The sequence below is a fragment of the Borostomias antarcticus genome, assembly GCF_949987555.1.
Source record: "Borostomias antarcticus genome assembly, chromosome: 7".
Classification (NCBI taxonomy): Eukaryota; Metazoa; Chordata; class Actinopteri; order Stomiiformes; family Stomiidae; genus Borostomias; species Borostomias antarcticus.
The window spans coordinates 1993054-2137232 of NC_140240.1; the positions used below are offsets into that span (position 1 = coordinate 1993054).

General features: G+C 43.4%; 8 protein-coding genes across 13 annotated transcripts in view; 4 read left to right on the forward strand and 4 right to left on the reverse strand.

Moving 5' to 3' along the window:
- Positions 1-8378, forward strand: part of LOC311310993 (arginine-glutamic acid dipeptide repeats protein-like) — a 16036-nt gene extending 7658 nt beyond the window's left edge. Inside the window, exons 10-17 of one of the 4 annotated variants that reach the window (XM_084440599.1) lie at positions 204-362; positions 954-1064; positions 1644-2794; positions 2906-3110; positions 3638-4340; positions 4465-4662; positions 6742-6919; positions 7305-8378. In XM_084440599.1, coding sequence (XP_084296725.1) covers positions 204-362; positions 954-1064; positions 1644-2794; positions 2906-3110; positions 3638-4340; positions 4465-4662; positions 6742-6919; positions 7305-7338 — 2739 coding nt within the window. In that variant the 3' untranslated portion in view covers positions 7339-8378. The remainder of the gene's footprint in view (positions 1-203; positions 363-953; positions 1065-1643; positions 2795-2905; positions 3111-3637; positions 4341-4464; positions 4663-6741; positions 6920-7304) is intronic. The other 3 variants (XM_084440601.1, XM_084440602.1, XM_084440600.1) reach the window with 3 other exon arrangements.
- Positions 8379-31026: 22648 nt separating this feature from the next.
- Positions 31027-35458, reverse strand: cUnh1orf159 (chromosome Un C1orf159 homolog; the record flags this gene model as incomplete). Its single annotated transcript, XM_084440493.1, has 7 exons — positions 35393-35458; positions 35005-35100; positions 34821-34877; positions 34501-34635; positions 34358-34383; positions 31357-31387; positions 31027-31124 (listed from the first exon to the last, which is right to left on the reverse strand). Exons 2-7 carry the CDS (start codon positions 35057-35059, stop codon positions 31027-31029), a joined length of 402 nt encoding a protein of 133 aa, XP_084296619.1. The 5' UTR covers positions 35060-35100; positions 35393-35458.
- A 20819-nt stretch (positions 35459-56277) lies between these two features.
- On the reverse strand, positions 56278-59053 carry kbtbd12 (kelch repeat and BTB (POZ) domain containing 12; the record flags this gene model as incomplete). The annotated part of the gene is made up of 5 exons (XM_084440734.1): positions 56278-56447; positions 56546-56743; positions 56923-57073; positions 57364-57634; positions 57981-59053. 5 exons carry the CDS (start codon positions 59051-59053, stop codon positions 56278-56280), a joined length of 1863 nt encoding a protein of 620 aa, XP_084296860.1.
- Positions 59054-60881: 1828 nt separating this feature from the next.
- slc26a6l1 (solute carrier family 26 member 6, like 1) lies at positions 60882-69597 on the forward strand (the record flags this gene model as incomplete). Its single annotated transcript, XM_084440956.1, has 19 exons — positions 60882-61021; positions 61403-61542; positions 61664-61774; positions 62116-62291; positions 62689-62853; positions 63320-63472; positions 63700-63782; positions 63929-64076; positions 64502-64615; positions 64945-65022; positions 65442-65537; positions 65763-65869; positions 66063-66132; positions 66232-66324; positions 66618-66728; positions 67000-67419; positions 67602-67656; positions 68177-68322; positions 69526-69597. 19 exons carry the CDS (start codon positions 60882-60884, stop codon positions 69595-69597), a joined length of 2478 nt encoding a protein of 825 aa, XP_084297082.1.
- p4htmb (prolyl 4-hydroxylase, transmembrane b) lies at positions 68938-76168 on the reverse strand. The gene is made up of 10 exons (XM_084440565.1): positions 75968-76168; positions 74886-75224; positions 74659-74740; positions 74323-74513; positions 73553-73649; positions 72795-72957; positions 72074-72259; positions 71316-71406; positions 70482-70605; positions 68938-69876 (listed from the first exon to the last, which is right to left on the reverse strand). The coding sequence occupies exons 2-10, from the start codon at positions 75216-75218 to the stop codon at positions 69668-69670; spliced, it is 1476 nt and encodes a 491-aa protein (XP_084296691.1). The 5' UTR covers positions 75219-75224; positions 75968-76168; the 3' UTR covers positions 68938-69667.
- Positions 76169-81819: 5651 nt separating this feature from the next.
- Positions 81820-94409, forward strand: LOC311311448 (myosin heavy chain, fast skeletal muscle-like; the record flags this gene model as incomplete). 3 transcript variants are annotated; one of them, XM_084441165.1, is made up of 39 exons in its annotated part: positions 81820-82020; positions 82133-82276; positions 82674-82830; positions 82916-82943; positions 83057-83171; positions 83290-83382; positions 83474-83537; positions 83628-83726; positions 83814-83917; positions 84053-84191; positions 84479-84597; positions 84744-84893; positions 84997-85167; positions 85268-85571; positions 85827-85897; positions 86486-86573; positions 86702-86819; positions 86942-87065; positions 87201-87337; positions 87444-87699; positions 88019-88261; positions 88906-89082; positions 89220-89365; positions 89479-89569; positions 89765-90154; positions 90241-90367; positions 90509-90627; positions 90946-91142; positions 91239-91422; positions 91524-91689; positions 91797-91921; positions 92075-92383; positions 92474-92677; positions 92764-92889; positions 93010-93180; positions 93312-93416; positions 93517-93612; positions 94033-94164; positions 94392-94409. In XM_084441165.1, the coding sequence occupies 39 exons, from the start codon at positions 81820-81822 to the stop codon at positions 94407-94409; spliced, it is 5808 nt and encodes a 1935-aa protein (XP_084297291.1). The 3 variants fall into 3 exon arrangements, with proteins under 3 accessions (XP_084297291.1, XP_084297292.1, XP_084297290.1); XM_084441166.1 differs by lacking the exon at positions 94392-94409 and having other exon boundaries at positions 85268-85576; positions 85844-85897; positions 94033-94170; XM_084441164.1 differs by lacking the exon at positions 94392-94409 and having other exon boundaries at positions 85268-85565; positions 94033-94170.
- Positions 94410-101030: 6621 nt separating this feature from the next.
- On the forward strand, positions 101031-112558 carry LOC311311447 (myosin heavy chain, fast skeletal muscle; the record flags this gene model as incomplete). The annotated part of the gene is made up of 39 exons (XM_084441163.1): positions 101031-101234; positions 101371-101514; positions 101609-101765; positions 101870-101897; positions 102056-102170; positions 102536-102628; positions 102713-102776; positions 102895-102993; positions 103087-103190; positions 103373-103511; positions 103662-103780; positions 103922-104071; positions 104189-104359; positions 104607-104913; positions 105003-105076; positions 105170-105257; positions 105391-105508; positions 105595-105718; positions 106029-106165; positions 106271-106526; positions 106690-106932; positions 107039-107215; positions 107366-107511; positions 107603-107693; positions 107783-108172; positions 108256-108382; positions 108518-108636; positions 108753-108949; positions 109046-109229; positions 109316-109481; positions 109579-109703; positions 109864-110172; positions 110263-110466; positions 110553-110678; positions 110959-111129; positions 111468-111572; positions 111663-111758; positions 112172-112303; positions 112538-112558. 39 exons carry the CDS (start codon positions 101031-101033, stop codon positions 112556-112558), a joined length of 5820 nt encoding a protein of 1939 aa, XP_084297289.1.
- A 3494-nt stretch (positions 112559-116052) lies between these two features.
- Positions 116053-141506, reverse strand: cacna2d2b (calcium channel, voltage-dependent, alpha 2/delta subunit 2b; the record flags this gene model as incomplete). Its single annotated transcript, XM_084440957.1, has 38 exons — positions 116053-116148; positions 116263-116345; positions 116502-116611; positions 117574-117697; positions 117788-117843; positions 118374-118426; positions 118770-118922; positions 119092-119163; positions 119384-119431; positions 119546-119637; positions 119795-119893; positions 121016-121119; positions 121300-121362; positions 122138-122228; positions 122520-122617; positions 123391-123451; positions 123945-124021; positions 124197-124258; positions 124380-124451; positions 124608-124679; positions 125168-125242; positions 125345-125419; positions 125602-125667; positions 125822-125911; positions 126083-126132; positions 127102-127180; positions 127339-127449; positions 127793-127954; positions 128318-128417; positions 128622-128672; positions 128775-128832; positions 129474-129605; positions 129937-130063; positions 130292-130336; positions 133070-133126; positions 133752-133868; positions 137618-137699; positions 141391-141506. The coding sequence occupies 38 exons, from the start codon at positions 141504-141506 to the stop codon at positions 116053-116055; spliced, it is 3279 nt and encodes a 1092-aa protein (XP_084297083.1).
- Between the last annotated feature and the right edge of the window lie 2673 nt (positions 141507-144179).

Sequence of the window (144179 nt, forward strand, 5' to 3'; positions counted from 1 at the left end):
TTGTTTGATTTAAAAAAAAAAAATTTTTTTTAATATTGTTAGATATTTTTAAAATGTTGCCGGTGACGTGGTCGTTTTAAAAGGGTTAAACCACCACCACTTTCACTGTATCAGTTATATACTGACTCCTTCTTGTGCCTGGGCACCCTTCGTCTTGTGTTGTCAGCTGTGAAAACGTAACCCCAAACTGTGTCTGTCTCTAGCTGTCCTCTCTAAGAAGTGGCCACAAGAGGCTGACCGGCTCTCCCACCAGTGAGGACCAGAACTCCAGTTGCCAGCGGTCTCCAAGTGGACCGACCTCCAGCGCCTCCCGGACCCCTGGTGCTGACAATAAGGCTGACTCCACCAAGAAGCCCAACAAGGTGCATATATATTTTTTTTAATTTTTAATTTTTTGTGTGTCTGGTATGTTGATAAAATGCAACTATAATTCTGTTATGATGTCAATATCATTTTAATACTATAGCACCATTCATACAAATCAATGTAGCACATAGTGCTTTACATAAAGAGATGGATACAAATTTAAATCATGTGAACACAATGAGAAGAACAGATTTAAAATAAACAATAGAATGTAATTTAAAATTTAAATTAATGTAATTAATGGTCAAATTATTAACCAGGGTTTTTCCTGCATAGAGGATTTTTCGGCGCCCCCCAAAGAGATTTTAGCCAGAGCCAAAGGAAAATCACTAGTGCCAAAATGCTAAAAATTGAGAATAAAAATAGCAATTCAAATAATCAACAAACGGGTTTGGTAGCTTGTTTCAAGTGCAGCCCATCCCTCTTTCTTGCATTGTCCATGGTTTGGATTACTAGTAATCGAGGTCAGCAAAGATCAAAAAAATTATTATTATTTTTTAAAGTGTGCGCATCACCCCCCAAAGACCCATTATGAGCCAGGAAAACCCCTGATAACTACTTGACTACTTAAACTATGTCGACCCCAGAAGGTGAAGGAAGAGACATCGTTACCAAAGACACCCAAACGTGCAAGAGAGGGTGCAGACCAGGAAGTAGAGGAGCCAGAGAAAGCCACACCTAAAAGACCCAAAACACAGGTGAGTGTCACTACGACGTCGTCATAGAAATTGTAGTTTTCACCACCTCACCACCTCCCTCAACCTTTCACATAGCTGTGCTACAACAGGATGACCTCTCCAGGAGGTCGAGAGACCTAGACGTTGTCTGCTCCAGAATAACCATCCTTTGTCCCATTGTCCCTGCAAGAATTACCGCCTTTTCTCATGTCACGTGTCTGTATTCTCGACCACTGTTGACGACGCCTGCCATTTAATATGACGTGTACAATGGGTTAGCCAATCACATCCCTGGAAGCGCCATACCTGTGTCTTGCTTGAATATAAGGCCGCGCAAGACCAGACTGCGGCACTTCTGCTGGATACCACTCATGTGCGTTTCCTCTGAAGTCCTTGCGCTCGTATGTTTTCTCAATAAACCAGACTTAACCTGTTTGAGCGAATCTTGGCAAATCCTTTTTGACTAGATCAGTTAAAAATCTACAACGTCCTTAGGAATGAATGTCGCCTAAGGATGTACACCACAGTCATGTGGTATCTTTGGCGTCGCGTTATGACTTCTGCATAGCTGAGTGGGGCTGATGTGTCGTCCCCCCGCAGGAGCAGCAGGAGTCACGGTCCGACGGAGAAGCCGAGGGGGAGGCGGAGGAGGAGAGCTCGGACAGCCGCAGCGCCAACGACGACGGGAGCAGCGACGCCAAAGATATCGACCAGGACAACCGTAGCTCCTCCCCCAGCATCCCCAGCCCTCGCCAGGGCAACGAGAGTGACTCCGACTCCTCTGCCCAACAGGCCGCCCACCAGGCAGAGTCACAGACCCCTGCTCCTGCTGCTCCTCCGCCTGAGATGTCGGCCCCGCCCCCGCAGGCGCCCCCCCTCGCCACCTCCCAGCCCCCCCAGAGCACCTCCCCTCCCCAGCCCGCTCCGGGCCCTCCCTCTCCAGAGCCCCCACAGCCTCAGCCTGCCTCTGTTCAGCCAATCACAGGCTACCAGACAGGCCCACACACAGGCAGACCTCAACCCCCCTCTCACCCTCTCTCAGGCCCTTCACCCCTCCCTCCCCCACTGGGACAAGCCTTCCCCCTCTCGCCCGCATTTCAGGGTCTACCTCCCGCTGGCTCTCAGCCCACTCCGCCTCTGCCCCCTCCCGGCCCCCCATCCCAGCGCCCGCCTCACTTCTCCAGGGACCCCCAGTTCTCTCAGCCCCCCACCTCCGGGCATCAGATCAAACCTCCTCCGACCACGCCCATCCCACCGTCACACAAGCAGCCGCTGCACCTCTCCGCTCCCCCCTTCCCTCAGATGCCCTCCAACCTCCCCCCTCCTCCGGCCCTGAAGCCCCTCAACGCTCTGCCCAACCAGCACCCTCCAGGGGCCCCTCCACCCCCCCTCCAGCTCATGCCCCAGTCTCTGCCCATGCAGCCTCTGCCCCCCCAGCCTCCGGTCCTCACCCAGCTGCAGAGCCTCCCCGGCAGAGGCTGCCACGCCTCCCTGCCCCCCGCTGGCTCCTCACACCCTCTCCCATCAGCGACTCCCTCCACCATGGGCCCCGTCCCCGGACTCCAGTCCTCCTTCCCTTCAGTTCCTCTGCGGCCCTCGCCTAACGCCCCCGTGGCAGGGTCACACATCCAGATTAAAGAGGAGCCATTGGATGAGTCGGAGGAAGGTGAGAGCCCACCCCCTCCACCCAGGAGCCCCTCACCGGAACCGACTGTCACCGACATCGCCAGCCACGCCAGCCAATCAGCACGGTACAATCACATTTCTCTCAATCGCATTTCTCTCAGTCCCTACATCAACAGATCGTGTCAACGTGCTGTAGGTACAGTATATTATACCTTTGTTATTGTTACTCCTCTCAGGTTTATCAAACACTTGGACCGAGGCTACAATTCGTGCTCCAGGACGGACCTGTTCTTCACTCCGCTCGCCGCCTCCAAGCTGGCCAAGAAGAGAGAAGAGGCGGTGGAGAAATCCAGGAGAGAGGCGGAGCTCAACGCTCGACAGGAACGGGAGCGGGAAAAGGACAGGGAAAGGGAGAGAGAGAGGGAGGCGGACAAAAATGCTGTGAGTATGCTCCACAGTTTACATTTAAGCAATAAACCACTCGAGGCCGTGTGTTATAGTGATTTTATAACAGCTAGGGGGCGTTGTTAGGCATGCCGCGAAGTGGCGTGCCTAACAACGCCCCCTAGCTGTTATAAAATCACTATAATACACGGCCTCTAGTGGTTTATTGCTTTTATACAACGGTTACTACAGCTATTAGTGTAAAATAAACACACAGAAATGTAAAATATTAACATTTATTCAAAACGAAGCATCATTCCCTCAATTCCGCCAAGCAAAATAGTTCCCCTAACAAAAGGGTTGCCAAGCAACAACAACTACAATGCATTGGATCAAATGGGAGACGCATACTGAAAATGGAATGATATGCGGTCCCAGGTGTGTGTTACAAAGTATTTTAACACGGCTTCCAGCCAATCAGAATCAAGAACCAGAACTAACCGTTGTATAATTGTGCATTTTACCTCAGACATGGTTTCCATCATATGAACCAGCAGCTCTGTTTTACTTCCTCCTCCGTCTAGAGAGCATCCAGCTCCTCCCACGACAGTCGCATGAGCGAGCCCCCGATGTCTGCCCAGGGCCACATGCGCTCCTCATTCGAGCAGCCCCCCACCACCGTAGCCGCCGTGCCCCCCTACATTGGGCCCGACACGCCCGCTCTGCGCACCCTCAGCGAGTACGCCCGCCCTCACGTCATGTCCCCCAACAACCGCAACCACCCGTTCTTCGTGTCGCTGAGCCCGGGCGACCCCCTGCTGGCGTACCACATGCCCGGCCTGTACAGCGCCGAGCCCAGCCTGCGCGAGCGCGAGCTCCGGAACCTCCGGGAGAGGGAGCTCCGAGAGAGGATGAAACCCGGGTTCGAGGTCAAGCCCCCCGAGATGGAAACCCTCCATCCTTCGGCCAACCCCATGGAGCACTTTGCCCGACACGGAGCCCTAGCGCTTCCCCACATAGCGGGGCCGCCGCACCCCTTTGCCGCCTTCCATCCTGGGCTGAACCACCTGGAGAGAGAGAGGCTGGCCCTGGCCGGGCAGCAGCTGCGCCCGGAGCTGAGCTACGCCGAGCGGCTGACCGCGGAAAGGCTTCACGCCGAGAGGATGGCCTCCGTCGCCAACGACCCGGCCGCCAGGCTGCAGATGCTCAGCGTTACACCGCACCATCACCAGCACTCGCACATCCACTCTCACCTGCACCTGCACCAACAGGACCCACTCAACCAAGGTGATCTATCAGATCAACCAGCATATTCCAGTTGTCTCGTACATCCAAACGTTCAAGAAATTCAAGCGATATACAACGTGACATAAGATATGTGCATTCCCCTAACTTTTTTTGTTTGTCTTAGTTACTGTAGGCTTCTACACCAACCCCTGCCCCCTACTGCGACTGTGTGTGTCTCCTTCAGGTGCAGGCCCTCACCCCCTGGATCCTCTGGCCACGGGGCCCCGTCTGGCCAGGTTCCCCTTCCCAAACGGACCCATGCCCAACCCCCTGCTCAATGACCTGCCCCACGATCATGACATGCTGCGCCACCCTTTGTTTGGTGAGTCATAACTTCCAAGTTCAACTTTATTATCAAAATACAATGAAGTCTTGTGCTCTGACTCTATTGTTCTTAACACAAGGGACACATGATAACGTTACATATTATACAACAATGAGCGGTGTATATGATGGCATCCGCTGTTCAGCAACCTGACTGCCTATGGAAGGAAAGTGTTACTGAGACGGGTAGCAAGAGAGCAGAGCATGAGCGGGGTGGCTGCTCTCAATCTACTGTAGAATCAATCAATCAATCAAAGCTTTATTTGTATAGCGCATTTCATACCCAGAGGCAACACAATGCGCTTTACAGAGAACAAGGGAGGTGGTCATACGACCCACTCTCTACATATTCCAGAGGGAAGCAAAAAAACAGTAATCACCCGGGGGCCAGATAAGTGAGCTGTAAAAATTCTTAGAATAAGTCTGTAACGTAATAAAATGTGAAGAAGGTGAAAGGGGTTCACAGCAGACCTTCTGGCTTGACTGTTTAAAATGTTTAGGAGGTTATACAGGCCCAATATGGTATAAAACATTTTAAATGAACAGGCAGCTACATAAGATCAATAGTATGGCATATTTGCAATTTTGCATATTATTAAACAAACAGCCTGTATTTTAGTTCAGAGAAATCAACATATCAACACCAGAGACCACGTTGGATGTGATTCTCATCAATCCAGTCGAACGGTTAATGCCAGTTCGTCAGACTTAACCTAAATGAAACTTTCCCATCGTCTTTCAAAGTACTCCCAAACTACAGTTTATGACCAGACAGCTGCGTGACTCAATACTGCTGCAGAACTCAAGATTCAAGAGATTAAAGATTCATTTTATTTGTCACATGTAATGTACTGTGTACAGTCACAGTTAAATGTTGCTGCCGGCTCCAAGATTATGCTTCCAGATAAACTTTAATACTCAATTTCCAAATTACATCTCGTTCTCTCTCTCTCTCGGATCCTTCTCTCGACTCTTGGTGTGACTTAACAACTCACAGTGGGTGCGTTTTGAGTTGTTAGGTTTAGTCCAGTTAAGATTGATGTGTGCGAGGTGACGTGGCGCTAATTATTTTTATAGTTTGTACTACTAGTATTTCCTAGCCGGCTAGCAAAAGCTGCACCATTATATTCGTTTAGGCAACTATCTGTGCCCATCCCTTAGAGCAAGTGAGATCATCTACAGATCTATTAGAACACTGTAATCACATGCACCGCAAGTCACAGCCACTGTAGTCCTCTTCCAGTTTGTCCCTATATTTATTGTCTTCGTTTGGCTTTGATGGCACTCTGTAGGTCATACTCTGATTTTTTTGTAGCATTCCTTCTCCCTCGATTTAAAAGCAGTGGTGTGCTTCTAGAGCATCAGGTGAATGTCAGTGTCAATCCAGGCCTTCTGGTTGGGATTGGAGCGAGTAGATCAATACTGGGATACGATTATCCACACAGAATCTAACATAGCCAGATTTAGCATACTCATCCAAACTTGAGGCCGAATCCTTAAAGATTGACCAGTCTGTTGACTCAGAACATCTGGATTCATGTTTTGTAGTCCAGCGCTGTACTGACCTCACAGTGGGTTATCTGCACTTCACTTTCTGCTTGTAGGCGGGAAGCAATAGCACAGGTGGTCAGATTTCGTGCTCGTGGGATAGACCTGTAAACTACCTTGGTCGAGACTCGTATTGCCTCTGGTTAGGCAGTTGACATGTTGGTAAAAAATTTGGTAGAACACACAACAGTCCTTCATGTCCCTTTGGGAGCTGATTCGGCATTAAAGTTCGTCCAGCTTGTTGTCGAGGGACTGGGCGTTGACCAGTATTATGTTGGGAATAGGGGGGCCGAATAGGACGCCGTCATAGCCTCGACAGGACGCCACCTCGTTTACCTCGCCTCCGGCAGCTCTGTCTGCAGCCATTACTCCAATGTGGTACCTGTTTGTTGTAAGCAATCTCGTTCGGTCCAGCTGTTGTGAACATCTTCAAACAGGAACAAATGCGCATGCTCATCATCAGTCTGAATTAAGGCTGGCTTGTGTTTCTGAGTGTATGTGAGGATGTGTTGCTGTGCTGCTGGTTCAGGGGCTGCGTATCCCAGAGAGCTGCAGGGCCCCATGCCCCAGATGTCTGCTGCCCACCAGCTCCAGGCCATGCACGCCCAGTCAGCGGAGCTGCAGAGGATGGCCATGGAGCAGCAGTGGCTGCATGGACATCACCACCTCCACGGAGGCCCAATGCCGGGACAGGAGGATTACTACAGGCAAGGACATCAATCAATCAATCAATCAATCAATCAATCAATCAAAGCTTTATTTGTATAGCGCATTTCATACCCACATCACTCTGCTCAAACACTAGTTAATAACATAATATGTATGGTTGTCTAAGGACATCATTCTGCTGTATAATAATAAACACGACCTTAATAACATAAGGTCGTCTTTATTATTTAAAAAAAAAATTACCTCGTTGTGTACACTAGGCAGAATCACTTACTCTGGACTGCTATGTTTAGAGGAAGCACAGGACAGGACACACAACTAAAATGTTATGTTTATAGCATAGTAGTATAACATTGTCATCTACAAGAGAAAAAAACACAAAACAGAGGATCATAATATTGACAAGTGCCTTCCTTTTCACAGCCGTTTGAAGAAAGAAGGTGACAAGCCATCATGAGACAGCGTATGGTATGAGTCATGAGAATGCCGAACAGACAAATGACTGTGTACTTTTGACATTATGACAGAATTAATCTTAGTGAACAAATATTTTTTATTGTTTTAATATATTTCCAAAAAATGAATCTTTTGTGGATCTGTATGTTTGTTTCTTGTTCAGCACTTAAAGGGATGGTTAACTCCAAGTCATTGTTTGGCAGACAGATAAATACTTATGGAGTGGCATAGTGCTTTGTCTTCCATGGCATTTTTTAAAACCAGAAAATAGTACCAGTCTTTTCCATTGTGGGATTAGTGGGAGTATAGGCCTGCTAACTCACAGTGCATATGGAACAAAACACAACAGACTTGACTTGGCTTACTATACAATATATGAGTAAAATCATCAGTCAAACCTTGATTTTTAGGTTAACTATCTCTTTGGTTTCTAAGCAATCTAACTGGGCTCCTTGTACAGAATGGCATTTAACTTGATGTTTGGATGATTAACTGTAATAACCTTGCATGACTGTTTCCCTTCAGTTCCTATCAAACTAGAGTAACGAGTTGCATTGTTTATTTGTGTTTAGAGAAAAAAGATAGTAGAGATCAATCTTATTCTAAATATTTGTCTAAATCCTAAAGTTTTATATGACAAGATATCTTTTCACAATTTAACCGAAGCTCTGACTCATGCATTTTTGAGATTGTAAATAATATATGTTCAATATTCTATATTATTAACTATGATTGATATTAATATTAGGTGTGATTTCTTGACTTTCAAGCTGGCACAGTAAAGTTAAATTATTAAGCTATATATCAATATAGCATTATAAGGTGAGAAATTGTAAATTGGAGTATCACTTTTGTCACCCCTGACAGAAAAAGGTGTCTAGAACAGTGAATCCAGATAGTACTATAATTGGTTTCCATAGACAGAAAAGAAAGATGTTTAAAAGTTGGCGTCCCAATGGAAAAACCCTGTTTGAATATTTATGTGAAATAATATGAAACAATACTGTATGCATTGTGTATTTATTTGAATAAATACTTCTGCAATCACATTCAACTCTCTCTTACTGTTTTACTGATATGCTGTGGTTCCAGTAGGGGGCGCCACTCACTCACACTCACAATAGTCTTATTCATCTGGATGCTTCTGAGCTGTCCTGTTAGCTGGGGGTAGTTCCTATGTGTAACATTTGAGCCATTCTCTGCATTTCTCAGACATAATTCAACTCTGATGCTGTTTTGTTTTCTCATCCCAACAGTCATGCCAGGTACAGTAGGATAATTGACACACGTATATATTACACTCGTAGAGACTATGGAAAGGAAAGGACATGGTTTTATTGCTCAATGAGCACAAATAGTATTTTAAATTAAATATTGTGTTATATTTAACTCCATGCATCGTTCAGACTTATTTTACATTAATGCCATCATTTCTAACATGGGTGTTGCTAAAGTAGCCTACATTATTTCACAATAAGTGGCAGTTATGTCCTTCAGAGCCAACATCGCATGCTAAATTCACTCAACCTACCACGTACAGTAGCTTAGTAAATCAGTCACAATACTGTACATGTCTGTTTGGTGTATTACACTTGCCCCATTTGTACATAGGTTCCATAGGGCAGACACAAATGAGGCTAGTTTTCACCAAATGCAGCTGAATGGCATGTGACAAGGTAAATACTTGCTGATTCTTTTCTCAAAACATCTACATAAACCAACCTGACATTTCTTCAAAAACTTGCGTTTTTCAGACTGACAGACCATATACTGTCCACAAATAGATCCCATTTGCTTGGCACTATCAAAAATAGAAACTCTTATTAACTTCACAACTCTATACAATTACAGCAGTCATCAATCATGCTGATTTGAATACACAGATTATTTTTCAGTTTTGTATTGTAGTGGCTGGGTGCTCGGTTGATCTGGGATGTTTGGGCTCAAAACAGACTCTCGTCACACATCAGATTGAATTCACCGATAGCCTACCACAGGGTTCTCAAAGTAGGAGCCAGCACAACCACACAACCTTGTTAAAATGAGGACGAGTGATACAACAGAATAGAATAAAAGAACTTACATTTATTTCAATCGCAGCGAAAGGGACAGTTAAACAGACACGCACAAAGAGTATCTGGATAAGCGCACTCCCCTTTGTCGGGAGAGGATATTTATACTGGCTAAGAATGCTAGGCTTGTTCCACACCTCGTGACTACATATCTGAATACCTGATTGGTTGAAACTACTGTCTATCATGTTGGTCATATGCGCTCATTCCTGTCTAGCCGGGATAGATAAGGATGTTCGGTTAATACATTTTTGCTGCAACAGGGACAGGCTTTCCATTGTTAGTTGGCCTTGGCCGTCAACATTATCTGCTACTAACAGAGATAATAACACTTTTCCTGCATACTGCATTCTGGAAAACTACAGAAGTGCACAGCAGTATGAAGCTTAACTTTAGGCCTACATACAATCAGGCCTGGCATTTCAACAACCATAATAACACTTTATCAAGAATAGCTTTCACATTCCCCCCTTTGATCCATACAATGGATCATTCTACTGTTAACATTACTGGTGAATGATGCTAAGCTAAGCTATCAAAATGGGGAACAACAGAGTACTTAAAAACATCTGAATAGCCCAGTGACTTTAAAACAGAGTATAGAACATAATAGAACCTAGTTACTGTACTGTAACTAGTACAATCATAAAACAGTTCAAAATGTCAGTTATGGCATGAGCCTTTAATAGTGAAATTTACAACAGTATTATTGCTTTTTAGGTTGACCCTATTGGTCAGTTTTACTCAGCTTCTTGGTGATTTGGTCTTCAGGACTTCAAAAGTCCTCTCCGGTGCTCAACCTTTAAGTGACTGCCAGCTGGTCTGTCACGGTAGGGAGGTGGTTGTAGCTCTACTAAGCAAGGGCCACGGCTCTCGTGTCTACCCGAGTTAGGAGGTTCCCGTGTGGGGTGTGTTTGTTATCAGTGCCATACTGCATTGAAATTTAGAATTTGAAATTTGGAATTGAATTTTGAAATTTGAAATTTGAAATTGAAATTTGAAATTTGAAATTTGAAATTTGAAATTTGAAATTTCGAATTGAAATTTGAAATTTGAAATTGAAATTTTGAATTTTGAAATTTTGAAAGAGGGGGTCTGAGAATGTGTGTAGGTGCTCTGTAGCTCGACTTTAGCTCGGGCCACGGCTCTCGTGTCTACCCGAGCTAGGAGGTTCCTGGGTATGTTTGTTATCAGTGTCTGAGAATGTGTGTAGTATGCTCAGATCTTGCCTGTTTGCTGGTGAATCACTCTGGGGTTAGCCTCATGATATCTCTGGATGTCCCACGCATTCTGCTGTGCTGGAGACAGCGAGGCTTCTTCGTCCTGCAGCAGTACCATTTCGGTGGCGTCTCCTCCCAGGGTGGCTCTGGTTGCTTTGGTGATGAAACACTTGCAGATAGGAATGCCACAGAACACTAGTATTCCAATTAGAAGCAGGAAACTCACGATCATGTAGACTGCTTTCCCCGCCCAGCCAGAGAAGAACTCGGTCAGCCAATGCAGATCTCCTCCGGTGGGGGCAACCTGGCTCAAAACTTGTTCAATCATGGTGGCACTGTGTTTGAGGTAGTTAGTGACATTGTCTTTGGCGTCTGGGATAAAGAAGCAACAACTTATGCCTAACATTTTGCATACTCCACCTTCCTTGGCGGTGATTAGATCGAGGGCTTCACGGTTCTCCAGGAGAGCTTCCCTCATGGCGGATACTTCAGCTGTCAGTTGGGACATGGCTGTATTGATATCTCGGGTGGCATTGGCTAGACACTCGTCATTCCAGGCGAGGCGGTTGATTTTCTCGAGGCTCCAAACGGCCGGGATGGCTGCAGTGAAACCAAATGACGCAGCGACCCCTAGACCCGCCTCTTCGGCTTGAGAGGTCCAGGGATTGCGAAAATTAAGATTGGGGTGTTGAGATTGTGGGCCTACCTCACGTTTGTCTCGGTGTCCGACGGCAGTGGTGGAGAGTTCTGGGCCAGTTGGATTGGCTGGATGGATATTACTTTCGGGCGTCAGGAGTCCTGGGTAGCAGCATCCCCTCCAGGTTCCTGCTGGTCCTAGGGTGTATCTGTGTCTTTCTCCACAAACCCACCCATACGCCAGCATGCTTTTAGGAGTGGATATAAGTCCCCAAGGACAGGTTACATTGTGTGTGACATTTCGATAGGTTACCGTGCAGTTGGGATTGTGGGCGTCCACATGGACGTTTGTGACGCACTGAGACCATCCCAACAGTGGTGCTTTGGGGTCATGTTGGCAGAGACATACTGGTGCGTTTTTCCGGATCACTCGGCGGCGTCTCCGGACGTCGGATGTTGGCTCGTTCTGGTGCTGACAGGTTACTGGGGGCGGGCTGGTTGCGTTGTTCCTGATCATTTGGTCAATTGAGAGAAAACTTAGAATGTCAAATGGTGTAGTGCAATTACCAGTGTTATTGAAGTCCACATCTTTGCTGCTGATGCCCTCGAAGGAGTCCGTCCTGACTCCCTCGTGGCACACCCAACAGGGTCCGTTGTGGACTTGACTGATGAGGACAGCTCGGGCGCAGGCCATGTTTCCTCCGCAGCGGCGAAGGGCGCTCCGGGCCTCTTGTGTGGGTCCGTGATGATCTGTACCTACTAGGGGGTCATGATTACTGGAGAGAAATTCGGCCTCCTCCTCTCCGTTTGTCACCTGTATGTTTACACTGTTTAACCCTGCTTGTGCAGCCTGATTGATTTTACCGATGGCAGTGGTGGGTCGAGGTTTTACTATGAGTTGGAATGGCTCCAAGGGATCTTCTCCCCATACATCCACCCCCGCCTGATAAGCCCCTCCATCGCCCAGTCTTGGGGTCAGGGTCCAGGTAACGCAATTATCCGTCTGGCTGATCTTTCCTCTCGTAGACCCGCTTCGGAATTTTATCTGTGGAGCATTTGCATAATGCATGCCTCTCCGGTAGGATTGGCTACATTGTCGGGTCCCTAATCCGTCGATCGTCCCTGTTGACCGGAACACATCACACTTAAAGTTGCATGGTTCCATACAGAGGTACACGGGGTACGCCTTCCCATAGTACGAGTACCAGTATCCGCAAATGTTCATTTCACACTCCCTCCCCTCCTCACAATGGAATGTTTGTCCGGCCTTAGCACCGGTGTTGCGGAATGACAGAGCGGTAAATAGTATGGCAGTGGCACTGGCCTTAGCACTGGTGTCGATGAATGACAGAGCAGTAAATAGTATGGCGGTGGCAACGATAAGCTTACTTTCGTTCATATTGGGCTAGGTGAGCGGGTGGCTTTCGCGCTCTCTGGGGTCTCCTAGGTGCTGGGGTCGGCTCCTCCTCCTCTTCTGGGATCTCCTGAGGGTCCGCGGGCTTTGCGACTGGTTGTTTTTCCTTGACAGGGAATAGACTGGGAACAGAAGGAATGTCAGTTTGTGGGGTGTCGGGTCCCCCCTTTGTGGGTGACTCTGGCTCACACGATGGGAAGTCTCTGGTGGTTTCCTCTGGGATGTCGTCCCCTCTCCAACGCTTCACATGTGCTGTGTGTACCCAGGTTGGTCTCTCCTTCACTCGGACGGCTGTCGGGGTGGCCAGGATGACCTCGTACGGACCTTTCCACCGTGGGTCGGTCCACTTAGTGCGGCCGAACGCTCGGATGAGCACAAAGGATCCTGGGCTGATGGGGTTGTTTGGTTCTGGTGCTGGGTCGTATGCCTGGGCTGTGAGAGTGGATCTGATGACAGAAAATTGTTTAGACAGACATACAGCGAATTCACATGCATTGGGTGGTGGTACCAGGTCTGCTGGTGGGTCCGCCCCTGTGTATGGGGGACGGCCAAACATGCATTCAAAAGGTGTCAGAGGTGTCCCTGACCTTGGCGTGGTTCTCATGGACAGCAGAGCGAGGGGCAGGCACTTGACCCAATTCTGACCGGTTTCAGACATGAGTTTGGCGAGTCTGCTCTTGAGGGTCCCATTGGATCTTTCTACCTGTCCTGCCGACTGTGGGTGATAGCTACAGTGTGTTTTGAGCTCTATTCCCAACAGTTCTGTGGCGTGTGCCAGTATCTCACTGACGAACGGGCTGCCGTTGTCTGAGGAGATTTTCTTGGGTAAGCCAAATGTGGGGAACCAACCTCTGCATAGTGCCTCAGCCACTCCTCGTGCTGTCTCCCGTTTCATTGGGTAAGCCTCCACCCACTTACTATACATGTCCACGACCACCAACGCCACGTTCTTGCCGGCTGCAGGAGTAAGGTGCACAAAATCAAGCATTAGATGAGCTCCTACACCCTGGGCTAAACCCCCATGGTGTCCTGGTGTGTTTTTGAGGCCCCTGGATACATTGTATCGGGCACATGTGATGCAACATTGACAAATTTTCTCTGCTGTTTGTGTGATGCTTGGGCAATACCATGCTCGGGTAAGGATCTGACTGATCCCCCCTTTGCTCACGTGACCGCGTCCGTGAGCAACGTGACAGTAATATGTGTAATGTTTTCTCGGCATGCATGGTCTACCGTCTGCTGCCCTCCAGATACCGTCTGTTTTGGTGCAGCCCTCCTCCTCCCATAGGGAGGCTTCCACAGGGCCCAGATCAGTCTTATACATTCTCCTAAGCACACTTGCTCCTGCAGCCCCCAAACAGTCCTGTCCCTCAACTGGATCCTCCTCCGTCAGCTCCTCTGGTTCCTGTGAGAGAAAGCAAGTGTCACAATTGGGGAGAGAGTTAGGATTAGCTGTCAGGTGGTAACCAGCCGCTCGCTTGGCCTCCTCATCGGCCCGCTGGTTGCCTTTTGATGCTGTGTCTGTTGCATTGGTGTGTGCTATGACCTTGACTACCGCCAGCTGTGAGGGTAGCAGCATAGCTGCGAGTAGGCCGTCAATCAGTTCCCTATTCTTGATGTTGGTGCCCGCTGATGTTTTGTAACCCCTTCTGGCCCATAGGGCGCCGAAACTGTGACCCACGCCCCACGCATACTTGCTATCAGTAAAAATGGTGACCTTGTTACCACGTGATGCCTCACACGCCTGGGTGAGGGCCCACAACTCTGCCTGTTGTGCCGACCACGTGTCCTGTAGCCTGCCACTGGTCACTACCTCTGTGTCGGAGACAACTGCAAAACCCACATGTTTGTGACCTGTATTGGGATCAATGGAAGCAGAACCATCACAGTAAAGTGCACGTGCGCCCTCCAGGGGCACGTCCTTCAAATCTGCCCTTGGTTTGCACTCCTCGTCGACTCGTTCCACGCAGTCGTGCTCCACCTCCGCCAAGTCGACATCTGGGAGAAGGGTTGCAGGGTTAAGTGTGGTACAGCGGACAACTGACACGTTGGACTGACTCAAGAGAGAACTTTCGTACCGCTGAACACGGGCAGTACTAAGACAGCCTTGCTCTGAAGAGTTAAGGATCGCCGCCACCGCGTGTGAGGCCTGAATGACAACTTTACAGTATCCTACAATCGGAGCACACTTTACCAGAGCGATGTCACACGCCACGACGGCCCGCGTGCACCCAGGGAGCCCCAGCTCGACAGCAGAGAACGCCTGTGAGAAGTAAGCGAGTGGTCGGTGTCTTCCCCCATACCTCTGGGTCAGCACACACCTCACATACTTACCGCTCCCATCAACGAACAGGTCGTACTGTTTCGTGGGGTCCTGGTACCCAAGACACGGTGCGGTGGTGAGCGCGGACCTTAGCTCCTCCCACGCCGACTCCATCTCCGGGCTCCAAATCACCTTTTCTCCTGGTTTAAGGGAGAGAAACGGGGTGCGCAGTGTTTTGTCTAACCTGCTGCATTCAGGAATGAAGGTACGACAATAACCAACCATTCCAAGAAAAGAGAGAATTTCCTTCTTGGTCCCTGGTCTTTTCATGGCCAGGATTGCTGTGACCCGGCTTGGTGTGATGCGTTTACCTTCTGCCGTGAGTGTGTGGCCTAAGAATGTGACCTGTTGTGTCACAAGCTGGGCTTTCTTCCTGGATGCCTTGTGGCCTCCTGCCGCCAGCAGGCGTAGGAGCCTCTCGGTCCCTTCCAGACAGCCTTCTCTGGTGGGACAAGCAAGAAGTATGTCATCAACATACTGAATGAGCACCCCACCAGCCGGTGGGACATACTCACGAAGGTCGTTGGATAGAGCAGCGTTGTAGATTGTAGGCGAATTCGTCCATCCCTGGGGACAGCGTGTCCAGGTGTAGCATCGACCGTCGAAAGTGAATGCGAACCAGTGCTGTGATTTGGGGTCGACGGGTACAGAAAAGAAGGCATTCGCCAGATCAATGACAGTGTACCACGTGCAGTCAGGTGTCAAAGGCTCAAATATTGTGTTAGGGTCTGGTACCAAAGGAGCGAGCTTCAAACATACCTCATTCACGGCCCTGAGATCCTGCACAAACCTCCACTCTGGTGGCTGACCTGCTTCCTGGTGCTTTTTTACTGGGAAGATGGGTGTGTTAACAGGGCTTCCTTGTGGTAGATCTCTAATCACCCCCGCTTTTAACAACTCTTCCAGCACCGGCCTTACCCCCTTTTCTGCCTCCTTTGAGATGGGGTATTGCTTTACCCGCACGTTGGGCGCCTGGGCCCCTCCGTCTCTGTTGGATACCACCACTGGGGTGGCTGACCTGACTTTCCCTACATCATATTTCCCTGATGCCCAGATACAGTGGGGTAACTTAGCTAACATGTCCCCTACATCGGCTGATTCTTCTTCGGTCTTCAGGTACTGTGGATCAAAAATTGCCATTACATCTCGGGTCATTATCAACATCATGGGGTCAAACAGTTTCAATCTATATACAAGTTCACTATACATCAAGAGGGAGGTTACCTCACCGAACTGAGTATAACCCTCCTTCTTGTGTTTACCCCCTCTCCACAGCCAATCACAGGCCCCAGTGAAACCTCCGAGGCTAACCCATGCATCCATCCGCCCTTTGGTGAGAGAAACATGGGGCACCCCCTCCTGGACGGCGGCCACAAAGTCGTGTGCCTCGGCGTCTCCTAGGGTGACTCCTGCTGTGGTGATAGAGTCGCTGAAATAGATGCTGTTAATCCTGCCTGTGCCTAGCTTGGGACCTGCTCCATCTACATCCCTTACCCATTCTTCAACTTCCTCCTTGCTTGCTGTAACCTGCATAGTGACATGTGGTGTTTGCACTGTGCAAATAGGTGTGTCTGTGGTCATGTCCTCCCTAAAATTATTAGCCATAAGTGCCAGTAGGTCCCCATCCTCCTCTGCTAACTCCAGGACAAGGGCAAACCGGTCCTGCTCATCTAACATTAGCCTGAACTCAGTGTCTGTGTCTGGATGTGGTATGTGTGCTTTGACTCCGGCATCTGTAACTACTAAATTTAGGTTGAGTTTGCACATGATGTCCCTGGCCAGCAAATTCATGGGACACCCTTTGCTAAAGATAAATGAATGCTCAAAATCAATTGATGCTGGATCAGTGTGAAACGTGCATTTTATTGGCAGAGTGAGTGGTTCAGTCATGGAGGCCCCAGACGCGTTTCTAGTGGTTCTGGTCTCTCCCGACAGTGTAGGTCTGAAATTACAGTGGTTAGCACATAACACAGACGTGGTAGCACCGGAGTCAACAAGAAACATTATGTCCTGATCTTCGATTGTCAAAAGAACAGTGGGCAATCGTCTGTGTGCTCCCTCAATCATAGTGTATACTCCCTCGGTGTGCGTATCAGTGCTAAGTGTACCTTCAGCCTTGTCGGAAAAGGGAGGGACGGTCGAGTCGTGCCAATCATCAAAGACTCCCTCCCTGGCCTCCTCGCCCCGTCATGCGACGTCATTGCGGTTGGCTGGTTTCCAGGTGCCTCCGGATCCTCCGGTTCCTTGGTTCTGCCTTGGACGGTCCTGTTTGTATTGTGAAACATCGTTATGAACCTGGAAGGGCCCTCTCCCTGCTCTACCTGTGTCTCCTTCGCGGTTCTGGTGCCTCCTCCTCCACTCTCTCTGCTGCTCCGTCTCTGGATATGGACAGTCCCGAATCATGTGGCCCTCCTCCTTACAGTTGAAGCACCTCATTGGTCCGTACGGGCCTCTCGGTGGCCCGCTCCTGGTCCGCTCCTTCCCCTGCACCGTTGGCTGCTGGCGTGGCCCCCTGGGCGGGTCGTGGAGCCTGGCGTGAGCATCAGACATAACCATAGTTAGTGCAGTGTTCAGACTTGCCTTGCTTTTGGCCTCCTTCTTTTTCTCCTGCTCGACAGCCTCGGCATCCTTCACGTTCTGCTGCTTCTCGGCGTGTCTGGCGTGGATGATGAGGTCGTGTGCCGTGGGATTGTCATCATAGCCAATCCAGGTCTGGGTCACCCGCTGTGAGAGGGCGGGCTTCATCCCCTTTAGGGCCATGCCCACGAGCGTGGATCCATACCCCTCCATTTGGTCGTTCATACGGAAGTGATCAGCGATACTTTTCTTCAGCCGGTCTATGTAGGTCGTCACCGGCTCCTCTGCTCCCTGTACGCAGTTGGTTACTTTTGTGGGGTCTCGGCTGACGGGCCAGATGAGAACCAGGTTCCGGCGGAGGTCTCTCAGGAACTGCTGCATCTGGTGGTTTGCCAGACTGTCTCCTGGTGCTTCGACCCAATTCGTGCCTGGCGGTACGACCCGGAACACCCGGAGATTCAGCCGGTCCCACAGCGCCCCTGGTCCAGCGGTTTTGTAAATGATACGCACGAGGTCCTGGACAGTGAGGAGGCAATCACTAGAAAGTTTGGTTAATTGTCTAGCGTACCCTTCAGAATCTGTCTTTAGTGGGGGTAGTTGCAATATCATTTCATGAATGTCACTGGGAGACATAGCCCGATGGACTAAACTCATTGTTCCGTTTGCATTAGGGAGCTCAATCATCGGGTACTGCCCCTCCTCTGCCTCCTCCTCCTCCTCAGCTGACACGGATGCTCCGAACCCGGTGTCGGAGTCTTCAGGGCCGCCGCAGGCACCCCCTGAGTGGGGTGTGGACGCGGCCTGTGGAGTCCTTTGGGCGGGTGTCTGTGGTGCTGGAGAGAAGTTATGAGATGTCATTAATTTGTTAAAATTGTCCTCAGATAGTTTACTTTTTTGTATGTAGTTGGTGATGAGTTTTATGGCCGCCTCCGCGGTGGACATTGAGGGTGGCCCTGATTGTAGCGGTTCCCTGGCCTGGTACGACCCCTGCTGGTAGGCGGGTGGAGATGACTGTTGCTGAGCTGCTGGCTGCAGCGGGCCTTGTGCCTGGACAGAGAGAGAGAGATTGGGGTAGAGAGAGGGCACTGGTGCCGGTTGGGCGCTCGCTGGTGGAGGTCGAGGTCGAGCTGCTGGCTGCAGCGGGGCTGGGGTGGCGAACGGACTATATTCATCATCTCTGCGAGCCTGATCAGCTTGAAACGATCCGATCGTGTCTCCCCCCTGACTGGAAAACAATGTAATCTCACATCCCTCCTGACGGTTCTTAGCCTCTTTTTCCCAGAGACCGAGAACCGTACAAACATCACTCTCTAACTTAAACCTTCTCCTTTCCTTCTCTGTCATCTCTTCCACTTTCTCCTTCACACCTTGTATCACACTTATTGCAAACGTACCGTTAGCGGGCCAGCCTATTTTATCGAGGTTGCGGAGGCCGACCACGCTACGGACGCCTTGCGTCTCTTTCATATAATCGTAACATGTACTCTGAGAGCAGAGGTCAGCGAGTGTCTTGCCTGCTTGTGCGCCCATATTTCAAGCACCTCCGGTCTCTTAATGCACACAACACAACAATCGCTTCAATCACACGTCTTAACAAGTGCTAAGTAATAGTAGTCTAACAGTAGTAGTACAATAATGACAGAAGTAACAGAAGTAACAGAATGGTACCTTAGTCAGAACAGGAACGTACTCTATGTGGAACAAGCAACACTGTTTAATATCAGAGTCGTAATGGTTCTATTTCACACCGCTCCGATATTAAACCTTCACACAGTCAATGAAATCGAAAACCCAACCAAAAGAATAATTCTTCAACAACTAAGATGTTAAACACAGGCGCAGCACTTCTCTGTGAGCGTAACCGGTGTTTTGGGTGCGGGAATTCTTGGTCTATGGACGGACAGCACTTCTCTGTGAGCTATATGGTTATAATGTAGCGAGCATTATAACTTCACCGTTTGCAACCAATGTGTATGTGCGGACCTCTTTAATCTCTCTATATTCTATGCTTACGTCATTAAGCGCAGCCCTAGACATATACTCTCATTAAAAAGGAATTTTTAACTCTGTGGACAATAGATGTACGTTTCGGAACTTACTTGAATGACAGAAAAGCAAAAGTCCTCCAGTTATGTTAGTTGGCTCTCCTATCGATGGTTTCCGGGCTTTTCTGGCCGCCTGAGCCACCTGCGTTCGCCGTCAACCTCGTCCGACGACGGCTTGGCTATTAGAGTTGATGCGTGAAGGGTGATCAGTCCAACGAAGGTGCACTCAGACGGACAGATCAGCTGGAATCCCACTTCTGACACCAGTAATGTAGTGGCTGGGTGCTCGGTTGATCTGGGATGTTTGGGCTCAAAACAGACTCTCGTCACACATCAGATTGAATTCACCGATAGCCTACCACAGGGTTCTCAAAGTAGGAGCCAGCACAACCACACAACCTTGTTAAAATGAGGACGAGTGATACAACAGAATAGAATAAAAGAACTTACATTTATTTCAATCGCAGCGAAAGGGACAGTTAAACAGACACGCACAAAGAGTATCTGGATAAGCGCACTCCCCTTTGTCGGGAGAGGATATTTATACTGGCTAAGAATGCTAGGCTTGTTCCACACCTCGTGACTACATATCTGAATACCTGATTGGTTGAAACTACTGTCTATCATGTTGGTCATATGCGCTCATTCCTGTCTAGCCGGGATAGATAAGGATGTTCGGTTAATACATTTTTGCTGCAACAGGGACAGGCTTTCCATTGTTAGTTGGCCTTGGCCGTCAACATTATCTGCTACTAACAGAGATAATAACACTTTTCCTGCATACTGCATTCTGGAAAACTACAGAAGTGCACAGCAGTATGAAGCTTAACTTTAGGCCTACATACAATCAGGCCTGGCATTTCAACAACCATAATAACACTTTATCAAGAATAGCTTTCACATTATGAAGCACATTCCCATGTTCAGCACTATTATCAAGTTACATACTACACTGCTCTACAATGTGGTCCATTTCAACCTCCTCTCACCCAGAATATTTTATTTCAGATTTTAAAGAATGTTTGATCCTATTGGAGACAATGCTTGTATACAAAACATGTCATCCCTTTATGTAGAAAATGTTTCACTGTTAAACTACTTTTTAGGCTCACCTTTGCACGATACAGTGTGTGGCTATTTGGCAGTTAGTACCAGTTAGTACTGTCACAATACCAACCAACTTCTCTAACCATGGACCCAAGTGAAAGTGTCTGGAGAAGGTTCCTTTCTCCAGGCTGTACATGTCACATCTCCTCTTCAGTCGATGGCTGCCTTCTCATGCATCTCCGCAAGTACTGGATGGCAGATATTGCACTCACATTCGCTAGCAGGGCTGAAAAATATGTCGTTTTCAATTGCAATAACACAAATATGCATTGATTGAATTCTAACATATACAGTACTGTACATAATTTGATTTTATCTTGAATACAAAACCTACAAGAATAAAGACAGACAGAAAAACTTGAATTTGTAATGGTTTTCATGTACCTGCTTTCCATGCGTCTGCTGCCTGTGAATCAGTGGACCTTAGGACCCAGGCGGCAAAGGCAATGCACACCAAGCACATATCGGACAGTTTAAGGGTGAACAGGAGGTCATCTTGCCCTGCAAGAAGGATGAGTCATTTGGATGAGTAAATACATTATTCTATGTGCAATACAAGCATGTTATCTTATTTTATTGGGTATCCTTGTTCTCTGAGTATTCAGGCTATCATAATCATAACATCATAGCTTCCACCTTCACACATTAACTCTGAATTACACTTACTTGCTACCGAGATGGTTGTCTGCATAGCTATGAATCGCCTCTGCTGTTCAGCCAGTTCTCTTAAAAGCAGTTGTCCAATCTGGATGACTTGTGGTGGAGATATTGCTGTCGGCAGTGAGGTTATCCTCGTCTCATTGATTGTTTCAGTGGCCTGGTTCATCTCTAGAGGTTTCAAATTCCTCTGGGGAACAGGAGGAAACATCCAGGCACCTGATCTTCTGCACCAGATGCTACCTTTCCCTGGCAAGCGGACTCTCCTCAGGGAGAGCAAGCTTCTCCAATCTCCACTCCAGCTCTGCCTGGTGAAGAAGTGCCGGTTCCCATCTGAGGCTAAGGAGGATGTAGCAGGTTTGGCCTGGATGTCATTGCGAGTCACCACTCGGATAGGAGAGCTGTTGTCCTCCTCCTCAGACTGGGCGTATGTGTCATGTGGGAACAGAAGATCCTCCTCTGGGAATGTGAGGTCCCTAGCAGCGGCGCGGGAGCAGGAGAAGATAGCAACAGGTTCTTCTTCACTGCACTGGGGTCCCTGAAGGGTAGATAGTAACATACCAGCTCCATACTTTGGAAGAGAGTAGTTGTATGTGTCAGGCGCTGATATGCTTTGTGATTCATAGACAGAGAGCAGTGTCTGGGAGTTGTCCTTTGGCTCATCGTCTACAAAAAGGTGTTCAAAGACCTCTGGGAAGGAGATTTGGTAACGTTCATCTAGAATATCTGTGTTGGTTATAATTGTGGAAGGCGTTCTTGTTCTGGGTGTGATCCTGCCGTTCACACCAAGAAATGGGTTGTCTTCAAGGGCCTGGTGAGGGCTCAGAATCAATGTCCTTTCTGCCTCTAATATTGAGTTCAAGGACACATCTCTTAGATGCATTTCCGTTCCAAACGCGTGTACATTGCGTAGACTTTTGTTCTTTGTTAGCCCTCTTAGAAATGTATTATCATCTGAAAGGATCATATTCTGTACTGTTAACTGCTCAACATCAACAGGATCTGCCTGTCCTAAAGGGCCTATTCCCTCTTCTTGCAAGGATCCAATCAAGTAGGGGGACTCAGTAGATATTTCACTTTGCATTTTTAAGTCCTGGGGTTCTGGACTTGGATTTGTGCTGGCACCAAGAAATTGAAAGTAGTATTCTTCATCAAAATCAGAAATTGTAGAGAATTCACAGCTTGAGCGGTCTGGCTTGGAGTCATCGATGTGTGTGAAATAATCTGAGTCTGCAGTGTCTGATGTGTCCGTTAGGGTGCCATCGGGTGAAACATAATCCGCCTTGTCAGCCAAAGAACTATTCTCCATATCTCCATCCACCTGTGCTCTTGCAGTTGCCTGAAGAGCGTGTGCTTCTCTTGAAGGAGATGGGCTTCTAGTTCTAGACCTAAGTTGTAAGATGTCTTTAATCGTCAATTTTTCCATTTCATCCCAAAAAGACGAAATGGCATACACAGGACGAGTCGGGCCAAGTGCATCTGTAAATGTTTCAGGGCCTTCAGTCGCAGAGAAAGTTGTCACTGTTATCACAGGAAGAGGTGGAGATCTAGCTACATCTCTTGCCACGCTAGCCCTATGTAAAATCGTATAGTCTGTCAAAGGGTTATTGTCTCCATGTTCCTCCATCATTATGTTGGAGTGTGAGCTGTGCAGAGAATCAGAAGTTAAAGAGTTGTTCTCTGGCTTCATGCGGTCACTGTGTCCAGTGTCCAATGTTTTGGCAGGCTCAATGTAAGCCTGGTCAGCTGTGCTTTCGTAACCTTCACCTTGCTGTGGCAAGGCACAATGGAGGCAGTCGTCTCCAGCTGGTGGCTGCAAATTAGCTTCAGTTATGAAGGAACTGCTAGAGGTAGACAAAGAGTATTGTGATAAACTCGGTGTCATCTGTGAAATGTTACATTGTGCGTACTTTTGAGGTTCCTCTGTAGACTCTGTGGCCGATATATAGTCCTCAGAATCATAGCTGACGGAGGAAAAGAATTCTGTGTCGTCCTTTAAGTGCTCAGAATCAATACCGTCCATTTGGGGTGCATTTTCATTTCTCTGTGTAAATTCCATACCACCATGCATTGTGGGTACTCCATGGGCTGCTGTGTTTTCCGAGCCAACTGCTGAGCTGTTTTTCTCACTTTTCTCACTATCTGTAAATGACTCTATAGTGAGGGCTTTAAAGGAATTGGTTGCCTCCAAGGGCAACTCTAGAGAGGGTTCATTCCCAAGTGGTGGTGAAGAGGTCATTTGGGGTAAGTCTGAAACGTGTGTTGGATGTGTTGGAGTTGTTGGATTTCCCAGAAAAATGGGAGAGCTTGACTGTGCTATGGAGTTATGGTATAATTGTGTAATATCCTTTCCTTCAGAATAATTAATTCCATCTGTCTCTATCTCTGGGCCACTATCATTCAGAGGGTCTTGTGACTCTGACACGCTGGCCCTGTGGACAGAACTTCTACGTTTTTTTTTCCTTTTTTTTTTTTTGACCAAGGTGCCAGCATTTGGTCGGAGTCGTACGGGCCTGTCATTCACTGTCACAAACCAACGCTCCTTCTCGACTCTAGGGGCCTCGCAATTGTCTCTCTCTCGCGCAGCTCCATCTGGGTTCATGTTTATCTCCGAATGCTGAAAGTGAGTTGATGCAGACAGCGGAATGTGGCCTGTTGATAAGACACCTGATGTGCCACCTTCCCACTGCCTCTCTTTGCCAACTGTCAGTGCTGAGGCATTATGAGCTCCATCGACGGGACTACTGATAGCATCATCAACATGCTTAGATGATCCTGAGGCAGAACATTCATCATTAACTGGCTCAGCAATCACATATTGCTTTATGAACGTATGGTCATTTTTCACCTCTGTGTCCTGCTCAGCACTCTTCCCCATAATTAACTCTGCAATGATGGTGTTTTCCCCCGAGTGATCTGTTTCAATTCCCGATGGCCCGTTTGACTCTTGTGATGTGTCTCCCAGTTCACTCAGTGGCAGGAGTGTGTAGCTAGACCAGCCCTGCTCTGCCTCTCTGAGTCCCTCTGCATTGGGCTCAGAGCTCTGCTTCGGCTCATGTTGGTCAGTGTCAGGTACAGAGCACAATGGCCTCCCCGAATCCTCTGAGTCACTTAAACTGGAGTCGTCCTGGCGTGCTAGAGCAGGCTGCAGTAGGCAGCATTCCTCAGTCTCCTCATAGAAGCTATCCCAGTCACGCTCTGCAATGTGTACACAGTGGTCTAAGTCATCCATGGTGACCCTTTTACACGCTCCTGCATCTGTAAACAAGTCAAAATTAAGAGGTGTAGAAGGTCAGACGGAAAAAATACTTCATGTGTCATTCTTAACACAGCAACACAAGAGGGTAATATCGGGAGCAGGGCTCCAATTCAAGTGCAACCCTGGAGGGTTTGGTAAACGTGTTTTAGAAACAGTTAATATCTTTAGACCATGCCAGACTTAACAATAGTGTGAAGGCTGTGACAAATTAATATAAAACACACATTTCATAAAAGGATGTGTAGGCTGGATAAATAATATAATACATAATATTATCTATTTATAATAGCGTAGACAGGCAACATTAGTCACACTAGTGCCATTCTGAGGTTCACATTGCAATGTGTTCATCTTAACTTAGAATATAATAGGCTATATGGTCGCTTTTTAGTAATAAGTTGCTCCTCTTGTGGCTGGTCTTTGCTGAGAGTTCAGCATGTTGATCTATTTTGAAGGAAGTGGGCCATCTGTGGCCGATTTTGAGAAATGCATGTATTCAATTCAATGCAAGATTGAGAGTTACTCTGTACAGCCAACCAGAAGGGGGGTTAAAACTTATAAAAAATACAAATAAAAGATCAGAGGGTGGGATATCAAAAGCAGAGACATGGAAATCCCTCCCATCCTCCCAGCAAATCGCACCGTGAGTGTTGTGATACCCTAATGTGCTGTTAAAGGAGGGAGAAGACTCGCACTGACACACTCACTCAGAAAAAAGGTGCCAAGTAAAACCATTTTATGTTCCTTGGATGTCCCTGTAGGGGAACCCTTTAAATACTGTAATTAAAACCCTTTTGATCAAGAAAAGCTTCCAGCTAGAACCATTTTGCCAATAAACAGTCTACTGTACCTTAAAGAGTTTTTCAGAGGGTTCCCTCACAGGAACAGCTGGACAACCCTGAACCTAACCGTTTTAGAACCCTTTTTTTCTGAGTGCTCCAGTTCCTTGTGGAAAATCCTGCACACAGCTATTGTAAAAAAGCTGCAAGCAAACAAATGTGTCCAGAGGAACATAGTGGCTCCATCAACCCCCAAAATACTCTGTGGCCTTCTGGAAAACATGCCATGTGATCTGACTGTTGCGTCAACACTGTCACACCACAACATCTCTATTTCGCCAGGTTTTTAGAGGCTCCATGAGGAAAACAGAGAGCATCTCAATACAAAAATAACACTGCTAGAAGTGTGCACTGGATATGAGCCAAAAGCTAAGTTTTAAGTTGAAAATCTTGTAATCACTCATTACAATACACAGGCTGTATTTATTTCAATAACAAATGGTGACTGAAGTAGTCCTAAGGTGACTATACTAACGATAAATAAATCTGCAAATGTAGTGCATTTGATCCCTTCCAGGTTCCTGGAACCTGTTGTCATTAAGTAGATGTCCAGTAGGAATACACCACTGTCTGCAAGTCAACAAAAAAAAGTCTTATCACATCTGAGATGTAGCGAGTGAGCGCTCATGTATTTTGTGTTGATTCCTCCCTGTGGTGAAGGAATGCTTCCTACCTGTTGCACAGATGTTCCAGATTCAAGTGTTCAGCTGAGGCTCTCTGCAGGGGCATGGTGTATGTCCTTCTGTGTCCCCCTGTCCTTGCATGAGAGAGAGTGTGGGGCCATGTCATTCAGCTGTTATAAATAGAGCAATGTGTATAGTCACATGTAGCGGCCCACGTGGACGTCCTACCCTCCCAGAGGTGTAATATTTCAGGTCTGTAAATAGAAGTCCTCTGAAGTTGGTAGAGGTAAGATATATTATCTCACCTATACTCCTCCCAGTTATCAAACTGAGGCTTGTGGGCTACTTGTGTTGTGTAAACATAATTTGAAATCACATCAGATCACTAGAATTGAGCACCCACACAGAGTGCTTTAAAACTAGGCCTATAGGTCCAGTCAGGTGACACAGTGAAGAACTGTCCATTGAGACGAGACTGGTTGAAACCAGATGAAGATTATAAATAATAACAGGCAGATCCATAGTTAAATGCGACACCTTGGATTTTTAATTTATTTTTAATTTACAACTTTATTGACAGTATCAATTACACAGACGCAACGACATTCACCACTCAACAAGATCTCTAGTAGCCTACATATCTTAAACATTTCAAACAGAGGGGCATTTGTAAATAAAAGCATTAAATAATGAACACACAATCAACAATCATTTGCAGCGTTTCTTATTTCTTGTTTTATACAATTCAGCGCGACATGTTTGTTGTTGCAATTTAGGTTCTGACCAGATGGGGCGCTGGCGGCGCGCTGTGGCGCAGTTCGAGCACCGCCGCCACACCATCGAAGAAGACTACCTCGGAAAAATCATGAGAATGCCACAAAAAAGATCACTTAACGGTAGCGCCGAGCTTTCAAACCCCATCGTTTGTTAGAATAGGCGTTTCTGCTTTGGTGAGTGCCTTTGAAAGGTTTATTTGACACTTTTAAATATGAGCGCCAAGCGCCGCCAACTTCGCGACTATTAAAAGTCAAAATGTCCTATGGTGGTAGAAAGGACTGTGGTAGCGGATGCTACGTCATCAGCCCACTCAGACCCTGAGGGGGCTACAGTCACATGTTCAGAAGAGGGGGGTAAGGGAAACGTGCATGTCTCTACAATGGGTCACATACTGTGCAAGGCACAGCACTAATAAGGCTAAGTCTGCTGATAGAAGGTAAAGGGAATGTTCTACGTGTCTGTGGGTCAGGGACAGCTACAATGGTTGTATGAGGACAGTAGCCTTATGTATGTACTGTTTAGGTATGTTCATGTGATAGATACTGTAAGTGCAACAACCTTAAATCTTACATAACAGTTGGAGTAAATCTTTAGAAATGACAATGATTATAATGAAACTTTTCAGAAGGGTCCAAATTGCAGTAGCCTATGTACTGTATTCATTATTCTAAATTAGGCCTACATAAGCCTCGTGCAATGTTACTGCTGAAACATTGTCTCGAAGATATTGTTTGAGACACTCTGTTTCACTAGTAAGTAATGTTGTTAGTTGCCATTCAATCAGAAACATGTAAAGAACAAGAATTACCACTAGATTCCATCATGACCATCATCTGCCATCCCACCACACCCTGTATGAAACACCTGTTGTAGTAGTAATAGTAGTGTATTTTATCGATCCCTGGGGGGCAATTGCACAATGTAATAAAAGGGTGTCCCTATTGTGGAGAATGTGAAGTTGTCAGGTGTCAGCATGTCATCCGCGTAGTGTGTTAAACAGTTAACAGAGCCTGTGTTAATAAAAACACAGTGCAGTGGCCACACGAGGATAGTGACCAGCATGATGAGCAACAGTATGGAGGACAGGAGACACTTGGAACAGGAGAAGGGACAGAGCCTGCCAGAAAGTCTCCTCCTTCTGGTTTGGGTCTGAGTGGCCACCTCCTCCTGCTCACTCCCAATGTCTATACAAATACAGGTGGAGGGGTCGCCTGGCTGATGATGGCTGGAGTAGCACAGCTTCCTCCCCTCCATCCACACCTTCTCCTCCTGTTGCTGGTGGAGAGGCAGCCTGCACAGCAGGTCCTGGCTGGTGAGGAGGGCCGGGGGCCCGTTCTCTGGGATGGAGGTGGGGTGCCTGCAAAGGGGACAGGGGATCTGCCCCCCCCCTTCCTGCCCCTCAGACACTGCCATCACCCGAGTCACACATTCCAAGCAGAAGGTGTGGGTGCACTCCAGCAGTTTTGGCGTCTTGAAGACGTTGTCAAATGTGTTGAAACAGATGGAACATTCTGGTTTGTCCCCAGCATGGCCCAGCTCCTCATCCACAGGCGTGGTCTGTGTGTGCCAGATCTTGGGGCTCTGCATTGTACTCCAGCACCTAAAAGATGAAAGTTGTTATTGTTAAAAGAATCATGGTTGTGTCACTGTCTACACATTCTAAACATGAAGGCCACTGGCTCGTTCAGTAAGCAAAGATGATTATACAATTTGCCAGTTTGGGTTGCTAAGGCGTCCCAGTACAAAAGGAAGGTGAACGGTCAATACTACAGTATGTGTTAGATTATTAACTTCTCTCACTCACCTTCAGAAATCTCTTAATCGAGGGAAAAACAACACTATAAACATTGATTCATAATATTGTTCAATATCATAGAACTCTAGAATGTTATTTGGAAAATATGTACATATTAGATTAAAAAAAAAAAATCAAACACACAGTACACTTACAGTACATACATAAATATAATATTGCATGTATCATGTAATTTTATCCATTTTCCTTTCAAATTTACTTAATGGAAATTTGACTGTTGACAAAGTTGACTGTCTAGTGAATAATTCTTTAAATACATAAAATAGGTCCTTACCTGTGGGCGGTGATAGTGACTATCTGTTAAGCTGTTCTACAGTATACAGTATGGATGATTAGTATTTGGACTCGTCTGTGAAAATTAACACAGCATCAACACAGCCGTGTCCCCGTTTTCTTCCGAATCCTCAGCGATGTTTCTCTCCTTTCCCCTCTCTCCTTCTGTCAGGAAGCCCAGTTTCACCAGCTCACACACTTCTCAGTAGATGGAGAGGGGGTGGGGTATACTAAGAAGGAAGTAGTCTTAACGGTCTCAAACACTACGAAACTGAATGAGTATGAGGACCTGAGAAGGAAGAGGATGGAAAAATAAATACACACCTTGCCATGTAACGTTGACAAACCATTTAATAAAATCAACTTTATAAAACTGTCAGGCAAATCAATCAATCAATCAATCAAAGTCTTGTCTGTCTTTTGTGTAACTGATTATTACATCATAAAAATACACTGAAAGTCAAAACAGAATAATAATAATAAAAAAAAAGAATAAAAGTTATGTTCTGCCTCACTGGTCTTAAATGATGTGATTGATAAAAAAAGAGGCAGCTTTTGATCACACACTACTCATACAAAGTCTGTCATCTATTTGATTGGACCAGACTGCATGTGGCTGGTTTGAAAACTATTTAAGAGGAAAGAAAATTGTACCGATACAGCTTAATATCCACAAAATTATTACCCTTGTGTAAAGAGCTTTTTTCAAAACATGAACCTGCACACTTAGCTGATACCTTTCATGATTTGAAACCATGAGGATAGGGATTGCCCATCTAATAATTTGTGATCAAGACGCTTTTGAACATATTGGAACATCACAATGGACCAAGATTATGAGAAAGGTGCTTTATTTCTGTAAACAATACAGTCTCTTCAGAACATACAGTACTTCATGACCAATAAAACTAGAAAAAATACATTACAAAAAACAAATAAATCATTTTTATAAAAACTATGTACATGTGTAATATTTTTGAATGGCTGTACAACAGCTAATGCACAAGCAGAGGATGAATGTGGTTGTGAAAGCCCATCAGTGGTTCTGAATCACCAACTGGAACTGGCAATGACCCATAACTCATTGTTGTTTTAAGACATAGAGTCTAACCAAGCAAGAGCTGCCCTTCTTCCAGTTAGTAAAACACAGGTATTAACCCTTGATTTACGAATGCTGTATAAGGCCACAGGACAGCAATTAAAAAACCCAATAATGCATCACATAACACCTGTAAAAGTTCACCATGACTTTCCTGGAAAAACCTTTTAAAGTCACTGCAAATGGCTACAAATCACCACGAATGGCACAGCAATGAGTGCATTTTCTTGGCTAAATTTGACAAAGACCACAGCTGTCTTTCATATCCAACACATATCCCAAATAAAGCTCATTTCAAGTAATATTTGCGGTCATTCTTAAGATTAAGATGTTGAACAAATGTTCATCAAACACTAGAAAGTAGAACATCTGAACACCTATTCATGATTTCCAGAGAATTTAGTCCAACATTACCATGATTAGGATATGTTATTATTTTCTAAACAATCATGGGTCCAATTTTTCCCTCATCTTCTACTTGGTTGTGTTTCTAAATACGCATGTGTACAGTACGACAATAAATTACGATATATCCTATTTGGTTCAGTGCTCAGACTAAAAATAACAAGTATCAAAACATAAACACCCATATAAACACAGATTCATAAAACTTATAAATCTGTTTGGACAAAACACATCATCCTCCTCAGTAGACCCAGTCTACTCTACCTAACATCACTCACTATCCTCAACTGCTGGGAAAGAGTTGGATCCAAATGAAATACAATTGAATGAATGATAAAAAAACTATACAAACTGAAAATAAATTATCAAATGAGTAGAGGGTATATGTTACAAAAACAGAGTGATTATTCAAGAGGCCTCTGGTAACAAGGCCTGAATAACACCATCTCTCTAAGGCAACGTCACAGAGGAGGACAGACCTTAACATACTAACAATGTCCTGAACATTTCTTCCTATTGGCGCCTACTACCGCCTGCACCGGCCTCCTCATACATTGTAGACTTTGGTGGTGGCCCTAGTGGGAACGGTTGCAGACACTTCTGTTGGAGAGGGCCGCTCCCTCCTGGCATATCTTGGTTTCCTTACTGAAGATAAAACAGAAGAAAGGAGGGCGTGGGAACATGGGAAACATTTGATTCATGTTGACATTTCCACATACTGTACCTGAGTACCTACAGTACATAGCTCTTACATTGGGTAATTCTCAATTGAATAACACAATGTATCTGAATACTTAACTTTACCTGTGACTCACAAGCTAAACTGGTCCCAGAGAACAGTGCTATTCTCCTATACTGTAGGCAGAGTATTTCTTACCTGAAGATGTAGTCGATGGTATCATGACAGCCTTTATAGAGAGATGGAAAAACGATTTATTTATTTGCATCAATCTTTAGTTTATGATAGTATGACTTGCATGAATACGCCCACAGCGCAATGCTGTGGCCGTTCAGCCTTATGAGGCAATGTTTTGGGGGTACGAATGTCATGCATGTACAAGTGTGCATAAGACTAAAATCCTATTTTATGTACTGTACAGTACCAACGTCATGGTAACAGTTTAACCCCATATTGTGGTTTGCTTGGCTCATGCCTGCCTGCTTCATCCAAAGATGGTTCATCTGTCAGTGTTCTGAATTTGGCAGTTTGTCGACGGCTTGATGGCTGCGACCGTGGGAAAAATACAGTGCATCCGTTAAGTACTCATACCCCTTTACTTTTTTCACATTTTGTTATGTTACAGCTGTAGTATATTTTTATACTGTACCATACTGTATTACATCGATACATTTGAATTACTCTCATGTAGTAATCATTTTATTAAGAATAATGAATAAACTTCACTTTAGGTAGAACTGTGTTATTATAAGTAGTTTAACAGGTTAGTTACAACAGATGTCCTGTCCTAAAGTCAACATTAATTTGTCCCTGAGTCAATAAAGATAGCAGATGGTTGTCTTTGAAGTCAGTTCACAGTTGTAACAGGAAGAACCCAAGCCCCCGTGCTCGAGGAAGGGGGCGGAGCTCAGTGACCCGTTGACCAATTACAAGACTAATTGATCAGATCTATGTTAACGAACATCCCTTGTATTTGTTTGTCATGTGATATTTGGCTTGAAGCCAAGATATAAGTTCGCCGCCTCGTAAAAGAAAGTAGTATTGCCGAAGATTCGACCCTATGGTAGGCATGCTCAATAAAGTGATGATTCGACGTATTTGGCCTCCTTGAAGTTCTGTTCCACAAGAAGATGATGCATTCGAAATACACTGCACAGCCTTATTTTTTTTCTCATGAATCCACACACAATACCCCATAATGACTCAGTTAGTAAATATGTTAAAGGCCCTACGAGGAGTTTCGGGAAGCGGAAGTGTTTTCCGCCCAAAAAGACCACATTTCCCATGAGCCTCCGTAAACCGTAAACCTTAGATACCTGAGCCGGGTTTTTTGAAGACGGAACGATCGCCACCGACGAGGTTATTACATAGGTCTTACTAGTAACGTTACTTTTGACAATATATAAAGTCATATTTAAATTATTCTTCGTCTTGTTGGCGCCGACGCTACTGCAGTAAATCGTTTCGTCATTCCAAAGAAGTTCTGGACGACCCGACCACGAAATAATAATCTAAAAATAAACTACATACAAGAAACGACATTTGTCGAAAATGGACACATAAAAGTGTGGGTAATGTAGATTCACCCACATTAAAATGAGACTGTTTCGTAGCCAAACAAACTACTTGGGGTACCTTTAAAAATAAAAAACTGAAATATCACATGTAGCCTAGTATTCATACCCTTTACTCAATACTTTGTTGAGGCACCTTTGGAACTGATTACAGCCTTGTTGGGTATGACGCTACAAGCTTGGCACACCTGTATTTGGGGTATTTCACCCATTCTTCTCTGCAGATCCTCTCAATATGTCAGGTTTGATGGGGAGCATCGCTGCACAGCTATTTTCAGGTCTTTTCAGAGATGTTTAATCGGCCCAAGTCTGGACTCTGGCTGGGCCACTCAAGGACTTTCAAAGACTTGTCCTGAAGCCACTCCTTCGTTATCTTGGCTGTGTGCTTAGGGTCGTTAAGCTATTGGAAGGTAAACCTTCGCCCCAGTCTGAGGTCCTGAGGGCTCTGGAGCAGGTTTTCATCAAGGATCTCTTTGTACTTTGCTCCGTTCATCTTTCCCTCAATCCTGACTAGTCTCCCAGTCGCTGAGAAACATCCCCACAGCATGATGATGTCACCACCATGCTTCACTGTAGGGGTGCTATTGGCCAGAAGATGAGCCTGGTTTCCTCCAGACGTGAGGCTTGGCATTCAGGCCAAAGAGTTCAATCTTGCTTTATCATCAGAGAATATTAACTACAAGCGAGCTGTCATGTGCCTTTTACTGAGGAGTGGCTTCCGTCTGGCCACTCTACCATAAAGGCCTGATTGGTGAAGTGCTGCAGAGATGGTTGTCCTTCTGGAAGGTTCTCCCATCTCCACAGATGAACGCTCTGTCACAGTGACCATCGGGTTCTTGGTCACCTCCCTGACCAAGGCCCTTCTTCCCCGATTACTCAGTTCTCAGAGGCCAGCTCAAGGAAGGGTCCTGGGGGTTCCAAACTTCTTCCATGTAAGAATGATGGAGGCCACTGTGTTCTTCGGGACCATCAATGCTGCAGAGTTTTTTTTGTACCGTTTCCTAGATGTCTCGGAGGTCCACGGATAATTTCCTCAACCTCATGGCTTGCTTTTGGCTCTCACAAGCACTGTCAACTGTGGGTTATTTCTACTTTACATACAGTACAGTACAGTAGACAGGCATGTGCCTTTCCAAATCATGTCCAATCAATTGTGTTTACCACAGGGGGACTCATATCAACTAATCACTAATGTAATCACTGGCAAAGGTGCCTCAACAAAGTACTGAGTAAAGGGTCTGAATACTTATGCACATGTGATATTTCATTTTTTCATTTACATGACAAAATACATTTGCAAAGATTTCTAAAAGGTTTTTTCACTTTGTCATTGTGGGGTATTTTGTGTAAATTGATGAGGGAAAAATGAATTTAATGAAAAATCAGTAACATAACAAAATGTGGAAAAAGTTCATGGGTGTGAGTACTTTCCGGATGCACTGTACTTACCACTCCTCTCTTCAAAATAAAGCCACATCATGGAAAACCTGATGATTTTATATACTAGTGAATTCTGTAGTAGGTCATAAGCCTAAACTCCAGGTATACTGTAGCTTCTCCAGAATAATTTAGGTTATGGTCTCTTTAGTGGTTGCAATGTTTTGGCAAAGAAAACAACAACTTACTGTCTCACTTGGCTGGAAGATGAAGGCTGTGAAAGGACACAAACATATAATTGGTTAATCGGGTTTAACCTTCGGATCCAACCATGCGATACGGACCATTGAACAGACAAGACAACAGTTAACTTAACAATCAAACAAATTACACTTGTTGCGCCGGTAGAAGATACTGGGAAGTCGGTTGGAGCGTTTGAGGTAGAAAAAGGAGGCGACAGACAGGATCAGAGACAGGCTAATCAGCAGAGTTCCAAGCAGAAGAGAGGCTGCCACTCCTGGGCCACCTGTTCAAAGACACATGACAGGGATCACAACACAAACAGAATCTTATACTACATCAAATACATCAAACTATATGTACATGTCAGACACACTGTCTTGGAATGTCACACAGAAACATCATGGGACTTCTTCAAGTGTACCGTACGTTGCTTACAACAGTTACTGGTTTGTACAATCATTTTCTTACCGATTTTGGGAATGATGGTAGTTATTGTTGTGCGATTTGTCCTCTCCATAGTGTGGGCTAGATCAAGTAAGGGCACACAAATGGAAGTCTAATCTGATATGGAAATCCACTACAAAAAGACACAAGTTAATGTAGTAATGGTAATGTAGTAACAGGATTTCTAAGTGGTACTCTGTACACTTACAGTAGTTGCAGACTGTGATGTTCTCCGGGTCCACAGTCGCTGGTTCACACTGCATACACGCAGAGGTATTGTTCTCCAGAAGACGCAGATAGCATCCTGAGAACATTAGATCATTTGGATTTCATCTTAACTAGACCAATGCACATTGTTTATGCTCTAATATAACAGTCTCGTGACACTCTTCCATATGTCTATGCATATTATTCACCATCAGTCTGACATTAAATACTAGGTTATATCAGTGAAACAATAATGCTGGGCCAAGTCAATAAATGACATCTAGCAGGGTTACTGCCTTGGATGAATTATTGTTATATGTTCAAACTTGATAATAAGGACTCACAATGTCATAGGTACTGAATAGGAGCAGCAGAGGGCAGTATATTACCTGGCTCACAACGTGTGTCATTGGAACATGAACTGTTGACTCGTCTTTCTCCGCAGCAGTCAAAAAGAGTCTGATGTAGAGCCTATATAAAAAACAATGAACACATAACTAACCTGTAACCAGTCTTCTGGGACACTTATAATCAAATTACCTTACCCATGCCTTAAGATTGGGCCTGCATACAATTCATTGAATGTCCCATATTGACTGGCTGTACACTCCCAACCTAGCATTACCAATTAACTTATCTTTTCTTTGAGAGCGTGCCCTTACTTAACTGGGTCTTGGTGATTCACAATGAATCTCATGCCAGAGGCAACAGTTGTTAAGACTAAGTGTTGTAGCTAACTGGATAACTGAGATGCACTAATCTACCTTGATCAGTGGAGTGTCAGGTCTAATAACAATCAGGGTCACTGCCAGGACCATGGGGTTAGACAGAGGCATGGCAGCTTCAGGCCTGGGAAGAGAGCAGCATATCAATATTATGAAACTAGCTAGCAACCTCTAGCAAAGACTCATTTGACAACATAGGCACAGAGGTTAATACAGTTAGTCCATGGATAAGCCTTCTCTACATTAGCCATGCATACGGTATGGCACCACCAACAAGAATCAAGGTCTGGAATATCAGGTTTGACAACATTGTAAATACCTAACTAAGCTAACCATAGTAGCTGACAGGCGAATGCCATTGAAATACGGCCGTCAACTGTGAATAAAAAACAACAAATGCTCAGCTACTAGTGGTATTACTAAAAGCAAATCCAAATTAATTTAATTTTACCAATCAAAACGCAGGCTTTGGCTCGAGTAGATGACAGCTCCTGTGTGGCGTGAGCCAGCTTGTTACCCTGGCAGATTATCTCCACATGACTTCCGCAGTGAGCTTTAAACTTTCAAAATAAAGGTTTATGCATTACCGTTATCTCCTTTTTTATTTTTTTATAGTGAAATAATCATTGGGGTTTGGTATTTCGGCTGGATGTCTTTATATTAATACGTTGTCTATGTAATTTATGATATTTCTTCAACAAGGCTTGATATTCTACGTCTACTTGTCGCAGTAGTTGCAGACTATAGGGACTTTTATTGGCTGTTACAATTAGCGCTGCAAAAGTCAGTCAGTTGCTATAGGTTACAGGTTGCTAAGGGCTTATGGAGGCCTTGATGGAAAGTCTGTGTGTGTTTATGGACTATTATTGAGTTTGGATAACGCTATATGATGCACACTCTATTGCTGACATAAATTGTGCAAATGTTATTATTATACAATTCAAAGAATTGCTGACCTGACTTAATGTGCATGTACTTCTGATGGGACAAGTTGCCAAGAAGTCACACTGCAGGTTACTTTGACTTCTTGGACAAGTTGCCAAGAAGTCACACTGCAGGTTACTCATAAACCTGTAATCACACTGTAACTCAAAGAGAGCTTCAATATAAAAAAAATGTTCAGATTATCATTAGTTTATTAAGAGGGCATTCTCATTCCTATCAAATCATGATTCCTTCGCCTGTTTCAGACAAAGCTCTTGCAAGTTTGGCCATCGAAGACAATCGGAAACAGTAAGAGTTGCAAACAGGGGATGGGTCTTTGGAAGGTTAGAGCTAGCTAGATTTCCAGAAGAGTGAACGCCAACGTGGAGCTTACAGGGAGTCTCTCTGTAGGCTCTGCTGGTCATGCCATTAGAGGTGACTACCTCTGGTAGTGGTTGGTAGCAGAAGGCATGGTGGTAAGTGGTCTTGTAAGGATCATTGGATGTGGAGGGCAGGGGAATCTGTGGGAGCAGGAGGCGGAGGGGCTGGATTGGTGAATTCTGGAGGCAGAAGGCAGTGCGGTACATGCTGAGTTGAGGGCCTGCTTGCAGCAGCTCCTGCTTGAGAGGCCACCAAGTCAACAGATCAGGTTTGAAGTTGCCAGCCTTGGCAATTAGACTGGAGACATGCTTTGTGCCACAGCCCTGAAAATTAGAGAAAATTGAGAGATCATTAAATTATTGTGTCCAGATTAACTTCAACATTAAATTCAGCACAAAACACAGACTGCAAAATTACCATATTGTCATACATTTTAGTTATGCATGCCATACATATTTTTTGTCTACTTACACGTTCAAAATACACTGCACTGCACCGAAATAACTGCTTGTTATCATGTTTTGAGAAACGTTTTTTTGGGGTTGTCCTGTTAAATAGAAACTCTCTTACACACACACACACACACACACACACACACACACACACACACACACACACACACACACAAACACACACGCACACACACACACACACATATTATTCTATCACAAGTTATTCTATTTATGAGTATGATCAAAGCCTAACTTATTTTTTTAGCATAACTCTTTTTGAAGCTTTGTCAACCTGTAATCTCTGTCGCAGATTTGCAGGGGGTGGAGGTCTGGCTGCAATCCTGTATTCCTGCAGAAAATCATTTCTGAATTTGGTTCGGAAATGCCCATGGAAGCCACTGGGAAACTGGAAAAGAAAGATTAATTTATTAATTCCTTGGCATTGGCACGGATGTAAGTAGGCTATCATGTGCATGTGATTGCCTAGACCTGAAAAGGGTATTATGCCAACTAGCACAGACATAATATTATGTGAGGTAAAAAGGTCAACTAGCGGACAAAAATAGAAATTACCCACGATCCTGTCACATCCGCTGACATCACTAGTCTAACAGCAGTAGGGCACTACCATACATCCATGGGCACTACTTCACTCGAATGAAACCATTATGACCAATGGTGCATTCGTTTATAACTAGGAGGTGGTAAATTGCGACTTGCTACTAGGAATGATTAAATAAAACACCGCATGAACTCCATGGATGTATTATATAGGCCCTGCGCCACCAGAGGGCGCTATGGTTCCCTATTAGAGTGAGGCGCGAGGCTGGTTCCTCAGACTGACAGCCTGTGAAAACGAATATCTAACGGCTCCCGTTTTATTCTTGCTTCTATATAAAACAGGCATGTAATGTCACCAAGCATGTTAGAACTAAGTAGGAACCATGAATGTATGTATTTAGCTTGTGAACTACAGAGTTCTGGGTCATTAAGCCAGATAGCCTAGCTGCTTCCCTCACGTAACGGCAGCTACTGGCCATTGTTCTGAATCCCAGTTGAGGGAATGGTTACTCACACCATTATTAAGTATTTATTTTGTTTCATTTTGGCTCCTGGACTCATTGGGTTTATTTTCTGGCTACAGTAAGAAGGTATGAATGTGTATCAGGTTAAAGTTAGACAGTAAGAAGGTATGAATGTGTAAAAGGTTAAAGTTAGACACGGTTTGATTCAACGTTTCTGAGCTGAGCGACGGTTGAGAGGAGTGTAGCCGACGTCACCATGGTTACACAGCCAGTGGGGGGGGGGAGATGTTGCGTCACGGCCCTGACGTTTTGATTGACAAGACGATTGTCAGCCTGTGATTGGCCAAAGTAAAAATTGATTGACAGTTGACCCGCCCCCTCGTAGTCTCCGGCCTGCAGAGATACACACTTGAGATTTTGCGTCACGGCTCTGACAGCTGTTTGTCTCTATGATGTCATAATAGGACATGGGTGATATAAATGTGGCTGGAAAGTGGTCCCTCTTCATTATGGACAGTGATTTATCGAGAGACATTTAGCCTGTGTTAAATGTTATAAACATGCCTTGCTTTCCATGGATTACGTGCTGTTTCCGGAAGGTAGGTCTTCTTATTCCAACAATAGTTAGGTTACCCCTCTTGCTTTAAAAAAAAGAAGCTAGATTTATAACTTTTTGAACAAGCTGGGAGTAATGCAGCGGATGATAAGTAGGCTAATGCTAGTAATGAGGCTACAGTAGCATAGGCCTAGCTGTACTAGATGTGCTTCACGTTCAGGTTACTGAGAAAGAGCGCAAGTGAGCAAGACACGTTGATCTGTGCCCAATTTAAATCACTTGGATTTGTAAATAGGATATATCTTCAAATGTGCAGGTCCTATCCTGGGTTGGTAGAGTAACGTTAGGCCTATACCTACAGTCATTTGAGCATAGATTCAAATCAATATACCCCGTCAACAATTCTAATAGGCTAACGCTACAGATATGATTGTAATTGTCGGTACCGCGCGCAGGCGCAGTGTCCCGTCTTCCCGTAGCCAGAACCTTCTAGAAGCCACGGCTGTGTGTTCATTGCTGCACACTTCTAGTCTAAGCAGCCTCAGTTCCCGTTTTATTCATGTTAGCTCATATAGTCCAACTGAAACAGCCCGACAGCTTGTGGTGGTCGAGAATGTGCTTTAAAAGCTGGCACTATGCTGTCTGAATAGGGAGGCCTACTTGTACTAGGCCTAATAGGTGTTCTATCTCATGCTTACTGTTTTGGTGTGAAAATGAAAAGCAAAGCTGCTTCATACCTTTATCTAACCAACTTCTTCTTAAACAGAAGAAACGATTTCATCCTGCAGGCAGCCCACGACAGAGGTAAGAAATACTATGATTCAGCATCAAACATCATCCAGGAGCACCACCATGCAGTCGGTTTCATATTGGCCACCATTTCTCTTTTCTACCCAGTGTCAGTCACATCAAGGAGAATGGGGTCCCTGCCAGTAAGACCACCTCTGGCCAGGTGGGTGAAGCCACCTTGACCCCAATGGTCAAAGCCATTGATGTGAACTCACTCATTCCTGCCAAGGTGGTTGAGGTCAACACTCCCACCAAAGTGAAGGCCGCCAGCCTCCCCAAGGTGGTTGAAGCTCCCACCCCCATCAGAGTGGTTCAACCCGCCACCATCATCAAAGTGGCCGAAGCTCCCACCCCCATCAAAGTGGTTCAACCCACCACCATCATCAAAGTGGCTGAAGCTCCCACCCCCATCAAAGTGGTTCAACCCGCTACCATCATCAAAGTGGCCGAAGCTCCCACTCCCATCAAAGTGGTTCAACCCGCCACCATCATCAAAGTGGCCGAAGCTCCCACCCCCATCAAAGTGGTTCAACCCGCCACCATCATCAAAGTGGCCGAAGCTCCCACTCCCATCAAAGTGGTTCAACCCGCCACCATCATCAAAGTGGCTGAAGCTCCCACCCCCATTAAAGTGGTTCAACCCGCCACCCCCATCAAAGTGGTTCAACCCGCCACCCCCATCAAAGTGGTTGAAGCTCCCACCATCATCAACATGGTTGAAGCTCCCATCCCCATCAAAGTGGTTGAAGCCACCACCCCCTCCCACGTGAATGGTACGTTCCATGCCTTCCTCCCTGTCTTTATTGTCAACTCTGTTGTCTCCTTGTCCAACGTCTGACTAGATGTTAAATCATATTTGTTCTAGAGTAATGTATATTGTTCTACCACTCACCTGGTGCGTCAGGTGCGTACGGTTGTTTATTAGTAAACAACTGTCTCTTCCCTTGGTGCCTCACTAGGCTCTCTCCACCTTTGGGACGTCTGCGCTTCCAGCTCCCTGGACAGGTGAACAACAAGTACTTTATTGAAACAGGGTGAAGGCGTGACAGGCAAGGGGGGCATAGTAATTATTCCCGGCGACCTTGATTAAAACCTTGGCTGTGTGTGTGACCCCACAGCGCAATCACGGACCACAGGGGTCGGCTGCCTAGTTTGCACTGGGCGAGTATCAGGGTTCCTGAGGGTCACGTTGGACAGAGAGGCCCCGCCCCCACCGCCACCCTCACACACCAGCAGATGGTCTGCATGGGGTATGCTCTGAGAGAATGGACTGGCTGCACACACACGCTAGACACGCTACACACACCAACACACAACATTGTAGAGTACATTTACACACAAACGAAACACATTGAGTGTGTAACTTTACTGACTCACTGAGTTTGTCCATCCCAGGTTCCCCAACCTTGCGCAGACCTGCTACCTGAATTCCACCCTGCAGAGTCTTCTGAGCCTCCAGAGTTTCTGCAAAGGGCTCCGCAAGCAGCAGAGAGTCTGGAATTCAGTACCGGGAGCCAACCTCTTCAGGTGCTTCACACACACACACACACACACCCACACACACACACACACACACACACACACACACACACACACACACACACACACACACACATTTGTACACAATAGGTACTCACAGAGTGCTGCTCCAAGAAAAATGAAATACATCCACACAGCACACATGGTCCACATACAGCAACAGTAGAATTCCTTTGTGAAAACTCTCTCTCTCTCTCTCTCTCTCTCTCTCTGCAGGTTCTTTCTGGGGATCCAGGTGTCCAAGTTCACCAACGACCGGGGCCTCAAAAAGAGGCTGCTCTGGGCTTTTAAGGACTGTGTGTCAGCTGAGGCAGAAGAGTTCAAGGACAATGGCCAGAAGGTCGGTAACAAGCTTCTTTTTTGGGGGGAGTGACTATTCTTACGGCGTCTTTTTGTATTGATTCAATGTCGTTATGTGCGCCGTAAGAATAGCGGGCATGTCTGTTGTCACGGCCGCCATCTATTAACCATCAATTTCAAGCATTTTAACCATGAAGACATATTTGGGTTAGGGCTAGGGTTGAGGTTGGGGTTAGGGTTGAGGTTGGGGTTAGGGTTAAGGTTGGGGTTAGGGTTAAGGTTGGGGTTAGGGTTGAGGTTGGGGTTAGGGTTAAGGTTGGGGTTAGGGTTAAGGTTGGGGTTAGGGTTGAGGTTGGGGTTAGGGTTAGGGTTGAGGTTGGGGTTAGTGTTAAGGTTGGGGTTAGGGTTGAGGTTTGGGTTAGGGTTAGGGTTAAGGTTGGGGTTAGGGTTGAGGTTTGGGTTAGGGTTAAGGTTGGGGTTAGTGTTGGCGTTTAGGGCAGGGTTAGGGCACCGTAAGAATAGACTGTGACTTTTTTTTTAACAGCTTTTAAGGCTTCAGTGAGTGAAACGAAGAACAAAATGCAATAATTTGTTCCACTGTATTTTCTTACCTGGTTTTCCCTAGTATGTTTCATTCATTTATGTGTGTGCGCGTGTTTGTGTGTGTGTGTGTGTGTGTGTGTGTGTGTGTGTGTGTGTGTGTGTTTAGGATGCCCATGAGTTCCTTGGCTGCTTCCTGGACCAGCTGATGTCTCTGGCTCCAGGTCTGAAGGGACAAGCAGTGGCGATGGGCAGGACCTATACCTGCCCTATCCAATCACATTTCACCTTCCAGCTGCAGAGCACAAGGACCTGTAGAAGGTGAGACACACGCACACACTGTGTGTAAACATGCATGCATTGCACACACACACACACACACACACACAAACACACACACAAACACACATTTTTAGCTGGAACAGATCTCAATCATGTGTTTAAGCCTGATTCCTTTTTCTTTGAAGGTGCGGAATGAAGTCCTCAAGACAGCAGAAGAATTCAAACCTGTCCCTGGATTTGATCAGTGGCGATTCTGTAAAGGACAGCTTTCGGAGATATTTCATGGTCAGTGTCACACTCTGTACTCTATTCACTGTTGTTGTATTTACTGATTAGGTCTGTATATCTCCCCAGGCGCTCGTACTAACCTTCTCCAACTCCATATGCCACAACTAGCTCTGGTTAGAGTTAGAGTGAATGGATCAGTTAGTAGTTGATAGTTTATTTTTAGACATTTTTAATTCATTTATTGATTTATTGGGGGGTGGGCGGGGCTCAAAAGTGTTCCAGTGTCATGTACTTCCTGTAAACGATATCGGAGATGACCGCTGTTTCCTCTGTGCTGTAGGAGACGGAGCTGGACTACAGATGTGACTGTGGGGGTTCCAGCTCAGGCCTGCGCTGGTCTCTACTGACCATGCCTCGGTGAGAGAGCTGACCCTTGACCTCTGTGGGCTCGTCTGTGCATGCATATAGACATATAAGACTTCCTCTATTGTCCAAACGCTTGCCAGTGATAATTATACAGCATTGAAATGCAACACCAAAGACTAAAATGACATCTTATATTTTACTACAGGCTACAGTTACATCTCTTCATATCAGAATTTGTTTATTGCCATGCAGTTTTCAACGTACTAGGAATTTGCTTTCATATATGTTCTTGTTCTTATAGAATATAATAATATAGTTATTATTGGCTACATTAGTATATCTACAGCTACAACATTACCTTCCTCTACAACTCTCTCTGGATTCTTTCTTTTTTTTTCTCAGGGTGTTGGTCCTCCATCTGAAGAGGTTCAGAAAGACGTCCGATTTCACTCTGGAGAAGACAGAGGATCCGGTCCACCTGTCCAGAGAGCTGGTGGTGAGCTCTGGACCATCTGGGGAATCCGCAGTCCTTCTCCATGACAACAGGACCCAAACACCGGACCTCAACCAGAACCGAGGGAACCACATCCAGAACCAGAACCCCCCACGAGCCACAGGTAACATCCCAGTAAAGGGTTCTGATTCTGCGACCGTTACAGCTCACACAGAACGGACCAGGTGTAGAATACACTCTATTAAGCCGGGCTCAGACTACAGGATTTTTGGGCCGATTTATCCCTGATTCACCCCTCCCGACAATCGGAGAAGAAATCTGGTCTGGAACGTTGGTCGGGGGCCGATGATCGGCCCAGATGATCTTGTAATGTGAGGGGGTTTACAGATCCAATCTTTTACCTCCCGATCGGCTCACAGACCCATCGGGGCGGCCCCGATAATATCAAACATGTTTGATATTTAAGATTATTACGTCCCGACTTTTACAAGCGAGACAGCGAGACCAGTGGTTCGTTGCTCCCTCGGGCACGATAAGATCCTGTAGTGTGTGCTGAGCCGTTATTTTCAAATCTTGCCGTGTGTGCTTGTTTGAGATGCGCAAGAAGAATATCTGTTAAAATACTCCTTATGTGCGTGATGTAACCCGATTTCGAAATCGGTTAGGATTGTAAATATCCTGTAGTGTGAGCCCAGCATTAGTCGGAGCTGGAGAACAAGCATAGAGATCAGACTGGTCTTTTCTTGCCCTGTCCTTTGCCGATCCAGTCCTTCTGAGCACAAAGAAGAGCGAGCCAGAGAAAGAGGGGAGCGACTATGTGGTGAGGAGGACAGAGACAGATACTCTAGACTCAGAGAGACACAATCAAACACTCAAAGAGAAGGTAGCAGCCGACTGTATGGTTGAGAATAACACATGAGAACATCAGGCATGATCATGTTGATTCTGTGTGTATTGTATAATGCTGGTATGTGTGTGTTAGTAATTACTAGCTTGTATTTCTCTCGTGTCAGGGAGGGTTCAGATACTGTCTTGTCAGCGTTTTGAGCCACATAGGCTCGTCTACCACATCAGGTGAGGCCTAGTTTGGACTGGATAAGACATGAAATGGCCCCTGTCTCATAGTTGAGGCACGCACACATCCTCAACACACACACACACACACACACACACACACACACACACACACACACACACACACACACACTTACTGTAGACCTGGCTGAGAATAAAACAACAGAACTACTGACCTGTGAACTCAGATACATACAATCCATGAACATAATATTATTATACTAACCTCAAAGCTTTACTGGTAAGAATAAAACACAGACAAAGAAGAAAATAACTCACAGTTGAAAGCAATTAATTGAAGGTGAGTGTCAACACACACACACACACACACACACACACACACACACACGTTATACACATCTGATCACATCAACTGACTGTTTCCCCTCTCCTTGTGGCGTCTGATGTCCGTGTGTTGTGTCCTTGTGTTCTGCGTTACTGGACCAATAACATGTCTTCCCTGTCCTCTCCGTCTTCTCCATGTCCTGTGCTGACTCTGTCCCCTGTGTTCTGGGTTCTTTGTGATCCACCCTCAACTCGTTCTGTCCTGTAGGACATTACATCAGCGATGGCGTCTATGCTGATGGAGGCCCGGGAGACGGGAACGACCGCTGGCTCTCCTACGACGACCTCAACGTTTCGGAAACCACCGGAGCGTCGGTGTGTCGCCTGCGAGAGAAGAGCGCCTACATCCTCTTCTACGAGAGACAGGTGCCCTGTTCTCATTCACAGTTCTACACACAGCATGGAAATCAACAGTCATGTCCTTCAAGTTCAAGTCATCACTTTAGAAGACAGGATATTTGCATACATCAACTACTTAGTAACGTATAAATGTTTTCTCTTGTAGAAGCCGGAGATTTGTCCAGGATCTGGAGGGGGCAGCCTGGGCGCTGGACAGACCAGGGAGCCTCAGGCGGACGGCCAGGGGGCGGAGCCGAGGGCCAGGGGGCGGAGCCTAGGGCCAGAGCCAGTCCGGGGGATCCTGCGCTGTCCGGACCGCGGGACCGCGGTCCGGCCGCTGGAGGTCTGGGAGGAGGTCGGCAGGCCGGGCGCTGGACAGACCAGGGAGCCGAGGGCGGACGGCCAGGGGGCGGAGCCGAGGGCCAGGGGGCGGAGCCGAGGGCCAGAGCCAGTCCGGGGGATCCTGCGCTGTCCGGACCGCGGGACCGCGGTCCGGCCGCTGGAGGTCTGGGAGGAGGTCGGCAGGCCCCGCCGACGGCCCAAAACCAGGCGGCTGAACATGCTGGGACAGCTGGTAGACGGGCAGGGGAACCCAATGGAACCAGAGAACCCTGAGAGAACAGACGCAGCACCGGATGAGGAGACACTGACAGAGGAGACTGCTGCAGCACAGACTCGGGAACCGGACCTCGATTGTGGCTCTGGGCTCCGGGCACTCCAGAGAGGAGTCAACCAGACTGAGGCTAACCAGACTGAGGCTAACCAGACTGAGGCTAACCAGACTGAGGCTAACCAGACTGAGGCTAACCAGACTGAGGCTAACCAGACTGGGGCTAACCAGACTGAGGCTAACCAGACTGAGGCTAACCAGACTGGGTCTAATAAGACTGGGACTTACAGACTGGGGCTAACCAGACTGGGGCTAATGATACTGAGGCTAGCAGGGCTGAAGCTACTGAGAGGGTTAGGAATAGCCGCAGCTAAGAGGACAAGGATTGGGACAAGATCTTGAACAGGGCTGGAGTCGGGGACAGGGTCAGGCTCATCTACAAGGACAGGGGCCGTTCCAGGCTCTGAGGACCCCAGGAACCCAAACACAAAGGCTCTGAGGACCCCAGGAACTCAAACACAAAGGCTCTGAGGACCCCAGGAACTCAAACACAAAGGCCTGCGGGAGCCCAGGAACCCAAACACAAAGGCTCTGAGGAGCCCAGGAACCCAAACACAAAGGCCTGCAGGAGCCCAGGAACAGGAACCTGCCACCACACAGGAACAGGAACCTGCCACCACACAGGAACAGGAACCTGCCACCACACAGGAACAGGAACCTGCCACCACACAGGAACAGGAACCTGCCACCACACAGGAACAGGAACCTGCCACCACACAGGGCTGGAGCAGGGGGACACTAACAAGACGGTTTAGACCCCGCCCGTGGCCTCCACCTCTGCTAATTAGACTGATCGTAGCCACCTGTCTTCCTGTGGTCACATGGCCCTGCTGGGCAGTCAACATGCGTATATCTGACTTGTATTCCTGCTACTCAGTGCCAGTTCAATGATAACGCATTTCAGAGAATGAACAAAGGGTTTAAAAAAGCTAACAAAAAACACTAGACAGGTTTGAGAGAATAAAAGCATCTCCAGGTAGCATACTGACATTTGTTAACATTAAACTGGCACTGAGTAGCAGAAATGCAGGTCAGATATTACAGTGGCCCTAAAGTGTCACAACACAACGCATCAAAAAAAAGTGACAACGCATCAAAAATTGTGACAACGCATCAAAAATTGTGACAACGCATCAAAAATTGTGACAACGCATCAAAAAACGTGACAACGCATTAAAAAAAGTGACAACACATTTAAAAGGTGACAACACAACACAAACCGGCCACAACACAACACAAACCGGCCACAACACAACACAAACCGGCCACAACACAACACAAACCGGCCACAACACAACGGAAGTGAGCCACAACTGGGGGGGCGGAGTCTCGCCATCACGCCACTATCCACGCCACGAACCCCACAACTCGGCCCCTGAGTAGGCTAGCAACACACGGTCTTCCCCGGTGGGTGCAGGAGGGTGGCCCAGAGAGGGCTACACTGTCCGCGACTGACTCTAACCTGAAGGGGCGGAGTCTCGCCATAACGCTACTATCCACACCACAATCCCACAACTTGGCCTTTCCGGAGCCCCCCGCTTACCCCTCTGCCATCAAGCTCTGCATGTGCTGGTATGATGAATTTTGTGAAGTACTCCATGGTGCATGCAGGGATATACTTTGAGTTAAATTTCCATTATGTGACAGTACAATTACTTATAGCCACATCTGTGTTAATATCCAGATTGCCAGAGGATGGTGTATCGGCAGTTGTCCAGCTTGACCAACATGCTCGGTGCGGTCATGCAGAGTCTGAGGGAGCTAGCGCAGAGACTATCCGGGGAGTCTGATGGGGTCGCACGGGGAGCAGTACTGGATGCACTGGACCCTGCAAAAACGGAGGAGGTCTTGGAGGAGCAGCTGAAGGACGAGGAGCATCAAAGGAAGATGGTGAGTAACTTCCGGGCAGAACTTTGTTCCTTATTTTTGCAGGGAAGTGTTAAGGATCTGCCAGATGTGGTCCGGCGGGTGCTGTCAGCCATTTTGTCTACAGCGTCCATGGGAAGAGGGGGAAGAAGCCTCTAAAGAATATGACCCTCTACAATGTCATATTACGTAAGGGATTGTTCATATTTTCGCAAAATAATACATTGTCTTTGCTTCATGCCATGTGCATTGAAACCATTCCCTTTTTGGTTAAAAGGTGCAGTTATGGCCTGTAAGCCAAGCACCACTGTGACGGAGGTGTCTGCCCAGCTGCAGGAGACGCTGAAACATGCCCCTGCTCGACGCAAAAAGGTATGTGATGTCAGGCAGTTCATTTTCTCGTATCCAGTGACATGGCACGCTTCCAATGCGACTTGCGTTTACAGCCATTTCATTATGTCCTTAGGCATCTGCCCCAGCCCAGCTGACCTCCCCAGCCCAGCCCCTGACCGCAGCTCCAGCCCCGACCACAGTGGAGTATTCTGACGTGGATGACCTCTTCTGCCCAGACCCTGGATTCAGATGAGGGTGACCTCCAGCCCAGCCCGTCTCCCTAGACCTCCCTTCCCTGATGGATGGATCAGACCTGCAGTTTTCTGGAAGCTTGTTCAAGGGGAACACTTGGATCCACTGCCTGGGATCTCTGTTCCCTTACGGACTGAATATAAACGATGACTTAAAGTGTTTTCTGTACCTCTTTTCATTGGCTATTTAGATTAAAGTCCAGGTTAACCCAGTTCAAATTTTTGTTATGAGCTTCACACACCACAGGAAAACATGTCATTAACCACCCAGCCAAATCTGAGTGATTAAAAATGTCGCTAAGTATATAAAATAAGGCTTCAAAATCGGTTAAAAATCAGCAGCATTCTCTGGTCTGAGACCGTGGGGGCGTGTCTGCTGAAGGCACCGAAGCCACACCCAATTGCGTGGGGAGGGGGTGTGGAGGGAAGAACCTGTCAAATAGTACCGTTCTCTGGTCTGCATAGTCACACTGGCACGCCGTCTCTTTTGTGGTAGGAAGGCACAGCTTTGTGAAAACAGAGAGGAGTTGAAATTACACTTGTCTAATGAGTCAAACGCACAGATGCTTCCTCCTAACCTACCTCCTGACAAACAACACAGGTAAAACTGTAGCTACTCTATACCAACGCGCCAGTGTTACTGCCCTTAGATGCAAAATACAAAAACAGGCAACGAGGAATGTATGAGTGTCCCTATTTTCTCCCTGCCACCTCCGGACCCATTCCTATCCCTCCCAGGCGATCCTGTCGTCCCTTGGGATCAATGGAAAAAGTTGTTTAAAATGTACCTTTTAGTCACTGGCTTGAACAGCGCTGATAGCGCGAAGAAGCGTACACTACCGGAGTTGATAATCGGGACAGACTCATCCACTCTCGTTGGCAATGTTATGTGTGAGAATAACGAGCACTCGGCTTCAACTTTCCCGCAACATATCGAACAGAACTGGGATGTTCAGCCAGTAGCCGCCGAGCACCGCTTCACTGGGAGAGGGTGCGTCTTTCTCTACCTGGTCTACCTGGTCTACCTGGTCTACCTGGTCTACCTGGTCTACCTGGTCTACCTGGTCTACCTGGTCTACCTGGTCTACCTGGTCTACCTGGTCTACCTGGTCTACCTGGTCTACCTGGTCTACCTACCTAACCATCCCCCTCGCTCCCGCCTCCCGGTCTCCCGCTGGACAAATATACTGTAACCATTACCGGTGAACCCATACGCACATCAGGTGCCACAAATATGGCAGGCAGTTTCTGTATAATTAACGCTTATAGTCATAATATATCATCCGTAACGTTATTTGGTGGGTGGTCGCCTGGTCGGTGCTGCTAGCTATGTTAGCTAGACTAAGGTTATATACACACTCCCATCTGCAAGCTACATAGCTAATGTTAGCTATAATTCCTCCTAAGATTACATATAATTCATCATAGCTGACATTACCACATAAATGTCAAGACACATTTTGTAGATTAACGTAGCAGTGTATTTTCCTATTGCTTACGTTACCTAGCTAACGTTAATAAGCTATAAGCACACAAGGCAGCGGTGTCGGCACCAAAGGTTGATGCGACAGGAGGAGAATGGAGGCCGGGGAGGGAGATGGTTGACAGGAGGAGAATGGAGGCCGGGGAGAGAGATGGTTGACAGGAGGAGAATGGAGGCCGGGGAGGGAGATGGTTGACAGGAGGAGAATGGAGGCCGGGGAGAGAGATGGTTGACAGGAGAATGGAGGCCGGGGAGGGAGATGGTTGACAGGAGGAGAATGGAGGCCGGGGAGAGAGATGGTTGACAGGAGGAGAATGGAGGCCGGGGAGGGAGATGGTTGACAGGAGGAGAATGGAGGCCGGGGAGGGAGATGGTTGACAGGAGGAGAATGGAGGCCGGGGAGGGAGATGGTTGACAGGAGGAGAATGGAGGCCGGGGAGGGAGATGGTTGACAGGAGGAGAATGGAGGCTGGGGAGAGAGATGGTTGACAGGAGGAGAATGGAGGCCGGGGAGGGAGATGGTTGACAGGAGGAGAATGGAGGCCGGGGAGAGAGATGGTTGACAGGAGGAGAATGGAGGCCGGGGAGGGAGATGGTTGACAGGAGGAGAATGGAGGCCGGGGAGGGAGATGGTTGACAGGAGGAGAATGGAGCGTTCATTTATAGCTGGGAGGTGGCAAATTGCGACTTGCTACTAGGAATGATTAAATAAAACACCTCATGAACTCGCACTTCCTCGTCGCAAATTCGGATATGTTTTTCAGCCCCCAGTTGCTCGAATGCACTAGATATAACTAGGTAACTGTGATATAATGGTATATAGATATAACTAGGTAACTGATATAATGGTATGTAGATATAACTAGGTAACTGTGATATAATGGTATATAGATATAACTAGGTAACTGTGATATAATGGTATGTAGATATAACTAGGTAACTGTGATATAATGGTATGTAGATATAACTAGGTAACTGTGATATAATGGTATATAGATATAACTAGGTAACTGTGATATAATGGTATATAGATATAACTAGGTAACTGTGATATAATGGTATATAGATATAACTAGGTAACTGTGATATAATGGTATATATCTGAATGCACACAGGTCGGAAGTAGGTATTTTGCCACTTGCGACTTGCCACCTCCGACCACAAACGAACGCACCAGATGTGATGACGAGTAGAACATGACAGCGAGCGGCTGGCGAGACCGACAGATCACCGACAGCTACCGAGACAGACCGACAGCTACCGAGACAGACCGACAGCTACCGAGACAGACCGACTGCTGCCGAGACAGACCGACAGCTACCGAGACAGACCGACAGCTACCGAGACAGACCGACAGCTACCGAGACAGACCGACAGCTGCCGAGACAGACCGACAGCTACCGAGACAGACCGACAGCTACCGAGACAGACCGACAGCTACCGAGACAGACCGACAGCTACCGAGACAGACCGACAGCTACCGAGACAGACCGACAGCTACCGAGACAGACCGACAGCTACCGAGACAGACCGACAGCTGCCGAGACAGACCGACAGCTGCCGAGTGCCGATATGGCGGGAATGGAAATCCCCTCGTGCCTTCATGACCAGTTCTGTCCTACTCAAGCAAAGCTGCCACACACCTGTGTGCTGTTTTATAGGCAAATAATCAATAATCTACAGAATTACACATGGCTGTCGGATAAACAGCTAGATATATAGCTACCTGCAACAAAACAATCCCAGACGTCGACTTCTTGGCCCTGCCTTGTTTTCCAGAACGGGCATCAAGCATAGTTAGCTTAATTTAGCTGTCCAGCTGCATTGGTGAGTTGTTATATATGGCTAATAACACTTATCCTAGAAATGTAACTAAAGTTATATAACCCCGTGATCAAGTACCTACCCACCTATAGATGCATGTAGTTTGCTAGCATAGCGTGTCAGCCTGCAAGCTAACTTTGCTAATTTAGTCTGAATAATAGCACTAGCTAGCTACCAGTCATTCACGGGTCTAATTGGCTATATAGATACACACTGTAGGGGACAACGCATTTTAATGAAGAGTTGACTTTTGGCCAACTCAGACATAAACTGTGTTTGAAAAAGTTTAATCAATTACAAAAAAGCAAACAGTTTGTGGCCAAAAGTACTGCAACTCCATTCATTAAGATGCGTTGTCCCCCACTTGAAACCCACTTCCGGAACCGTGTATCTATTGGTTGGTCAGCTAGAATTATGTCTTTAGATTGTTGTATGTTGAATTAGGAAACAAAATGTTTTTGCTCTATTCTGACGTTTTCTCAATCATAAGCAGGTGCATCAATGAATCCAAACGTGTGGAACATAAAGGAAATCTTGAGCATCCCAACTGGTTACTGGTAAGCAACCATAACAGCAATGTTACATAGATAAGACCAGCATTACAGCTGTCAAATTGTGTTGGTAGCTGACCCCCCCTCTCTCTCTCTCTTTCCCTCTCTCTCTCCCTCTCTCTCTCTCTTTCTCTCTCCATCCTCTCTCTCTCTCTCTCTCTCTCTCAATTTAGTGGAACCAAGACCCTTAGTAAGAATGGCTCAGTCAGTGACTACTCCAGTTTATCAGACTCACAGCTCCTGTTTGGATCCCAATTCTGGGCTGACAACTCACAGGGCGTATCTCAAGAGATGGGCTATTCTAGAACATCCCAACAAAATTCGCAGGAGGTATCTACACCCTGACAGCCTGATTGCGCTTTACAATAAAAGCTTCGCATTCACCCATTCACACATGTACACAAACGACCCGCCGTATACCTTCTGAACTACAGCCGCCCCATTTCATGCTGGGTTTACCTGCACACTTTTTTCAATCTGATTGAAATCAATCCGATTGAAGATTTTGGTACCACTGTTTACATGGGATGTGATCTGACACGCTGTGGTGAATATCCTTTCTCAAATACATAATGAGCATTGTTGTTGGTTTCCAGGCTAGCGATCCGAAGATCTCGAACTACCACACCAAACCATTCCTGTTCGGAGGAGACTGCAAGAACAAAGGCAAAGTGCAAAATTTCAACAGTGGCGAAGCACTGGGCATTCTGGATAGGTTTGAAGAGGACAAGAAAAAGTCAAAAGAAAAATGTGAAAGGTATCAGGACTGGCAGTGTGTCTTTTACCATAAGCAATCATGAGACATGAGACATGTATCATGTCTCCATGATACAATATTAGTACATTACTTATTCATGTCTTGTTTGTTATCAGTAATATCCTTGCAGCAGAATGTCTTCAGTTTCGGGAAAACCTTGAAAATGTAAGTCATTATGTAGCATAATCCATATACTGTATTATGTCTAAAATATACTTAAGCAATAAACCATGAGAGGCCGTGTGTTATAGTGATTTTATAACAGCTAGAGGGCGTTGTTAGGCGCGAAGCGGAGTGCCTAAAACCCCCCAGCTGTTATAAAATCACTATAACACACAGCCTCTCGTGGTTTATTGCTTTTATACAACGGTTACTACAGCTATTAGTGTAAAATAAACACAGCAATGTAAAATATTAACATTTATTCAAAACGAAGCATCATTCCCTCAACTCCGCCGAGCAAAATAGTTCCCCTAACAAAAGGAACCAGAACTAACCGTTGTATAATTGTAGATAAGATACTGCACGTCTGATATAAATCTAATGCTTTTAGATACGTCTATAATATAAAATGTCTAATGCTTTTTTCATGTTTTTCAGATGAAGCTCTCAATCAGTGGCATTGATAAGAACACTACCATGTGCAAAACCGTTTTATTGGAAGGATTTGACAATCTTTCACAGACATGTACATCTCTTTATCTCTGTAGTCTGCTTAATTATCTATCTATCTATCTATCTATCTATCTATCTATCTATAGTGTAAATGTAGGCAACATTGTTGGTACATTTGTTGTTAGGTAGTCTCAGAACTAAGGCTGCCCACAAGAGACGAAATGCCTATAAAACTAAACTTGTGACATATTTTTGCAGTGCACAAAAATATTTCCAGTCTGCAAGATGGCATTACTCAGCAGATTGAAGCCATGCTAAACAAAGTGAGCTCCCAGAATCTGACCCTGAAAGAGACTGAGGATAGGGTAGTCAAGGTGAGACATCAGAGGGTGAAGTGGAGATATTGTACTACCACACCGCTTAGACCTACTAACTAAGATCTTTTCAGACGTTATCAAGTATAGGCCCTAAGCAGAAGGCAAGTGTCAGGGTTAGACTGGGTCCTACTTGCATAGAGAAGCGTGCATTGTTAGTCTGGCTGACATTTAATCAATCAGTCAATAATCCTGTATGCAGTTCTGTCAGATTCTCTTCCAGCCTCTGGAACTATTGGAGGGCTTTGTTTTGTTTTTTACTTATTTTTTCTTATCTTTTTAATGTGCTGTATTTTACTGTGTTTTTATTGTTATATGAATCCCCCTGCGTCCGAAAAAAAGAATTTAATTGAATTGAAATCTATATTTTACTGTATTTCACAGGCTACCACAGAACTTCACTCCCTCGTGGATAGCTTGCAGCAGAAGCTGGATTCATTGAGGCAAGAGCATGGCAGAGAACAGAGCATGCTGGGAGAGGCCCTGTCCCTTCTAGGCACCTTGATCTCCAAGCACTCAGAGCACGTCCCCATTAGGGTGACGGACAGCATGGTCCAGACATCACCAGGTCTGGGGGAGAGGTCCTTTGAGCCTGACCACAGCAAGCCTGGCTCCAGTGAGCTTGACCTCATCCAGCTTGCAGTTTCACCCAAGAGCCATGGGGGCAGGAGCGCCACTGCTGGCCTCAGATCCACACAGAGAGGCAAGAGGCAGCCTTCCAGGGGCAGAAGGAGAGCATTGCTACCACCACGGAACAGGGACAGGGACAGGGCCTGGGATGAGAACAGCCAACCTCTTACACATCAAATTAAGAAGGAGTTGGTTGGATCACCTCTCAAGGAACAGGATGTCAGTCTCAAACCAGAACCTATGAAACAACACAACAGGAAGACCAGATCTAGCAAAAGCACTGGACACTTCATCAACCCTTTCAGCTTCTGTTCCCAGGATAGTGACAGCTATCTGTGCAAGGGGAATGAGAAGTCTGATTGGGAACAGTTTTCAGCTGAGGTCACAGGGAGATCTACAGGGTTTTTCCAACTGTTTGACACAAGCTGTGATTCTGACTAATGTGGTGCGAGAAGGATGATGAGTGATATCTCATGAAAACCCTATTGAGTTCTATCCATCCCTGGGGTTTTGATTGACTTGAGTAAAATAAATACATCTACAATTGGTTTTAATATGCCAGGAAATAACTGTTCATTTGACCTTTTGTTTATTGAAAACAGTTGACACCAAAATGTTACATCAGACTGAACAGTGTTAAAACTATGATACAAATATTAAAACTTTGATACAAATGTAACCTGCAACCAGATATTTGCTTTTTTCATGCAGCTCATGTATTTTCCTAAATTTAACAGTTTGCTGAGCATACTGTAATAGAAATATATTGATATATGCACAAAAAATTGTCTCAGTCACTCACAGGAGGCAAATGATCTCACTCCCCAGCACCATTTAAAAAAAACAAAAAAACTTTCTGCATAACAGGTTGGGGAGCTTTTTATAGCAGCTCTTCCTCTTTATTCATCCCAGTAACAAGCCCAGCACATACTGTGCCATTGCCCACCCACATGTCAACATGACCCTCTCATGTTTCATCTGTTTTCACTATAATAACTCTATATTAACTTGTAAATGTTACATGATTGCACGTTTAAGTCTGAACAGAAATATCTTTACGTTTGATTAACTTTAGTGGCATAACAAAAATAAAGTCACAGGTGGCAATCTTTGGAACAACAAGCAGTATTGTCTTTAGATGTACACATTTGTGCTCTATTTTAAAAATTCATCCCAGAATGTAGGCCTACTTGAACAATAAAATAACCTTCATAGTTGTATATTTCATATTTGTATCAGGACATCTACATCACACAAATGTTACTAATATACAGTACTGTAGATATACAGTACATTTGGATAGAAAAAATGCTACACTAGTATTTACAAGCTATTCTAACATTAAACAGTTATTGTAAAATATACGTTTTACATTAAAATGTGCAAGTAATCATAAGGTACACACGCGCAAAGTGTTTTTGTGCATTGCCCCATTAGTTTCAAGGCTTCCAACACTATCTGCCAGTTAGCGAACCACAACCGGCACTACTAGCAGTACTATGTTGACTCCTGACCGAGCGACAAGTGCTTACTCAAATTCTACCTCCAAATTCAGTCCAAACCTTTCCCCCAATATCCTCTGATCTGATTGGACCGAGGTGTCACTCTGTCATCAGGTCAGCAGGTGGGGACATCAGTCCTCGAGGGTTAAGGTTAGCCACCAAGCAGACATCATAGTCGTCATGCATTAGAACATGGCGTCGCACCACGGTCCACCGGTTCTCCCATGGGTCCAGCTCCAGGATGTCCTTTGTTATGTTTTCATGACGGTCTGAGGGAAATGACAGTTGGGTAATCAATATATTATATATAGTTTATGGCTGACCAAAATATTTTCAGAATGATTTAATAGATGTTGTATGTAGCTACCTGCCCCCTTGTGGTATCCACACACATAAAGCTTTCCCCCCACCACGCCAGCATTTGAGCCATTGGTACGCAGGGAAAGTTGAGGCGAAGGCAAAGTTTGTCCATCTCTCCAGAAGTCTCCATCAGGGTTGTAGATCTCCACAGCATCTAGACAGCGACGTGATTGGCCACGATCCACACCCTCACAGCCAATCCCCCCTGTCAAGAGAAAGGCTTGGCTATTAATGAGGATCTCTCCTCACAACAACCCTGCACAGATGAAACACATCTGCATCGGAGTGACATACCTCCATTTCATATAAAACACAGGTGATTAAACAACATAATAATGTATGTGAATGGCTTCTCATCCTTAAGGTGGGTCTGTTAAGTCTCACCTAACACATAGATTTCACCGTTGAGTTCTACGGCACTGCAGCGGTATTTGGAGTACTTCATAGGCTTCAGCTCTGTCCACTTGTTGTTGTGCTGGTCGTACTCCAGGAGGCGGTTGCTCAAGCGGTCAGGCTCATCGTCCATTCGCCAGGACTGTAGGGAGCGTGGCAGTGACATGACAGCGGAGAACAGGTGCAGGGGTCAGGGAGGGGGGATTCACACACTGACACAGATACTACATGTGATCCTCGCTGCTATGGTTTGTTTAAAAAGGTTAGTCAACAAACAGACTTTTAATAGCAACTGCAGAATTATGCATGCTACGTATATTCATTCTAATGTACAACATTGAAAACAATCCACTTCTAGAGGCATTTTCCTTATCCACCATAACAGCACTTATGTCCTCTAACTAACGTCCTCATTATTGTGTACAATATTACCTGTGGGGTTCGACCACCTAGCACGTAGAGGCGGTCTTTCAGTCTGACCACACTGTGATAGGCCAACGCCAGAGGCAACGGGGCAGCACTTCGCCAGGGTCCACCCTGCAAGGACCAGCGCTCCACACAGTTAGTGATGAGGTACTGGTTCTTCAGCTTCATCTGGCCTCCCAGCAGGTAGAGATTGTCACCCAGTGACCCCAGAGCGTAGGAATCCCGGTACTCGGCTGAGCTTAGATGCTCCCAGCTACCTTGAGCCTCCATCATATACCTGAGGAGAGAAACCAGGGGATTCCACCTTTGTTCAACTACAATACTGCCAAAGTAATTGAAAATTAAATTGAAAATTAAATTTAATCAAAGTAAATATTACCGTATACAGTAAAAGTGCATATACTGCAGGCGATTCCCCCAATAATCTTAGCAAGACACAACACACAGGGGTAATACATACATACATACATACATACATACATACATACATACATACATACATACATACATACATGCTACTACTGTAATAATAATACATACTACTACTACTCACATTGTCATTTACTATACGTATATAAGATAAAACAATCACTATAAAACAACATACATTTTCAGCATCCTACCTGAAAACCTCCACATTCCTGTCTTTCTGCCTGGCCAATTTACGCACACCTGCCTCCCCAGCCACTACGATGTCATTTCCCTCGGTGACGACACCTGCGCACACGTAGCCCAGAGCGTCCCCGTAGCGAGGGGATGTGATGTAGTGTGTCCGGCCTGTGGAGGGGGCATAGCAGAAGCTACGATCAGCGTAGCTGCCGTATCGAGACCTGATCCCTCCTCCGTCGTTGCCGATACAGAGCAGCAGGTCGGTGCTCTCCATGCCGTAGCGGAGCTTCAGACGGCGCGGGGCGGCCGACGGGTGCATCCCCGTGATCTCCAGAGCCTCCTCGAACATCTCCAGGCACTCCGCATCAGCCAACAAGGACACGTTCCTCTTCATCGCCTCCCTCAGGTAGTCAGGGCTCACTAGAGGCAGCCGGACCTTCCTCAGGAGCTCCGGGAGGTGACGGCTCCGTCCGTCCCCCTCACCGGGGAAGCCGTGGTGAACCCAGCGCAGGACCACATCCAGGATGGTCTCCTCACGGGAAACGTTGAGGTCATCGGAGCTCAGCAGCTTCCCCAGCTGGTGGGCTTCCAGGTCCAGCACCTCCTCACTCTGGCACACCTGCACAAAGTGCTTCCGGAGGTAATACTGGGCGTGGTCAGCCAGCTCCTCCGCACCGAGGTCACGGGCATAGTAGTACACTCCCAGGCAGTTGGAGGCATCCATGTTCTCTTTCATATGAAGCTGACAGCGGGCAAAGACATCATCCATTTGCAGGAGAAAGGCAGCAATGGAGACCCCCTGTACGTTGGCATTGGAGAGTGGCAGATCCGAGCAATACATGTAGTTCAGGAGAAGGGCCAGGCTCTCGGCGGGAGTGTCACGCAGAAATACCTCCCTGTTGTTGCACTCACGTAACCCACAGGTGAACATGACACGGAAGTAGGGGCTGAAAGCGGACAGTACAAGCCGGTGGCAGGGGAAGCTGATGCCCTCAGCAACCAACACCACATCTGTCATCTTCTCCGTCTCCCTCATCTTTCTCAGCTGATCCAGCAGCACAAGGCCATGTTTGGCTCTGAGATCCATTTGGCACAATATTCGGCAGCGATATTATTTCATAAACGTAGACTAGTAAGTGTATTCAAAGAGTGGCGAAGTGGCTCTGTGCAAGGATATATGTAAACAAGGGTTTTTGATTTCTGAAAGAGATGAAGAGAAAAAAAAGCACTGTAAAAGTTGAAGCTGAGTGGGAAATTGCTGTCAGCAACTTTTCTGTCATATTTGACTCATGTTATTCTTATGGATTCAGTCGACAGTAAGGACAGACACATTTGTACCTTCTCAGATAGAATGTTCTATTTCCCACCATGCATTGTAACCAAGACAGTCCTTGCCCCATTGATAAGCCATAACCAAGCCATGTCAATCTCTGTTAGCCATCACTTCCTACCTTTCAGTGGGAATGCTCCTGTTCTCTGTGCTCTAAGGAAACCTCCAGGCTGCGACCGTTGTTGATAAGGGGGTTTGGGAAAATGTTGTCAGAAGGATAGACCGACGGGCCTCGTCCCCTCCTCTGACTGTTTACCCTCCCCTTTCTGTTTTGGTGATCTGACCAACCAACCTCAAAATAGACTGCCCTGCGCCCCACAGTATCTGGGTCAGAGAGGCAGGGGAGAGAAGAACAAGCTCATTCTTTTTTGTCTTCTTTTTAATATTTTTTTAAAAAAGAAAATATATCTTAAACACAATAAACAATGTGTCATTGAGACATACAGATTACGTATTTCTCATATGGAATGACAAAGCAGTTATATTCTTTAGCCCTATGGTTAAGTGTGGCTCAATCACGTGTATAGATGTCTGGAATGGTACAGTGCTTGCTAGGTTGGAGTCAAATTTCACTCTCTTAAAGGACTACAGTAATTTTACATACAATAAAACAATATTTATTTATTTTATTTTAAATCTCTAAGCTGGTAGGTAAAAACCTTGTGTTAGCAATTTGAATTTATATGCTAAATTTGTAACTATTCAGCAGATTAATTGAAATATTAACCGATGTGAACAGAACATGACCCTCGGTAACTCTACTAATAGAAGGTAGGTAACATGCTCATCATACTCATCAACAGTAAAGACAAACAAATGATTCACCTACATTGTATGTGTAAAGGAAAAGACGTCACTATAGGTCTTTCAAAAATGTGCACCAAAAAAACCCCTTGTTTTGCATTTTCCATATCTTGCACCAGCAATCCGGACACAGTTTGGCCCTCAGACACCAGTGTTTTCATGACTCATTAGAATATCTGATGTTTGGTAAGTTATTGAAGACCTGCTTCCTGTGTGCACCAGACATAACTGCTGTAATTCTGCAACAGGTTTTACTGAAACCTTTGAAAAATTGCAAAAAAACGTGAAACATCTCCAAACCACTAGTTCCAATCAGCACCAACAAATGACCTTTTTCATGGTGAGGCTATACATAAAAAAAAAAAAACATTTTCCCATGTCTTGTGTCACCATAGTTAGCTATTAGATGCCCCCCTCCCTTCACTCACTCACTCTCTCTCTCTTTCTCTCTCTCTCTCTCTCTCTCTCTCTCTCACACACACACACACACACACACACACACACACACACACACACACACACACACACACACACACACACACACACATATAAAAGATGTACTGCAGACGATTTTGTGGGAGTGGTGACCATGCTGTATTCTCTGACGGACAGGGCCTTGGGAAAGAGACTAGAGTTTTAAGTTTCTTGTTTCAAACAAGAGTGTTTTATCGTGAATAATTGGGATACCCTTGGTATATCTTTCTTTGAGGAGACATAGTAATACTGTGAGGGGGGAAATCCTAACTTGCTCCTAAGAATACATCAGTTTGGATAATTGACCATGAGTTCTGGTTGGACAGCGAGGAGATACCGAGTGGAGAGGGATGTCCTGGATGAAGAGAGACTGGAGGAGGTGGCTCAGAGGATGGATTACTCCGACACTCATCCTCCCCTAACTGTGCGCCTGAAAGATTCTCTTAGGTGAAAATATACATTATTATTGCATTCCCTTGAGTGTAATGATTTTCCAGCACTTGCCAGAAAGAGAATATTTGAAGAGTTCATTTGCAAAAACAGATATGTGCATTTTGATACATTTTGATAAATCATTTTTTCAATCAAATGTCAACATTAAATATCAATTAAATTACAGTTGGGTTGTTTTGATTAAATAAAGAAGACTCTTCTTTACGTAATCAAAACCATCAAACTGTTATTTAATTGATATTTAATGTTGACATTCGATTGAAAAAATGATTTATCAAAATGTATCAAAATGCACATATGTTTTTGCAAATGACCTCTTCATTTCCACATGACTCTCTGTCTCCCTTTAATTCCTGCTCTCCTATCATCTCCTAGATGCACAGTACCCAAGCTGAAGAGAAGTGTGGTGGGCTTCCTGCCGGTGCTTTACTGGCTGCCCAGGTACTCAGTCTGGGACTACGGCATGCCCGATCTCATCTCTGGCATCAGTGTGGGGATCATGCACCTGCCGCAAGGTAAACCCACAGTCCTGATGGGATAAATAAACCATAATTTAGATTCTGAACTAACAATGGACCAACAGAAACCTCAAGTGAGGAGACAGAGCAGATATCTATGTTCTCTCTCTTGCTGTAGGGATGGCATATGCACTACTGGCCTCCCTACCTCCTGTGTTTGGACTCTACACATCCCTCTACCCTGCTCTGGTCTACTTCTTCTTTGGGACATCCCGCCATATTTCTATTGGTAAGTGGATGAAGTTATGTTGACTATAATGACATACTATATAGTCAAATATAACAAGACTCGTGCTTTACAGGACATGATGTGTACAATCAATCAATCAATCAATCAATCAAAGCTTTATTTGTATAGCGCATTTCATACCCAGAGGCAACACAATGCGCTTTACAGAGAACAAGGGAGGTGGGCATACGACCCACTCTCTACATATTCCAGAGGGAAGCAAAAAAACAGTAATCACCCGGGGGCCAGATAAGTGAGCTGTAAAAATTCTTCCCTGACCCCTCTCAACAAGGCGATCGAGCAAGCTCCAGGACAGTACAATATGAATTGTTTCCATCCAGGCACATTTGCGGTGCTTAGTATCATGGTGGGCAGTGTGACTGAGCGACTGGCTCCAGACGGGGACTTCCTGGTCAGGAACGGTACCAACCTCACTGCAGAGGTGGACGTCTCGGCACGGGACTCCTACAGGGTTCAGGTAGCAGCTGCAACCACCGTCCTGGGAGGACTGATCCAGGTATGCTAACAGGACAACCATCATTCACATTATTCTCCATTCAGTGAAATCTTTGCTACATAACTTTTTTGTATTCCTTCTATGTATATAACTTTCCTACTGTGTACTATTTGCCCCACTATTTTAAGACTGTATATTTATTTGCCCAGGGACTGCAGGTGGAAATTAGCTGTTTAGCTATAACCTTGTACAGTGCATCTTTCCCTATTCTATAGGGTAAATGTCTACTGTACCTTGTCCCTGTCTTAAAAATAAATAAAATCAATCGATCAATCAATTCAGACGGCTCTCATTTTGTTGTCAATAGAGATGAATTAAAGCTACAATTAGTGATATAATTGTGAGTGATTGTGATCTTAATATTACAAGCAGTAGATGTCCATGTCTCCTCTCTTAGGTAGTCCTGGGTCTGGTGAAGTTTGGCTTCGTGGGGACCTACTTGTCCGAGCCGCTGGTGCGAGCCTACACCACCGCAGCTGCTGCTCACGCCGTGGTCGCACAGCTCAAGTACATCTTCGGAGTCTCACCTACGCGCTTCAGTGGGCCCCTCTCACTGGTCTACGTGAGTAGTATCAAGTACATGTACTTTACATTACCTTACATTACATTACAGACATTTAGCAGCTTTTTATCCAAAGCGACTAACAATAATTGCATTTAACGTAGGAAAAGCCAATGTACTAGTACTTGACATGACTCACAAGTGCATCTTCTTTCTAAAACAAGTGACTAAGAGCATAATCTAGTGCTGAAGGCAAAGTGCAAGAATAGCAATCTAAAGTACAGTGCAATACAATACAATACAATACAATACAATACAATACAATACAATACAATACAATACAATACAATACAATACAATAAAATACAATAAGTGCTTAGGAGGGAGGATTACTTGTACTTGTACATGTACTTATCACAAACATCTAATTGAGGGCAAATACACTAACAGAGGACATCTATGTGTATTTATATTGTATGTATCCATGTACGGTTAAGTGCCATGATCCACTGTCCCTGTCTCCCAGACTCTGGTGGATGTGTGCTCCCTGCTGGCGGAGACCCACCTCCCCACCCTGGCGGTCAGCGCCGTATCCATGGTGTTCCTCATCGCAGCTAAGGAGCTCAACTCCTCGCTCAGCCCCAAACTGCCGGTGCCCATTCCAGTGGAACTCATCACAGTCAGTCTCTCGACCTTCCGTTCCTCTACCAGCTGAGTCAGCAAGCGCTCTCAGTACATTTCTGTCACACACAGCAGATACAGGGGATTAACAGCTAATGAGTATAGGTACACTTCTAGCATATGATTGACCGAGCCCACACCGAATGATTAACACGATGAAATGGTCAAATCCCCATTAGATTTGTTTGTTTTGAGGGAAGTGTGTTTTTTGTGTGTTTACTGTAGATTGTGGCAGCAACATTGATATCATCTGAGACGCATTTAAATGGGAACTTCTCCATCTCAGTGGTTGGGGAGATTCCTAGTGGGTGAGTAGTCAGAGTGTGTGTGTGTGTGTGTGTGTGTGTGCGTGTGTGTGTGTGTGTGTGTGTGTGTGTGTGTGTGCATGGGTGGGACAGCATGCTTTCAAACTCTTGCCACAACCCCTCTATCCTGTGTCCTCTTCCGTACACAGCCTAAGTCCACCCAGCATGCCAGATGTGAGTCTCTTTGGAGAGGTCATAGGGGATGCATTCGCCCTGGCTATAGTGGGCTACGCCATCTCCATCTCGCTGGGGAAGACGTTTGCTCTCAAACATGGCTACAAAGTAGACAGCAACCAGGTGATGCATCTCACAATACTACACCACACCACACCAAACCACACCATACCATACCATACCATACCATACCATACCATACCATACCATACCATACCATACCATACCATACTACACCACACCACACCATACCATACCATACCATACCGTACCGTACCGTACCGTACCGTACCATACCACACCATACCATACCATACCATACCATACCATACCATACCATACCATACCATACCATACCATACCATACCTTTCCATACCATACCCTACCATCCCATACCTACTGTCCAATTCCATACCATACCATACCATACCATACCATACCATACCATACCATACCATACCATACCATCCCATACCTACTGTCCAATTCCATACCATACCGTACGGTGTTAACAGGCTCTCTGTCTGTGTCTCTGTCCCCGCTGAAGGAGCTGGTGGCGCTGGGTCTCAGTAACGCAGCGGGAGGCTTCTTCCAGTGCTATTCTGTCTGCTCCTCCATGTCGCGCAGCCTCATCCAGGAGAGCACAGGAGGTAAAACACAGGTCAGAGGAAAGATCAACAGGCTGCATGAACCACACAGTCACTCTGAACGCATGGCCCAACACAGCCAGTCACTCTGAACGCATGGCCCACACAGCCAGTCACTCTGAACGCATGGCCCACACAGCCAGTCACTCTGAACGCATGGCCCACACAGCCAGTCACTCTGAACGCATGGCCCACACAGCCAGTCACTCTGAACGCATGAACCACACAGTCAGTCACTCTGAACGCATGGCCCAACACAGTCACTGGACCAAAACAGTCTGAAGATAATTATCAATATGTTCAGTGCCTTTATATTTTACCAAGTGTTGTTAATTTTCTGCAGATGGCTGGAATGGCCTCTGCTGTTATAGTGCTGGTGACAATATTAAAACTTGGACCACTGTTCCAGGAGCTGCCTAAGGTACTGTACTGCATCTCAGTTATTGTATGTACTTGAAGAATAAGTAAGCGTTTCAGACTCAATGTTTGCATCACATGTTGAATGCATTGGTCTTTTGTGGATAAGGTATGGTGGTGGATTTTTTTCATGCTGGTCAACACTTTGTGGGGGGGCGGCTGTAGCTCAGTTGGAAGAGCGGGTCGTTCAGTGATCGAAGGGTCAGTGGTTCGAATCCCAGCTCCGACTGTCCACATGTCGAAGTGTCCTTGAGCAAGACACCTAACCCCAAATTGCTCCCAGTGAGCAGGTTAGCACCTTGCATGGCAGCTACCGCCATTGGTGTAGAGAGAGGCCATTGTAAAGCACTTTGAGTGCCGCTAAGGTGGAAAAGCGCTATATAAGTGCAGTCCATTTACCATTTGTGTTTGTACTTGTTTCAGGCAGTCCTTGCTGTTATAGTCTTTGTAAACCTAAAGGGCATGTTCAAGCAGTATTACGACATCATCACTCTCTGGAGGAGCAACAAGGTTGATCTGGTGAGAATAGAATGACTAACACACAATGGACATTAAGTATAACCCTTTACAAATATTACCTGATGTGCTTCACATAATTTAAAAGATCAAAGCTGTAGTGATCTGGTAAAAAACGTGAAATAATGTGAATCCCTCTGGTCATAATGAGACTAAAAAGGTTCTAAAAGGCTTCTAGTGAGCTCTGTCTTTTCTGAGAGTGTAGTGGCAACATTTCCCTTCTCCCAGGTGGTGTGGCTGGTCACCTGGGTGTCAACGTTGCTGTTCAACCTGGACCTGGGCCTCGCTGCCTCCATCACCTTCGCTCTGCTCACTGTCATCTTCAGAACCCAGCTGTAAGACACTTCTCAGAACATCTCACACCTTCTGCAATGATCCTGTGAGCATAGATCAAAAGCAACACCAATATTTATATTTTCGTCATTTTGCCAGGCTCAGATTATTGACTGGCTTAAAGGTTAGGCCATGACAATGCGAATGCACTAGTTGACTGGCATGCTGGTACAACACTAACAACATCTCTCTCAGTCCGAGGTACTCTGTTCTGGGGCATCTTCCAGGCACAGAGCTCTATCTGGACATGGAGACTCACAAGGAGGTGAGACAAGTGGGGAAGGGGTGGTGGCACTGTCAGTCAAAAAGAGAGATGAACTTGGCTCCTTCCTTATGACCTACCTGTTATTTTGGTCTTTGGCAGGTGAGAGAAGTCCCAGGAATCACTATCTTCCGCTCCTCTGCCACTGTGTACTTTGCCAATGCGGATCTCTATCTGGAGGCTCTCAAAGAGAAGGTGCACTTATCACACAATTATCATAAACTATTATTAGCATATGATAGTTTAAAGTATTACCCCGATGAAGACTCTGTTGGGGTCGAAACGTGATGGTCCATGATTCAATAAAGGACTTTAAATCTACATCAGAAGTCCCTCAAGATATTCCTCTATTTCTATCATAAACTATATTTTCCTTCTTCTATATTCATTGCTTCTTAAGTATTGCATGTGGACCCACACTGACAGAATGGGGTGTGTGATTGAAACTGCATGAAACAATCTGACTTTGTGTACCTGTATGTATTTAGAGTGGACTGGACATCAGCAAGATGATTATTTATAAAAAGAGACAAGAAGCCAAGCAGAGACGTAGAGAGAGGAGGGCAGAGAGACGAGCCAAGAGAGAGACCAGGAGACAGGTGAGATATTCTGTAAACTAAACATGTACTACTATAGCACTTTCACTGTGTTGATCTATTTATCACACATTGCAACCATTTTGATTTATGTACAGAATGTCACCAACCCTTTATATGTTACCTCTGTTGTCTTAACAGGCAATCTTATGATGAAAGGTTAAGATGTGTACAGTAAAATAACGTGGTAAACCACATGAAAGTGGTCATAGTTGAACATGAAACAAACAGCAGTGCCCATCTGATCATGCCTGTCTGTGTGTGGCTCCTGCAGTTGAGAGCGCAGCGTGCAGCTGAGCAGACCTCCTCAGGACCCGTGTTCTCAGTCCAGGAAGAGGCGGGGCGTTGGAGGGACGCAGACCTGGAGGGGGAGGAGTCCCAGCAGGCATGGCGTGGGAGGGAGAACGGCACCGTGTTTGTCATGCCCACTACGCCTCGGACAATCAACAGCCACTGCGGTTGGGAGTACTTGAAAGGTGGGGATCCCGACAGCGTCACCCTGGGGTCGGTGTCGGAGCTGCAGGACGGGGACACCACCACTCTGGGCTCCAGCAGTGAGGATACCCTCAGCCGGGACCTGGAGAGGGTCTCTCTGGGATCCTTGGGAAAGTGGACCTGGGACATCCACTCCATCATCCTAGACCTCTCTGCAGCCAACTTTATTGACACAGTGGCCATCAAGACTGTGCGAAATGTACGTAAGAGATAGACGAAATGTACGTAAGAGATAGACGAAATGTACGTAAGAGATAGACGAAATGTACGTAAGAGATAGACGGAATGTACGTAAGAGATAGACGAAATGTACGTAAGAGATAGAAGCACCGATTCAAACTGTAGAAGCACTCAGTCTAACTATCTCTTCTCTGTTGACAGATATTTCAAGACTTTGGTGAGATTGACGTTGATGTTTACATGGCTGGGTGTCAGGGTAAGAGAAACACTTATCTTTAGGCTGATCTGCATTCATTCTAAATCAGTGGAACGGTACCCGTCTTGTGTCTCTAACCGATGTTATACAACGGTTAGTTCTGGTTCTTGATGCTGATTGGCTGGAAGCCGTGTTAAAATACTTTGTAACACACACCTGGGACCGCATATCATTCCATTTTCAGTATTAATGCGCCTCCTATTTGATCCAATGCATTGTAGTTGTTGTTGTTGCTTGGCAACCCATTTGTTAGGGGAACTATTTTGCTCGGCGGAATTGAGGGAATGATGCTTCGTTTTGAATAAATGTTAATATTTTACATTGCTGTGTGTCTATTTTACACTAATAGCTGTAGTAACCGTTGTATAAAAGCAATAAACCACTCGAGGCCGTGTGTTATAGTGATTTTATAACAGCTAGGGGGGTTTTAGGCAACAACTAGCCTAACAACGCCCCCTAGCTGTTATAAAATCACTATAACACACGGCCTCTTGTGGTTTATTGCTTAATTCAAGCGCAGCCTCAGTGGTGGAGGAGCTGGAGATGGGAGGATTCTTCTCTGAGTCCATCACTAAAGGACGTCTGTTTGCCACCGTCCACGACGCTGTGTTGCACTGTCTCGGCCATCGGGGAGCATCACCACTATCCAGCTATGAGTATTCAGTGGTGCGTGATTTACTTCAAATATAAATACACGCACATATTGGCAAATAGTTGAATATTCACTGTGGTCGATCATGCCTATATTTGTTGCTTTGAACAAATCAATTCTGAAAAATGTCATTACAGGGTATGGAGTGCAACACAAAACTATGAAGGCCCTAACCTAACAAGGAAAGCAGGAATCAACTGACTTTGTAATTAACAAGAAAGAAGAATACAGCTGGAGCCTTTCTTTGCATCCAAAGATGAGTGAAGGACAGATAACAGGAGTGAAAGCTGAACTTTTTGCTCCTTAAATATAATTACTTTCTCACTTGCTACGTCTTATTCTGGAAAACAATTTTAACGCTTACGGTCTGATGATTTCACCACTCAAAGATTGTGCTAATTGTTAAGTGTTATAATTTCTTTAAGTATCAATTATTAGGGCCAGACCCTATCTGTTATACTGTACATGAAGCCTGATATCAAATTGAGTGATCCAGTTACATATTATAACTGATGACACTGATGTTATAAATGAAGAATTGGTTCCCTCGCCCCTACACCTTCAATCAGACAAAAAGCTTTGATTATCTAAAAGTTAAGAATACTTTATTTATCACGCAGGAAAGTGATTCAGTGCATTTTCAAACAAACAAGATGGAACAAACATGAACATAAATACACAGTACCCTCAATGCTACTTTAAGTATTTAAAAGAACATTGGATGCAAGTGACATCAAATCAAGTACATTTCAGTACATTCAAATCTAAATAATATATAAATAAAATAAATAAGCAACAATAGTTGCAGTGCTGTAATGACAGTAAACATGCTTCACACCGGTAGAGGGGGGTCTCGTCACACCGGTAGAGGGTGGTGATGAGAGACTAATAACTCTAGGCTAGTTACTGAACAGTAGTAGAACAGTACAAGAGATCCTTCGATTTTTTTCTAGTAGGTATGCTATTTTTCAGTAACAACTTGCAGCTTGGACATGCAACATTTAATGGTAACTTTTAGAATCACCCGCCTTCCCCAATCTTATCTATCTGAGTCTACTAGGAACATTTTGTACACTCAGAAGGGAAGGATATAGTGCATTCATGTAAACAAAGGTATGGAATTGCTTAGAGTTGGTCAAAGAAACCACGGTAACATAGGACAACAGAATTATAACATAGGACAACTTAACTGTTGCATAAACCCAAAATAACCACAGTCCCTGAATGTGACTTTACTGGCCGCAGGGGGTGTCAACTTGGGAGAGTTGTGCACAGGACCAGTCGGGTAGGGATGGAGGTAGGAAAGCTTTAGGGGTGGCAATGAGGGGATGAGGGCATCGTTTTTTTTTGGTTTTTAGACTACAAGTCCTGGTGGGCGCCAATGTGCGAGTCAGGGCTCGACTCTAGCCCTTTGCTGTCGTTCTCCTGTTGGGACACCAGCTGCTGGTAGCGAGCCTGACGCTGGTAATCCGGGTCGATGTTGATCCAGTTATTAGCGACCCACTTCGTGCCCCGGGTGACCACACAGCCTCCATGGAGAGAGTACTCATCCTGCTCCCCCACCCATCCTGAGGGGGACAATCAGTACTGGTTACTGAATGACTGAATGACTGAATGAGTACAGAACTAGCACTTAAAGGAGAATGCTCGTTTTTGACAACCTGGACCTTATTTACGGAATAGCTTCCCCACTTGCTCCAGCACGCATGCGCACAGCGTGCTGGAGCAAGTGGGGAAGCTATTTCGTTTCTAAAGACGTTTCTAAAGATCATATTACAGAGGCATGTGAAAAACCACAACAGGCCTATGCTCTATGTAAGCACAACTAGCGATTCATAAAGACAGATTGATGAAAACAACTGTTTCGCGGCAGAAAATAGATTTTTTAGAAGCTGCATTCTCAGTGCCCCGTCCGCCGCCATTACATGGATATACTTGGCTCGCGCTGGATTTTAAATTTCTTCTACAGGCCTCCGAATTACACCAAAGTTATCTCAGTTAATCAAACGTCTTATAATATGCCGTAAATAAGGTCCAGGTTGTCAAAAATGAGCATTCTCCTTTAAGACAGAAAGTGGACCCCTAAAGCACCAGTGGTTGTGCCTTAGTTCAGACTCGGCCCCAATATGATTGTGTTACAGTATGTATAAGAGTTCCATACAGCGCACTGTACCTCTTCCATCAGAGAGGTAGTTATACCAGAACACTGCTGTCCCTCTCGTGGGCTTCACCCTCAGGTTACTCATGTGACAGTTCTTTCTGGTGTCCAGAAGATCCACATCGTTCTGAATCAGAGACTAAAAAATACACAACAAAACAATACTGTGGACCAAAATGCACACATACTCATACACAGACTAACATGTTGATGCGTACAGTAGGACCCCACTCATCCGAACCTCCCGGTCTACCAGACAGGCTGAAAAAACTTTCACTTTTTTTTTTTTTTTGAGCCTGCTATCTGGTTACTGGTGGGATTTTTTCATTACAGTACTGTACTTGTATTTAAATCTGTCATAATAAACATGTACTGTATCCTACTGTGAATGAAAACAGAACTGTATGTAGACCTACATGTTGCCTGTAGGCTGTACCCTACTGTCACGTTTCATTTCTTTGTTACTCTAAAGCGGGAAAATGTCGAGCGCAAAACGCAAACGAGTCGTCCTCACAATTCAACTCAATAATTGAGAAGAAACTTGAAATATATGAGGCTATATGAGTTTAGTTGGCTATTTGATTGCAATTTTGATGCATTTTCACAAGTAATTAAGTGTATTTATCGGTCTATTATGAGTCTATATGAAACAAGTATACCACTTATTGAATTTGGTGCATTTTAACATAAGTTTCAGTCATCCGGACATTTCAGAGATACGAACGACCTTCACTCCCGTTGGGTTCGGATGAGTGGGGTCCTACTTTATATGATATGAAACATGGTGATACTGTATGAACGTTGTGCACACTCTCAGAGACAGAGACACACACTCTAATAAATACGCACCACTTCATCATATGTCCTGTTGTCTGCCACGGGGAACGCTGTCTCCCCGCCTCCCTCAACAGAGTTCAAATAGAAGAGAACGGTGATGTACCTGGGTGTGCAACACAGATGAGATTCATACACCAAACACTAAGACACACACACACACGCACGCACACACACACACATGCATGCAGACTAATAATCAGATGGATTATTATCTTAAAGGTGGGGTAGGTAGTTTGACGTCAACAAGGCCTCCGATTGGTCATCTTTTTCAAAAGAACCCGCCCCTCCCTCCTGTCAATTTTATATGTGGTTCCCCCCATTTTAATTGACTGCAAAGGATTTGCAACCAAATATTAAAAATGACAAAATGATTTATGATGGTTAGTTTGTCCAATTACTTTTAGTCCCTTAAGAAGAGTGGTACCACATATAACATTTGTTATAATTCCTACACCGTTCACCTGATTTGGATGTAAATACCCTAAAATTAAAGCTGAAAGTCTGCACTTAAGGCACATATTGAACGTTTCATTTCAAATCCATTGTGGTGGTGTACAGTGATGATGAAAAATGCTGAAAATTGTGTCAATGTCCAAAAATGTATGGACCTAACTGTATACACTACAGTATGTAGACCAAGAAAAACCATGCACAATCAGTCACTGACTGACACAACCCAGCCATAGACCTCTAATCAATCAATCAATCAATCAATCAATCAATCAATCAATCAATCAATCAATCAATCAATCAATCAACCAATCTAATACCGGCAGGATGTCTCAAAGGGCGTGGAGGTGTTGGTCGCCAGGCGGGTGTGTGTGCAGGCGGTCTCTGGATAGACCGGCCCGCTGTCGTGGTGGGCGTGGTAGTGCCCCCCTTCCTCGTAGCGGACCACTTGGAGGGGCTCACTTAGCTCCACCAGCCCCGCGGGCAGCCGTGTGAGAAGAGTCACCCTACGGGTCACACAGAGAGGGAGGAAGAGAGGAAGGGGGATTACAATTTGCTTTCCATGCGCTGTGCGCATGCGTGCTGGAGCAAGTGGGGAAGCTATTTCGTTTCTAAAGACGTTTCTAAAGATCTTATTACAGAGGCATGTGAAAAACCACAACAAGCCCTCGCTCTATGTAAGCACAACTAGCGATTCATAAAGACAGATTGATGAAAACAACCGTTTCGCGGCAGAAAATAGATTTTTTAGAAGCTGCAGTCTCAGTGCCCCGTCCGCCGCCATTACATGGATATACTTGGCTCACGCTGGATTTTAAATTTCTTCTACAGGCCTCTGAATTACACCAAAGTTATCTCGGTGAGTCAAACGTCTTATAATATGCCGTAAATAAGGTCCAGGTTGTCAAAAACGAGCATTCTCCTTTAAAGTTTTACTTCATGCATGCCGTGATGGTGAGCGCAGTGTATGTTTTCGTTTAGTTTTGCTGAATGAGAAGGAATGATAGCAGGGTGTCAAGAGTGTGTGTGGGGTTTCTTCACCTCTTCTTGAGATCCTGGAGCACCTGGTGAGCACCCCGCCCCTGGTACAACCAGGTGTGTCTGCTGTTCCTCACCAGCTGGGTCCTCTTCACCCCGCGCTGCTGCAGGAAACGCTGGAACGCATCGCTGCTCAGACGCCTGAACTCCTCCAGGCTCAGCAAGCCTACGCAACACAGGGACACACCAACCCATATGCATAACAAGTGACTTTACAAAAAAACGATAACTAACTAAAACTGTATTGTGTGTTTACAAAACTAACTAAAATAAACTGAAATTATTGAGATAATGTCCTTAGTTTTAGTCTTTTTCATTTCATACATAAGCTTAGTATTTTGGGTGGATATGAAATCTATCCTCCATTTTTTTTGCTGTGCCCCTGCGCAGAAGTAACCTGACATGCGCCAGATGGCTTGTTTCACACGGAGTGAAACAACGTGAGAAAGGATGGTCTCACGAGGCTAGCGCAGAAGAAAAAAAACTAAAACTGATACTGAAACTAATAAAAAATAAACTAAAACTAAGCATTTCCCAAAAAATAAAAAGGAAACTAAACTAGCAAACCTGCTTTAAAACTAATCAAAACTAAACTGAAATTGAAAACAAAAAGTTAAAACGATATAAAAATAAAAACTAATGAAAAAAGCAAAACTATTATAACCTTGAAGTGGACATAGCCATTTGCACAGGTCATTTATATACATGCAGACTGACAATAAGATGCCAAGATGCCCGCACTGAGATGGTCATTGTCTTACCGTTACCGTCCTGGTCAGCTTTGAGGCCGGCATAAATCTCTCTCAGATTCTCAGGTGTTAGCCAGATCCCATCCCGCACCCTTGAATGGGTCAGTATCTGTTGGAAGGCCAGCAGAATGGACAGAATGGGTTGTGGTTGCACACAAAAGCCAAAACAAGCAAAACTAGGGATGCCCAGATCGATCGGCTAGCAATCGGAATCGGCAAATATTGAGTAAAAATAGGAGATTGGGGAATTCCGATAATGGTTTCTAGTTGCCAATAGCGACAACCGATAAATGACGGGCAACTCATTGTCAGATGCGTGTTAACCTAAACAACGTGAGCCTTGTCATGAACATGCATGCGCGTTAACCTAAAATATGTCAGTGCTGTATAACACAGACAACTACAATGTGTGTGAAACATCTGCAATGTATGCCGGGACAAAATAGCCTACCTTGTGGGAGAAGCAAGGTACAAAAGTTTCAACACAATGCACAGTCTCTCCCACACACTCCCTCTCTCTCTCGTCCTGTCCCCACAGCGTGTGTGTAGCACCGTTCTCTCGCATGCAAGCTGGGGCAGAACACACTGTGTGATTTCTCAGGTTTGAGCGGACATTACAGTCGAGGGATCCAATACAGCTGGCCACCTGTGTTTCTTCATAATCAGAATTTGTTTATTGCCATGCAGTTTTTTGCCATTCAGTCACAAAAAACGTTATCGGGGGAATCCCTAAGCTCAACATAGACAAACACGCACGCACGCACGCGCACACACACACACACCTCTTGGAGTTGCAGCTGACCATCCTGATTAATGTCGAGGAGGTTGAAGATGTCCTCTGGGCTGAGGTTGAGCTGCTCCGTGAGCTCCTCCTGGCCCTCGGGCACCATCACCTGGCTCTCCATCAGGCCTTTCAGCTGGGCCAGCTGCCTCACCACACGACACTCCTCCTCTGACAGGAAGTCTGGAATCTCTGCACACATCCAGAGGAAAGGAGAACCTGCCATCATCCTTCATGCCCAGCTCACATACGTAAAACTATGTTGATCACCCTCAATTAAATGATATAGCACAGCAGGGCTGAAATGTACATGCAAGATCCAGAAAAAAAAACGTACCAAATAGCAATGGCTTCAGACTCAGGGTCTGCATCTTGTGAACTTTGTTTGTCAGCAGTGAAACCTTCTGAACATGTCCAACCTTAGAAATAAATCAATGACAAAACTCATTCTTCATAAGGACGTACAGGGAACTATCGGTGTATTTGTGTTGAGTGTGTATTGTGACAAGAAAAGACAGGACAACATTCTACTTCATTAAAACTTTCAGACCAGTCGTGTCTCACCCGTATCCCCTCGATGCGTGGAAGGTACATGCGTGGAAACTCTGGTCCTGGTGGGGGCCCGTGGGACTCGGGGACTTTGCTATAGTGATCACTGTTGTCATTTCGGCTCGGGACTTCCATGTCACCCGGGCCATTGTTGTAGTGCACGTAAAGAAGCAGGGCTATGACATTGATGATGTACACATGGAAGAACACCATGACCACCATGTAGTAGGAGCGGGAGCACACGCTACTCTTTTGCAGGGGGGCACGATTGCGTAGTAGGTTCTCCAGGTTCTCCAGGGGAACAGTGTCTGGAGCCTCATCATCCCCACTTTCCTGAGAGTCCATCATCTTTGACTTGAACAAATAAAAACAAACAGCAATCAACGGTTTGTTTTGGTCCAATTCACAAACAAGAAAGATGGGGCTAAGCAAATAGTTCATGGCTGCTATAGGCCTGTTTATATTGTCCATCTGTCTGTTTTGATAAAACCCACTGAGCAAAGACACGTCTAAAAGACGTCTTTTAGATGTCTTTTTTGTCTTTTTCGGACGTCCAAAGACATCCAATTAGGAGCCAGAATGAATGTTTTTTTTTTAACGTTCAGATATTGAACCCGTTCTGCACGTCCACAGACGTCTTAGAGGGGTCCAAGCCAGACGTGTGAATATTGAGGGGGTCCAGCAGACGTACAAACGGGGTTCAGGACCGACGTTATTAAGATCTGAACGTCTCCCTGACGTTGCGTGTTTGCTGGGTTAGCTCGTTTTAGTCGACTACACAAGCCGATGACTCTCAGCAAACACGACATTTAAACAGGGGATTACTCAAAGCTAGCATCGATGCTAGCTTTTGAGTGCTTGGCCGTGTCCGAAATGCATACTATCTGCTACTTGCTATATAGTAGGCACTATATAGTAGGCATACTACATACTATATAGTAGGCGAAATACAGTATGCACAGTTTTGATGTAGCATGCTGCATCTCGCCTACTATATAGCAAGTAGTATGCATTTCGGACACGGCCCTTGTCTCATTTCAAAGCTGGATGAAGCTAGTTAGATAACATAGTCACACACAGACACACATCACACTCACTCCGGACGGCCCTGCAGCTGAAGTCTTGTTTACGATGCAGTTTCACACAGTAGCACACTGCGCAGAGTAATTTCAAAACTTGTATCCATCACTAGGAAATGTAGAAACAATCTTCTTTCATGATCATAAATTGGTGGACGGCAACTGTCAGAAATTTATTTGTATGTTTGTATTTCTTTACTGTCCGATAATAAAGCGCCATTTCATCTTGTCCCCTGATAACTACGCAGTATTGCGTAGACACCACACTACCGCCCGGCTGACAGCCAGGGGAATGCTGCCCCAAAGACAGCGCAAGGCTGACCTCTGGCGGCGGGACAGAGCATAACAACTGTGTCATGTTGCGTCCTGTGGTCCCATGCCAGCCTGAAGAGGGGAGGGGTGCCCCGAGGAGGAAGAGGAGGAGGAGGGGTAGGAGTGTGCAGCATGCAGTGTAGGAGCTCTGGAGGGCGAAGCGTTTAGAGAAGGAAGGTTGATCTTAACCAAGGAACTGAAGCAATATAAAATTAATGTAATGTAATGCTTTATAAATGTTCTTAGCCGGTAGACAAGCATACTCCAGGAGCTTGCTCGATCGCCTTGTTGAGAGGGGTCAGGGAAGAATTTTTACAGCTCACTTATCTGGCCCCCGGGTGATTACTGTTTTTTTGCTTCCCTCTGGAATATGTAGAGAGTGGGTCGTATGCCCACCTCCCTTGTTCTCTGTAAAGCGCATTGTGTTGCCTCTGGGTATGAAATGCGCTATACAAATAAAGCTTTGATTGATTGATTGATATAAGAACAATGGGGAATAGAATAGACTCTGTGTTGTAGGCCCCACTTAATCTGCAGTATTTTAGGCAGGGGTGTGTCCAGACTTTTATGCTTTGATGTCCTTGTTTTATAATTGTTTTGTTTTATAATATTTTATGTCTTCTTAGTGCTATGCTGTATGTTTAGTGTTGCTGTTCCTATTTTAATGATCTTATATGTCTTTCGAGGCTGTCATTACACCTGCCCAAGGACTGCAGTCAAAAATGAGCCAAATTCATTACAACTGGCACATTTACAGAAATGTTGATTAATGTGCACTGTTCCTGTTATTGTAAACTGTATAAATAAAAATAATATATCAGGTTGAGCTTGAGCATGAATGAGTAAGATGCTATATTTGAATAAAGGCCTAATAAGAATGTTCATAGAGGTCAGTGATATTGAGTATCACATTTTCACTGGAACTTGGAACCGCCACCGAATGCTTTTAACACACTGACTGTCCTTGCTGGGAAAAAGCAAGCATATTCAATCTTAGGTTGAGGGAACATACTGTTGATCGGAAAAATATTTTGGTTGAAGGTTCTATCTTGCTTTTTTAAACCCTAAAGCTAGTGGGATTTAAATAAAAAATAAAAAAACACTTGATATTATTGAATTGACCTTCTGATTGGTGCTTCAAAATAAACCTAGAAATTCTGTCCAGTACATGTGGTGGGGTGTATAAATACAGCACAGTAGCACTGTAACAACTGTGGCAGTCCAAACAGATCTATATTCATCTTAACCAGGGGCATAGGTTTGGTTTGAAAAATGTATGTACATGTATATTACCCCATCCCTAGCAAAGTCAATTAAGTGTTCCCTTTTTCAGTTCCACAGGAGGCGCCATCGCCCACATCCTCGTACTGCCCTATCCCACCTAGACAAAAGGAAAGGGAATTATGTGAGATTGCTGTTCATTGATTATAGTTCAGCTTTCTACACCATAAGCCCCTCCAAACTCATCACCAAACTCAGGGACCTGGAACTAAACATCTCGCTGTGTACTGTAGGTAGATCCATGACATCCTGATGGGCAGACCTCAGGTGGTGAGAGTAGGCAGCCCCTCCCTCACCCTCAACATGGGAGCACCACAAGATTCCAACTCCATCGACAAGTTTGCTGACGATACAGCTGTGGCAGAACTGATCTCCAACTATGACGATAAGGCCTTGGAGGAGGTGGGGTGCCTAGCTCTGTGGTATCAGGACAACAACCTCCACCTGAATGTCAGTAAGATAAAGGAGATGCTAATGGAGGAAGCAGGGGAGGATCTACAGTCCTCTAAACAATGAGACAACACACAACAATGAGTCCCCAGTGGAGAGGATTGATAACTTTAAGTATCTTGGTGTTCAGATCACCAAGGACCTGACATGGACAACAAACATAAGCTGTGTTCGGAATCGCTCCCTCGTTCCCTCACTCCCTATTCCCTATATAGGGTTCACCATGTAGTGAACTACCTAGGGAACGGATAAAATGTAGGGTACATGCACTGTTCCCTGCAAATCAAGGTGAATTGTGGGTAATAAATAGTGGACTATATAGGGAACGAAAATTCTGTGGAGAATTCGGACACTACAAACAAAATGGCTGACGCCCTATATAGTGCACTATATAGTGAATAGGGAGCGATTCCGAACACAGCTAGGGTCACTGTGGTGAGGAAGCCAGACTGTATCACCTCAGATATCTGAAGAAATGTCAAGGTCTCCCTAAATACATATGCATATTTCTATACATGCACAATTGAGAGCATCCTGCTGGGAACATTACTGCCTGATACGGGAGCAGTACTAGAACCGAAAGGCCCTGCAGAGAGTGGTACGGTCAGCAGAACATCAAGGAAGGAGAACTCCACTCCCACACCTCAAGGACATCTACACCAGGTGGTGCAGGACCAAGGCCAGGAGAATCTTGAAGGATCCCCGCCAGCCAGATAACGGCCTCTTCTCTCTGTTGGGGAGAAGGTACCACATCCGTTAGGCCAACCTGGAGAGGATCAGGAGGGGCTTCTACTGGACCTTCAGGCCAGACGGATCTTGAATGAGGACATCGCCTAGGCCTGCTTATTGCCCCCCTCCTCCATAACACACTAACCTCACTACTCACTACACACCTCTGACTTAATCAATCAATCAATCAATCAATCAATTAAAGCTTTATTTATATAGCGCATTTCATACCCAGAGGCAACACAATGCTTAACTCAGTGCTGTAGCTACAGCACAGCAGCACCTTATATTTGTAACAGATAGAATATACATATCTACATTCTGTGAATACATGTGTGTTTCTGTGTGTGTATGCATATATATATATATATTACTTTTTATTTTATACTTTTATATTTTTTTTAAATATATTTTTTACTTTTTACTTTACATATTAGCACACTTAACCAGAAAAACATTTCACTGCATATTGTACCTTGATAAATAGATTATCTACTGGTCCTTTATTGTACCTGGATAAATAGATTATCTACTGGTCCTTTCGGAATTCATCATGTGCCATACAGCCGCCGTCAGACAGACAGACAGACAACTGCAGTACAATACCGACAAACAATATGACAACAGTACCAACAGACAACAACAACAACAACAACAACAACGACAACAACAGAAAACCTTTAGTGCTCTACATCATACTTCGAATCGAAATGTGACAATGAAATTTGAAACGAAAATTTAGGAATAAATATTGCCTACATGTATTTTTAGCATATTATTCATTTGAACACAAGACACATTTAGAGCATGACTAGATATGATGTAATAATACCATTTGTCTTCCATTCAATAGACAAATAGTATATGAGATAAGAGGATGATTCAAGTTACTAAATCAAAGTATTAAAGCAAATCCTACTTTATGGCTACCTTTAACTAACTATTTTTTTTAAATAAGACTAAATCTTTATAGTAATCAATATTAAAATAATTGAAAGAGGGATATAATTAGTTAACTCACACTGCTTTCATATTGGTGCTCACCTGTAGAAAAATAAAATAAAAAAGATGAATCGTCAGACATCAGCTCTAAAACATCCCCTTGACTTTTACACACACACACACACACACACACACACACACACACACACACACACACACACACACACACACACACACACACACACACACACACACGCACACACACGCCCACTCCTCTCTCTGAGTGTTGCAGCTGTGGGCCAAGAGTCGCTCTAGGTGACAGACAGGCCGTTCACATAGAAGAATATTTCAGCTGCTCACTTAAGCTTCAATGACCTCTGGAGAGCGGGTCAGCTCTGTCATCGTCAATGATAGTGTGAAGAATCAGCTCCAAAAGGTCAGTTTATAAGTCCAACTCATCTGTATGCAGATCTGCTAGAAGATCTGTAAATAATATCCCCCAGACATGCTCCTGTTTAATGATTCAAGATGGATATGATTGAATTGATGCTTCTGTATACTGTATATCGCTTATATAATTACTGTATATTGCACTCCAGAGAGTACACATGATAAAGTAATTTCCAAATAGAGATGAATCTGCATTGCAATGCTTACAGTGATTATATGTACAGTATTAGTAGTATCAGTAGACATACGCTTCTATTAATTGATTTGAAAATAACATTCTGGAAAGAGAAACAAGCAATTGGACAAAGAAATGACTTAAATAGTTTCTGTCCTCCAAATGTCATGTGAAAGAGGGGACAGCTGTGACGATACTAGCAACATTTAGATCCTGAAGAAACTGTCCAGCCTTAAAGGACGTAAAATAGTTGGATGCTGAAAGGTATCTGTCACATAGTAAGCAGTTGAGGCTTAATGCATTTGTAAACAATCTCTCCATAATGCTTGGGCATGAATGAGCAAGAGGCTATATTTCTCCATAAGTCCAAATAAGAACATAAAGTCAAGCCAAAGATATTGAGTATCACATTTTTAATGCAACTTTATCACACAAGGGACCACAACAGAATACTTTTAACACAGCCCTAATTTGGAAATACAGTATCACCTTTCCTATAGAGAAAGATGGGGTGCAGGAGCATAATAGGTCTTGGCTTAAATTAGCATCAACCGATCCCTTGTGCAAATGCTTAGGAGACATTTGAAACAATGAAATCCATCAAGTTCAATTCAGAAGCAGTGGCTTTTCAGACTCATTCAGATTCATTTTGGACACAGTATACATGAGATAACTCAAACATTTTAGAGGTATTCCATGAAACAACATTCATCTGATAACCATTATACACAGTTGCATGGCCTAAATATGTATTTTCCTACAGTAAAACTGACATTTGATGTTTCTGATCATCCTTAAAGCGAATCCCATGACATTCTTGTTCCCAAGCTCCTAGTCAATTTTGTCAATGCCTATTGTGTCCAGTGGAGAGAGTGGCATCGGTGATGATGTTCAGATGAGATAGGGGAGACACACATGACCAAATTAAGAAAAGGGGCATGACCATAACTGGAAGGCTGCTACTGAGTGAGCAGACATCTCCCTATAAAAGAGAGTGTCTAAGACTCTTCATTGGGTTAACAAGGCAGACAGCAAAGGTGAGTGAAACTCCTTTCTAATTTACCAGTGACCAAGTTTCACTTGTCCTTCATCATTTATTTTGTATACTTGCTTGTGCAAACATAAAAAAAATGCTAATAATAATAATAATAATAATAATAATAATGATAATAATAATAATAATAATAACAACAATAATAATAATAATAATAATAATAAGTCAGCATTAATATATATTCTGTTTTTTTCTTAATTCTTTATCGTTTCATACTGTAGTTCAACATACCAACTGAAGCACTTGGCCACAGACAAGGTAAAACATTTCTATTTTAATTTTCAACATGCTTTGTTTACATTGGTTTAGTCTTTAGGTTTAATTGGATAGACTTGAATAGACAAGATAGGGAATACATACTGTAAAGCTGTTTAATGGGAAGGTATGTGTCCTGTAAGTATCCATACAATTGTGTCATGTTCATTAAGTTCACAAATTGATGTAAAACATTCATATTTTGTCTTGTCAAGAGTCATCATGGGAGACAAGGATATGGCGTGTTTTGGCCCGGCCTCCATCTTCCTCCGGAAGCCAGAGAGGGAGAGGATTGAGGCTCAGAACACCCCCTTTGATGCGAAAACAGCCTTCTTTGTGGTTGAACCCAGTGAAATGTATCTCAAAGGGGTTCTTCAGAGCAATGATGGTGGCAAGGCCACTGTTAAAACTCTTTGTGGAAAAGTAAGTGGATATTTGACATCTACAAATCCATTAATTTTATTCATTTAAACTGTGGTAAAACGTTTATAATATTTGAGAAATCAGTGATGTATCCAATGTTTGTTGTGCCCAGGTCCTTACTGTGAAAGAGGATGACATCCACCCCATGAACCCTCCAAAGTACGATAAGATTGAGGATATGGCCATGATGACCCACCTCAACGAGCCTACTGTGCTGTATAACCTCAAAGAGCGTTACGCAGCATGGATGATCTATGTGAGTCTTACGGTAGCAATAAGTACAGCCATTCTATTTAGGATTTAGTACTGTATATCTGTGAATACATTATGTGATAATAATGTAATAATATTGAATAGCTATGGGATATAGGTGAATAGATAAGGTAGAGGATATATGAGAATAGATGCTATGCAGGGATATATGAGAATAGATGCTATGCATATATGGGACATATGTGAATAGAAATGGCAGATTATGTGAATTGATTTGGGACATATGTGAATAGATATGGTATATATACTGTTTGAATACATAGAGTAAATATGAATAGATACAGGATGTTACTGTATGTGTGATAAGGGATATATGTCAATAGGACATATGTGAATAGTTATGGGATAGACATGTGAATAGTACAATCTACTTCTTTCAGACCTACTCTGGGCTGTTCTGCGTCACTGTGAACCCCTACAAGTGGCTCCCAGTGTACGATTCTGTGGTAGTTCAGGCATACAGAGGCAAGAAGAGGATTGAGGCCCCTCCTCACATCTTCTCTATCTCTGACAATGCATATCAGTTCATGCTCACAGGTAAACAAACACCAATATTTACCACATTAATATATCAAATGTACAATAAATGATAAAAACTCACTTGTATTGGCTTTCCTTCTAGATCGTGAGAACCAGTCTATCCTGATCACGTAAGTATTAAGTAAATATGAGTAATTTAAATTATTATATTGCAACTGTTTTTTTAATCTGACAGAGAGTATTTCAAATATGTTATGAGTTCAAAAATGTGTGTCCTCTCCAGTGGAGAATCTGGCGCAGGAAAGACTGTGAACACCAAACGTGTCATCCAGTACTTTGCGACAATCGCAGTGTCTGGAGGATCAAAGAAATCTGAGGCCGTAGCTGGCAAAATTAAGGTGTGCCAATATTATTAACATATTTTTGGTATTATGGAGATGTTTACTAGATGTTTACATCATCTATAACAGATGTTTATGTTTACATAATCTATAACAGATATTATCTCACCTTTAGGGGTCGCTGGAAGATCAAATCATTGCAGCCAATCCTCTGCTGGAAGCTTACGGTAATGCCAAGACTGTGAGGAATGACAACTCCTCCCGCTTCGTAAGTTTTTATCTTGAAGTTCATAAATTACTGTAGGCTACAAGTTATACTGTAAAAGTTATATTCTAATGGATATTTTAAAAATCGTCAGGGTAAATTCATCCGAATCCATTTTGGAACAACTGGAAAGTTGGCTTCTGCCGATATTGAAACATGTAAGTCGTGTTTGATCGTTCATTGAATTAATTAATTCATGTTAAAGTACTGTAAATTAGCCCTGCTCATGCAAAAACCTTACTATCCAGATCTGCTGGAGAAGTCCAGAGTAACATTCCAGCTGTCCGCTGAGAGAAGCTACCATATCTTCTATCAACTCATGACTGGACACCAGCCTCATGTTCTAGGTGAGACAAATTATAATACAGACAGAATTCACAGCGTGCCATGCACTTCTGGAATATAGTTACTCACAGTAAGTCATTCTTTTCCAGAGGCTCTGCTGATCACCACAAACCCCTATGACTATCCTATGGTCAGTCATGGTGAAATCAAAGTCAAGAGCATTGATGATACAGAAGAGTTCATTGCCACTGATGTAAGTAAAAAGCTGCAGTAATTGAACAATAAAGCTTTGATTAGCCAATTAATTGTCTGTCCGAACCCAGAAAATTGCTAATAAACTAATAGAAGAACATTAAAACTTCAATCTCTCAATATTTGTTTCCCACAGAGTGCAATTGATATCTTGGGATTCAATGCTGAGGAGAAAATTGGCATCTACAAGTTGACCGGTGCTGTGATGCATCATGGGAATATGAAGTTCAAGCAGAAGCAGCGTGAGGAGCAGGCCGAGCCTGATGGCAATGAGGGTAAATGTTTAATAACCTATACTGTATGTCAGTACCTTTTCAGTGGGCAACTAATGTTGTTAATTGCAGGGAGGGGGCTGCATACTGTAAGTACTGTAGCTGTGAAAACATTCATTTATATTATTTACCATGTTACTATATTCCTTGTTCTACTTTGTAATAACCAATTCCGCTAAATCGTATTAATATGATAAAGCAGTTACTTTGTAAATGTTGTTATTGCAGGTACAGTATTACTGTGGCTACAGTACATAATGATACGAATAAACACTTTCTGTTCTCATCAGTGGCTGATAAAATCGCCTACCTTCTGGGCCTGAACTCTGCTGACATGCTCAAAGCTCTGTGCTACCCCAGAGTGAAGGTCGGAAATGAGATGGTGACCAAGGGACAGACTGTGCCTCAGGTAATAGCCTACATTCTGGAATAAAGTTAATGAGAAGAGTATTTGAAACGCGTACTATATGTTCTATACTTTATTTTAACAGAAAAAACATACTTTACCATAAATATGATACATTCGTTTTGAGAAGAAATGCGTTGCTTTATCAGGTAAACAACTCGGTAGCGGCTGTGTCTAAGTCAATCTATGAGAAGATGTTCTTGTGGATGGTCATCCGTATCAATGAGATGTTGGACACAAAGCAGCCCAGACAGTTCTTCATTGGTGTGCTGGACATTGCTGGATTTGAGATCTTTGATGTGAGTAGACATCAATGTTAATGACCAATTCCTTCATCATTCTTAACATGCTCATATCTGTGCAATGCTGTAAATAAATCACATCTTCCTTTCTAAATCTCAGTACAACAGCTTGGAACAGCTGTGCATCAACTTCACCAATGAGAAACTGCAACAGTTTTTCAACCACCACATGTTTGTGCTGGAGCAAGAGGAGTACAAGAAGGAGGGAATTGAGTGGGTATTCATTGACTTCGGTATGGACTTGGCTGCCTGCATTGAGCTTATTGAGAAGGTGGGTAGAAACTATTAAATTGCCAAGCAGAATCAGAGACAGACATCTAGTATATTTCATATGTTTACAGAACTTGTTTTTATTGTTTTTATCTCAACAGCCAATGGGCATCTTCTCCATCCTTGAAGAGGAGTGTATGTTCCCCAAGGCATCAGACACAACCTTCAAGAACAAGCTGCACGACCAGCATCTTGGTAAAACCAAGGCCTTTGAGAAGCCTAAGCCTGGGAAAGGCAAGGCTGAGGCCCACTTTGCTTTAGTGCACTATGCTGGTACTGTGGACTACAATATCACAGGCTGGTTGGACAAAAACAAGGATCCCCTGAATGACTCTGTTGTTCAGCTCTACCAGAAGTCTTCAGTCAAACTGTTGGCTCTGCTGTATGCAGCTCATGGAAGTGACGGTAAAGTATTAATGATAGATTTACAGTACTAAGATATTTTTTGATGTTATGAAAAACTTTTATGCAGCAGAAGGAAGTAATAATCTTGTCCTGTAATCTATAAAAGTATGATTAGCAACATGTTCATGATAAGTAAAATAACAGTGGTGACCAATAATGATCAGTGCTACTGAGATTTGTCTCATGAAATTAAATTATATTTTTTTTCAGAAAGCACATAATATAACAGGTTGAAAACTAATCTTTTGTGCACAGATGCTACAAAAGCCAAGAAGGGTGGCAAGAAGAAAGGTGGATCCTTCCAGACTGTTTCTGCTCTGTTCAGGGTATGATGATTCTATTATGCTTTTACCGATAGTAAATAATTTGTTTGTAGAAAAAAACGAAAACAACAACAACTACTAGAAATGGTGCTCAGAGAGCACAGACCTCTGCCCATGAATGCATTTTGTGGCTCTGTGCGTGCGCACATGCATGCGAGCAGGACATTGGTATTGCTGCATTCATTAGGTCGAGATAAAGCCGTTTCAATTCCTCCCATTGACAATGAATGGGGAAAATGTTTCACTTCTGAGTCCAAAAAATGAATGAAGGTGAATGGTGGCCCATCCCCGTGTGGCCTAGCGCCGTGATTTGGATCTGCTCCTGAATGTAATGGGTTCTAAGGTGGCTCATGCTACACCCTTCACTGGGTTTCATGAAAATCAGTCTGGTAGTTTTTGCATAATCCTGCTAATGGACAAATAAATAAACCAACGAACACCCCTGAAAACATTACTTCTTGCCCTGCGCTGGCGCTGGGCCGGAGGTAAAAAAAAAAACTAAAATGGAGTTGGCTGAAAAGTAGCAACTTCGATCTTCATTATAAATCTGAATTAAAAATGTATAAATTATAACATTTCTTATTTTTGCAGGAAAACTTGGGCAAGCTGATGACAAATTTGAGGAGCACTCATCCTCACTTTGTGCGCTGTTTGATTCCAAATGAATCAAAGACACCAGGTGGGGATTGTGAGATGAAGAGGCCATTAAGAGTATACATTGTTAAAGTCAATTCCATTACTAGCATTGATGAGGCTCTAAATATTACAATCATTACATTATACATTTGATGTTGGGTCATGATTTAGGTCTGATGGAGAACTTCCTGGTCATCCACCAGCTGAGGTGTAATGGTGTGCTGGAAGGTATCAGAATCTGCAGGAAGGGCTTCCCAAGCAGAATCCTCTATGGTGACTTCAAGCAGAGGTAATTGTTGTACCCTTGAGGTTAAAAAAAGTAATATATAGTGATTACTTTCTTTATGTTGAAGTGTATAATTCAATACAAATATATTGCAAACCAAAACGTTGTATTCCAACTCCTTTTAGATACAAAGTATTGAATGCCTCTGTCATCCCTGATGGTCAGTTCATTGACAACAAGAAGGCTTCAGAGAAGCTCTTGGGATCAATCAATGTGGACGCATCTCAGTACAAGTTTGGACACACTAAGGTGAAGAACTAGAGGGCAGCATAATTTCCTCTCAAGAGGATTCATTATTTAAATATCCAAGAAGTGGGTGATACAAAAACAGAGCAGACCTGACATTTTGGCCAAAATAATACATTTTGTTAAAAATGTCAACAGGTGTTCTTCAAAGCTGGTATGCTGGGGACGCTGGAGGAGATGAGAGATGAGAAACTGGCGGCTTTGGTGACCATGACTCAAGCTCTCGCCCGGGGATTCATCATGAGGAGAGAGTTTGTGAAGATGATGGAAAGACGGTATGTGTACTATCCTACTGAGGGAAACACCGAGACTAACTCTAGACTTCCAGAGCTCATGCACCAAAAGTAATGTCATTTCTAATTCTATGCTTGTTGTCAACAGAGAATCGATTTATGCCATCCAATATAACATCCGCTCATTCATGAATGTGAAAACCTGGCCATGGATGAAGCTCTACTTCAAGATCAAGCCTCTTTTGAAGAGTGCTGAAACTGAGAAAGAGATGGCTCAAATGAAGGAGAACTTTGAAAAAATGAAGGAGGATCTTGCGAAGGCACTCTCCAAGAAAAAAGAGCTAGAAGAGAAGATGGTCTCTCTAGTTCAGCAGAACAATGACCTGCTCTTACAAGTTGCCAATGTAAGTTAACGGTGTATTAGCTCTGTATTGTAGCCTACCTATTGTATTTTTAGCTTGCTTTTCTTGCACTTTGCCTTCAGCACTAGATTACGCTCTTAGTCACTTGTTTTAGAAAGGAGATGCACTTGTTTGTTCTGGCAAGTACAGTGGTAGTACATTTACTTTTCCTACATTAAATGCAATTATTGTAAGTCACTTTGGATAAAAGCGTCAGCTAAATGACTGTAATGTAATGTAAAAAGTGTAATGTATTGTTAATTCTGTTGTTATATTATGATGTCATTTGGCATCGCAATTGAAATATAAATGTTTTCTATAGGAAAATGAAAACCTTTCTGATGCTGAGGAAAGGTGTGAGGGGCTCATTAAGAGTAAGATCCAGATGGAAGGCAAATTCAAAGAGGCAACGGAGAGACTGGAGGACGAGGAGGAAATCAATGCTGAGCTGACTGCCAAGAAGAGGAAACTGGAGGATGAGTGCTCTGAGCTTAAGAAAGACATTGATGACTTGGAGCTCACCTTGGCCAAAGTGGAGAAGGAGAAACACGCCACTGAAAACAAGGTTAAATATAGCGGCGCTACAGCAATCGATTGGGCTTTTGACGCTTTTAAGCACATTGGTGGTGTGTCGACATGAGACTTGGTGACAGGAGTCATGGGACTGTCCCCAATAAGGTTGCCAAATTTGATTTTGATACATCTAAATATTGCTGGGATATAACCTCATTACCTATTTGGCGGTTTTGCCATTTGAATGAAAATCAAAAATCCATGTATGGCCAATTTTGATTGGAGAAAAATCCATGATAGGGTGTGTTTAATTCTGTTTGAGCCAAGGAATCCAAAGATACCTCATTTTTTTTAAAAAGGGCATATGGGTCAAACCTTGTGGGCATAAACGCACCTCCAAATTTGACACATTGATGGTGCTAGAGTGTTTGAGGTGTCTATGTGAGACTTGGTGACAATGGTTATGGCACTGTTGGGAATGAGTGTGCCAATTTTCACAACTTTTGACCATATGGTTCTATGGACTGCCATAGACTTCCATGGCAGACAAAACTATTATACAACTACCAGTTACAATAGGGTACCATCACACCTTCGGTGCCTGGCTCCCTAATAACTTTTGATATTTACTTCACTAGAAATAGAATAGGCTACTAACTGAACACCAAGTAATTTGTTTTGTTTTATTGTTTGTAGGTTAAAAACCTGACAGAAGAGATGGCTTCCCAAGATGAGAGCATTGTCAAGTTAACCAAGGAGAAGAAAGCCCTCCAAGAGGCCCAACAGCAGACTCTTGATGATCTCCAGGCAGAGGAAGACAAAGTCAACACTCTGACCAAAGCCAAAGCCAAGCTGGAACAGCAAGTAGATGATGTGAGTAAATTACATTTGAGTAAACAAAGGTCTATATATCTAAAAACTGTATATTATCTATCTGTATATTATCTATAATATATGGAAATTGTCAATACACTCAATATATGAGGGGATACTCTTCTCAAATGTACTAGCTTGAAGGTTCATTGGAGCAAGAGAAGAAAATCCGCATGGACCTGGAGAGAATCAGGAGGAAGTTGGAGGGAGACCTGAAACTGGCCCAGGAATCACTAATGGATCTGGAGAATGACAAACTGCAAGCAGACGAGAAGATCAAGAAGTAAATAAATAGACAATGATGAGAACACATATTTTGTTCATACTGCCTACTGTATCACAACAAAAATGCTTTCTTTAACTTTCATATGACTGTTTGATTTACTTTCAAAATAGGAAGGACTTTGAGACTAGCCAACTCCTCAGTAAGATTGAGGATGAACAATCACTTGGAGTTCAGCTTCAGAAGAAGATCAAGGAACTCCAGGCAAGCTTTAAATTGAAAGACACAATTACATTAATTCAAATTCAACAAATATAATTATTTTCCTCTCTTCCTGAAAGAAACTATGTAAATTCATATAACTGAAAACAAACTAATGTACTGTACATCTCAGGCCTTTATTGACAAACTGGAGGAGGGTTAGGGCTAGGGTCAGGGTTAATCTGGTTGTTTCCATAGGCCCGTATTGAGGAGCTGGAGGAGGAGATTGAGGCTGACCGTGCTGCCAGGGCCAAGGTGGAGAAACAGAGGTCTGATCTCTCCAGGGAACTTGAGGAGATCAGTGAGAGGCTGGAGGAAGCTGGAGGTGCCACATCTGTTCAGATTGAGATGAACAAGAAGCGTGAGGCTGAGTTCCAGAAGCTGCGTCGGGATCTTGAAGAGTCCACCCTGCAGCATGAAGCCACCGCAGCTGCTCTCCGCAAGAAGCAGGCTGACAGTGTGGCCGAGCTGGGAGAGCAAATTGACAACCTTCAGCGTATCAAGCAAAAGCTGGAGAAGGAGAAAAGTGAATACAAGATGGAGATTGATGACATCTCCAGCAACATGGAGGCAATTGCTAAATCAAAGGTTAGAGCTGTGTTTTACAGAGATGTTTCTGCTTAGAAAAAGAAAACGTCAGCAAAAATGTTTCAATGACTTTCAACTATTAACAGGGAAACCTTGAGAAAATGTGCCGCACCCTTGAAGATCAACTGAGTGAATTAAAGAGCAAAAATGAAGAAAATGCACGTCAACTGAATGACATTAGTGTGCAACGAGCAAGGCTTCTGACTGAGAATGGTAAGTGCCAAATAATGTACTTTTTTTTTTTTTTTTACTGTAACTGTTTGTTACTGTAAGTTATAAAGCATACACACACATGGTTATTATTTTACATAATCAATAAAAAATACATTATAAATTTCCCATCTATTCAATTAGGTGAAATCAGTCGTCAATTGGAAGAGAGAGAGTCTCTTGTTACCCAGCTGACCAGGGGAAAGCAAACTTACTCCCAGCAAATTGAGGAGCTCAAGAGGCAGATTGAAGAGGAAGTCAAGGTACAGTACACAAATACTTTTACCACTACACTGTATTGTGTGTGTATTGGGTTCTTTGTGAGAGTATGAAACCACAATTTGAGAGTTTAATCTACAATTTTATTGTACTTAATGTAATTTTGGTGATATATCTTAGTTAAAACTCTTCCACATAATAAATGGTGTAAACAGTAAAATTAGTAAGATAACGGAATCATGAATTACAAATGTTTTAAGTGTGGGGAAAGCATCAGTCTTAGAAAGCATCAGTCCAATACTTGTGTAGATAAAAGAGAAATTCCTATAGATTCAATTAAAATAAATGTCACTGACCAATAGGCCAAGAATGCCCTGGCCCATTCTGTGCAATCATCGCGCCATGACTGTGAGCTGCTCAGAGAGCAGTATGAGGAGGAGCAGGAGGCCAAGACTGAGCTGCAGCGTGGGTTGTCCAAGGCCAACAGTGAGGTGGCTCAGTGGAGAACCAAATATGAGACTGATGCCATCCAGCGTACTGAGGAGCTGGAGGAGGCCAAGTAATATATTATTGTTTTATATTCAAATGATTCTACAGAACCATGCTACAATCAATACATGAAATGACAATACTACATTGTTAAATGTTCTCACAGGAAAAAGCTTGCCCAGCGTCTTCAAGATGCAGAAGAGTGTATTGAGGCCACCAACTCCAAATGTTCCTCTCTGGAGAAGACCAAGCAGAGACTGCAGGGAGAGGTGGAGGACCTCATGATTGATGTAGAGCGAGCTAATGCTCTGGCTGCTGTTCTTGATAAGAAACAGAGGAACTTTGACAAGGTGAGAGTTCGACATAGAATACATGTATACCTGTATACCAGTATACATGTAAATACTGAAAATCATTCAACTTATTCATTCACTTGTGCATCATGTTTCAGGTTCTGTCAGAGTGGAAGCAGAAGTTCGAGGAGGGCCAGGCGGAGCTGGAGGGATCTCTGAAAGAGGCTCGTTCCCTCAGCACTGAGCTGTTCAAGATGAAGAACTCGTATGAAGAAGCTCTGGACCATCTGGAGACATTGAAGAGGGAAAACAAGAACCTTCAACGTACGGGAAATGACGGAAACACACATTTACTACTCTATGCATATGCTATAAAAAGTGTCTATGTGGATCTACATATTGATAATGTCCCCTGCTTTTCATTTCAATAGAGGAAGTCTCTGATGTGACTGAACAACTTGGTGAGACAGGAAAGACCATCCATGAACTAGAGAAAGGAAAGAAGACAGTGGAAGCAGAGAAAGCAGAAATGCAGACGGCTCTAGAGGAGGCAGAGGTATTCACAAAAATATAGCATCTTATAGACGGCTGTAATATTACCTATGGGGGTCCTTGCCCCAAATATGTCCCTCTTAATTATTACAAATATGTACAAATGTATATGATAAAACATCAACAGGCCCTTGAGTTTAATTAATCAATTTTATAGGCCACATTGGAGCATGAGGAATCCAAGATTCTGCGTGTCCAGTTGGAGCTCACCCAGCTCAAAGGTGAAGTTGACAGAAAGCTGGCAGAGAAGGATGAGGAGATGGAGCAGATCAAGAGGAACAGCCAGAGGGTGATTGACTCCATGCAGACCAGTCTGGACTCAGAAATCAGGAGCAGAAACGATGCCCTGAGAGTCAAGAAGAAGATGGAGGGTGACCTCAATGAGATGGAGATTCAGCTGAGCCATGCCAACCGCCAGGCTGCTGAGGCCCAGAAACAGCTGAGGAACGTACAAGGACAACTCAAGGTACAGTTTAAATTTGTAGAACTACAGTAACTGCATTGTTCAATGCTCAATGTCAAAGGAGTTGGAATATAACATTCATCATCATTTCAGGATGCCCAACTGCACCTTGATGACGCCCTGAGAGTACAGGAAGATATGAGGGAGCAGGTGGCCATGGTGGAGCGCAGGAACACCCTGATGCTGGCTGAGATTGAGGAGCTGAGGGTTGCCCTGGAGCAGACTGACAGAAGCCGCAAAGTGGCCGAGCAGGAACTGCTGGACGCTAGTGAGCGTGTGACACTGCTGCACTCCCAGGTGGATAAGACAGTCTCTCTTCATAGCAGCAGATGAGGTGACATACAGCAGTTTTGATATGTAATGACTTAATTTTATGTCTTCAGAATACAAGTCTCATTAACACCAAGAAGAAGCTGGAGTCTGACCTTGTCATGGTTCAAGGTGAAATGGAAGATTCCATCCAGGAGGCCAGAAATGCAGAGGATAAGGCTAAGAAGGCTATCACTGATGTGAGTACAGTGTACAGTGTCTTACCTACAAACATGAATTGTGTTTCATAGAATAACTAAACAGAGTACAAGATTGGATATTTCACCTACAAAGTCAATATAAAGGATTCAAATTACTAGGCTGCAATGATGGCAGAGGAGCTGAAGAAGGAGCAGGATACCAGCTCTCATCTGGAGAGGATGAAGAAGAACCTGGAGGTCACGGTCAAAGACCTGCAGAACCGTCTGGACGAGGCTGAGAACCTGGCTATGAAGGGGGGAAAGAAGCAGCTCCAGAAACTGGAGGCTAGGGTATGTACATAGAGAAACAGCTCCAGAAACTGGATGCTGAGGTATTGTATGGACATAGAGTACACATGTGCGTTGCCTACACTGAATACCAGAGATTGTCGTTGATTAAAATTGGAGTTACAATCCTCAAGGTGCGCGAACTGGAATCTGAAGTTGTTGCTGAGCAGAGACGTGGAGCTGAGGCTATCAAAGGTATCCGTAAATATGAGAGGAGAGTGAAGGAGCTCACCTACCAGGTACAGTACAAACATTCATATTGATTATGACAATCAGAACATGTAGAATTTACTGCAGAGGACCACTTGAAGGGATATTGATATCTTCTGTTAACTGCAGACTGAGGAGGACAAGAAGAATGTAAACAGACTGCAAGATCTGGTGGACAAGCTGCAGCTGAAAATGAAGTCCTACAAGAGACAGGCTGAGGAGGCTGTGAGTACAGTATTGTTGCTGTTGTTGTTGTAATTGATGGCTTTTGTGATTAATGGTGATGATGTTAAGAACATAATGGTAAATGGACTGCACTTATATAGTGCTTTTCCACCTTAGCGGCACTCAAAGCGCTTTACAATGACCTCTCATTCACCTATTCACACACACATTCACACACCAATGGCGGTAGCTGCCATGCAAGGTGCTAACCTGCTCATTGGGAGCAATTTGGGGTTAGGTGTCTTGCTCAAGGACTCGAACAGCTGACCCTTCGATCATTGAACGACCCGCTCTACCAACTGAGCTACAGCCGCCCCCGAGACCACAAGAAGAGTTAATGTCATTATTAGTAGAAAGTGTAACACCGAACCAAAATAATATGACATATCTTTTTCATACTAAATGATGTATTTCTAACAGGAGGAGCAGGCCAACACTCACATGTCCAGATACAGGAAGGTGACGCATGAGCTGGAGGAAGCCCAGGAGCGTGCTGACATCTCTGAGTCCCAGGTCAACAAGCTGAGAGTCAAGAGCCGTGAAATTGGCAAGGTATAGACATAATGATTATGATAGTGATCTTTAAGTGATCAATGGAAATGTCAATAGAAAATGTTGCAGAAAAATAGCTCTTCATATTGTTATGATCACTTTGAGGTCATGGTAGGAGTACTGTAGAACAATTGTTTTCATAAAAATGTTCAAAATATCAGTGTTGTAAGAAAAGATTAAATTTTCCTGGGCTGAGTTTTGTTTTTCTATTTGGAATTTACTTGTAGGGCAAAGATGAAGAGTGAAAAAGGAAGTACCAAGGCAGAGTAGAAACAAATCAAGAAACATGATTTTTGCTCAAATGTTTGGTCAAGTGTATTAAACTAGAAATAAATCAGCCTTACATCAGCTTAGTCTCTTCTCCTTTCTTTCTCTCTCTCACGCACACACGCACGCACACACACACACACACACACACACACACACACACACACACACACACACACACACACACACACACACACACACACACACACATATACTGTAGCAGGTTGCTGTTATTGCATGGTTTGATAATGGCACTAATAACACCTTTAGCATTTTGAAGCTATATTCAAGCTTTATTTTTCAGAGTGTGAGCTTCAGGGCTGCCTGAGATGAATATAAACACGGCAGAATATAATACATATCACACAGTGACCCTATGGATTCATAATTAACAGTACAACACACTCTTAGCCTTCATGTTCAATGTACAGAATGTATAACTAACCTTCTAAAGGGATAGCTCAGGATTTTCAACCCAGCTTGCTTTTCTAACCCTTCAGGCCACTGCTGATCCATCCTAACTGTTCACTGTCTGCCATAAGATTCTTGAGATATTTCAAATAGAGGTTTGTTAGTGGAAATTATGAGGAACGATAGCAACCTATCTAAAAAGCACAAAAAAACTGTTTTAATACTGTATGTCTCAAGATGATCTTTATTATTCAAGGATCTTCATTTTCATTATGTACAAGATGGGTACCATGTACAATGAAATGCTCAATAAAATGATTTTTAAGGCAATAAGTCTATGCTTATTTCAAAGAGGTATCAGCTGCTGAAGGGATGTTCAGACTACAGCGTTCTTATGTATTAAATAAGACATAAACCTGCCTCTCCTCTCCTTCTCTCTCTCTCTCACACACACACACAGACACACACACACGCACACACACACACACACACACACGCACACACACACACACACACGCACACACACACACACACACACACACACACACACACACACACACACACACAGTAACCATATACAGTACCACGTTGCCATGATTGCAGTAGATTATGAGCTTCAGAGTAGGTGGCCTGTAATGAATATAAACACAGCAGGGTATCATTAGTATCACACAGTGACCCCATGGATTCATAATTAACAGTACAACACACTATTAGCCTTCATGTTCAATGTATGTGTAAAGAGATAGTTTGGGATTTTCAACCCAGCTTGCTTTTTCTAACTCTCCAAGCCACTGCCTCACCATCTTAACTGTTTACCATCTGCTTTAAGGTTCTTGAGATATTTCAAATGGAGGTTTGTTTTCTAGTAGAAATGATGAGAAATGACAGCAACCTCTCAAAAAATCACAAAAAAGGGCTTTTATATGTCTTGAAGATGAAAGATACTAATCTTAATTTCAGAACAAACTCATAAATCACTTTAATTGTCCAGACCTGTTGAGTTCAAGGATCTTTATTTTTCAAGGATCTTAATTGTCCATATTGTACAAAATACAGGTACCTTGTACAATGAAATGATAAAGGCAAGACTACAGTATCTTATATAAACATATCCCTAAAGAATGCCTTTTGATATATCTATTGATCTAAAGCACAACTTCAGTCCTTGCTAAAATTAGTTTTATCCCGTACTCATGTATCCTTTGAACTATCAAGGAACAGCACTTGACAACTTGGGGCAAATCCAATTGACTGTATATAAAAAGTCCTATAGTATTGGAAGCAAATTAACTGATGACTTACCATACAGCTACAGTACAGTAATTCCAAGAGTAGGCTGATGGTAGGCTGATGGTTACAGTATGCATATGCATGCCACAAAGGCAAATGGATGTAAATTAAACAAATTATTTTGTTAAGGAAGTCTATGTTTTCCTCTAGAAATGGGAGCAAAATTGTGACTTACTGTACAGTAGTTTTACCAAAGGGGCTAAAAGCCCCAGAGTGAAGGGCAAGACAACTTTATATCAAAGGTTATCTGGATGACAAATGGCTAAGCTCTTAGAGCACTGGCTGAGCAGGCAGCTATATTTGTATTTCATCCAAATAAGATCACACTGGCGGATAGGAGATCGAGTATCACATTTTTATTGAGTATATACGCCTATATTACAACGCGTGAACTCCTCAGAATGTTTTCCGTGTCAACTCTTCTGAATGTCCTTTCAGCCCTTAGGCTATCTATACCAGTCCAGTGTCGTCTTTCTTAGGTGGAAGAATGGGAACTACTTGTCAAGCAGCAAGCTTAGCCTTGTCCCCAGTCAATCTATCTAGACATACAGATGAACAACACCATTAAAACAAGTGGTTTAAAAATAAGCCTGCCTCTTTAAGACCACAATGCAAGTTTCCAATCTACACAAAGCGGCACCTGTTCTCTGGATTCCTCATCTAACAAGGGAGATATGCAAATAGTGTTTGGGCAGTGTTCACAGACATTCTTAACAATGTCCTGCAGTACAATAAGTACACAGTCAACATATTGTCCCCCATCCACGATGTTCCTTTGTGGCAATGATGGAGTGGAGTGGAAACATGGAATTTATTTTCGAATGATTATAATACACTAACCCATGAGAATCTTAACAAGTAAAACTGATTAAACAGTAACACTTTACAATAAGGGTGCATTAATAAGCATTAGTTAATGCATTATTAAGCATTAAGTAACAGTTAACTAATGTCTCTATTAATCAGTTTACAAAATGTGTGGATATTTTCAAATGACAAACCGCCACACGCTAACAACTGAACATTCCATCATTCATTTCAATGGGATGAAACAAAACAGTGCAGCCGCTTCTTTATGTGATATGTGTGTCCGTGTGTGTCCGTTCGTAGCATGAGATTTAGACTAATCAGGAGTCGGCAATATCATTTCACAAGCAATAGAGGGCAGTAGAGATTGCTCATACTGTATCTCAGACCGTGTACTTCACCACTTGGGTGTGATTTTTTGTGTACAAAGCAAAAATGTAGCACTCCTAGTGGTTGGCTCTGGTACATCTCAGAGGACGTACAAATGGACAAGCATTGTTTTAATAGCCTCCCCCTCCGATTTCATCCGTGGGGGGCAGTTAAACGTAGCAATGAAAAATATTTCAATGTACAAGCATAGAGGCCTTCAAGATGTCATTAACAGAAGATGACACGTTGTGTTTGATTCCAACCATGAAAGAACATCCGTATCATATTAATACAAGAGTTTGGGCCCTCCTCCAAGCGTTCCACCTGGGACTGGGTTAATTAGATAAATACAATATCTTGAATGTCTTTCTCTCTATTCATTCATCTGTTATCTAGCCTTTGTTATCTAGCCTTTGTAATATACTATATTCTTTTCAATTTGGAATACAATTAATATAATGTAGGAAAAACACATACACACACACATGCACGCAAACACACACACACACACACACACACACACACACACACACACAGACACACACCCACTCACACACACACACACACACACACACAAACCAAATATATATTTTGTTTTGTTCATTTGGGTCTCGAGGGCCTTCATGTGTGCAACCTTGTGTAAGTATGTGTGCAACCTTATCTACAGAGGGGTGTCATTAGTTCACAGTATGACAACTGTAAGGCCCAATGCTGCTCCTTTGTCACATGGAAGACTTGCAAGAGCATGCCAATGACATCTGAGTGCTTATCCATGGCTAAAGTGGGATCCTCCACAGTGCCAAGGTGCATTAAGGAGATTAGTGTCCACATAACAGTGTCCACAAAATAATGTCTGAAGTCACCCATACCCTCTACCACACCATCATTGATACAAGGTTAAGAAATGTGTCATCACAACTGGCATACTCTAAATATAGCAGTTGAAATGTAACCCCGAGTCTTTAGAAGCCTGTTCAACTTCCAATGTAATTTAGGCATCATTTATAATGCTGTCTATATACTGTTTGAGCAAAAGTGATAATCTAGAACTATAATCCCATACTGTAGGTTTGGACAGAGGCTGGCAATTACCAGAATTCTACTATAATACTGTGGGTTCAATTCCTGCAGGGGTGACCATTCACTCCGCCGAGGATGAAGTCCGGGGGAGGAGGTTATGTTTTTGGTCCTGTGTGTGCTAGTTCATTAGTTTGTTAGTTAGTTAGTCAGTCAGCAGGATTACGCAAAAAGTACCAGACCAATTTTCCAGAAACTCTGTGGAAGGGTGTAGCATGGACCAAAGAAGCAGATCCTAGATCCTAGATCCCGATCCACTAATTATATTTCACTTTCGTTAAAGCAATACATCGCGATATTTGGACCTTTACTAATGTGTCTAGTGCTAATTTTCCAATTAGATTTACTAAAAGTAAGCTGAATCGTCCAAACAGTCTACTCAGAAAGATAATACATTGACATTTATTACCTTTTAAAACCCGCGCCCCCGGGACGCAGCATTCAGTCGAAGTGCGCATGCGCAACGTTGTGCTTAAACAACACAGTAGTAGCTAACTATTCCGGCGTCTATGGATATCATGCGTTTTTTGATGATATCATGGCGGAGGTGAGAAAACCGAAGTGAAACATCATGGAGGAAGCCAGAAGAAGAAAAAGACAACCTGATAACTTTATGACAGTACGACAGTGCACTTACTCGCAGAGCCTGTGGGGGCGCAGTTCCGAGAAAACGCTATGTATTGCATTGTATTAACATTGCCTGTTATATCTAAGTAGCTGTTTTGATTGAGCTCAATTCATACATGAATACTTTGACCCTCATTAAGAACAAGAAAGGTGAACGTACATTATTATCCTTATGCAAGTTATTTTCAGTAGCCCCTGACTAAGACTGATTTGTAATTTATCTATTAGAATTAGATTTTTTCTTTTCTTTTTTTGTTGGTTTTAGTCGCTTGAATTGCACTTTGTATCGTCAATGTTTCCCTGATTGATTGGAACTGATGTCTCAATATTTTGTGTGTTCTTTGTTGTATGGCTGAATGTCTGTATGCGCACGTTATTCAATAAAAAAAATAAAATAAAATATATATATTTATTTTTTTTAATACAAAAAAAATAAAAAATATATATTATATATATATAAGTAGCTGAGATACATCAGAGAACAGAACCAAAGAGCACCCATTATGTGTCAAAATCAGCTGCTCATAAACTGCAACGTGATGCACCACCAGTATATATATTTATTTATTTTTTACATTTTGTCACCTAAAAATATTGGTACCCTAATGTCACTGTACATGCTGATGAGGTCTGTGCTCTCTCAGTGCCCTTAGTTTAAAAAATGAAAAGTGTCAAATAAAATGTCTAACTTCTTAATAATTAGAACATACACAGAATGTACAATCTCTTAATAGAGTTAGTAACTGATTAGGATCAAGAGCTGAAATCATTATGAATTATAGTTGCATCTAAATGATGTCTGTGTATGCTGATGACATTGAAATAAGACACTGAATGTGTTCACTGGACCAAATACATGGCCAAACCACTTAAAACATCATAACCAAATATAGCAAGTCACTTTTGCTGACTGAACACTCATCTCTCTATATAAGAACAAGCAAGGAGCTCATTGAAGGACTGCCAAGCAACCCGTCAAGGTGAGTTACACTCCTGTATTACAGTAGCACTGGAAAAGCCAACAGCAGGCAACTTACTTATGATATATCAATAGGCAAGATATAGAATAATGGTTTTCCAAGCTATGCATGTTTTTGTTCACATAGCATATTTCTATCCATATGTTGTAATGGACAGGTGCATTTAAAGTAAATACAGCTGTTAACTTTTAAAGGTGCTAAGTTGGTTTGTTATCTTTCCTCTGTGTGATCAGACCATCTACAAAACAGCACTTCTTTTGAGGAAGGGAAGGAGGTAGGGAATATTGTATTGTTTGACACTCTTATTGATCTTGTACTATAGAAATGTGTCTGATAAAATATGTCTGCTTACATTTTAGCTTCATAGAGCAGCATACCAATGAATACTAAAGGCCTCTCAGATATTAAAAGAATGTAATGTTCTAGGAAATATAGGATTAGAACTGTATATTTTCTCAACTTGCATGCATTTTTATTTAGTATGTTTAATAAATAACAACATGTAGGTAAATGAGAGAAGCCATTTCCCATTTTGTGTTCTGGTTATTGAAACAGATTCAACTTTGTCATAGTTTATGGTTACATTAGTGTTGAATAATTAAAGTCATACATTTGAATTTTCTCTTCTGCTGTGATTTAATAGACCAATATTTGCTTTGGTCTACGTTGGTCTATTAATTCACAGCAGATGAGAACATTTGAGTGTGTGACTTTCTCAACTCAACTCAACTCAACTCTAACTTAATTTAAGCACATTTAAAAACATTGTGGTTGTCCAAAGTGCAGTGTTCTCCACTACATATGTATGTATGTACAGTACATGTATATGTATGCCTTATCAATAGCTTTTTATCAGTACTAATGTGTGATATATATATTGTTATCACACAACAATATGTTCTGTTTTGTGTTATGAAACCATAAATGATGCTACTGTAATTTTACTACATTTAAAGTACTACAGTATATGGAGCGTGCTATCTGAAATCTTGAGAGGTACTTTATAAATGTATTCTCTGAAAGACAGGTGCCATCATGAGCACAGACGCCGAGATGCAGTGTTTTGGCCCGGCATCCATCTACCTCCGGAAGCCAGAGAGGGAGAGGATTGAGGCCCAGAACACCCCCTTTGATGCCAAAACGGCCTTCTTTGTGGTTGAGCCCAAGGAGATGTACCTTAAAGGAGTTCTATTGAGTAGAGAGGGTGGCAAAGCCACTGTTAAAACTCTTTGTGGGCAGGTAAGCTATGCCCAGTACTAAATTGACTTGCCAATTGACAATTGGCTGTGCTATAAACCTGACCATTTAAATATTCTGTGTAATATAAAGTACCTTTAAATCTGTTGAAATTGTGAAAAACTTCTTTATGTGGCAGACAATAACTGTAAAGGAGGATGACATCCACCCCATGAACCCTCCAAAGTACGATAAGATTGAGGATATGGCCATGATGACCCACCTCAACGAGCCTACTGTGCTGTATAACCTCAAAGAGCGTTACGCAGCATGGATGATCTATGTGAGTTTTTTTGGTTTTCTTGTAGATTTGAGATTCTGTTATGAATCAGTGGAGTACGAATTGGGAAGATAACCCTTTATTTTACTTCTTACAGACCTACTCTGGGCTGTTCTGCGTCACTGTGAACCCCTACAAGTGGCTCCCAGTGTACGATGTTGCGGTCGTACAGGCATACAGAGGCAAGAAGAGGATTGAGGCCCCTCCTCACATCTTCTCTATCTCTGACAATGCATATCAGTTCATGCTCACAGGTAAGTTCATTTATTTAGTATGATCTTGGAAAGGGAAACTATAGCAAACCATTTGCCCAGAATGAATAACTGACCAACTAGAATGAATAACTGTTCTTTTTCAGATCGTGAAAATCAGTCCGTCCTCATCACGTACGTTTGCCACGTTATACTCTAAATAACTGACATACTGTTTTCTGTCACTATTAGTTATCAGCCACACATATTTTGTGTACTGTACAGTTTGTTTTGTGTATTCTATGTTTTAGTGTTTCATATTTGTATTAATCACTCCCATTTGTTACCTGAAGTGGAGAATCTGGCGCAGGAAAGACTGTGAACACCAAACGTGTCATCCAGTACTTTGCGACAATCGCAGTGGCTGGAGGAACAAAGAAAACTGAGCCCGTAGCTGGCAAAATTCAGGTACAGTACAAGGACAATGCTGTTTGAGAGGAAATTAAAGAATACTAGGTCTTTTGTGTTTCCTGCCCCAGCTTGGCAAGAGAACGGAGCTCCACACTGGGTCTTAGTTGGCCGTTTGGCTGTTGGGAACAGGCCGAAATTGGTGGATTTTGTGACACATGCACATCCTTGGGCCCTGAGCAATACACCTGTCGCATATCAATTTCATACAGTGCTCAGTGGTCGAGCGAATCGAGATACAGGCAGACACGCACCATTTGTGGCATTATTGTATATATATATATATGTATTATATTGTATACAGTTGACAGATAGAGATTCACTGCCACGGCAACATTTCAATTCTCATATCTTTCCCTCACTAGGGGTCGCTGGAGGATCAAATCATCGCAGCTAACCCTTTGCTAGAGGCATATGGAAATGCCAAGACTGTGAGGAATGACAACTCATCTCGCTTTGTAAGTGTGTATGTGTTTATTAATGACCTATTGTGTTAAAAAAGAAAAGAAAATATTTCTTATGTTGATAATTCCAACACACAGGGTAAATTCATCAGAATTCATTTTGGAACAAGTGGAAAGCTGGCCTCAGCTGACATTGAAACTTGTGAGTCCAAATTCAGCAGTCAATTTGACATTTAACTCATTCTACAGTCATATGTATTTTGTATTTATGCCATTTGATCAAATATATGCCATTTGATGATATAATATCCACTCCACAGATCTGCTGGAGAAGTCCAGAGTAACATTCCAGCTGTCAGCTGAGAGAAGCTACCATATCTTCTATCAACTCATGACAGGGCACAAGCCTGAGCTACTGGGTATGACAGTCTCTAGCTTGATGTGAACATAACACTGCTAACTGCTTCATCATTACAAACCATACAATAATGCCTCAATGTGTTTTCTCCCAGAGGCACTCCTGATCACCACCAACCCCTATGACTATCCCATGATCAGTCAGGGTGAAATCACAGTCAAGAGCATTGATGATACAGAGGAGTTCATTGCCACAGATGTAAGACAAACATTTCAAAAAATATAATTCCAGGACACATGAGAACATGTTATGTAAATGCATTTTGTTGGAGAATTGATGTGTAGAAAATATAATTTAAGCAAATACTCCATCATGTTTTTAAACACATACTGTACACACACACACACACACACACAAACACACACACCACACACACACAGACTGCTATAGACATCTTGGGCTTCAGTGCTGAAGAGAAGCTAGGCATCTTCAAGCTGACTGGTGCTGTGTTGCATCATGGGAGCATGAAATTCAAGCAGAAGCAGCGTGAGGAGCAGGCTGAGCCTGATGGCAATGAGGGTACAGTATAATTCTTCTTATAAAACTGCAGTTGAAGAATATGATCTGACTGATGGTGATTCAATCACTAATTGAATGTCTGCACAAATATATGCCATATATTTAGTATTTCTCCATAATGTATCATCTTTTAATCTGTTTTGAGTTCAGTTGCTGATAAAATCGCCTACCTTCTGGGCCTGAACTCTGCTGACCTGCTCAAAGCTCTGTGCTACCCCAGAGTGAAGGTCGGAAATGAGATGGTGACCAAGGGACAGACTGTGCCTCAGGTAATACATTCTGGAATAAAGTTAATGAGAAGAGTATTTGAAACGCGTACTATATGTTCTATACTGCATTTTAACAGAAAATACATACTTTACCATGAATATGATACATTCGTTTTGAGAAGAAATGCGTTGCTTTATCAGGTAAACAACTCGGTAGCGGCTGTGTCTAAGTCAATCTATGAGAAGATGTTCTTGTGGATGGTCATCCGTATCAATGAGATGTTGGACACAAAGCAGCCCAGACAGTTCTTCATTGGTGTGCTGGACATTGCTGGATTTGAGATCTTTGATGTGAGTAGACATGACAGAATGCTTCAATACATCAATGTTAATGACCTTCATCATTCTTAACATACTCATATCTGTACAATGCTGTAAATAAATCACATCTTCCTTTCTAAATCTCAGTACAACAGCTTGGAACAGCTGTGCATCAACTTCACCAATGAGAAACTGCAACAGTTTTTCAACCACCACATGTTTGTGCTGGAGCAAGAGGAGTACAAGAAAGAGGGAATTGAGTGGGTATTCATTGACTTCGGTATGGACTTGGCTGCCTGCATTGAGCTTATTGAGAAGGTGGGTAGAAACTATTAAATTGACAAGCAGAATTAGAGACAGACATATAGTATATTGATGGCCGAAGAGCAAAACCTCCTATCTGCATAATTTTAATATATGAAAAAAATAGCATTCTGCAAGAAAACAATAAGTTTTTTTTTTAGTTTGTCAAAAAAGTGACATTTTTAGATAGGAGGTTTTGCTCTTCGGCCATCGATATGTCATATGTTTACAGAACTTGTTTTTATTGTTTTTATCTCAACAGCCAATGGGCATCTTCTCCATCCTTGAAGAGGAATGTATGTTCCCCAAGGCATCAGACACAACCTTCAAGAACAAGTTGTACGACCAGCATCTTGGTAAAACCAAGGCCTTTGAGAAGCCTAAACCAGCAAAGGGCAAGGCTGAGGCCCACTTTTCCCTGGTGCACTATGCTGGTACTGTGGACTACAATATCACAGGCTGGTTGGACAAAAACAAGGATCCCCTAAATGACTCTGTTGTTCAGCTCTACCAGAAGTCTTCAGTCAAACTGTTGGCTCTGCTGTATGCAGCTCATGCTGGAACTGACGGTAAAGTGTTAATTAAATGATAGATTTACAGTACTAAGAGATGTTTCATGTTATGAAACTGATTCACTTGTCGTGTCAAACCGATACAGGGGCTGAGGGTGGCAGCAAGAAGGCAGGCAAGAAGAAGGGTGGTTCCTTCCAGACCGTGTCTGCCATGTTCAGGGTAAGCTTGTAAGATCTACTGTATAACCTTTGTATTCATTGATTAATTAAGTGTGTATGTTACAAACTCACATGACTTTTTTCAATACCCCAGGAGAACCTGGGCAAGCTGATGACCAACCTGAGGAGCACTCATCCTCACTTTGTCCGCTGTTTGATTCCCAACGAATCAAAGACCCCAGGTCTGTGCAATATTTACAACATGCTAGCGAAAATGTTACAGAAAGGAAGATGGGGAAATAACTAAATGATGTATTTTCAGCCAACTGAAAATTGAATTTTAGTGTTTTGAAACTAGTATTTATTGCATGATAGGTCTGATGGAGAACTTCCTGGTCATCCACCAGCTGAGGTGTAATGGTGTGCTGGAAGGTATCAGAATATGCAGGAAGGGCTTCCCCAGCAGAATCCTCTATGGTGACTTCAAGCAAAGGTACTACTTGACACATTCATATTGTTATTGACAATTTCATTAAAACATTTTTTATCTTTATCTGGGAATGTTGTATTCCTTCCTAGATACAAAGTATTGAATGCCAGCGTCATCCCTGAGGGACAGTTCATTGATAACAAGAAGGCTTCAGAGAAGCTCTTGGGATCCATTGACATTGACCAAACTCAGTACAAGTTTGGTCATACTAAGGTACTGTAGTAAATTGTTACAGTACTAAGGGATGTTTCATGTTATGAAACTGATGTCCTAATGACAGGCTTAGAGAGTTGCAGTGTCTGCCTGTATTTAGGAATCAAGTGGACGGTTTCATGGTCCAAGTGTCCCAGCGCAGCGCGACAGATGGCGTGATGCGCGTTGTTAATTGAGGTGTAGTGTAGTAATGGTCGAGTATATTGTCCTCCCTGGTCGAGCAGTACGAGTATATTGTCTTTTCTGGTTTAATCAGTACGTTCTTGTAAATTCTAGTCATCAAATTGTAATATTCATTATTTACTTTCAGGTGTTCTTCAAAGCTGGTCTACTGGGTACCCTGGAGGAGTTGAGAGATGAAAAACTGGCGACTTTGGTGACTATGACTCAGGCTCTCTGTAGAGGTTACCTCATGAGGACAGAGTTCATCAAGATGATGGAAAGGAGGTACAGAATCTCTTTCTATTGCAAAATCATCTAAAAGTAACTTCTTGAATGAAGAAAAGAGGAAAAAGACAATCCTAATTCTAATTGTCTTTTACTTTTCAAAAGAGAATCTATTTTCTCCATCCAATACAACATCCGCTCATTCATGAATGTGAAAACCTGGCCATGGATGAAGCTCTACTTCAAGATCAAGCCCCTTCTGAAGAGTGCTGAAACTGAGAAAGAGATGGCTCAAATGAAGGAGAACTTTGAAAAAATGAAGGAGGATCTTGCGAAGGCACTCTCCAAGAAAAAAGAGCTAGAAGAGAAGATGGTCTCTTTGCTGCAGCACAACAATGACCTGCTGTTACAAATTTCATCTGTAAGTGATACAGATAATTGGTTATAGGTAGGAAGGTGGGTAGGTAGTACTTTATTGATCACTGAGTGGGAAATACAGTGTTACATTGTTATGTAGTTATAGTTAAGTACTAATGAATACATTCACAAATACACAGTAAACCATACCAGTTAAACTATTTCAGGAAACTGAGAACCTGTCTGATGCTGAGGAAAGGTGTGAGGGGCTCATTAAAAATAAGATCCAGATTGAAGGCAAACTCAAAGAGGCAACGGAGAGACTGGAGGACGAGGAGGAAATCAATGCTGAGCTGACTGCCAAGAAGAGGAAACTGGAGGATGAGTGCTCTGAGCTTAAGAAAGACATTGATGACTTGGAACTCACTTTGGCCAAAGTGGAGAAGGAGAAACACGCCACTGAAAACAAGGTTACATGATTACTGTATTGTATTAAAAAATATAATATATATCTTCCATGATGTGAACAGCTTTAATCTAACGTGACAGTCTTAATCTAAACTTAATTTCATTTAGGTTAAAAACCTGACAGAAGAGATGGCTTCCCAAGATGACAGCATTGTCAAGTTAACCAAGGAGAAGAAAGCCCTCCAAGAGGCCCAACAGCAGACTCTTGATGATCTCCAGGCAGAGGAAGACAAAGTCAACACTCTGACCAAAGCCAAAACCAAGCTGGAACAGCAAGTAGATGATGTGAGTTAAACAATAGTTTCTGTCAGCTGTGAAATCAAAATAAGTATACTTCCAAGAACTAAATAAAAATCTATAGAAATATGAGAATATTGACAATGAATATACAGATTGCCAACTATTATTCAACCACATTTTTCATTTCTGTGGTAGTTGGAGGGTTCTTTGGAGCAAGAGAAGAAGCTTCGCATGGACCTTGAGAGAGCCAAGAGGAAGCTGGAGGGAGACCTGAAACTGGCCCAGGAATCACTAATGGATCTGGAGAATGACAAACAGCAGGCAGACGAGAGGATCAAGAAGTAATTAGAAATTCAAATCGAGAATTATGAAGATATAACATATTTCTGAATTCCACTGATGTTGAACTAATACTGTTTTTGTCCCAAACAGGAAGGACTTTGAAACAAGTCAACTTCTCAGCAAAATTGAAGACGAACAGTCACTTGGGGCGCAGCTTCAGAAGAAGATCAAGGAGCTCCAAGTAAGCTTTTGATAAATTACGTTGACTTGAATTCCACTCATCAGATTCAAACAAGCACAAATCCAACTATTCGCAATCCTGTATCTCAGGCCCGTATTGAGGAGCTGGAGGAGGAGATTGAGGCTGACCGTGCTGCCAGGGCCAAGGTGGAGAAGCAGAGGTCTGATCTCTCCAGGGAACTTGAGGAGATCAGCGAGAGGCTGGAGGAAGCTGGAGGTGCCACATCTGTTCAGATTGAGATGAACAAGAAGCGTGAGGCTGAGTTCCAGAAGCTGCGTCGGGATCTTGAAGAGTCCACCCTGCAGCATGAAGCCACCGCAGCTGCTCTCCGCAAGAAGCAGGCTGACAGTGTGGCCGAGCTGGGAGAGCAAATTGACAACCTTCAGCGTATCAAGCAAAAGCTGGAGAAGGAGAAAAGTGAATACAAGATGGAGATTGATGACCTCTCCAGTAACATTGAGTCTGTTGCTAAATCAAAGGTAAAGGGTTATTTGTTGCCAAACAAAAAAAGATCAAATCCATACATATGAGACATTGTTAAACAAACCAAATATTTCAACAGGGTAATCTTGAAAAGATGTGCAGGACCTTAGAAGATCAATTGAGTGAGCTCAAAACCAAGAATGATGAGCATGTTCGCCAGCTGAATGACATGAGTGCCCAAAAAGCAAGACTTAGCACTGAAAATGGTATGCAAATATATCACTATTTTGAGGGGTTGGTCAACTGTTTTATCATTATAGCTGACCCAATATATTCATCATAATGTAACATATTAAAGTATACAGAATAGATCATTTACAACGTTCAATATCTCCAATAAGGTGAATTTAGCCGTCAGCTGGAGGAGAAAGAGTCACTTGTTACCCAGCTGACCAGGGGCAAGCAAGCTTACACCCAACAAATTGAGGAGCTCAAGAGGCAGATTGAAGAGGAAGTCAAGGTGAGATGGAAGCGGGAAAACATAATGATAATATTCTACTTGTTATTACAGAGTACAGCATTACAATAAAATGTGTTTATAATAATAATAATAATAGTTTTTTTTTTTACCAATAGGCCAAGAATGCCCTGGCCCATTCTGTGCAATCATCGCGCCATGACTGTGAGCTGCTCAGAGAGCAGTATGAGGAGGAGCAGGAGGCCAAGACTGAGCTGCAGCGTGGGTTGTCCAAGGCCAACAGTGAGGTGGCTCAGTGGAGAACCAAATATGAGACTGATGCCATCCAGCGTACTGAGGAGCTGGAGGAGGCCAAGTAATATATTATTGTTTTATATTCTAATGATTCTATAGAACCATGCTACAATCAATACATCAAATGACAATACTAAATATTTAAATGTTCTCACAGGAAAAAGCTTGCCCAGCGTCTTCAAGATGCGGAAGAGTGTATTGAGGCCACCAACTCCAAATGTGCCTCTCTGGAGAAGACCAAGCAGAGACTGCAGGGAGAGGTGGAGGACCTCATGATTGATGTAGAGCGAGCTAATGCTCTGGCTGCTGTTCTTGATAAGAAACAGAGGAACTTTGACAAGGTGAGAGTTCGACATAGAATGTACAGTATACATGTAAATACTGAAAATCATTCAACTTATTCATTCACTTGTGCATCATGTTTCAGGTTCTGTCAGAGTGGAAGCAGAAGTTTGAGGAGGGCCAGGCGGAGCTGGAGGGATCTCTGAAAGAGGCTCGTTCCCTCAACACTGAGCTGTTCAAGATGAAGAACTCGTATGAAGAAGCTCTGGACCAGCTGGAGACATTGAAGAGGGAAAACAAGAACCTTCAACGTATGGGAAATGACCGAGACACACATTTACTACTGTAGTAAATAGTGTCTATGTGGATCTACATATTGATAATGTCCCCTGCTTTTCATGTCAATAGAGGAGGTCTCTGATGTGACTGAACAACTTGGTGAGACAGGAAAGACCATCCATGAACTAGAGAAAGGAAAGAAGATAGTGGAAGCAGAGAAAGCAGAAATACAGACGGCTTTAGAGGAGGCAGAGGTATTCACAAAAATAGCATCTTAAGACGGCTGTGATATTACCTATGGGGGTTCTTGCCCTAAATATGTCCCTCTCAATTATTACAAATATGGACTTAAATCTACATGCTAAAACTCCAATGGGCCCTTGAGTTCAATTGTTATCTAATCTCATTTTATAGGCTACACTGGAGCATGAGGAATCCAAGATTTTGCGTGTCCAGTTGGAGCTCACCCAGCTCAAAGGTGAATTTGACAGAAAGCTGGCAGAGAAGGATGAGGAAGTTGAGCAGATCAAGAGGAACAGCCAGAGGGTGATCGACTCCATGCAGACCAGTCTGGACTCAGAAATCAGGAGCAGAAACGATGCCCTGAGAGTCAAGAAGAAGATGGAGGGTGACCTCAATGAGATGGAGATTCAGCTGAGCCATGCCAACCGCCAGGCTGCTGAGGCCCAGAAACAGCTGAGGAACGTACAAGGACAACTCAAGGTAAAGTTTAAATTTGCAGAACTACAGTAACTGCATTGTTCATTGCTCGGTTTCAAAGGGCTTGGAATATAACATTCATCATCATTTCAGGATGCCCAACTGCACCTTGATGACGCCCTGAGAGTACAGGAAGATATGAGGGAGCAGGTGGCCCTGGTGGAGCGCAGGAACACCCTGATGCTGGCTGAGATTGAGGAGCTGAGGGTTGCCCTGGAGCAGACTGAGAGAGGCCGCAAAGTGGCCGAGCAGGAACTGCTGGACGCTAGTGAGCGTGTGTCATTGCTGCACTCCCAGGTGCCTGACCATTTTAACTCAAAATAGATTGTACAAATATAAGAATTACCTTCAAGGAAGTTTAAATTCTATTATATCTTCTCAAGAATACAAGCCTTATCAACACCAAGAAGAAGCTGGAGGCTGATCTTGTTCAAATCCAAGGTGAAATGGAAGACATTGTCCAGGAAGCAAGAAATGCAGAAGAGAAGGCCAAGAAGGCCATTACTGATGTGAGTTCTCGCAATATATCACATTATTCAACTGTTTAACTGGTTATGTAAATTACGGGTGACAAATTTAAGGTAAGACCTGAATAAGACAGGTGCGGTGGAGCCGTGACAGACGGTTCATTATTGGGGCATGGATGGCAGGAACTCCAGTCACAAAGACTAGCTCAACTGGCTAGTGTTTCAATAGGAACAGTGACATTTATCAAAAAGTTATAGTTTGTCATAACTGAAGCGATACAAAGTATGAGCTGTAAATCCAAAACATTGTACAATTATTCAGGCTGCCATGATGGCAGAGGAGCTGAAGAAGGAGCAGGACACCGGCTCTCACCTGGAGAGGATGAAGAAGAACCTGGAGGTCACGGTCAAGGACCTGCAGAACCGTCTGGACGAGGCTGAGAACCTGGCTATGAAGGGGGGAAAGAAGCAGCTCCAGAAACTGGAGGCTAGGGTATGTACATCTGGAATATGTAGAGAGTGGGTCGTATGCCCACCTCCCTTGTTCTCTGTAAAGCGCATTGTGTTGCCTCTGGGTATGAAATGCGCTATACAAATAAAGCTTTGATTGATTGATTGATTGATTGATTGATTGATTGATTGGTTGATTGATTGATTGATTGATTGATTGATTGATTTATTGATTGATTGATTGATTGATTGGTTGATTGATTGATTGAGAAACAGCTCCAGAAACTGGAGGCTAGGGTGAATATTATTTGCTTATTAATATATGAAGTGTTGGGTATTGATATGACTCAAAAAAATAAAAACTATGATTCTATTTTTCAGGTTCGTGAACTTGAATCTGAGGTTGATGCTGAGCAGAGACGTGGAGCCGATGCTGTTAAAGGCGTTCGTAAATATGAGCGGAGAGTGAAGGAGCTCACCTACCAGGTACTGTCCTCTCTCTACCAATTGTTTAAGAAATGGTTTATTAGGAAAGACACCGAAATAGCACCTATTAAACTGAATCAACCTCTGCAGACTGAGGAGGACAAGAAGAATGTGACCAGACTGCAGGATCTGGTGGACAAGCTGCAACTGAAAGTGAAGGCCTACAAGAGACAGGCTGAGGAAGCTGTGAGTACAGTATTGTTGCTGTTGTTGTTGTTGTTGTTGTAATCGATGGCTTTTGTGATTAATGGTGATGATGTTAAGAAGATAATGGTAAATGGACTGCACTTATATAGCGCTTTTCCACCTTAGCGGCACTCAAAGCGCTTTACATTATGATGCTGAAAATGTACCTTCAGTGGAGACGGACATTATTCTGGACATCATAACCAAATCCAAGCCCACTAGCTGCTCCCTTGACCCCATACCCACTCCCCTGTTGAAAGCCTGCTCACCAACCCTCGCTGAATTCCTCACTACACTCATCAACAAATCACTTCGGAGTTGAGAGGCGCCCATTCCTTTCAAAACAGCGGCGTTCACACCACTTTTAAAGAAACCTAATCTTGACCGAGAACTTTTATTTTAATCCCTAACAGGAGGAGCAGGCCAACACTCACATGTCCAGATACAGGAAGGTGACTCATGAGCTGGAGGAAGCCCAGGAGCGTGCTGACATCGCTGAGTCCCAGGTCAACAAGCTGAGAGCCAAGAGCCGTGAAATTGGCAAGGTAAATCTCAATTTTGGTGTCTGCCACACTTAAACCTGTTTATTTCCTGACTATGTACAACACACATTGTAATACTGAAGTACCAATTTATTCATCAAGTAATTTTAACTAATTGCTGGTTAAGTTTGTATCACAAACAGTACACATACAGTACTTGTGATTTCTGTAGGTTTTCTATGTGTTTTTTAGAGCAATGGCAGAAGGCTTTGCATAACTGGCTTTGTCTGTTTCTAGGGCAAAGAGGCTGCTGAGTGAAGTATGAAGTCCAGCTAAGACACAGTATCAACCAATCATATAATATGATGAGAAAGAGAAATGTCTTTAATTGTGTCATCTTAATCACTGTGTTAACATTATTGCCCAATATTTGTTTTCCTCCATACATTCTGTATTTGGAATGTTTATTTGGGTAATAAAGGATTACGATGAGACAGTTTCCTGGTCAGACCAAGTCTAAAGCATTTTTAACAGAGAACCCTACTGTAGATAAAACTATTTAGATTTTTACATGTTCAAACAATATTCATGCTTGTTTAATGGATCAAACCATGTGCAACAAAAATGAAACCCAATGTGTCGTCAAAATAATCAAAATAATTTCCTTTAAAATAACATGTTAATGCTATGTTGTTACAACAGCAATTTCACAGAGGAGGAGCAACTTTATGTCCTGATGTGACTGATTATGTCTAATCCTTGGCCAAAAACGACTGAAACGAAATCAAATGAAATCAGAGACAAGGAGCACACTGCAAACAAAGCTAAAGTGAAAAATATGAACGGAATTTATTTACCAAACATCTGATATAAACATTTAGATCGGTTTTTGTTATGTAACTGATAAAATCTTTACAAAGTTGGCCTTCATCCAGTGACTGCCGTGAGTCAGCTGTACAACAAATTAGGTGACATGAAGGGCTGGCACAAAGACAGGAGACTCTGTCCCAAGCAAACAACAACAATATTAGCAGCAAACTAAAACAAACGCACAGAAAGACAATGACATTCATATTACTTCATAGGCTAATAAATGAAATAATTTAGAGAGCTATTGTAGTACACTGTTTCATGTAAACTGCTTACAATGCCTACCTGCAATCTTCATAAATACTCAATGATCCGTTTCATTCATAACTGATCAGGTCATGACATTTACAGCTTCATATTCCATGCACCCCCCTTGCTGTAGACCATGGGAATAATCTAATCAGCCATCTACAGTATATACAAACTCGGACTCATGCATACAAAACTGTAGTATTGAGCATTTTGTCTTTTGAGGAGAGGCTCATGGTAGTTGTAACTTAATCGAAAACTATTTTATAATTTAATTTGAGCGCTGTTAAAGTAGGTACATCATAAACACTGTAACAGCGCTTTCATCAAAGCCCAACACATGATTTAACCCCACCCACATACAGTATTAGCGTTGCGAGACCATCCTGATCTCGCAAGCTCACATTCTGTTTAATCCCTCTGAGCGGGACAGTAGGAAGAGTGTGAGCAGACTAAAGAAGAAACAGAAAATATCTACCATTACTCTACAGTATGCACACAAACCTGTAAATCATCTCTCATACTGTAATACCATGCAGTTAAGTATGTTATAAACAGAACATATTAAAACTATAACACTGACCTCAAAGGTATGCCTACCTGTATGTCATACAGTACAAGGTAGAGAACAGTGTCACAAAATGTCCTCCTTGAATGCATACACATTTATAATAGTAACACAAAATACAGTATTACTATGAATGCTTGAAAGCTAGGTAAAATGCCACTCAGCAAATATTTGCAGCGCTGTTCGAAGTGAGTGTGCCATCAGTGTGCAGCTTCACAAAGTCTCTATATGCTTGGGAATGACAAAAAAACATTACTGTGCGGAGGTTTCCTCAGGATCTGTCGTTTGGTGTATGTGCTTTGGTCCAGGGCTGACTCACAGCCACAGTGTACAGAGAGATGACACAGCACCCTAGTGTCTCTGTTCCTCCATGTTCCACACCTCTCTTGGTCATCTTTCTACTAAAAACAGGGGGAGGGGGGTATTCCTCATGCTCTGGGGCAGAGCTGTAATACAGAAGCTGTTGTCCAACTGTGCTGTCTCAACTGTGCTTTGCTCATAAAATGTGAACCAAGGAAATGTACCCAGGACTGAGCAGTCTCCCCTCACCTTGTGCAGTCCTTTAGTCCATACAGAAAATTCAAACCTCTCAACTCTAATTGCTCAGCAGTCTAGGGCTGCCCAATAGATGCACTTGGTAATAACTACAGGTCCATCAAGTCCACAGATTCAAATGTGCCTTTCTCAAGGGCCTCAGGTTGTCTCTCTCCAAGTGTCTCCTGATTTTAGATCCAAGTCCTGGCCAACCAATAGGAGTGCACCAAGGCACTGCTGGATGGAACACCAGGCGGGCGAAAAAACAAACAAAAAAAGCATACAAATATTTCATCAAAAAGCTTGTCAAAAATATCACTGTTTCTATCTCCACAAAGGCGATGGGGACTAAGCTCAGATCAGACCACGAGAGAGTCCACAAATGTTCAGGGTGGCAGCGCCATAACAAGAAAACACCACAAGCTGTTGAAAAGCTACATTCCCCATACAATAGCGTACACAAGTGCATCAGCTTATCAGATGAAATCAATTATTGTACAAGATACAACATGAGGCTTCAGAATCTCTCATTCAAATTTCCAAATGAAGGAACATGGTAGATACATGTAGGTGTGTTCATATAGTCAATACATTGTGTATCTGTTCAATATGTTTCATAACATCCACAAAGACCACAATATAACAATTGATGGTAATGGGCTATTGTTTTCTCACTGTTCGAACCTCTCCGAGCCTTCTTATTTGGCTTTTGGAAGCACATCAAGAACCCTACCAAGCTTTTGTGGATGCATATAATAAAAGAAAAAAACATTTCTTAAAACATCCCCATTCACACACAAACCAGTTGGGTGGCTCTTAGAGATACATTATGTACGCTTTATGCATCTGCATAATTAAACACTTTGTGCATAATCAAATATGATCCCCCTGTAACAAAACAAGTGACTGTTCTTTTTCTAGAGGCTTATGCCGGGCTCAGACTACAGGATTTTTGGGCCGATTTATCCCTGATTCACCCCTCCCGACAATCGGAGGAGAAATCTGGTCTGGAACGTTGGTCGGGGCTGATGATCGGCCCAGATGATCTTGTAATGTGAGGGGTTTACAGATCCAATCTTATACCTCCCGATCGGCTCGCAGACCCATCGGGGCGGCCCCGATAATATCAAACATGTTTGATATTTAAGATTATTACGTCCCGACTTTACAAGTGAGACAGCGAGACCAGTAGTTCGTTGCTCCCTCGGGCACGATAAGATCCTTTAGTGTGTGCTGAGCCGTTATTTTCAAATCTTGCTGTGTGTGCTTGTTTGAGATGCGCAAGAAGAATATCTGTTAAGATTCTCCTTATGTGCGTGATGTAACCCGATTTCGAAATTGGTTAGGATTTTAAATATCCTGTAGTGTGAGCCCGGCATTAGGGAATACAGTATAGTATAATGGCAAGGCAGTAAGGAAGGACGATAAGCACATGGAGAGGAAGAAGTTGGCATTCATGGAAGACAAAATAACACTTGTTTTGGCAGAGGTCGAAAACGACCTGAGGTGAAGACAAAGATTCTGAAGGGAATAATGAGGACAAAGTTGTGATGGCAGAAGTAAGAGGATGACCTTGGGTCTAGCCCGAGGGTCAGAGACAGAGGAGAACCAGAATCAGCTGAATAAAGAGAAGGGTTCCCATTGGAGAGTCTAGGGAGTGGCCCCGCCCACACTCGGTAGTATTCTCCTACAATATAAGCAGAGAAGAGACATAATGTGAGAGCAAGCACCTGCTACTGTACATATAGAAAAAAAGCAATGGCCAGAGTAGACTTCTCTGGTACTTGTCACATCTTCTTACCCCAGTATTGTAGTCAAAGCAGGTCGCTGGGCCTTTGCGATACCGTGCAGAGCTCAGAACCTCACATGGGTTCTCCTCTTGAACTATGATGGGTTAAGGAGATACTGATGGCCTATTGTGTGAGAAACAACCTATCCAACTCTGATTACGGATGTCAGTAGATATCAATAGAGATGAGAGGTAACTGATACATTTGTTTACTCATCAGTAAATGAAGCCATTGATTACAAGAAGGATACACTCTGTTTTGACCTGGGTCAGTCTCTCGATCTCACAGGAGCTGCAGGGCAGTGTCTCAGCCACAACAAACAGTAGGTTGGTGTTCTCGATCCGCTTAGCATGGAATAGCCTATGGAGGAAAAACAATGGACATCTACGTATGTACGGTACAGGCTGCGTGTGGGCATACAGTCATATACAGTACATTACAGTCATTTAGCAGACACTTTTATCCAAAGCGGCTTACAATAATTGCATTTAACGTACTGTAGGTAGTCAGTTTACTACTACTCGCCAGAACTCACAAGTGCATCTCCTTTCTAAACAAGTGACTAAGAGCATCTAGTGCTAAAGAAAAGTGTAAGAGAAGAAAAATATAACTACAAATGGTGCTCGGAGAGCAGAGACATCCATCCATGAATGCATTTGGTGGCTCTGTGCGCATGAGCATGAGATATTTGGTATTGCTGCATTCGTTAGGTCGAGAGCTTTATGCCAGTTCAAACCTCGTGTCTCATGTTGAGACACAGTATGGTCGTATCAAGTTTCATGAAAATCGCTCCGGTACTTTTTGAGTAATCCTGCAAACAAACCAATAAATAAATAAACCAACCAACCAACCAAACAGACACCACCGAAAACATTACCTCTGTCGCAGAGGTAAATACAAGGTGTTTAAAAGGAAGGATACTGATGGTACTTCTTGAAGAGGTGAGAGCCGTGATCGCGTCGATCGACTGCAGAAGCCTAATGCTGTGTTCACACCGGGCACAAATTTTTCCTGCGGCGCGGCAAGTTTACATAGAAAGTCAATACAATTTGCGCGAACTGGGCGGCGGGCGGCGCGAATCGCAGAACTCGGCGGCGAGGCGACCCATTGTTCCCGCAGCGAGATTGGGCGAACTGGGCGGCGCAAATTTTCTCTCGCCGCGCCCGGTGTGAACACAGCATAAGAGTGACGGGGCAACCACTCGCCCCGAGGTAGCAGTGCGTAGTGGTCAGGAGGGGGTGTAGGACTTGACCATGGACTGGAGGTAGGAGGGAGCTGTTCTGAGCTGTACAGTAGTGTACCGCAAACACATGTTCACCCACCTGGAGCAGTTTCCACAGTCCTGCAGCACGTTATACGAGTTTGTGGTGTTCGTGAAGTAAAACTGACTTTGGATGGTCACACAGCTGCTTGCCCTGGTCTCAAACCCTGCAGCCAGAATATCGCCTGCAATACATTCACACATACAGCATCACTCACACTGCACATCTACATGTCCACAAAACATTCCTCACAAATGTTTTAATGAACACAAACCTGTGTAGAGCCAACTGTTGTAGGCCAATCCATAGATCAGCTGCTGGATCAGAGACCTGGAGCAGAGAACAGCACAAAGAGGAGGGGAGACGTGCTAGAAACATTTCTATGGTACAGTACTGTACATCTGATAGATGGATGGACAGATACTAGATAGATAGACAGACATATGATAGATAGATAGATAGATAGATAGATAGATAGACATATGATAGATAGATAGATAGATAGATAGATAGATAGATAGATTAATCAGGCTTTCCAACCATATAAAATACAATACCAATTGGTATTATTAAAGGGGAGAAATAATCGACCGAAACGTTTCCAAACTACTTTTGAGGAGTATAGATAGATAGATAGATAGATAGATAGATAGATAGATAGATAGATGGATAGATAGATAGATAGATAGATAGATAGATAGATAGATAATTTATTCATCCACAGGGGGAAATCTTTTAAGTCTTAAAGCACAGCAGCACTGTGGCGGGAAAGTGTTGAAAAGAAGATGTCAGAGTGAGAAACACACCTCAATGACAGAGGGTGAGTTAAAAAGCACTCGTGGTCTTGTGAATAGTCTCACCATGCCATCGCAGAGCTCCACCAGGCAACACTCAGCACGTCGGCAATGGATGGCTAGAGAAGGGGAGCAGAGAGGAAGAATCCATTATTCAGAAATGCAGAAATCTTTTTTTTTGTTTGTTTGTTTGTTTACATTTTATTGATTTTCAACATATACAAGAATGATACATTTTCCTATCATATCAATAACAGAAAGAAATATAGAAAAAAGAAAACATACATGAAGACAAATCAAATAAGCATCCAATAAAATAATAATAATAATAGTGCCATCCAACCATACTCAATATGAATGCAGAAATCTTAAATACATCTACTGTAGGCTTGGTTGATTAGATTAGAATAAATCAGATTAGATCACATTGTGTGATGTCCCATAATAGGTAGGGTATCTCACCACAAAGATGCCCCTTGGTGCCGCCCCTGTGTGGCTGCTGCTTACAGGCTCACATGCAGACTGGTATTGGAAGGACTGGCGGCGGGTATAGATGGAGTTGTTGTACAGGGCATGCATCAGGTAGGGGTCCACCTCGCCAAAGAAAAGCCCCACCTGGAGCAACAAGATACACAGTGCATGAGGGCTGTGAGCGTGACAGCTGCTGACTATGTTTCCCTTTGACAGTATACTGTAAACATACAGCATCAGGCTCTAAAGGACTCTAAACCATTTATTGGTAGTTCTGACTCGAGTTGGTCTCCCTAACAATGAAGCAACATACCTTTTTCCAGTGATCCCTTTGATTGGACATGACCAGGAACCCACCGTCGTCAATCAGATAACAAAGGAGGTCCTGGACACATGGTATCATATGAATTATTACAACACAGCCAGAGTAGAGCTACATTCCGACCATCCTGTTGACCCCCCCCCCCCCCCCCCCCCTGCATATTTGTCATCACATTCTACTCAAAACTACATTCAAGTCCTTGATCACAGCAACACCGTTTATACTCTGACATTGGGCCAATTCATTAGGGTTCAACACAAGAAAGAGGGGGAGGGATTCTCACATCTGTGTTGACTTCGCAGTCCATCTCACAGCTTCTGGATGGTCCACACTGTCCAAAGCAAACCGAACCCAGACTGAGCATTTTCTAAATCACTTCACAGTCATGCAATGAATTCATTTCTTCGCTTGTAGTGTTTTCTCGTCAGACTGTTCTGTAAAGTACCTTGTGTGAGCCTTGACGGCTGTCTGACACGTTGCTGGCCAAGATCTTAAACTTGTCTACCCAGGCTTCAAAGTCCAGCTTCACTCCCACCACTAAGCATCCAGAGAGACGGAACAGGAACATACAGTGAGATGTTTTACACCATAAAGGGCATTTCATACTGTAAGCTCACAGAGACCCGAGATATGGAAGCCTTGGAGGAAGATAGTGCCTCCTTAAATAACTGTCATCCATATAATCATTCCCTACCTGCTGGTTTCAGAATCTTGCCTCCAAAGTTGACTTCTATGGAGGAGCTGACCAGAATCCCGATGGTGCCATTTTCGGAGCTCACTGGATCCTCTAAGGCTATGACGAGAGTTGACCGGGTTAAAGCGCAACCAAACCAAAAATGGTGATGTGAGTATTAAACCAAGGTCTGTGGCAGGGTTAGTCAACTAGGGACCTCCGTCAGGCCCTTTGATACATTTAAAAACTGGGATCATTGAAAAAAAAAAGTAAAAAAAAACAACAACAAAAACATATTTGTTCCTAGGTTTTTAACATACAGTATAAGAAAAAATATTTTCCATTTTCCTTTCCAACTGTCACTGCTCATCACGTATCATACAGTAGGCCTGCCTACCAATCAGCATTCGATACACAGTAGCTGGCTACATTGCAGTAACATGCAGCTTCTCAGGCAAGTTTAATGTAGCTATCATTAAATGTCCCTATCAACTCTAAAGAAATGACCAAGTAGATTGAGAGAATCGCCAGTTTCGCCATAAATAGATGAGAAGTACCCCCACCACCACCAACACCACCTATGTCCTGTAGCCTTGTGAGACCATCCTGATCTAGTGAACTCCCATTCTGTGACAGTGTTTCTCTCTGCAGATACTGTAAGCCTGGCCATCCCCATATCTACTGTAGAGCAGTTATAGTGGGCGGGAATACTCGCCTTGATTAATCATGATAAATGATTAATCATGATTAATCACAAGTTTAATAGTCTAGTTGGAAGGTGGGGTCCCCATGCACCCCATTGATGTCTTTTTCTAACTTATTTTTTTTGTAATTCTCAAGGTGTCTAGTAAACTCATTTTGATGTTCCCAACTCGAAATATTGTCCCATTGGTCTGTTTGGTGGCCATCTTTGTGGCTATCCTGGATTTCTGATGAAAATTCATAGAGACAAATGACCTAATTTCAGTGTAATTTTGACATGAAAAATTGATTGAGCTAGTTATTGTCATGATTTTAACAAATTTGGTATATTAAAACTCGAAAAGTCTAGAATTTACAAGAAGTCGCAGAAAATAGAGCAAGAAAGCCTATTTATGTTTTAAATAATTGCTTTTACTACAGTATTTGGTTTATTATGGAAATCCCACAGTACGAGTAATTCTATCTGGAGTCAGGAATATCACCGGCTCAAGATCAGGATGGTCTCCTGGTACCACCTAGGTACTACAGACTGCCACTCACAGGCTCGGAGAGGTGGTCTGAACATGTAGCCCTTGTTGTCCAGGCTGCGGCGATAGTAGTTGGAGTTGAAGGGCTCAGGATCCTCATCCCATGACTCAGCAGCACTAAGACAGATCAATAAAATACAACTCATTCACGAGATAGTGCATGAATACACCTGCTATGAAACAGAAAATGGAAAACATCATCAGCAAACAAACTTTGACCATTAAGCCTCATCGGTTCCCTCATCCTGTCACTAATACCATAGCCCTTGTGCTGCATGTATACGGTGCCTCACTCACGTGTTGGGGAAGACTCGTGTGACTCCTCCGTCTGTCGCAGCAAATAGAGCCAGGAAGCCGTACCTGAAGCACAGGATCCTGTCACTCACAATACCCCCTGAAGGACAGCTGGGAAAACGCTGAGGACAAATTCCACCAGCAATGCCTGTAGTTGCATGTGTGTTGTGTGATACTGTATGTCGCCGCCCACGTGTGATTATGTGTGCTGTGAGGTGATTAAAGATCCTTCGAGGTCCTATAATAATTATAATTCCTATTGGTGTTTCAAGGTTTTATTAACAATGTTGACTGTTATTACCCTTTAATCCCTTTTGTCTAATGCCGGGCTCACACTACAGGATATTTAAATTCCTAACCAATTTCTAAATCGGGTTACATCACGCACATAAGGAGAATCTTAACAGATATTCTTCTTGCGCATCTCAAACAAGCACATACAGCAAGATTTGAAAATAACGGCTCAGCACACACTACAGGATCTTATCGTCCCCAAGGGAGCAACGAACCACTGGTCTCGCCGTCTCACTTGTAAAGTCGGGACGTAATAATCTTAAATATCAAACATGTTTAATATTATCGGGGCCGCCCCGATGGGTCTGCGAGCCGATCAGGAGGTATAAGATTGGATCTGTAAACCCCTCACATTAAACCCCTCATCGGCCCCGACCAACGTTCAAGACCAGATTTCTCCTCCGATTGTCGGGAGGGGTGAATCGGGGATAAATCGGCCCAAAAATCCTGTAGTCTGAGCCCGGCATAAGAGAATATATGTAAATGGTTAGATGGATACGGCACCTGTACAGTATATACAGTATTATGTACATTTGAATTCACTCACGTATTGAGTTCCTTGTTCTTCCACACTCTGGACGCAAGCTGCCAAATGATTCCAGAATCCAAGATCAAATTGTGAATGAGGCCTTGATCACCTGAGTACACACACACACACACACACACACACACACACACACACACACCCACACCCACACACACACACACACACACACACCCACACCCACACACACACCCGCACACACACACACACACACACACACACACACACACACAAAGTTGAGGATGTTGGCTGTCTACATGGCTTTAATCGTCTACTGTCAAATTAGCCATCTTCAAGTGATTTACTTTAATAAGGCATCTTTAATGAGGCAAACCTGAGAGCCTGATTCTCTACAAGCACATACTCTAGAAACAGAGGGACTCACAGTCCTCTGACTCGGGTGTGATCTCCACCATGAGAGACAGGAAGTTCTCCAGGAACTGTGTGTTGTTGTCAGAGATATGCAGACGCTTACAGTACTCCCTGTAGGTAGGATCAAACAATGATTAGATTGGGTACAGAACATACACACACACCCATACAAACATACACATGCATGCACACACACACACACACACACACACACACACACACATCCACATATAGACACACATTAAGGCACGCAGTAAACATTCACTACATTCTACAGCATCTGGAACACGCAGGCACCTACGCCAGGACCCTGTTTGTGGATTTCAGCTCTGCTTTTAACTCCATCCTCGAGAGGTAGCTTCAACAGTCTGATGAAGAGCAGTTAGCTCGAAACGTCGCCAGCACTTCTGTGGTGCAATAAATATTGAAAAAGGAGCCCTGCAGTGTGCAAGCTTTTTTCTTCTTTATACTGTAGTTTGTATACTTTTCAGCTCAGCACCTGCCCTACTCAGGCGTGGATGTGCGTGTGTGCATCTTTTTCAATAGCTTCTTCCCCATGACCATGTACTGCTTAGGACGCACCGCACTCACTTATCACGCCGCACACATCATATACACATGCACACACTCACATACACATAACGCTCTGCACACTCACTGACCGACCGCACTACTTTTCTGTATATTGTTCTTTTTCTTAGATTATCCTTTTTTACACTAGCATTTTGTACTTGCTCTTTGCACTGTCCCGTCTTTGCACTGTCCTGTCTTGTCCCTGTTATCGGTCCAATGTTATCTGTTATGCACCACGACCCGAATGCAAATTCCTAGTACGTTGAAAAAATGCAATGCATAAAACAAAGATTCTGATTCTGACTGTTTACCTCGGAGCCAGGAACACATGGCCCCCTGATTCAAAGTTGCTGGGCAACAGAGATTGTAGATCTGCAAGAGAGTGTGAGGTTGTTATCAGCATATTCCTTCTGTGTTACTGAAGACTTAAAGTCGCACTGAAATGAAAAAAGCATTCTGTCCCATTTTGGTTCACCTAATTGTTCATAGTGTTCACCTATTCAACGATGTATGCCCAAAAAAATTCAAAATTCTACTTTTGTTGTAATCTTATATCAAAGTATATAGTTTCTTACTTCCTGGAAAACGGTAGGTCACGTGCAATGACGACAACAGGTACCTTAGATTTTAGGCCAATAATCTCACGACATCCACCCGTCAATCAACGCTATCCTTCTATCGAATCTCTCTAAAGTTCTTAAAACCCGTCCACTTGTCAATGTTCCAATCAAATTCCTCTAAACATATGTCCCACCCTCATAGCTTGTTTGCGTCGGAAATACGTCAAACTACGGAAGTTAGATGATCTCAAACGTCCGTTTCAGTGCGACTTTAAAGAAAGAAGACAAGTGTGTAAGTTACTCACACTGCAGCTGCAACATCACGTCACTCAGGTCTGCTTGGATGTAGTATTCACTGTAGGTGGGCAGCACCAAACCCAGGCTGCACATAGGGATACATGGTGGATAAGAAATCAGTTCAGCTTTTACAATCAAAAGGCAACACTGTCTTTGAAATAATATATTAGGGTAAGATAACTTCCACCCACATTCACCAACTAAAACAAAACAACTGTTCCTATAAACTACAGATAATCATATTGATCCTTGTCACTCACCTGTAATCTGTGCCATTAATGGGTGTCCAGGTGTAAGTCCGAAATGCTTCATCTATGTATTGCTGTAACAGAAGAAAGACAATCCATGACAATTAAGATTTTGCCTTCAACACAAAATGCAGTACATATTATACAGACACCAATAAATCGTTTTTTTAAGTGGACAAAATAGCAATGACTTGCCTCGTCAATTGATTTGATGAGTGTCTTTATTTGCATTTCACCTGGTCTTCCATCAATCATTTGTCGACGGATCTGGAGTGTAAAAACAAAACAATGCAGCAACAATTCACCCCACTGTACCGTACACACACAAGAGCTAACTGGCCTTGCTCATGGGTACATCAGGAGCAGGGGGGAGTAACCTAGAACCTTCCAGAACCACTGGGCACTCCCCAGGTTTATACTGACCTCCTGCTTACTGCTATCCTCCACCTCTGCATCCAGGAAATCTAGTGTTACTGGTTCGGGGAGGTCCACAAGCTAGGAGATATCACACACAGGTAACACAAGTGCACTGCAGAAACCACATACTGTACACCCCCCCAAAAAAAAACAACAACATAATGGGCAATTTTCAGATGTTTGTTTACAGTGAAGATTCTTTTTTCAGCTTTTTAATGGTATAGGACAGTGTAGAGAGACAGGAAATGTGGGAGAGAGAGAGGGGAGGACATGCGGCACAGGACCCGAGCCGGGAATCGAACCCGGGTCCGCCGCACGAAGAACTAGTCTTCATATGGTGTGCGCCTTACCCGGTGAGCTACCGGGCGCCCCTACAGTGATGATTCTGAGCTTATCAATGCAAGGCTGTATCTGGTAGGCTATTACATGATTATACTGTACACTAACAAGGCAAACCTTTTCAGTTTTGTAATATCACTGTGTAGTGTGCACTGTACATGATTTACTCTAACCAATCATTTCTTGAATACATATCAGAGGCTCTGATCTGTCAAAGTTCCACTCACCTTCGGGTGAAGGTTGGGGTGCAGGAGAAGGTATCCATTTGGATCAATGGCAAATATGTATCCATTTGCACCGAGCTGAAGATAAAAGGAGAGCAGACAGTGTTCATGCCTAAATAGACTGAATACATTGTGAAAAAGTGAAACTGAGATGAACTTGAGATGTTCAAAGACACTTGCATTGTATCGGGGTGTAAGCCTCTTTATCTCATCCAGATGAACATCCACTCCCATGACACCTAGTATGAGCTGATTCTGGAGGAACATCAAACACATATTTAAAGAGAGAATGGATTGATAGCATTTTAACTGAACTAAAAATACGACTTGCTACTGCATCAAGAGAATATAACGAAAGGGAAATGGAAATTGAAAAATGTAATTAAAATTTAAATTAAAATGTTAAGTAAAGTATTTTCATTTAGAATAGTTTGTACCTGTGAGTTGCCTTCCACTGTCAGATTAAATACAGGCATAGTCCCAGTAACCACCAGCCCCAGACCCTACAAAGACAAATATTTTCCATGTATATCGTGGTAGCAAAAAAAACCTGCATTACAGGAGCTCATCATGACTCAACAGATATCTTCAATCTCCAGAGCTTCCAGTGGTGTTTAAAGCATGTGTGAGGCCAACGTGGATACAGTATTGTCTCACCAATGCATCCTGATAGACATTGGTCCACTGAACCTGCTTGGCTACGCTGCCTGCCAGAACCATGGGCCGGCCCAGAACATCCAGGTACTCCTGTTGACACACAGGAACGTTACACAAGCTGGAAAAAAACACACCGACCTCAGGGAACAGTGCAGTGAAGAATACAACTACATGATTTATGAGATGTTTCAGCTGGAAAACAGGGGGAGGGATCGACCCTGAGCAGGACTCAGCTGTGTGAGAGGCCCCAGACGAACCCACCTGGGTGTTAATCCTGATGGCACAGATGGAACGGATCTCAAAATAGTAACCTGGCAGGGGTGGTAGAGAGAAAAGAAAAACAGAGAGAGCGAGAGGGGAGGGGTGAGAAACAGAGCCCACTGTTATGGCGCACACTAGAGGTCTTCACGGGTCGGGTAAATCCGAGAGGACCCGAACCAGACCCGAGGTCCACATTTCCCACGCTTTTATTATGGTCAATTGGGTTCGGGTGGATCCGATATTACCTCGGGTCTGTTTATCATTATGCGTAATACCCGAGAGAAACACATGACGCGAATTCAGTGAGACCTGAAAAGAAAATGCTGGAAGAAAATGAATATAAAGAGGTCAAACCTAGCGGCAGAGGCCTGTCGAGATTGAGAGGATAAATCGCAATTCCATCCAACTGTGATGCAACAGCATGCAATCCAACAGCCGTGACAGCCTAAGCGATTAATGCTACTAGGCTACTTGCTACTACTACCTGTCGGATCCGTAAAATACCCGATCCGACTCGGGTCTCGGGTCTCTGTCCTACTCCTGCTCTCGGACAAAATCAGGTCTGGTATACATATTTTTTTTAAATGATCGGATTTAGTCGGATCTCGGAACGAATGTCTCGGGTCCATCTCGGTTTCGGGTCCACGTTTTAGACCCGAGAAGACCTCTAGCTCACACTGTATGAGAAATGGTGAACTTGAAAGCTACAGTATATCGGAGGCACTCATAGCCAAGGGGATTAAATGGTGAACAACTGGAGCTGAGAGAGAGTCATCCTCTGACTGGACACATGAGAACACCCCTGCTCTACTGTAAGAGCCCCACTCACCTTTATTTTAGCTCACTTATCTGGCCCCCGGGTGATTACTGTTTTTTTGCTTCCCTCTGGAATATGTAGAGAGTGGGTCGTATGCCCACCTCCCTTGTTCTCTGTAAAGCGCATTGTGTTGCCTCTGGGTATGAAATGCGCTATACAAATAAAGCTTTGATTGATTGATTGATTGAAGAGCCCCACTCACCTTTATTGGCACAGGCAATCCACTGCAAGGGTGTGACATCATAGTTGTGCTGTCCCACAGAGAATGTGAACACTCGTACCTTGGAGTAAGGGAATTTAAAGCAAAAAAAATGAATCTCTTTACAAATGTATTATTTTATCAAGCCTGAAAGAGCATAGGAATTCAATGTGAGTATTTTACAAATAAAAAATAATGAAGAAGTGGTGATTGAAACTTTCAAAAAGGATGAGTACAGACCGTCCTGTTGGGCCAGTTGTACTGCTCAAAGATGTCCTGCGCTCGATCCTCTCCGCCGTCAGTAAAGAGCATGATTATTTTATTGCAGTTGGCTCTTGGAACATTAGTCTTCTGATAAGCAAAAAAGAAAATGTATGAAATTAAAAAGACAGATAAAATGCTGGAAAAACGTTATATAACATTAACAACAGGCAAGAGACCAGAGTACAAAGGTGTGTCCGATTGTCAATGATGTGTCACGAAATAAACTTCAAAGTTGAATGACCTCAGGTCCCTCAAAATGCAATTAAATAAACAACAAAATTAGAACAGAGTAGTATGGATTTAAGTAGACTAAACCTAGACAGAATGCCTGGTTGACCAACAAATTCAGCTGCTACAGTTCTAAAGGTCCTAAATAAACAGATAGCAATAGCAGTGTGTTATTGTAAGTGTTAGGGTTTTCATTATTTACATTTAGAAGCTGATGGAAGGCAAAATGAAAACCAGACTTGTAATCAGTGGTGCCTTTAGCTTGCATTTGCTGCACTGCCTCTTTAAAGATCTTCTTGTTCCGGACGTTGGCCTGGACGAGGTGTCTGAAGCAAGGGACCACAGCTTCTGCCTTCTCATTGAACTGAAACATATCAGCAGGACGTGGGAAAGCATTACGTAATATTTGAAAATGATTAACCCTTTTAATACGACCACATCACCGGCAACATTTAAAAAAATATCTAACAAATATTTAATAATATTAAAAAAATATCTCACAAATCTAAAAAATTCCTCACTCCAACACTTGTTGAAAGCTGAGAAACTGCACTTTCTAGTATTATAGGGAAAATCCAATTAATATTCAAAATGTTGTCACTGTACTTTCAGGGTTAAAAGGGTTAAGAGGGAGAACAAGAGAGGGAGATGGATGTGGAATGACATGGATGCTGATGTTATTAAGTGACACAACTGTAAAGTGAACTGTAATTACATACAAACTCACTCTGGCAACATTGATGTAGTCATCGTCAGACAACGTGTCCAGCATCTCCATAACTGACGCCTTTATGAGCTTCAGAGTGAGACCACTCACACTGCCACTCCTGGTGGGGCCAGGATAAAGGTGTCATCATACACACATGAACCCACACACACATGTCCATGTACACTCACACACACACACACACACACACACACACACACACACACACACACAAACAAAATGCATGCCCACACATACTGTACCGTACCGTACACTCCCACCCAGACAGAAACACCAGCAAATTTAAACCGCTATCTTAACTCACACATCCACAAGGATAACCATGTCTTTAGGTGACGAGGCCCCCTGGATGTACCTAGAAGACAGGTAGATAACTGTCAAATGATCATCATTTTAATTATTGAAATGAACCGTTCATATTATGTTATATTTATAGTAAATAAGACAGCTATTATACCAGGGTCTCCGTCTAACGTCATACAAGTCTATCTTATCAGGAGCTCTCCATGGGGTGGCTGCAGAGAGAGACAGGTAGCAGTCAGACATAGAATTCAGTTTATTAGCCAAGTACATTTTCACATGCACACTGTGACGGTTTTGACTTTTCGTGGTTGCCAGCCAGGGCTCAGCCTGACACTTTTTTAGTTCGAGTCTAGTTGGGGTCTGTTTGTCAAAACCGCACTAAAGGTGCATGTATCAGAATAAATAAACTATTATTACCCTTCTCATGAACCTTTGACAAACCTTGATCATTCCCAACCCAATAATGATTTCACCCAGCAACAATGACCACAGAAACAGGTCAGTAATGCAATCAATATCATATATTCACTGTTCAAGACAGCTTTGCATTTTCATCAGTCATTTCATGAATCAGTTCATTCAGTTCAAAGTTCAGTCAATGCCCAGTTCAATTCAATTCAATTCAGTTCATTCAAAGCCCAGTTCAATTCAATTAATTTCAGTTCATTCAAAGACCAGTTCAATTCAATTAATTTCAGTTCATTCAAAGCCCAGTTCAATTCAATTCATTTCAGTTCATTCAAAGCCCAGTTCAATTCAATTCAGTTCAGTCTCATGACGTCAATATGCGAAACCACTTCCTGGTTAACGCAAACCAAAACAAGTTCTGGTGTGAGGTGGGGATTTCCAGTACCTGGGTAGTAGCGTGTTACTCCCGTGGCGCTCCCAAACGCCTGCCACAGGAGAGACGGATCCTCCCGGCTGTTCTCTATAAACACCTTCTCCAGCGCCTGAGTCCAGTTCAGCTCATTCAGGATCACTGGGGCTAAAGGAGACACACACTTCAGACCACTAACATCTGTCTGTTTGCTACTATATCACAGATAAATGTGGACATTTGTGTTTGCTCATCATATAGTTAAACTGGAAACTTGTCAGAGCTTCCAATGCCAAGGGAAGCCTGCCCCCCCCCCCCAAAAAAAACCCCCACATGAGTCTGATTGGGCAGTAATAAACGAATGACAAGACTTATTCCCGAAACCTATATCCGTTGATTCAGACTAATTATCTGGTTAAATGAACTCAGATGATGTTTAAGCTAGAGTTATTCAAATCAGCTTCCTGTAATACCCCTCAGATCCTGTGGGCCTACTCACCTCCTTTGTAAATGTCTGTGGGGATCTGAACTGCTGTGCTGGAGTAGTTGACATTATTTTTGAAGTAGGGGTCATACACAAACTCCAACTTTCGATGATAGGGGTTTTTTGGTTCCCCTTCACCATCCTGCAAGGAATACTTAAGACACAAACACAGGCAAGCAGGCATGTGTGTATACACACCCACAGGCACGCACATACGCAACACACAAATATGATTATGATAACAACATTTACAATTGCAATAGAGTTAAAGCCTGTATTTCCCTAATACTGCTGTACATCAACAACAGAGCAATCGGCACACCTTGGCAAATCTATTCTATTACATAATACAAACAAAGTACAGACTCACATAATCCAACTCTGCCTTTGAGTCATAATACTTCATATCCCAATCCTGAAAAACAAATAATGAATAAAATATGGTATAGTATATAACATGATTGTTAGATGGGGCCACTGGTAAGCTGGCTTTTGTCAGCTACAAAGCTTGTAGTACTAGCAGTGTTTATTGGAGGCGGGCATTTGTGTTTGTAAATCAGAGGACCTAAGATTGAGGCCAGCATGGGGTTAGTAAGGATAGGAGCAATACTAATGAGGGATGCAGTGACACCTGTTAGATCAGGTCAGCCTGGCTTTACTGCAGCACAGGTTTTGTGGATAACCCTATCTCCATCAAGTATATTATATTATATTATATTATATTATATTCTTTGGCGTTTTCCTGACATGGCCTAAGAGACTTGTCCTTTTTCATGTGACATACTGCGTATGTTTTACTATGTGTTCTTTGTGTGTTATTGTTGTTTGACTTGTACAGCACTTTGGTCAACTTTGTTGTTTTTAAATGTGCTCTATAAATAAAATGGTATGGTATGGTATGGTAAGTATCAGGTAAGAGAGCATGTGTAATAGAATGCTTTTCTGGAATATGCTCCAATATGTGCAGTTACATTACAAAACAATGGCTAAACATTGTCGTCATGGCTGTGCTGCAGTGTGGTGTAACATTTTGGGCTCCCAAATTAACCTATTCCCACAGTTATCATGAAGGAATTTAGAATCAGTAGCTGATTGGCTGAAGGTGTTTGTCTGTCAAGGCAAGTACCCCCGCCCACGAAATCGCTCTCTATGGGGCGAAGGCCAGACCGATATTGTGGAGCGAAGCAGTGAGCTCGCTAGATCGAGATGGTCATACCAGGCTAACGGCACCGTATGGAGTCAAAACGCCCACTTGTTCATATCTGATACGCTGCACCACTGCCCCATCTAGTGGCCAAAGAAAATCAAACTGAGCACCTTTAAATAAACAGACCTAAAACCAACAGAAGATTAAAAAAAGATTAAAACAATATAGAAATATTTTAAACTTGTAACAATGCACTACAGACTTTTTCTTGTCAGGTTCATCTGGGCTTCTTTCTATGGCTATGAAAATGTAGCCTAATAACAATGGTGCGAGTGACTTCTGCAATAAAATTACCGCCAATAAAAAGTGATGAAAACGGTGTCTGATGTCTAAATATAAACTATATAATTACTGTAGTAAACAAGACTTTGCCAGTGGGAGAGAGAAGCTGCATGAATGCGCTTGTGTGGGAGCCAGAGTGACGGAGCGCAGGTATGGAAGACAGCCCAGTGCTCGACAGTCCTATATTCACACTCTGAGCTATAAAAAGATGTTCCGTGTTGATGTAATTCAAAACACTACCGTTTCACCCGTCAATAATGCAAGTGGGTATTTGTGCTGTGAAAAGGTGAAATGATGAGTGGATATTATGAAAACTTGTAAAGTCCAATCGTGGGCCTGATTCGCGCTTTGTGGAGTTTTGCTCGTGTACAATTTATCCTTTCCGTGCGGTCCAGCAACGAATGGGTCATGGACTGGCACCGTTGGTTGGGGGCCGATGCTCTGCAGTGTCTACCCCAGGCCTACGCCTCGATGTGGTGAAAACAAACGGACTGCTACTGTATTAAGTTGTTGTGAAAAGAGAGGCTTGGTCTCTGTGGGGTGAAACGAGAGGCCTGGTCTCTGTGGGGTGAAAAGAGAGGCCTGGTCTCTGTGGGGTGAAAAGAGAGGCCTGGTCTCTGTGGGGTGAAAAGAGAGGCCTGGTCTCTGTGGGGTGAAAAGAGAGGCCTGGTCTCTGTGGGGTGAAAAGAGAGGCCTGGTCTCTGTGGGGTGAAAAGAGAGGCCTGGTCTCTGTGGGGTGAAAAGAGAGGCCTGGTCTCTGTGGGGTGAAAAGAGAGGCTTGGTCTCTGTGGGGTGAAAAGAGAGGCTTGGTCTCTGTGGGGTGAAAAGAGAGGCCTGGTCTCTGTGGGGTGAGAAGAGAGGCCTGGTCTCTGTGGGGTGAAAAGAGAGGCCTGGTCTCTGTGGGGTGAAAAGAGAGGCCTGGTCTCTGTGGGGTGAAAAGAGAGGCTTGGTCTCTGTGGGGTGAAAAGAGAGGCTTGGTCTCTGTGGGGTGTAAAGAGAGGCCTGGTCTCTGTGGGGTGAGAAGAGAGGCCTGGTCTCTGTGGGGTGAAAAGAGAGGCCTGGTCTCTGTGGGGTGAAAAGAGAGGCCTGGTCTCTGTGGGGTGAAAAGAGAGGCCTGGTCTCTGTGGGGTGAAAAGAGAGGCCTGGTCTCTGGCGTGTGCCTAATGAAGAGGAGTCACTGCCATAGGGGACGACGGGGGCGACAGACCCGGTCCCGCATCACTGGGAATTGAGCTAATGGGTTAAACCAAGTGTGAAAGTGGAATGCCAATGTGCGTAGGGCTAAGCAGAGGCTTCCAGGCCCGGCACACTCAGTCCTGCTCCAGACATCCAAGCGCTGAGGAACCAGCTCATCTACAGTATGAGTTTGGACTGACTAGTGATCTCAGTCTGATTATGATCTACACATTCTGCTTGAGGGTGCAGCTTTGGCAACTGAACCCACTCCTGAAGTGGCATTCCTACCATAAGAGCTTAAACACAGACTCAAGCTTACACTGTAGCTTTAACTCAAGAGCAGGGGGAATTCTAATATTTCAGCCCAAGTGGCCTGTAAATGTGATTGATTGATTTATTTACATATAGTCGTCACTCTTTATCAGTAGAGGATTGTGTGAGCAAAACAGTATTGCTGATGCAGTGTGTCCGTCTGGGTTGTACCTTGCTATCCTGCCATGGATGCTCTCTCTGGAGGCGCTCGGCCTCTCTAGCCAGCCTCTGAAAATCAAATACATTCAAGTTAGAAAACAAAGAAAGTAAAGGTCCTCTATTAGTACTGAGGACAGGATGACACACTTCAGCTACTGTAAAATATATGGGAATGCAATTAAAATATGTTTATTTAGCCAAATCCAACCCAACCCATGAAGTATGTAAAAACCTATGTGTATGTGTATGTGTGTGTGTGTGTGCGAGAGAGAGAGAGAGAGGTTCAATAGTGAATGCAATAACAATTTATATTTATACAAGAGGCAATGCATGTGTACTGTATGTACAGTAAGAGGTAGATTAGTCTGAATCATGGACTACACGGCACCTCGTAGTAACAAGACAAATAGACTATACTACATCCAGAGATGTGCGATTAAAGAACAACAATGCACACCCTGCAGCCAATCAGAATTGAGTATTCAACCAAGGTATAAACCATGGTATAACTTTAATTAAATGCACATCTGTAATGTATAAGACCCTGTGAAATGCATTTGAAATGAAATTAGATTTGATGAACATTCTTAAATTAAAAGTGAGAGGAAACAGTGAATTGTTATTGAATTGCATTTTGTTATTTTTTCTTTATTGTATGTTTCTTGTGGGAGTATAAATATAAATTCTGACTTACATCGAGTGCCTCACGCTTCTTGGCTAGAAGCTTCTCTATATCCGAGGCCACCTTCTCCACCATCTCTCGGGGTGAATTCTTTACCAGGCTAAACTGCCTTCTCTTCTCATTGTAGATCTGCAAGACATTTGGAAATACAGTATTGCATCACTGTAGTTACATTAGACATCATTCTTTATATACAACCTAAAAAATGTATCAGCCCTTTTAATGTATAGCTGGCATTTTGATTCAGTGATGTCATGTTGCCAAAGCAGTGTGACAGCTCATCGAGTAAAAGTAAGACAAGCTTTATCTATATATCTATAATGTACTCGTCAAAGGGTTAAGCCCTGCCTAAATACAAACTTCAATTTGATATTGTGATACAGGAAACAAGTTATTAAAGTGACAGTTCAGAATTTTGAACATAGGGCCTCATTTTACTTACTTACCTATTATGATTGATTGAGATAATTTTCCGCCGCCCACTCGTTTTGCATAACACTAGCGCAATGCAATAGTATTCGGCACTGTAGCATCCACTGACAAACTCACTTAAACGCTCCACAGTGCACCCAAAGCAAATAAAATATGACAAAAGTCTAGAAGGGGTTAATTTGAGTGTATGTACTGTACATCATTTTTTAAGTGAAATTTTGTTGAATCCTTTATTTTGTTGGGACCTGTTCTCTGTGGAAGGTAGAGCAGCGGAGTGAATGATTTCCTTATCACTGTCTGTGATAAAACACAATAAATGTGTGCACCTACAAAGCCTGTCTATTTATTTAAATATATCTAGAGTTAACACTAGCTTTCAAATGCTACATTTACCTTTCACAATATCTTGACAGCCTCAGATAGCAGGATGCACTCAGGAATGACACCTGAAAATACAGTATCTATATGGTAAATGTCTACTGTACCTTGTCCCTGTCTTAAAAACCAATCAATCAATTCATGTCTATGTAACAGATGTGAATTCAGACTTCTTTATACATGTCCCTGACTCACTTCCTGATCACACACACACACAAGCCAGGCAGACAGAGCATTTTAGGTGTTTACCAGTATAGAGCACAGCTCTGTGCAAGAGCACATTGTATACAGTGCAAACAGTAATTATACATTATGATAACTAGTAAAGAAATCTTGAATCGTTTGTCATACAGCTTTTTCCAGACCATGGAGACCAATAGACTGGAGGTAAGTAATTGAGTTATTTTTAAAAGCACATAGCTGTGTGTGTGTGTGTGTGTGTGTGTCTGTATGTATAATAGATGCATATGAGTAAATACAGTATGACTGCATTCTAATAAATGAGAGGTCAACAACTCTGACAATTATTGTAATAATCGCAATTGTTTTTCTGACAATTAATCGTTAATCGGGGGGACGAAAAAATGACCAACAAAAAAAAGGTTATGGTACAAAACTGTGTACATAATTTGCATATTGTAAGAGTGAATAAAACTACGCATCCCAAAAACCATTGCGAATGATACACTTCTCTCGCTAAAACAGTTTCAAACTTGCTTCAGAATTCCAACTTGCTTCTTCATAAATTACATTTTTGTCATTGTTAAGTGTTAATATTGTTAATATTAGCGTTTTAGTTTGTGTTGTGTGTGTATATTGCTTGTAACGTTGGCTAGCTAATGCGTTAGCTGTCAGAAGCATGGTGCCATGCTTCGTTCCTGACTGCGTTCACCGCTCGGATGACCGTCGTTGCCACCTGTTCTACCCATTCCCGAGAAGGCATCGGCGAAGAAGGAAGGATCACATTGATAAGGTATTACTCTTTTTAATAATATGAATTTGTGATGCAGGTACATTCACATACCTAATGTTAAGCTATTACGTGAGTTACCAGAGCTGCATAGGATAAGCAGCTAACCATAGATAGAACCTTTGTTAACGTTCTTAGATCAAGAATGAATGAAAAACGTCAGTCACTCAGTAGCCTGTGCCCAACCGTCGACAGTGTACACATTTCCATGGTAACAACTCCGCTTGATGGGACGTCGGAGCAATGGGTTTTGCATTTTCGGAATGATGGGCTGACGCAGACCAATGGGATGTCGGACCAGTGGTGCATTTTTCGGCCTACGTACTGAGTGGTCGGAATAATGGGGTGTCAGGCATTTGCCTCTTATGGCTTCTAAACACTGTGCGATTTTTGCAATCTTATAAGTTTCTTGCAACTTGCATCTGTAACCTTGGTTACGACCATGTTGTGATAGATAAATTCGAATTAGTGTATTCTCTGCTCAAGACATTGTCTTAGGAAATTTACACTGTGAATCCGGTCTTAAATAATAATAATAAAGTGAGAAGTTGTCCTCTGTTTATTACTCTGACCCAACTATCCCCAGGCCCAAACAATCCTTTATGACAAGAGACCTCACCAGGGAGAGACCTCACCAGGGAGAGACCTCACCAGGGTCCCCTCCACCCAGCTGTCTTTGATCTCTGTAAATGTTTACTTCAGCTGTTGATGAAATACAATAAAATGTATGCCAAGCACATCCACCACGCTGGAGCAGGACAAAATGACATCTGGTAAAGTAAGGTTGAGGTCCGCACACAACTACTCCACAGGACTATTTATTAGGTAAAAGGTGACAACGTTTCGACCCGTGTGGGTCTTCGTCAGACCCTCAGACCTAGCCTACTCACTGATAATTGGCTAGTGAAGTATTTGCATATGCATGTTACAACCATAGTGTTTATAATGCTCTGTTTTGATGAGTATCACTGCTCTTGGTGGATTTGCCCGTCTCTGTGAGTCCAACTTTGCAAACTCGTGAACTATTTGGAATAAAAGTAACCAGCTTGGACTTGCAAAGATGAACCTTGGCATTCTCGACTACTCTTTTCTTAATTATTAGAATAAATCTATAACAATGTACACTGTGCGATGAGACACTTCTGAATCGTAGGCTACGAGCGGCTGCAAGCGGCTACCCTTCCCAACCCCTCAGGTCTTATTAATTCTGTCATTAAATTACTTTCTGAGATGTGATCCACGATGTACTGTATGTTGAATGAAAATATAAATTTAGTTCTCCTGTTATTGTGACAAACTGTTCTCATCTAATGTACTGACAGATATAACAATTGTATGTTTTTATTAAATTGCAAAGAGATGGATAATACAGTTTTGGGGGGAATATGTGCTGGCCTTAGTGGAGTCCATGGAATTCATAAATCAATTTCAATTAGCAGTGCAGTTGGGTGGTACAGTAGTTCAAAGCCTTCCCAACCAGAGGGAAGGTTCTACAGTACTTTGGAGCTGTGGATTCTGTGGGATGTTCTTCCCATGCAGACCCAGTCTGTTTCAGACACTGGGTAGGATTATGGATGAATGAACTAATGAGGGGAAAACTGCATGGCTCACATCAAGGCTTCACTGCAGGCTGCTAGACCATCTGCTCTACTGTGGCACGAACACAGAGGACACCAGCCATGGTCATCAGTCATCTCTCACAGAACAGGGCATCTGCCCCCATGCATCCCTCACCCATGCACGTTTTGCTTTTTGACAAGTGAATACTCTGAGATCATTCACCCTTACAGCAAAAAAGGACAAACTCGCTCATCATACAGATGAAATGTCCCCTCATTACTCAGACGTCAGAAAAAGCCACAGCTACCTCACAACCACGACAGCCAATGATGAAAGGTCATTCCAATAAAAGGGTCCAAACAAAGGTTCCTACATGCTTGTTGACCTGACAAATGCTAGTAAATGGGCAATTGAAGATAACGATACCTTGATTTTTCATTAAAATGTAATGTAATATTCTTTACAAATGGGTAAATTGCTAAGTCATAGACTTGAGATAGGACAACAGTCTATAGACTGATATAGACAACAGTCTCACCCCTTTCAGCTGCTGTGCTCCACTGATGTGCTGGAAGACTCTGTCGATCTCCTGCTCGATGCGCCTAGCCCAGTGCATTATCCTAGGAACACAATACAGGATGGGGGGTTAGTTAAGAACTGCACAATAGTTAAAAACTGCAGAATACTTAGTAATATGAAAATATACTGTATGTGGTATCAACAACAAAGGTTTTCTAATCACTCATTTTGTGAAGCCACATAATGATTCTGAAACAAGATAATGGGTGCTTTTTTAACCCATTGCACTCATGTAGACTGCACTGTAACTGGCCCTGCTACAGTTGAAGAAATCTGAACAAAAGACATAACTATAGTGTGACTAAACATTTGTAGTCGTATCATGCGAATATGAACTCTGATTGGGAAATAGATACTATTGTGTTTTACAAGATACAAACATTTGAAACAAAATGGTGTTTTTCATTTCAGAGAGATACAGGGCTGGAAATGCAAGCGCACAACCGAAGAGGCATTGTTACATGACTTCTGCCCACATCCGGTATCTGCAGAGTAACATTAGCCTGTGTGACTCAGACCAGCTGAAGCACGATCCTGGGTTCTCTGACTGTTTCCTTTTCCTCCTCTGGGACAGGTGAGAACGGAGAGCAGAGCTGTGATGAAATTAAGCTGCCCAATCATCTGTTACCTGCCATACATACACTACACCCCAGGGACAACAGAGCGAGGAGCACTGCATGCGGTGACCCATATTCACTTACAGAGCTGTGGGGAGAGGGAGGATGAGAGGGATGGTATGGGATGTGAGAGGGAGAGAGGGAGAGAGAGAGAGAGAGAGAGAGAGAGAGAGAGAGAGAGAGGGAGAGAGAGAGAGATAGAGAGGGAGATAGAGAGAGAGAGAGGGAGAGAGAGAGAGAGAGAGGGAGAGAGAGAGAGATAGAGAGAGAGAGAGAGAGAGAGGGAGATAGAGAGAGAGAGAGAGGGAGAGAGAGAGAGAGAAAGAGGGAGATAGAGAGAGGGAAGGGTGATAAAGAGTGCAAGAAAGACATTGAGGGAAGAGTGTTGAGAGAGGGAATGAATCCTGACTGCTGCAGTATTAATTCTTAATTGGAAGGAGCTGCTGTTCTTCAGTGTGGCGATTCTGCTTCATTTAGCTTACATGAAGAGACCCAGGGCATGGGGGCCGTTTCAAAGCACTCAGCAGAAAACAAGAGGAGACAAGGATAGGGCTGCCGCTCCTTCTGAAGGAACCAATTCATCATATGTACTCAATACACATTATCAGGCATGGACTTTGGAATTTGGGGGCCCATTTTAATATGCCAGTGCAATGATATGAAATATAGAAAAATCTGCCCCTGTAATCTTTATACAAACATTACATTACATTACAGTCATTTAGCAGACGCTTTTATCCAAAGCGACTAACAATAATTGCATTTAACGTAGGAAGAGCCAATGTACTACTACTTGCCAGAACTCACAAGTGCATCTTCTTTCTAAAACAAGTGACTAAGAGCATAATCTAGTGCTGAAGGCAAAGTGCAAGAATCACAATCTAAAGTACAGTGCAATATAATATAATAAGTGCTTAGGTGGGAGGATTGTTGTAGTACTAAACAAACTGTTTACCCACAGACACACACGCACACCTTGCTGCTTCATAAACAGTTACTCTAACCCTTCACAGCCAGTTATTACCTGAAACTACCGCCTTCGATAACACTTACATTTTATAAATATTCTCAATAAACCAATTCTAACCCATTTGTAGATCAAACCCACAACGCATATGGAGCCTTAACCTTATCTATCTAAATCTCCTAATAGTGATGTATTGATATCATGAATGTCCCACTAGTAGTCAAAGGTCAGTTATACGGCAGGCTCCACCTGAGTTGTGGGTTAGAGGTTATTTACTAATCACTTAGCCTACTGATCATCCAGTACGTTTACATACCAATTGGTAATAGTTATCTATTTTAAAAAAGGTTTATAAAGGATAGTTACGAAAAGTGTTACCCTGTTCTCCTATCTGCTGTGAACTGTTCATGTTTATAATGATAGTGTAGATATTATATTTTTCACAAAGATTTGTAAAAAGAAATAAAAAGAAGAAGCTGCACAGAAATAGTCTATGTTTTTGAAAAGTATAGGCATACAGGCCAAATCATGTCAAATCATGAAAATGCAGTGACTAGTACTAAGAAAAAAACAAGCACAAATTTGCAATAGCTGCGACCATACGTGCATGTTCAGTGCCCATGTGCAGCCTATTCTGCGACCTTTCTCGTTCGGTTGTTGTTTCGCCGGTCTAGAGCGGAAGCGCGATGACGCATCGCATAATCATCCGGTCTGGACCGGAAGACGAACAGTTGTTGTAATGTTTTTACTAGCCTCGCCTCGTGTTTTTACTAGCTTCCCCACTAGCTCCAGCACGCATGCACACAGCGCGCAGACTGGCTATTCTCCGTCCGTAGGCTACACTCGTGGCTCACATTCTCTAGCTACTCTACGATCGGCTTGTTGGTGCCTGGAATATTGTGTGTAATATGGCTGAATATTTATCAGATTTTGAGGATATAGAAGATGACTTAGAATATGATGGACGCCGATCGTAGCGTAGAGATCAGAATGTGAGCCGCGAGTGTAGCCTAGCCTACAGACAGAGAATAGCCAGACTAGCCAGTTTGTGCTCTGTGCGCATGCATGCTGGAGCAAGTGAGCTATTTCGTTTCTAAAGATGTTTCTAAAGATCATATTACAGAGGCATGTGAAAAACCACAACAAGCCCTCGCTCTATGTAAGCACAACTAGCGATTCATAAAGACAGATTGATGAAAACAACCGTTTCGCGGCAGAAAATAGATTTTTTAGAAGCTGCATTCTCAGTGCCCCGTCCGCCGCCATTACATGGATATACTTGGCTCACGCTGGATTTTAAATTTCTTCTACAGGCCTCCGAATTACACCAAAGTTATCTCGGTGAGTCAAACGTCTTATAATATGCCGTAAATAAGGTCCAGGTTGTCAAAAACGAGCATTCTCCTTTAAGAAGGTTCTTTTTCAGGAAACCCGGCTCTTATGTGTTCTTGAGGCAAATTTGTTCCGCATGAGGAAAGTGTATCAAGTTTCATACATTTTCGTCAAATAGCCTACTGTCGAAATGCCGGCATTCTGAAATTTGTGTTTTGAATCGGATACTATAGCGCCATCTATGAACGAATCATGGTAATTATTTCTGGCATAGTTATGGTCTCTAGTTGCAGGATCCACATTTAGAGCATTTTTGGTCAAGGACTTTTTGAGTTAGCCATGAAAAGCTTTGTGGACCAACCAACCGACCTATAGAGCTGCTGGTCGCAACTAAAAAGTAGAAAGAAAAGAAAAAGTTGCAGGTTGTGAATAGATTCATTATTTTTTAATCCTGCAGATTACCATCATTTTCAATCAGACAATTTCCAAACATAAAACAACCTGCTGTACAGTAATTCCCTGATACCTAAATAAACAAGATTCCCACTTTGCAGTAGCCTAATCATGGGACATATCAGATCATATCCCATTATTCCGTAGACTACGGAGTGGAAAAAATGGCTGAATATTAGGCTACTTATGTTACAAATTCATCTAACCATTATTCCATCCAGTTGAAGGTAGGCTTGCAGGTATAACATCAAATGGGTCCTTAATGTTTACCATTCATTCACAAACATTCGATTCCGAATTAGGCAACGCATTGTGTTTGTCAGTTTGGTGTCTTAAATTGGCGATATTATAGACTATACTTACGTGTACTGCTGAGGGAATGTGAGACCCTGCGCCCCAGGCCACGGTGCACTGAATATCAAGATAATCTGGAAAGATACCGAGCAGGCGATGCTGCAAGACTGTATGCCTATCGCCATTTTCCATTAAAAATCTTAGAAACGGGGTTTCGGTATCCGAAAAAATGAGTTTCCGATGCGCTATAGGATTGTCGAATTGCAGTATTGCTTGTATCAATCAATTCCGCTGGTCATGTCGACGATTAAAATCCGAACATAGTGGGATCATAGACTGTGAAAGGACTGCGTTTGCTCCATTGATGCAGCGTCTGCCAGGATACTGCAGTCGCTCGCCCACTGCTTCGCCAGTCTCATCAGCATCCTACAGTAGCCTAGGCTACGTGGTCATGGCACGCTGCAGGAGGTTGACGTTACAGCAATCTCTGGGCTACATATCCAAGTCCATTACTTCCATTACTTGGTATCTTACTGTAGCCTACAATTCAAATCATGAGTTTTGTCGTATTCACAATAGACCTCCAGAGCATTCTCACATCAGAGTATGAAATATGTCATGAGAAATTATATTCTTCAGAATTGATCTAAATAAATAGATGTATAGATAAATAAGTAGATAGAAAATAAATAATATAATAAAATAAAAATCTATCCTTTCAACAATCCTACTTCTGCATAGGCATATGTCTATGGACTGTCTGTGGAATAAAACATACATAAACATCATATAATATCTATGGACTATCACATAAATAAACAGTGAGGGGAAACAAGGATCACCCTATCAGGCATCATGAAACAGTAACAAACAGTTACTGTTTCTTTTAATGGTTTGGAGATCAGCTGACAATAAAAGCATTGTACTTATTGTGTCTTCGGCTGCTGCATCTCAGGCCGGTACACCATTTGTTTTAGTTTATTACTTGTTTAATTGTTTACAGTATGTGAGATCATCTCAAGTAGCCTAAGCATTGCATTGCACATTGTACCTGTATCTTGAGAAAGATCCTTGAATACTTGAATCCATGTGAGCAGGCTTTGGGATGCCTAGAGTCTACAGTCCATAGGGCTCCAGCTATTCCTGTCTCTTCAGGGTGGAAGAGGTGGGGGTTCAGCATTTAGACTTCTCCTTGACAGCACAGCAAGCTAATCCAGCTGCCATGTCCTAGGGAGGGCAGTCTAATTACTGGCCACACACTCTTCCTGCTGCTCTCCCGGGAACCACATGCTCTGTTAATTGGTATGGATCTCCAAAGGGAAGTCTTTAGTAGATCAGTAGGTATGAAGGCTGTGTATGTCACTATAACCAACTCCAGGTATCATCTCACATAAAATGGTGACTTACTTACTGTAGGCTTTGTGTGTTGTTTTTGTAGGCCCCATGCAGCTCTCTGAGAAGAACTCAATGAAGCTTATGTTCTTTATAGTCTGCTACTGTATGGAGAATAACCTTAACAAGATCTCAAGGTTTTTCATGAACTCAAGTCACTGATACTGGCCCTATAAACCAGACTGCTTTATTTCAGTCTGTTACTGTAAGTCAAACAGAAACGTAAGCTTGTAATATCAAGCTGGTCTACAAGGCAAGATAACCTCAGCCATGACAAAGTGTAATACTTAATAAAGTAATGTTTATTCAAATCAGCACTATCAAATAAAAGTATCAGGAAGCATATACATTACTAAATTACAAAATAAGACTTCAGTTTAATAATCTGTGCAGTGAGCATTTTAGAGGAGTAGTAAAGGGAAAATGCATGTTTAGCCCTGTTTTAAGGTGTTGATCATATACAATGGTTCAGATCAAAACGTTGACAAATCTAGCATTTTCGATTAAGCTGATAATTGCTCTACCACCATTTTGGTCATACAATGGATGTGGATGGGCATCTTGAAAAATCATTCAAAAACATGTTAAACTCTCGATTTCAAAGACAAGAAACTCACCTAGGTGTTAGTTGGCATTCTGGCATATAATTCCCCATAAAGTAAAATTCTAGTTCATCTGGAAAAGGCTTTTTTAAATATTAAGCATAGAACTATTTAGTCGCAGCACATACGTGTGTAAACGTCCGGAAACTAGGTAGCCTAGCAACATAAACAATAACAATAGCTACCGTAAGTAGTTCCGCTTCCTGAATCCCCTCTGCGGATTGATCTACACATCTACAACGGTCGCTTCAATACAAGTCAATGGATTTCATAAAATGATAAATAAAACCCTACAGGATTCATACTTTGCGGCGAATTTGATGTCAGAACACCAACGGACACCAATTACACCCTCGGTGAGCTTCTTCAAGATGCCCATCCACATCCATTGTATGACCAAAACGGTGGTAGAGCAATTATCAACTTTCTTGAAAATGCTAGCTTTGTCAACGTTTTGATTTGAACCATTGTATATGATCATAAGTAACCTTTAAACAGGGCTAAACATGCATTTTCCCTTTAATACTGCTTTAAGGAGCTTCTGATATGACACAGAAATGTTCATCTTTCATTGTAAATCCTATTTCATTTGCAACTCTAGAAAAGTCATACAATTGATTTTGATAGCAGATGATCATACTCTAAAGATTTAAGTGCACACAAAACATTTGCAACATTTGATTCAAGGCTGACAATGTGTAATATAATGTAAAATACATCCTGAGTTTCTTAGAGGAATCAGTTAAGATGTTGTATGCAGACAGATGGCCACATGGTAAGTGCTTTAATAGTTCAGCTGGATGCATTTCTCTCATTCTTTGGTGCTGCATCAGGTTTATTGAAAATTAGTTCATTGATCAAATG

What these genes read in the sequence shown, in the direction of transcription:
- p4htmb (XM_084440565.1), bottom strand. Translation starts at nt 75,218, where the DNA reads ATGATGGACTCTCAGGAAAGTGGGGATGATGAGGCTCCAGACACTGTT. An exon ending in GTCAGCTGCAACTCCAAGAG is followed by an intron (nt 73,650 to 74,322) that starts GTGTGTGTGTGT and finishes GCCTTCCAACAG; the next exon opens with ATACTGACCCATTCAAGGGT. An exon ending in AGCTGACCAGGACGGTAACG is followed by an intron (nt 72,958 to 73,552) that starts GTAAGACAATGA and finishes TGTGTTGCGTAG; the next exon opens with GCTTGCTGAGCCTGGAGGAG.